Source organism: Neofelis nebulosa, chromosome 16 (assembly GCF_028018385.1).
Source record: "Neofelis nebulosa isolate mNeoNeb1 chromosome 16, mNeoNeb1.pri, whole genome shotgun sequence".
In the NCBI taxonomy this organism is placed as follows: domain Eukaryota; kingdom Metazoa; phylum Chordata; class Mammalia; order Carnivora; family Felidae; genus Neofelis; species Neofelis nebulosa.
Genome location: NC_080797.1, coordinates 61,430,829 through 61,570,727, shown reverse-complemented (window position 1 = coordinate 61,570,727; position 139,899 = coordinate 61,430,829). Strand labels below are relative to the sequence as shown.

The 139,899-nt window shown below is 52.2% G+C and overlaps 1 protein-coding gene and 4 long non-coding RNA genes across 24 annotated transcripts; 1 reads left to right on the top strand and 4 right to left on the bottom strand.

The window, feature by feature from the left end:
* The first annotated feature begins 32,170 nt into the window (after positions 1 to 32,170).
* On the top strand, positions 32,171 to 135,421 carry MYO18A (myosin XVIIIA). 18 transcript variants are annotated; one of them, XM_058704139.1, is made up of 47 exons: positions 69,232 to 69,346; positions 75,159 to 75,307; positions 77,484 to 77,542; positions 79,952 to 80,620; positions 82,739 to 82,816; positions 84,206 to 84,241; positions 85,998 to 86,085; positions 86,289 to 86,395; positions 86,505 to 86,681; positions 87,041 to 87,254; positions 87,523 to 87,665; positions 88,276 to 88,376; positions 89,235 to 89,298; positions 89,528 to 89,672; positions 89,998 to 90,018; positions 91,888 to 92,064; positions 92,289 to 92,379; positions 92,678 to 92,870; positions 93,606 to 93,692; positions 95,656 to 95,797; positions 95,953 to 96,112; positions 97,103 to 97,289; positions 97,588 to 97,831; positions 102,350 to 102,459; positions 105,551 to 105,616; positions 108,844 to 108,972; positions 109,671 to 109,814; positions 110,198 to 110,287; positions 110,435 to 110,554; positions 110,757 to 110,868; positions 111,283 to 111,410; positions 111,692 to 111,846; positions 113,619 to 113,742; positions 113,829 to 114,029; positions 114,595 to 114,705; positions 115,450 to 115,554; positions 115,877 to 116,023; positions 116,402 to 116,515; positions 117,861 to 117,977; positions 118,148 to 118,231; positions 118,649 to 118,786; positions 121,893 to 122,078; positions 122,377 to 122,516; positions 123,342 to 123,386; positions 126,652 to 126,774; positions 128,168 to 129,432; positions 133,998 to 134,120. In XM_058704139.1, exons 2-46 carry the CDS (start codon positions 75,268 to 75,270, stop codon positions 129,426 to 129,428), a joined length of 7,173 nt encoding a protein of 2,390 aa, XP_058560122.1. In that variant the 5' UTR covers positions 69,232 to 69,346; positions 75,159 to 75,267; the 3' UTR covers positions 129,429 to 129,432; positions 133,998 to 134,120. The 18 variants fall into 18 exon arrangements, with proteins under 18 accessions (XP_058560112.1, XP_058560125.1, XP_058560120.1 ...); XM_058704140.1 differs by having other exon boundaries at positions 69,329 to 69,346; positions 75,174 to 75,307; XM_058704129.1 differs by lacking the exons at positions 69,232 to 69,346; positions 75,159 to 75,307; positions 77,484 to 77,542; positions 79,952 to 80,620 and adding exons at positions 32,171 to 32,289; positions 45,384 to 46,462.
* LOC131497659 (uncharacterized) lies at positions 60,955 to 62,175 on the bottom strand. Its single transcript, XR_009255070.1, has 4 exons — positions 61,985 to 62,175; positions 61,848 to 61,904; positions 61,471 to 61,524; positions 60,955 to 61,146 (listed from the first exon to the last, which is right to left on the bottom strand). It is a non-coding gene; the product is annotated as an uncharacterized LOC131497659 (long non-coding RNA).
* On the bottom strand, positions 74,569 to 76,190 carry LOC131497660 (uncharacterized). Its single transcript, XR_009255071.1, has 2 exons — positions 75,617 to 76,190; positions 74,569 to 74,918 (listed from the first exon to the last, which is right to left on the bottom strand). It is a non-coding gene; the product is annotated as an uncharacterized LOC131497660 (long non-coding RNA).
* On the bottom strand, positions 80,696 to 90,453 carry LOC131497658 (uncharacterized). 3 transcript variants are annotated; one of them, XR_009255068.1, is made up of 4 exons: positions 89,755 to 90,453; positions 85,891 to 86,167; positions 84,684 to 84,798; positions 80,696 to 80,949 (listed from the first exon to the last, which is right to left on the bottom strand). It is a non-coding gene; the product is annotated as an uncharacterized LOC131497658 (long non-coding RNA). The 3 variants fall into 3 exon arrangements; XR_009255069.1 differs by lacking the exon at positions 80,696 to 80,949 and adding an exon at positions 82,601 to 82,926; XR_009255067.1 differs by lacking the exon at positions 80,696 to 80,949 and having other exon boundaries at positions 84,251 to 84,798.
* On the bottom strand, positions 134,894 to 138,638 carry LOC131497661 (uncharacterized). The gene is made up of 2 exons (XR_009255072.1): positions 138,513 to 138,638; positions 134,894 to 135,570 (listed from the first exon to the last, which is right to left on the bottom strand). It is a non-coding gene; the product is annotated as an uncharacterized LOC131497661 (long non-coding RNA).
* Between the last annotated feature and the right edge of the window lie 1,261 nt (positions 138,639 to 139,899).

Sequence of the window (139,899 nt, the reverse complement as noted above, 5' to 3'; positions counted from 1 at the left end):
CCACTGCCTACCACGTGGTGCCTGTGCAATAGATGTCATTTCTACTGGAGGAAGTAGAAATGCAAAGTGTGACACAGGTGTAAGCGATGAAGATCATTTCTATTCCTGGTGGGTCTTTAAGAAAATGGCTGCGGGGGGTAGAGCCGAATGGGGTCAGTGTCTAGCATAGTGATGTGCTGTCCAGGGTAGAACGTCAAATATTTCAAGTATTTAATGAAGAATCATGGCACGTGAGAGCTGGAAAGAAACAGGTCCGAGGCATTCCTTTCATCTTTACAACAAAAGCAGAAAATTACAAGCCAGAAAGGCAGAGTCTCTTGCTCAAGACAACAATCAGGTGGTGGTGGAGATGGGAATATGGTCTGCCAGCTTCCACCCCAGCGCCCCACCTTGGCCCCGCTTCTTCCAACACTTTTTTTTGTTTGTTTCTTTGTTTTGGAGGTGGGAGCATTTATGTATTTATTTTTAAAATTTTTATTTAATGTGTTTTTTAAATTTACATCCAAGTTAGTTAGCATCCAACATGTTTTTTAAGTTTATTTATTTTTGAGAGAGAGAGAGACAGACAGACAGAGCATGAGTGGGGGAGGGGCAGAGAGAGGTGGACACAGAATCGGAAGCAGGCTCCAGGCTCTGAGCTGTCAGCACAGAGCCCGACGCGGGGCTCGAACTCACAGACTATGAGCTCACAGCTACCTCCAGCTACTCCACCTGGATGTCCCCCAGGCATCTGGAATGCAGACAGCCAAAACTGAGCTCATTACCCTCGTCTGGGTTGTCGGCTTTCTTTTTCTGTTTTCTCTTGCAGCAAATGGTGCCACTATTTGCTGATTCAATCAATCAATCAATCAATCAATCAATTAATATTTTTGGTGCCACTATTTGTTATTCCATTACTCAGATTGGAAATCTGGGTGCCATTCTTGACTCCGGCCTCTCTCTCACCCATCATCACCAAAGCCTTCCAATCCCATCTCCTGCTCTCTCTCCATTCCATCCCTGTTCCCGTTACTGGCACTTCAGTCCAGGGACTCATCCTGTTCAGGTGCCTTACAGACTCCAGTCTCACTGCTCTCTGCTCAGTCTCGTCCCCAGCAGTCCTAAGCGTCACCTGCAGGCTGCAAGGTGCAAACTGGTCAAATATTCATTGAGGTCCTCAGCTCAATTGTAAGTGAATGACGATGAATGAGACAGACATGGCCAAGAGATGAGCAGAGCCAGGGTGATATGGACAGGTAAACGGGTAATTACAATAGATCATGGTAAATGTTATGACAGGGAAGAACGGAGTGAGGTAAGAACTTCAGAGAAAGACAGCCATGAACTTGGTGTGTTAAATGAGTGCCTCTGAGTGAGTACCCCTAATCCTGTGTGATCTCAATATCCACCTACCCCTGTGTCTTGTGGGCTGTACGTGAACTGCATATTGTGAGCATGTCTGTGTACATGTGTGTGTCTGTTAGGATTGGATTCAGCTGTGAGTGGCAGATAACCAAAATAGTAGTGGCTTAAATAAGACAGAAGTGTCTTTTTTCTCGGACCTCAAGTCCAGACCTAAGTGGCCCCCAAACTGGTGCTGTGTTTTTAAAACAAGGCTGCAGATTCCTCGACACTCCTTCCATCGAGAAGTTCTCCTTCAATCTGGGTAGGCTTGTGACTGGCCAACGGAGTAGGCAGAAGTGATGTCGAGTGACTTCTGAGGCTCAGTTACAAAAGGCCGTGGAGTGTCTGTCTTGATCCCTGGATCATTTGCTCTTGGAGCCCTGAGCTGTCATGTAAGAAATCCAACTCTCCTGAGGCCATCATGCTGGAGAGGCCACAAGCTTGGCATCTGGTGGGTGCTCCAGCTGACAGTCCCAGCTGAGCCTTTCAGCTGTTCCTACCAAAATGCCAGACATGTGAACAGAGCCGTGTTGGACCCTCCAAGTCAACTCGTGCACCGACTGAAAACCGCCGGGCGACCTCGGTCAATGGCACAAGGGGAAAAAAATTGCCCACCTGAGCCCGGCTTCAAAGTTGCTTCGTATACATTAATCAGAACATAGTCACCCCTCCTGAAAAGAAGGCTGGGAAAGAGGTCTTTATTCTGGGTGGAAGTTGCCCAACTATAAATAAAAACTTCTATCACTATAGGAAAGATGCAATCTCATAGTAGGAGAAGGTTAGCAGTCTCTGTCACTGAGTGTGTGTGTGTGTGCGCACACACACACCCATATCCAGGAAGCAGCTGGGCTTGGAATGTTCAGCTTTGGTCCCACCTGACCTGTTGCCTTCCAGGGCCAGGCTGCTGGCACCTGTTTCCCCTAATACCTATTTCCTGGTGCCTACCTTCAATCCTGGGTGGATGAGGGGACCTGGATAGGGTGGTGATTTCCCAGCATCCTCCAGACAAGAGGGAAGACAGGCAGGAGGTGGCTCCAGCCTGGAACACGGGGCAATGCTTCCGAGCCTGGCCTGGGGAGCCTGTGCCAGGGGGGCCAAGACCTACAGTCTGGTCTTTTGGTACTTGGGAGTAACCTCCTTCCAAGCCAACTTCCTCCTTCTGCATAATGAAACCAGTTCACACCAACGTTCCATCACATCCTCACGCAGGAGGTGCCTGTCGCACTTGTTCATGTACAGCATTTCTCAGTGCTGGTGAAGGGGCAGCCTGAGTGACACCGGTCCTCCTCCTATCGAGTCTTTAGGGTGCATCTGGACAATGTGTCTCAGTGGTTGCTGCACAGGCTTTGGAGTCAGAAAACTGGGTGAGAATCAGGCTCTCTACCTGTAAGCTGTGTGATCCTGGGGGCAAGGCTCTCTGAGGGTCAGTTTCCTTGTGTGTAAAATGGGGATAAGAAGAACTGCCTCGTAGGATTTTTGTGATAATTAAGTGAAATAAGGATAGCACTTATCACAGTGCTTGACCCATAATAACTACTCTACATATAGTAGCTATTATTATTATTATTGTTTGTTTGTTTGTTTTTGCTATTACTACAACCAAGCCTTGCAAGACTAAAACATCTCTGCCCCCAGGGAAAGAAGAATTGGGAAAAAGAATAGTAATAAGTTTGTACATGATTATTGACGTAAAAGTTTTAAGTTTTTATTTATTGATTTGAGAGAGAGAGAGAGAGAACCTGTGGAGGGGGGGCAGGGAGAATGGGACAGAGGATTCAAAGCAGGCTCTGTGCTGACAGCAGAGAGCCCGACATGGGGCTTGAACTCAAGAACCTCGAGATCATGACCTGAGTCAAAGTTGGATGCTTAACCAACTGAGCCACCCAGGTGCCCCTTGATGTAAATTTTTAGGCCCTTACCCATTTTTTTTTCTACTGGCAGTTTAACACCTCATCCCCACCACTACCTTCTTTTCAAGGAGCTGGGTGTCCTGTGCTCATTGCCTCAGGGGATGATCCCTCCGAAATAAAATTGCTTTCTGGACTAACTCTCCAGAAACCTTGGCTTCACGGGGAATAGAAAGTCTTCTGAGCAGAGACTGGCAATTCGAGGAAAATATCCTAAGTGATAGCTGGGTGGGGTAAGTTTGTTTATTTTTAAAATTTATTTATTTTGAGAGTGAGAGATAGAGCAAGCAAGTGGGGGAGGGGCAGAGAGAAGGGGGCAGAGAGAGAGAATCACAGGCAGGTTCTGCACTATCAACTCAGAGCCTGACGCCGGGCTCGAACTCACGAGCCATGAGATCATGATGTGAGCCAAAGTCAGACTCTTAACCAACTGAGTGGGTGGGGTAAATTTAGGAGGGTGGGGCTCCCCCCAGAAACTAGAGAAGCTTCCTCCAGGCTGAGAGGAAGGGATGACTGTCTAGGTGGCCCAGTCCCGGCAAAAGGGACACTGTGGTGCAGTGGGGCTAGAGCCTGGGGAAGCAGAGAGGGAATAGCAGGATGGGGAGGTGGGGCAGATGGGAATTTGGCCCCCAGGGACCCTGGGCCCACAAGCCTGGCATGGATGTAGCAAGGAAAACCACCAGACAAGAAATAAAGGACATCCCAACAGTTACCCATATGTAATCAGCCATACCAGTCAGGGGCAGATGACATAAAGGGCTGAGTGCACCCTTCCTTGCTCTGAGGCACCTTGACAAAATTCTGGTGCAGAGGAAGGGGGAACCGGAAATGGATTGGAATTGAACTGAGTTATGTAGTTTAATGCTGCTATAAAATCCACATCTATTGCCCTTACCTCGCAGAGCCGTTCCTGCTGTCCTGTGTCAAGTACTTTACAGTTTATGACGGGAAGCTGTGCAGTTGGAGTCACCAAGGCCTGGGTTCAAATTCCAGCTGACTAACCCCTGCTAAATTACCTCACCTCCCTGCTCCTCAGTACAATGGTAGGGATCCTTAATATCAACCTTGCAACGTTAGAGAGAAGTTACCATTGAGATAACGAATGGAAAATTCTTAGATGTCAAAGGGTGGAAACTGTCCAACATTTGTTGGTTCTGTTACACAAATGAGGACCAGAGAGGTAGAGTGAGTTGCCCAAAGTCACATAAGAAGTGAGAGCCTGGGGAGCACCAGACTGGAATGGCTTTCTGGAGAAGGGGGCTTTATCCTGGCAAAGCACTCCTTAAACTTCATCCCCACGCTTCCCCAGCACCCCCACCCCCCGCCAAGCTGGGGGAAAGGGGTTTCACTGGTAGGAATTTCTGCTTTGGAGATGGAATAGTCCCAGCTCCTGATTCATTCCTGCCAATGTCAGCCAAGCTGTCCCCGGGGCGGGGGGGGGGGGGGGGGGGCAGTGGTTTTCAGGCCAGGTCTCACCTCACCCCTCCGTATGAATGAGGAGGTAGGACCCTCAGGGCATCCACACCTGGGGAGGGAATTTCTCCCCAATCTAGAAGTCCAGGCCCACCGCTAGCTCCTGAATGTTGGAGGGTGAGGGGATTCTTGCTGCTTCTATTATGCTAAGCTCTGAATGAGGGATGCCCATTGTGTCCCCCAGATTATTCTGACTTCCTCCTGCAAGGCCGCCCCAAGGCTGGGGATGAACAGCACTGTTCTGTGTGTTTCCTGGGTGTGCATCCCTGAGCAGGAGGCAGATTTCTTTTTGCTTCCATATCCTGGTGACAATTATTCCTTTCCAGATTAAAGGGTGGTGGTCCTGGCTCTGGGGGGTCTCCAGAATCCAGAGCCATGATAGGAGGGATTTCAAATAGACTGAAGGAATCCCTTGTTGACGGGGAGAAGGATAAGGCTCCAAAGCAGGCCTTTTCTTTCTTTTTCTTCTTTTTTTAATTTATTTATTTAAATTCAAGTTAGTTAACATACAGTGTAGTATTGGTTTCAGGAGTAGAACACTGTGATTCATCACTTACATATAACACCCAGTGCTCATCCCAACAAGTGCCCTCCTCAAGACCCATCACCCATTTAGTCCATCCCCCACCAACCTCCCTCCATCAACCCTTAGTTTGTTCTCTGTATTTAAGAGTCTCTTACGGTTTGCCTCCCTCTCGGTTTTTATCTTATTTTTCCTTCCCTTCCCCTATGTTCATCTGTTGTGTTTCTTAAATTCCAAGTATGAGTGAAATCATATGACATTTGTCTTTCTTTGACTGACTTATTTTGCTTAGCACAATACACTCTAGTTCCATCCACTTTGTTGCAAATGGCAAGATTTCGTTCTTTTTGATCCCCAAGTAACATTTCATTGTATATATATATATATATATATACATATATATGTCATATATATGTATATATATATATACATATATACATATATACATATACATGTATATATATACATATATATGTATATATGTATATATGTATATATATATCACTTCTTCTCTATCTATTCATCCGTCAATGGACATTTGGGCTCTTTCGATAATTTGGCTGTTGTTGATAGCACTGCTATAAACATTGGGGTGCATGTGCCTCTTTGAATCAGCACTTTTGTACCCTTTAGATAAATACCTAGGAGTGCAATTGCTGGGTTGTAGGGTAGTTCTATGTTCCAACTTAAAAAAAATTTTTTTTAACATTTATTCATTTTTGAGAGACAGAGAGAGACAGAGCATGAGTGGGGAGACACAGAATCTGAAGCAGGCTCCAGGCTCTGAGGTGTCAGCACAGAGCCTGATGCGGGGCTCTAACTCATGAACTGCGAGATCATGACCTGAGTCGAAGTCGGACGCTCAACCTACTGAGCCCCCCAGGCGCCCCTATTTTCCAACTTTTTGAGGAAACTCCATACTGTTTTCCAGAGTGGCTGCCCCAGTTTGCATTCCCACCAACAGTGTAAAAGCATTCCCCTTTCTCCACATCCTTGCCAACATATATTGTTTCTGGAATTGTTAATTTTTCCTTTTTTTGTTAAATTTATTTTTGAGAGAGAGAGAGAGAGAGAGAGAGAGAGAGAAAGCACAGTGGAAAAGGGACAGAGAGGGGGGGGACAGAGGATCCAAAGCAGGCTCCGCACTGATAGCAGAGAACCTGACATGGGGCTTGAACTCTTGAACCTGGAGATCATGACCTGAGCTGAAGTCGGGTGCTCAATCAAGAGCCACCCAATCGCTTCTTAGCCTTTTGGCTAAGATCAAGTGTAGTAAGAGCCGCCCAGGCACCCCTCCTGAGTTGCTAATTTTAGCCATTCTGACAGGTGTGAGGTGGTATCTCATGGTTTTGATTTATATTTCTCTGGTGAGGAGTGATACTGAGCATCTTTTCATGTGTCTGTTAGCCGTTTGGATGTCTTCTTTGAAAAAGTGTCTCTTTATGTCTTCTGCCCACTTCACTGGATGATTTGTTTTTTGGGTGTTGAGTTTGGTAAGATTTTTATAGATTTCGGATACTAACCCTTTATCTGATATGTCATTTGCAAATATCTTCTCCCATTCTGTTGGCTGCCTTTTAGTTTTGTTCATTGTTTCCTTCACTCTGCAGAAGCTTTTTATCTTGATGAAGTCCCAATAGTTCATTTTTGCTTTTATTTCTCTTGCCTCCGAAGACATGTCTAGGAAGAAGTTGCTGTGGCCAAGGTCAAAGAGGTTGCTGCCTGTTTTCTCTTATAGGATTTTGATGGTTTCCTGTCTCACATTTAGGTCTTTCATCCATTTTGAACTTATTTTTGTGTATGGTGTAAGAAAGTGGTCCAGGTTCATTCTTCTGCATGTCGCTGTCCAGTTTTCCCAGCACCACTTGCTGAAGAGACTGTCTTTATTCCATTGGATATTCTTTCCTGCTTTGTCAAAGATTAGTTGGGCACACATTTGTGGATCCATTTGTGGGTTCTCTATACTGTTCCACTGATCTATGTCTGGTTTGTGTGTGTGTGTGTGTGTGTGTGTGTGTGTGCTGGTACCATACTGTCTTGATAACTACAGCTTTGTAATACAGCTTAAAGTCCAGAATTGTGATGCTTCCAGCTTTGTTTGGTTTTCCTTTTCAATATTACTTTGGCTATTTGGGGTCTTTTCTGGTTCCATACAAATTTTAGAATTGTTTGTTCTCTTCTGTGAAGAATGCTGGTGTTATTTTGACAGGGATTGCATTGAATGTGTAGATTGCTTTGGGTAATATAGACATTTTAACGATATTTTTTCTTCCAATCCATGAGCATGGAATGTTTTTCCATTTCTTTGTCTCTTCTTCAATTTCTTTCATAAGCTGTCTCTAGTTTTCAGTATACAGATCTTTTACCTCCTTGGTTAGTTTTATTCCTAGGTATCTTATGGTTTTTTGCAATCGTAAATGAGATCAATTCCTTGATTTCTCTTTCTGCTGCCTTATTATTGGTGTATAGATATGCAACTGATTTCTGTACATTGATTTTATATCCTGTGACTTGCTGAATTCATGGATCTGTTCTATCAGTTTTTTAGTGGAGTATTTTGGGTTTTCCATGTAAAGTATCATGTCATCTGCAAAGAGTGAAAGTTTGACTTTCTCCTTGCTGATTCGTATGCCTTTTATTTCTTTTTGTTATCTGATTGCTGAGGCTAGAACTTCCAGTACTATGTTGAACATCAGTGGTGAGAGTGGACATCCCTGTTATCTTCCTGACCTTAGGGGGAAAGCTCTCAGTTTCTCTCCATTGATCTTTCATATATGGCCTCTATGATGTTGAAGTAAGTTCCTTCTGTCCCTACTTTCTTGAGGGTTTTTATCAAGAAAGGATGCCGTATTTTGTCAAATGCTTTTTCTGCATCTATTGAGAGGATCATATGATTGTTATCCTTTCTTTTACTAATGTGGTGAATCACACTGATTGATTTGTGAATATTGAACTGGCCCTGCAGCCCAGGGATGAATCCCACTTGATCATGGTGAATAATTCTTTTAATGTACCGTTGAATTTGATTTGCTAGCATCTTGTTGAGAATTTTTGCATCCAGTTTCATCAGGGATATTGGCCTGTAATTCTCCTTTTTACTTGGGTCTCTAGTTTTGGAATCAAGGTAATGCTGGCTTCATAGAATGAGTATGGCAGCTTTCCTTCCATTTCTATTTTTTTAATATTAATTTTTTTTAATGTTTATTTAATTTGAGAGAGTATGAGTGGGGAGGGGCAGAAAGGGAAGAGGACAGAGGATCCCAAGCAGCCTCTGCACTGACAACAGTGAGCCCGATATGGAGCTTGAACTCATGAGCCATGAGATCTTGATCTAAGCTGAAATTGGATGCTCAACTGACTGAGTCACCCAGGTGCCCCTCCAATTTTATTTTTTGGAACAGTTTGGGAAGAATAGGTATTAACTCTGCTTTAAATGCCTGGTAGAACTCCCCTGGGAAGCCATCTGGCCCAGGACTCTTGTTTGTTGGGAGATTTTTGACAACTGATTCAATTTCTTTGCTGGTTATGGGACTGTTCAAATTTTCTATTTCTTCCTATTTCAATTTTGGTAGTACATGAGTTTCTAGGAATTTGTCCATTTCTTCCAGATTGCCCAGTGTGTTGGCATATAATTTTTCATAGTATTCTTTTATAATTGTTTGTGTTTCTGTAATGTTGATTGTGATCTCTCCTCTTTCATTTGTGATTTTATCTATTTGGGTCCTCTCTATTTTCTTTTTGATAAGTCTGACTAGAGGTTTATCAATTTTGTTTATTCTTTCAAAGAACCAGAATTTAATTTCATTGATCTGTTCTACTGTTCTTGTTTGTTTGTTTCTATATCATTTATTTCTGCTCTAATCTTTTAAAAAAATTTTTTTTTCAAAGTTTTTAATTTATTTTTGGGACAGAGAGAGACAGAGCATGAACGGGGGAGGGGCAGAGAGAGAGGGAGACACAGAATCGGAAACAGGCTCCAGGCTCCAAGCTGTCAGCACAGAGCCCGAAGCGAGGCTCGAACTCACGGACCGCGAGATCGTGACCTGGCTGAAGTCGGCCGCTTAACCGACTGCGCCACTCAGGTGCCCCTGTTTCTGCTCTAATCTTTATTATTTCACTTCTTCTGCTGGCTTGAGGCTTTATTTGCTGCTCCTTTTCTAGCTCCTTTAGGTATAAAGTTAGGCTATGTATTTGGGACCTTTCTTTCTTCTTGAGATAGGTCTGAATTGCAATGTGCTTTCCTCTTAGGGCTGCCTTTGCTACATCCCAAAGGGCTTGGACTGTCATGTTTTCATTTTTACTTGCTTCCATGTATTGTTTTATTTCTTCTTTAATTTCCTGGTTAATCCATTCATTCTTTAGTAGGATCTTTTAAATGTTTTTATTTTGAGAGAGAGAGAGAGAGTGTGTGTAAGCAAGGGAGGGGCAGAGAGATAGGGAGACACAGAATCTAAAGCAGGCTCCAGGCTCTGAGCAGTCAGCACAGAGCCCGACACGGGGCTCGAACTCATGAACTGTGAGATCATGACCTGAGCCAAAGCCGAAGCTTAACTGACTGAACCATCCAGGTGCCCCATAGTAGGATGTTTTTTAACCTCTATGTGCTTGAGGGCTTTCCAAATTTTTTCTTGTGGTTGATTTCAAGTTTCATAGTGTCGTGATCTGAAAATATGCATGATATGTTCTTGATCTTTTTGTACCTGTTGAGGGTTGATTTGTGACCCAGTATGTGATCTATTCTAGAGAATGTTCCATGTGTCCTCAGGAAGAATGTGTATTCTCCTGCTTTAGGATGAAATGTTCTGAATATATCTGTTAAGTCCACCTGGTCCAATGTGTCATTCAAGACCGTTGTTTCCATGTTGATTTTCAGCTTAGGTGATCTGTCCATTGTTATAAGTGGGGTATTAAAGTCTCCTACTATTATGGTATTATTATCAATGAATTTCTTTATGTTTGTGATTGATTTATATATTTGAGTGCTCTCAAGTTGAGGGCATATTTACAGTTGTTAGATCTTCTTGATGGATAGACCCTTTAATTATGATATAATGTCTTTCTTCATCTCTTATTTTGGTTTTTGTTTTAAAATTGAGTTTGTCTCAGGGCGCCTGGGTGGCTCAGTTGGTTGAGCATCCAATTTCAGCTCGGGTCATGATCTCGTGGTTTGTGGGTTCGAGCCCTGTGCCAGGCTTTGCACAGACAGTGCAGAGCCTGCTTCAGATTCTCTGTCTCCCTCTCTGCTTCTCCCCGGCTCGTGCTCTCTCAAAAATGAATAAATGTTTTTTAAAAAATTTAATTGAGTTTGTCTGATATAAGTATGTCTACCCTGACTTTCTTTTGACATCCATTAGCATGATAGAGCATTCTCCATCCCCTCACTTTCAATCAGGTGTGTTTAAGTCTAAAACAAGTCTCTTATAGACAGCATATAGACGGATCTTGTTTTTTGAATCCATTTAGATACCCTATATCTTTTGATTGAACCATTTATTCCATTTACATCCTGAGTGATTATCGAAAGATATGAATTTAATGCTATTGTGTTATCTGTAGAGTTGGTGTTTCTGGTGATATTCTCTGGTCTTTGTAGTCTTTGTTGCTTTGTTTTTTTTTTTTTTTTCTCCACTCAGACATTTCCCCTTAAAATTTCTTGCAGGCTGGTTTTGTCACAAATTCCTCTAGTTTTTGTTTGTCTGGGAAACTCTTTATCTCTCTTTCTATTCTGAATGACAGCCTTGCTGGATAAAGAATTCTTGGCAGCATATTTTTCCCATTCAGCACGTTGGATATCTCCTGCTACTCCCTTCTGGCCTGCCAAGTTTCAGTGGACAGGTCTCTGCTGCTAACCTTATGTGTCTACCCTTGTAGGTTAACCTTTTGTCCCTAGCTGCTTTCAGAATTCCCTCTTTATCTTTGTATTTTGCAAGTTTCACTATGCTATGCCATGGCGTTAACCTGTTTTTGTCAATTTCGAGGGGAGTTCTCTGTGCCTCTTGGACTTGAATGTGTTTCCTCCCCCAGATTAGGGAAGTTCTCAGCTATAATTTGTTCAAATAGATGTTATGCCCCTTTTTCCCACAGAGCAGACCTTTTCTATAGGACTGATTCAATGGTATTATCCCCCTGGAATCAGAGAGATGTACAGGCTTTTCTCCTGTGTTTTTCCACCCCTAAACCATGCTCGTGTCTCCTTTAGGGGCAGCACAGCAAAAAGGGCACAAGCTTTGAGGGCAACAGACCTAGACTGACATCCTGGCTCTGTGGTTCAGTTTTCTCATTTGCAGAATGGGGATAATCACATCTCCCTTAATGAGCTGTCGGGAAGAAGGACTCAAGTATGAATGTGTGTGAATGGCCTGACATGGGACAGGTGGTTGCTGCCCCTCCTTTCCTGGAAGGAGGGTAGATTCTGAGAGATTTTCTGTTGGTTGAGGGACTCCTGGGGGCCCATCCTGGGACTATGTGGCACAGGAATTTGGGGAGAAACAGAAGAGAAACGTGCTACCTATTTATTTATTTATTTATTTATCTTAATATTTATTTTTGAGAGAGAGAGAGAGAGACAGAGTGCAAGGGGCAGAGAGAGAGAGGGAGACACAGATTTTGAAGAAGGCTTCAGGCTCCGAGCTGTCAGCACAGAGTCCGACGTGGGGATTGAACTCAGGAACTGCGAGATCATGACCTGAGCCAAAGTCGGACGCTTAACCGACTGAACCACCCAGGCACCCCCGTTACTGTCTTTTTAGTCCAGAAACTTTAGAGTGGGAGTGCCAACATGGATGCAAACAGGCAGCAGCGTGCTGGCAAATGTTCAAAAACTGGCTCTCTGGAAAGATGTATACATGCATAGTTTATTACACTTTTTTTATTTGAATAAAGAATGTGTAGCACATAACTTACAGCTAATAATAAAAATATAATAACCTTTCATGTAAGTTCCATAGAGCCAATTAATATCTACAAAATGCTTTCATTGGTTTTTGAGGATCCCTGCATCAGAAACCAACCTTAGGGGAGCCTGGGTGGCTTAGTCGGTTAAGCATCTGACTTCGGCTCAGGTCACGATTTCACAGTTTGTGGGTTGAAACTCCTCATCAGGCTCTCTGCTGATAGATCAGAGCCTGCTTTGGATTCTGTGTCTCCCTCTCTCTCTTCTCCTCCCCTGCTCATGCTCTCTCTCTCAAAGATAAATACACATTAAAAAATTTTTTTTAAAAAAAGGAAAGAAAGAAACCAACCTTAGGCCACAGATGATAAGTATAGTTTTGACATGAAAGTTGGTTAATTTTTTTTTCAAGATTTGATTTTTAAGTAATCTCTACACCCAGTGTGGGGCTCAAACTCATGACCCCATGATCAAGAGTTGCAGGCTCCACTTACTGAGCCAGCCAGGTGCCCCTGGTTGACGTTTTTAAGTTAAGGCATAAGATGAAAGCAGAACAATGAAGGTTCTTGTCTGAACTTCAGGCATTAGTCAGTGATTTCGTCAGTTAGTCAATTTCTTTGCTGAATTGCGTTGTAATTGTCAAATACTAGAAGGCGATTTCCCCAGATTGTCGTGCTTTTCACAATGTAACTGCTATAGACATGACACACTATCGAGTTTAATCTGCATTATTAACATTTTCTCCTTCACTACCTCAGGTCTAGACCATCAACCAAACAACAGAGCAAGCCCTGTTTTGCAGCATTTGCTGACTTCTGCGGTGGGACCAGTGTGACATAACTGAACACAGAGTTGAGACAGGACATGCCGCAGCACACCAATCCGTATGCGCGTTTCCACTCTACGGTGTAATGGCTGTATATAACCTCAAGAGCACAGATGATAGTAACACGGGGTAAAATAGTTAGGAAATTGGGGGTGCAGCTGGGTGGCTCGGTTGAGCATCCAATTTCAGCTCAGGCCATGATCTCATGATTCAGGACTTTGAGCCCCAAGTTGGGCTCTGTGCTGACAGCTGGGAGCCTGGAGCCTACTTCAGATGCTGTGTGTCCCTCTCTCTCTGCCCCACCCACCCCTGCCTCCCACTCTCACTCTGTCTCTCTCTAAAAAGTAAATAAATATTAAAAGAAAATAATTAGGAAATTGGGACTTTTGTTTTGGATATAATCTATTTAATTATTTTAAAAAAAAAATTTTTAAAGGGGGGGCACCTGGGTGGCTCAGTTGGTTAAGCGTCAGACGTTGGCTCAGGTCATGATCTCGTAGTCCGTGAGTTCGAGCCCCGCGTCGTGCTCTGTGCTGACAGCTCAGAGCCTGGAGCCTGTTTCAGATTCTGTGTCTCCCTCTCTCTCTGCCCTCCCCCACTCATGCTCTGTCTCTTTAAAATGAATAAACATTTTAAAAATTTGAATATAATCTATTTAATTTTAAGCTTAGATAATTCAATTTTTTTAATAATGGCTGCGCTCAACAACTCACTCTGGAAACTTGATAGTCAGCTCTTGTGAGCTGGAACCAGCCATGCTGGCTGCACAGGACATCAGGCGGTCCTCGTAATCGGGAGAAGTGGGCTAGGTGTGGCTGAGCGACATCACCCCCTACCCTAAACGGGAAACCACTCACCAGATCCGGGCAGTTCGTGTGCGTGGTATGGAGTGTTGTCAGATCATCCGATTTTTATGTGATTCTTTTGACTTTAAAAAATTGGCAACAATCGGGGCGCCTGGGTGGCTCAGTCGGTTAAGCGTCTGACTTCAGCTCAGGTCATGATCTCACGGTCCGTGAGTTCGAGCCCCGCATCGGGCTCTGTGCTGACGGCTCAGAGCCTGGAGCCTGTTTCGGATTCTGTGTCTCCCTCTCTCTCTGACCCTCCCCCGTTCATGCTCTGTCTCTCTCGGTCTCAAAAATAAATAAATGTTAAAAAAAAAATTGGCAACAAATCAAGACACTTTAAAAAATACAGAGCTAGCCAAACAAAATACATTTAGGTGCAAATTCGGCCTATGGGCTTTCATTTGTGACCTGTACCTTCACAATGTGCCTCATGGGCTTTCCTTTTGGGAACCCCGTGAGCAGGGCCAGGAAGAGAGAGTGAGGTGAGTGAGGCACTAGCCCCAGGCACAAAATTTAAGAGATGATGAAACAGCCAGTAATCAAGCTAAAGAATATCTTAATGCAATGTTTTAAAAATTAAAACTAATGCCAAAAAAAGTCTATGTGGAACAAAATAACGTGTTCTGTAAAGGCAGGTAAGTAACAGTGTTGTGCCCGGCCACCTTGGAGCCTGAGACAAAAGGAAAAGTCCGTAATATTGATGTGGGACCAGAGGAACTTAAGGAAGCTTCTATTGGTTCCTCTCTCTGGCTCTGTGTTCTGGGGCTCTAGGGAGGGTGGGGATACTCTGAGATTTGGAGCTGAAAGTATTTCCAGGCCTTGGCTTTTCTTGCAGGTTTCTATGATCTGTGTGGCTTCAAGGAAGGCCCAGAGAAGACTCCCTAACGGTCTACCTCAACCCCAGAAGATCTGAGCTCAACGGAGGAGCAGGACCTGATTGGCATAAGGCCTGTGGCTGCTGAAAACCTGAGGATGCACTACTCCTGCCCCTGCAAGGTCTTTGCTGCGTGACCTTGGCGCCTGGCTGGAGCGCATCTCAATTTCCTATGATACAGGAGGTCCACGGTCTTCTCCCTGACTGCTAGCCAGTCACAGCACCTTGTTTATCCCTTTTGGAGTTTTTCCTTTTTGGATCCTAGAATCTCCATGTCAACTCCTTCAACCTCTGCCTCCAAGCAGGCAAATACTCTGCTTACCTTAGACCAGTGGTTCTCAACAGGGTGGGGGGGCAGTTTTGTCCTCCAGAGGACATTTGGCAATGGAGCCATTTTTTTAAATGTTTGTTTACTTACTATTTATTTATTTATTTACTTACTGGGAAGCGGGGCGGAGAGAGGGGGAAAGAACCCTAAGCAGGCTCCATTTAGGAGCTCTGTCGGTGCAGAGCCCGACGCGGGGCTCGATCCCACAACCTGTGAGATTGTGACCTGAGCCGAAATCAAGAGTCAGACACCCAATCAACTGAGCCACCAAGGCACCAACCCTCCCAAATTTTTTAAATGTTTGTTTATTTATTTTTTAGAGAGAGGGAGAGAGAGTGTGTGACAATGGAGACATTTTTGATTGTCATGACTAGGGTGGTTGGATGCCCCTGGCATCTAGTGAATAGAGGCCAGAGAGGTTGCTAAACCTCCTACAATGCACAGCACAGTCCCCGATAATGTAGAATTATCCTGTCCAAAATGTCATTGCTGAGGTTGAGAAATCCCGGCCTGCACAGAGAGATCTCTGCTCCATTTTCAAGCTCTCCCGAGAGACTACATTTTCATCCATTGCCTAAAAGCCCTGGCAACCAGAAACATCTCACTTCATTCACCCGTATTGTTATTGGGAAACTATTTCCCCCCTCTAGCTTTTAAGGGAGATAGAAAATAAGTTTCTCAGTCCCCACACTCTTCTTGGGCTGGCTGGCATTCCCCACCCCCCCTCATTATTTCTATGTCTCATTGATTTCTTTCTCTTCCACCCTTCTCCCGCCAGGGTTCAAACCAAAGGGATGGAGCTCAGTTCTCATCTCTTGGATTTGAAGATGGGAGGACAGATGGTTTCCTCTTGCTACCAAATCCTGACTATGCTGTCAACAGAAGACACTTTCCAGACACTTCTGTCTCCCAGGTGCCTCCTCCTGACTGAGGAGGCAGACATTTGCCAGTTGCATGGCAGCACCTACTTCCTGGAGGCAGTTTGAATAGCCTGACTGGGAGTTTCCAGTATCTTCTTCTATTTTTTTTTTTACATTTATTTATTTTTTAAACTTTTTTTTTTTAACGTTTATTTATTTTTGAGACAGAGAGAGACAGAGCATGAACAGGGGAGGGTCAGAGAGAGAGACACACAGAATCCGAAACAGTCTCCAGGCTCTGAGCTGTCAGCACAGAGCCCGACGCAGGGCTCGAACTCACAAACCGCGAGATCATGACCTGAGCTGAAGTCGGCCGCTTAACCGACTGAGCCACCCAGGCGCCCCTATATTTATTTATTTTTGAGACACAGAGAGAAACACAGCATGAGCAGGGGAGGGGCAGAGAGAGAGGGAGACACAGAATCCGAAGTAGGCTTCAGGCTCTGAGCTGTCAGCACAGAGCCCGACTCGGGGCTCGAACCCATGAACCGTGAGATCATGACCTGAGCCAAACTCGGTCGCTCAACTGACTGAGCCACCCAGGTGCCCTGTATCTTCTTCTATTTATACTGAGTACCTACCAGGTGACAGGTACTAAGTAAGGGTGTTTTAGCTCCCTTTGTTTATCTAATTTTTTTTAAGTTTATTTATTTATTTTGAGAGAGAGAGAGAGTGAGCATGAGCAGGGGAAGGGCAGAGAGAGAGAGAGAGAGAGAGATAGAATCCCAAGCAGGCTCTGCATTGACAGCTTGGAGCCTGATGAGGGGCTTAAACTCACCAACTACTAAATCATGACCTGAGTTAAAACCAAGAGTCAGATGCTTAACCGACTGAGTCACCCAGGCGTCCAGAGATCTAAATATTTTTGTGGTAAAATATAACATACAGTTTACCATTTTAACCATTTTGAAGTTTACACTTCAGTGGCATTAAGTATATTCACAATGTTGTGCAACCAGCACGGCTGTCCGTTTCCAGAACATTTTCTTGATCCCACACAGTAACTCTGTACCCATTAAACAATAATTCCCCATTCATCCCCCCACCTCGGCCCTGGAATCCATTCTGATTTCTGCCTCTGGGAATTTGGGGCAAGCAGCTTTTTATTTTTATTTGTTTATATTGAAAATTTTTATTTATTTTGAGAGAGAGAGAGAGAGAGCATGAGTGGAGGGGCAGAGAGATAGAGAGAGACAGAAAATCCCAAGCAGACTCTGAGCTGTCAGCACAGATTCCGCTTTGGGGCTCATATTCACAACCCATGAATTCATGACCTGAGCTGAAAGCAAGAGTCAGACGCTTAACCGACTGAGCCAGCCAGATGCCCCATGCAGCTTTTTGAATATATAATCTACCAAGCATCACTATGTCTCTGCAATTCCATAATCTGCAATCTCTACTTCACAGATGGGAGGACTGCCCCCGAAGGTAAGTAAACTGCATCACACTCGCGTAATTAGCAAACGACAGAGACAGGATTTAAACCCAGACCTTGCTCTCATTCATCCAATAAACGTATATCAAGCACCTAATTCGTGTTGAGCATAGGAGCAGTGACAAATAAGATATTGTCCCTGTCACCAAATGATTCCCATCTAGTAATTGAGGTAAGTTTTTATGTAAATAAATGTGATTTTATGTAAATAAATGGAAATGACAGACATTATGTACAGCAGTCAATGCACTGAGTATGAGACCAGAGTGTAGTCAGTCCTTCCCGGGATAAGGTCAGGTAAATTTCTTAGTGAAGGTACTGCTTGAGCTGAATGTTGAAAGATAAGAATTAGCTGGAAGGGCAGTGGGGCTGGAGAGGCAGAAGGAACACGGTGAGTAATTGCTCAGAAGCATGAAGCTGCCTGGATGTGTTAGATTTCCAGGAATTCTGAGGGCTGAAGGGTAGGAAGGGCCCAGATGGGGTTGGAGGTGTAGACAAAGGCCTTATCAGGGAGGGTCTATGCCATCCCAGGGGGGGCGGGCTTTATCCTGAGGGCAATGGGTGGCTTGGAGGGTTTTAAGCAGGGAAATGAAATGACCATTTAGAAATGCAGCCATTGAGTGGGTAGACCAGAGGGCCAAAACTGGAGGCAGAGAGGATTCCCTAGGACTATAACAATTCTGGGGAGAGAAAAAGTCCAGATAAAGTCTGGACTAAGGCTATGCCATGGACTAATGAGAAGGCAATGGATGTGGGAGATATTAAGGAGGTAGCTTTTAGGGGATTCAGTCAGCAGTTAGAAGTGGATAAGAGGGGTGCCTGGGTGGCTCAGTTGGTTGAGAATTTGACTCCTGATTTCAGCTCAGGTCATGATCCCAGACTTGTGGGATTGAGCCCACCTCAGGCTCCACGCTCAGCGCAGGGCCTGCTTGAGATTCTCTCTCCCTTTCCCTCTGCCCCTCCCTAACTCGTGTCCTCTCTCTCTCTCTCAAGTTAAAAAAAAAAGAAAAGAAAAAAAATTAAGTGGATAGGAAGCAAAAGGGAGGAATTATGGGTAACAACCAGGATTCTGACTTGGGTAATGGTGCTATTCACCAAGACAGGAAGAAGAGTAGGTTTGGGAGAAAGATAAAGATACCTAACATTCCCGGCACCTGGCCGGCTCAGTCCGTAGAGCATGAAGCTATTGATCTCAGAGTTGTGAGTTTGAGCCCCACGTTGGGTGTAGAGATTATTCAAAAATAAAATCTTAAACACACACACACACACACACACACACACACACACACACACACACAATGTAATACTCATGAAACAATATGCACCAAACACTTCTCTTAGTCCTTTGCATGTATTAACTCAGATAACCCATACAACTCCATGAGGTAAATACTGTTACTGTCTCCATTATGCAAATGAGGAAACAGAAGCAGAGAGAGATTAAGCAACTTGCCCAAGATCACACAGTTCTGGGGACATCTAAATCCAAAACAGTGCTGTGGCCACAATACCACTCCTTCCCAAGGGAACAAGTTGAATCCAGACATGCTGAGTTGGAGATGCTTGTGGCTATTCTAAGAGACCACTTCCTCCAGGATCAGCAAGAGGTTGAACTTACCTCCAGGAGAGTTGAGGAACAGGCAAGTTGACCAGCCAGGGAGATAAGAATCAAGAGGGTCTGGTTCTTTGAAAGTTAAGGGGAGGCGGGGGTGGGGGGAGGGGGTGTTCCAGTGGCAGCTCCAGGAATCTGTTTAGGAGGAGATTAGGGAAGTCAATCAAGTCAGTGGCAAAGGCTGGGGTCCTGTCTTGACCCTGGGTTTACACCATAAGCATGCCACTGCTCTATTTAGGTTGTATATGTATTTGGGAGGCTGAAAGAGGGTGCTGACGGAGGTAGTGGGTGTAAATGCCCCCCAAACTATGCCTTGGAAATATTTGCAGTAATTCCTGAGATGAGAAGCAACAGAAATATAGGGGCGCCTGGGTGGTTCAGTAGGTTAAGCGTCCAACTCTTGATTTCGGCTCAGGTCATGATCTCACAGTTCGTGGGTTTGCACCCTGCTTCGGGCTCTTCGGGGAGCCTGCTTGGGATTCTTGCTCTCTCCTCCTCTCTGTTCCTCCCCACTTGTGCTCTCTCTCTCTCAAAATAAAGAAATAAACTTTAAAAAGAAATTAAAAGAAAAAAAAGAAGTAACAGAAATGTAAACTGAGATGAGATATTTGCAACACGATGCCTTTAAGGAACATCCATTGGGCAAGGCCAGGGGCTGTAAGACCTCTCTCTTCCAAACTCTGGCATGGTGACCAAAAGTCATAGGTCACCCTGGAACCTGGAGAAAAAGCAACCTAAGCCAAGAATAGTCTGCTGTAGCACCTTGGGGGAAACATGCCTCGTGCTACGTAGGTCTGAAAAAAATGCCCTGGAAGCTTCAAAAGCCCATTTAGTTAGGAACCTTTCAGCGGAAGCCCGATTGCAGCGTAAGCGTGCAGATGGTCTTGGTTAATGTGGGGTTGCATCAGGGCTCCTTGTGAGAGTCGCTGCTTCCGTCCCTTCTTCCTCAGTGTCCTTTTCTCTGCCAGCTCGTCTTCTTGTCCTTGTCAGGCAGCGAGTGGCACGCCTGGGCGGCAGGCACAGATGGAACCGGAGCTCTCTGCTGTGATCCAGAAATAGTCATGCAAATGTCTAGCTGCTGGGGCTCTATGTCTTCACCCCTTTCCTTCCCTATTCCTAGCCCGACATCAATTAATTGTCTAAGGTGGCTCATTGGCCCCCTGGCCACAGGGACCCAGGCTGTGGCTCCTGGGGTGTTCTCACTTCCTAGAGGGACAGTTCTTGGTGGCAGAGAGGAATCTCCCCAAATGCCTTGGGGCTGCAGCCCGGACTCCAACGCTGAGGTCAGACAGGGTTATCTCCATCTCCGTTGTCACAATGTGCTGAGGACCTTTTGTGGGGCTGGCCCTCCTGGTGGGGCCATACCGTCTGTTTAGGTTTGATGTTCCTTAGTTTCACTGACATTCCTACCCCTGGCCCCCTAGCACTGACCTCGGTGTTTCCAGGGCCAGGGAGAAGATGATGTACTTGAACTTCAAGTTCAGGGTGGGGGTGGGATACTTCCTCCTGAACCCGGTGGAGCTGCACCACTTGGGCTCCTTCCCCTGTTTGTGGCCCAGCAGCTGCCACTCCTGGGGGTGGCCTGCCCGTCCTCCCCTGCTCTACTCTGATGAGGACAGGACTGGGCTCCATGTTTCCTCCAGCCGGTCGGTGCCTGGACAGTTCAGGCCCCAGCACAGACCTCTACCCAACGGTGAGTGACACCTGGCTCAAGGTAGCAGCAGAGACCTGAGATCTTACTGGGAAGGGCCACCTGGTGAAAAATCCTGCCATTGACGTCCCTCTCCTGCTTGATCCTTGAGGGTGGGGAACGTGGAGGGAAGTGGGGAACCGTGCTTCCTCCTGAAGGCATTACCTCAATAGACACAGTATGATGAAGGGATCAGGAGCAAGGTGACTGGAGGCAGGCTGCCCAAGTTCGAATCCCAGCTCTGCCATTGCCGTGTAATTTTGGATGAGTTGCTTAAACCCTCTGTGCCTCAGTTCCTTTACCTGGAAAATGGGAATAATAATAGATCCTGCCTCGTAAGAATGCTGTGAGGATGAGATGAATTTATACATGTAAAGGGCTTAGTAGTAGTAGAGAGTCATAGGGAACATCGGCTGCCATGTTAACCTTAGCTGTCTAGGGCATTGCTTGCTGCCCGGTCCACCCAGAACTGGATGAATGGGCAACTCCTCCCTCACCTGCTCCTACCGCTGTTGGTAGCTGTGTCCCCACACGAGTCTTTTCTTCTGTGTCTCTCCTATACCTGTCCCCTCCTGCTGGTCCCGACAGCATCCTTCTGGCACAGACTTGCATACTCACTGCCCTGCTACTGCTGAATGTGCCCGCGCTGCCCCCTCCCTCCATTGCAACCCGTACGTGATTACCACCTGAAGCTCCTGAGCTTGGCATCCAGCGCCTTCCATGAGCCAGCCCAGACCTCCCTTTCCAACCTTGTCATTCGCCCTTTCCCAGGCCAGCCACATCAGGACCTGTGCCCCAGACCTGCACCAGATCCCTCCCACCCTCTGCCCCTCCTGGGCAGCTCCGACCTGGTAGGCTTCAGAGCCAACTCAGCTATGTGACCTTGGGCAAGCTGCTTGGTGTTTTGAAGTTCAATTTCCTTCCATATAAAAAAAAAGGGACTAATAGGGGTGCCTGGGTGGCTCAGTCGGTTGAGCATCTGACTCTTGCTTTCGGCTCAGGTCATGATCCCAGGGCTGTGGGATGGAGCCCCGTGTTGGGCTCCTTGCTGAGCGTGGAACCTGCCTAACATTCTCTTTCTCTCTCTCTCTCAAAACAAAAGGGACTAATAATACCTATGTACTAGGTTGTTGTACTGGGCACACAATGTCCCTCAGCAAGCAGTGGATGCTGTGATTATCATAAATTCTACAATTATGGACTCAAACCCTACCTTCTTTCTATGAAGCCTTCCTCGACCCCGCCTCTGTTTTGTTTTGTTTTTTGCTCCTCTGAGCCTCCTCGAAGACTCCATCTGATACTTAGTCATGCACTGTTTTGTGACTTCCCTTTACTGCCGCCTGGAGCTGTTATTTAAATCCATCCTGCTGCAACTTTGCAAGTGTCTCCAGCTGGGCTTTGCACCTCTGTGGCAGACAGGATAGCAATGGGGTGCTTTGTATGGAATGGGGGCTCACTCATACACACCGATTTAATTTTGTTTTGATCTTTAGGACAGAATGAGGCGTGGGTCCAGACAGGGCGTGTCGGAAAACCAGGAGAGATGGGCCTTCCTCCACCTCCCTCCACAACTTGGGCCAATCTTAACAATCCTTCAATAGCTAAGTTCTTCCCAAGGTCTAATTAGAGTCCTGCTTGCTGTAGTGGAAGCTGTTTTCCTCGGGCCTCGGGCTATTGATGCCTAGGTCCTGAGAGGAGAGGTAGCCAGTAGCCTTTTGGGTGATGCAGAGAAGCCTGGGTTCTATCCTATAGGCCAGGGCTCAGCAAACTATAGCCCTCGGGCCCCAATCTGGCTCACCACCTGTTTTTATAAATAAATTTGTATTGGAACACAGTCATACCTATTTGTCTTTATATCGTCTGTGGCTGCTTTTGTGCTATAGTCGTGGAGTTGAGCAGGTGAGGGTAAAGCCTAAAATATCCGCTATCAGGCCCTTCACAGAAAAAGTTTGCTGGTCCCTGTGCTAGGCCATCATTGGGAGCCTCTGAAGAATTCCAAGCCAGGGAGGGAGTGACAGGATCGTATGTGTATTTTAGAAGGATCCTTCTGGCAGCCAGGCATATGGAAGACAGGTTGGAATGAGAAAGCTGTTGCAATTGTCCAGACGACAGCTGACGAGGCCTGAACTAAGACGAAGGCAGTGGAGGTAAACAGTGCAGATTGGAGAGCTATTTGTGGAGTAGATCTGGATGCCTGAGTGGATGGGGGCAGAGGGAGGAGGAGGCAAGGAGAACGCACTGTTGGCTCCCCTACCAAGGATTAGGGTCATCAGCTGAAGGGAGGAGTCATCGAGGAAGGTTGTACATCTGGCTCTGGACATGATTCATTTGGGATATTTGCACGAGATGGTGAAAGCTCCAGGCTAGCCTCTAGAGTGATGTCTGCCGTGGACATTTGAGACTTATCTGTTGTGTGGGAGTGTTTATTGTGGTAAAATATGAATAACATAATATTTACCATTTTAACCATTATAAAATTTTTTTTCTTTAATGTTTATTTATTTTGGAGAGAGAGAGAGAGAGAGAGTCAGAGAGAGACAGAGCATGAGTGGGAGAGGGACAGAGAGAGAGAGGGAGGCACAGAATCCGAAGCAGGTTTCAGGCTCTGAGCTGTCGGCACAGAGCCAGATGTGGGACTCGAACTCATGAGCGAGATCAAGACCTGAGCTGAAGTCGGACACTCAACCAACTGAGCTAACCAGGCACCCCCCATTTTAACCATTTTTAAGCGTACAATTCAGTGGCATTAAGTTCATTCACAATATTGTACAAATATCACCACTCTCCATTTCCAGAACTTTCTCATCATCCCCAACCAAAACACTGTACCCATTAAATAATTACTCACCATTCCTTCCCTCCATCAGCCCCTAGTAACCTCTATTCTACTCTCTGTCTCTGTGAATTTGCATATTCTATATACCTCATATAAGTGGAATCATACATTATTTGTCCCCTGTGTCTGATTTCTTTCACTTAGCATAATGTCCTCAAAGTTCAATTACATATGGCTGAATAATATCCCATTGTATGTAAATGTCACATTTTGTTTATCCGTTCATCTATGGATGGGTGGGTTCTTTTTATATTCTTACACTTTTAGTAAAGACAATCATATTTCTGATGTCTTAAAGTGTCATTTTAGAGACAACAGGACACTATGTGCCTCCTGTGAAAAGAAGATTATACCATCTATGAAGTATTCTTGCCAAAAAAATTAAATTCAAATCTGTCCAAGCCTCTAGATGTACCTACCAATTTATAGGAAATACAGAGATCAGAGCATCATAGTAAACTATCCTATGGGGATTCAATCAGCAAAGTCCAGACTGTGAAAAATTTATAGGATAAATGACCTAGTTTCTTCAACAAATAAATTGCAGGAAGAAAAAAGTTTAGATTAAAAGATACTTAAAAGTTTTCAGCTTACTGAAACATGTGGATCTTGATTCAAACAAACAAACAAGCAGTTTTTTAAAAAAGACATTAATGGAGGGGCGCCTGGGTGGCGCAGTCGGTTAAGCGTCCGACTTCAGCCAGGTCACGATCTCGCGGTCCGTGAGTTCGAGCCCCGCGTCAGGCTCTGGGCTGATGGCTCGGAGCCTGGAGCCTGTTTCCGATTCTGTGTCTCCCTCTCTCTCTGCCCCTCCCCCGTTCATGCTCTGTCTCTCTCTGTCCCAAAAATAAATAAAAAACGTTGAAAAAAAAATTAAAAAAAAAAAGACATTAATGGAGACAATTAGAAATTTGAACACTGATTATTTGACAATACTAAGCAATTATTGTTCATTTATTTTAAAAAATTTGGGGGGGGGGCACCTGGGTGGCTCAGCCGGTTGAGCGTCCAGCTTCGGCTCAGGTCATAATCTCACAGTTCCTGAGTTTGAGCCCCACATCAGGCTCTGTGCTGACAGCTCAGAGCCTGGAGCCTGATTCAGATTCTTTGTCTCCTTCTCTCTCTGCTCCTCCCCTGCTTATGCTCTGTCTCTCTCTCTCTCCTTCAAAAATAAATAAAAACATTTTAAAAAATTTAAAAAGGCGCCCCTTTTGGAGGGCATCCCTGGGTGGCTCAGTTGGTTGAGCGTCTGACGCTTGACTCTGGCTCAGGTCATGATCTCACGATTCATGGGTCTGAGCCCCATGTCAGGCTCTGTGCTGACAGCTCAGAGCCTGGAGCCTGCTTCGGATTCTGCGTCTCCCTCTCTCTCTGCCCCTTCCCTGCTCATGCTCTCTCTGTCGCTCTCTGTCTCGCTCTCTCTGTCGCTCTCTGTCTCTTTCTCTCAAAAATAAATAAACATTAAAAGATTAAAAAAATAAAAAAAATAATTTTTTTAACATTTATTTATTTCAAGAGTGTGCATGCACAAGTGGGGGAGGGGCAGAGAGAGGGAGACAGAGGTTCCTAAGTGGGCTCCACGCTGACAGGAGAAAGCCCGATGTGGGGCTCAAACTCACAAACTGCGAAATCATGACCTGAGCAGAAGTCAGTTTCGTAACCACTGAGCCACCCAGGCACCCTTTAGGTGATTATTGTTTAAAATCTTTAGGTGTGATAATGGTATTGTGGTTTTGTTTTTAAAATAATCCTTATCTTTTAGAGATTTATACTAAAATCTTTTCAGGTGAAATGATATGATATGTGGGAATTGCTTCAAAACTCTACTGGGTAGGGATGCCTGGGCTCAGGTTATGATCTCAAGGTTCCTGAGTTCACGCCCCGCATAGGGCTGTCTGCTATAAGCACAGAGTCTGCTTCAGATCTTCTGTCCCCCTCTCTGTCTGCCCCCTCCCCCTCAAAAATAAAATAAACATTAAAAAAAAATCTCTACTGGGTAGGAGGGAGCATAGTTGAAACAAATTTTCCTTGAGTTGGAAGCTATTGAAGTTGTGCAATGGATACTTGGGGCGGGGGTGGGGGGGCGGGGATGGTGTGTGTTATATTATTGTTTAGTTTCGTATGTGTTTGAACTTTCCTCAAATAAAACATTTGCATGTCATATCAGAGATGTGCTCCTTTATTTTGGACTGAACTTCTGCAAGTACCGTCTTCTAAGAATTTAGATTTAAGGGGCACCTGGGTGGCTCAGTTGTTATGCATCTGACTTTGGCTCAGGTCATGAGCTCACAGTTGGTGAGTTCAAGCCCCCTTCCGGTGAGCCCCACTTCAGGTTGAACCTGGCTTCAGGTGAGCCCCGCTTCCCTCTCTCTCCCTCTCTCTCTGTGCCCCTCTCTCAAAAAAAAAAAAAAAAAAAAAAAGGAAAAAGAATTTAGACTTAAGTTTCCTGGAGAGCATTCTCCACCCACACTCCAAGCCTCGAAGCAAAGAAATAAAGGATCTTAAGCTAATAAATGTGTCTTGAGGGAAAATATTCAAGGTGTGCCTTTGTCATCTGAATAGCACTTGTTATCAGGCAGATTTGTAATTCTGTGGGCTTTTTAAAAAAGCTGGCTTGCTTATCTGCGACCCTTTTTGGACGGCCATGGTATGGTAGTTTGCCACCATAACAGTCTCATCTCACATGTCATTTGCCATTTCTCGTAAGCTTCACAATAACTCTGTGACCTACATACTATTATTAGCCCCCATTTTACAGATGAGGAACTAAAGGTTCAGAGAGATTAATAAGGGCTAACATCTGTTAACCACTTACTATGTATCAAGTACTGGGTTAATTGCTTTAAATGAGTTTGCTTGTTTTACCCTCTCATACCCTTGTGAGGCAGGCATTGTTATTATCCCCTTTTTATAAAGGAGGAAATTGAGGCGTAAGGAGGCTAAGGAATTTGCTAGCAGCTGCTAGACCAAGTGTCCTCTCTGGCTGTGTGGCTCCAAAGCCCATGCGCTTTCCACTGCGCCCGGGACACAACCCAACAGAGTGTGATCAGAGCAAGCATTCCGGGCTCTGCTATGTATTAGTCACGTGGCCTTGGGCAGATTATTTCACCTTCCTAAGCCTGGTTTCTAATCTGTAAAATGGGGGTAATAACAGCACCGACTGCATAGTAAGGGCTCCGCTGACGTAAGCGACTGTTATCACCAGGTTTCTCTCTGAGGGGGATCCTTGATTAAAGTCAGATTGTTTAGAAGCTCAGGAATCTTCCAGGGGGAAAAAAAAACTGGCCTTTCCACGGTCATCTGGGCTATTTTATGTGGACACCCCTCTGACATTTTTCTACAAGGGGGAGAGAGGTGCTTTACTTTCACACAGAGCCCTGGCAGGGATTACTTCTTTGGGAAGTAAAAGACTAAAAACCACGAGACCATGAGCCCACCAGTCATTGTGGATGTTACCTTGGTGTTTCAAACCTACCCGGTCTCTGAAACTGCTTCCTGGGTCAGGCTAGAGGAGCTCTTAAGAATACCCAGTGCTAGGGGGTGCTTGGGTGGCTCAGTCAGTTGGGCGTCAGCCTTTGGCTCAGGTCACGATCTCACAGTTTGCGAGTTCAAGCCCTGCATCAGGCTCTGTGTTGACAGCCTGGAGCCTGCTTTGGATTCTGTGTCTCCCTCCCTCTGCCACTCCCCTGCTTGTGCTCTGTCCCTCAAAAATAAATAAACATTAAAAAAAAAGAATATACTACCCCAACAGTGCCTAGATGTGGACACACATAAACAAAACATTTTTTTTAAAGTTTGTTTATTTATGGGGTGGGAGGGGCAGAGAGGGAGAGAGAATCCCAAGCAGGCTTTGCACTGACAGTGCAGGGTTTGAACTCACGAACCTCGAGATCATGACCTGAGAAATCAGGAGTCAATTGCTCAACCAACTGAACCACCCAGGTGCCCCCAAAAGATACATGTTAATATGCCTATTCATTCACTGTCATGTTGTAGCGGGAAGAACATGGGCTTTGGAGCCTTGGGGACCTCAGCTTGAATCCTGACTCTGTCACTTGCAGGCTGTGTACAAGTCACAAATCTGCCTGTGCTTCAGTTTCCATAGCTATGAGTTAGGACAGACGTGAATAGTAAAGCTAATAGTTATAGAATGCTTACTATGTGCTGGGCACTCTTCTTTTTATATATTAGCTCATTTCATTATTTCAAACTTAAGAAATTTCATTTTTATTTTTATTTGAGAGAGAGAGAGAGAGCAGGGTGGGTAGAGGGGCAGAGAGAGAGACAGAGAGAGAGAGAGAGAGAGACAGAATTCTAAGCAGGCTCCACACCTAGCACGGAGCCCAGTGTGGGGCTCTATTCCATGATCCTGGGATTATGACCTGAGCCAAGATCAAGAGTTGGATGTTCAACTGACTGAGATACCCAGGCTCCCCCAAGAAACTTTATTTTTAAAAGTAATTTTAGGTTAATAGCAAAATGGGGCTGAAAGTGCAGAGTTCCCATATACCCTCTGCCCCAACACAGGCACAGCCCCCACCCCCCCACCCCCCCCCACCGCGTGCCATCAACATCCTGCACCACGGTGGTACATTTGTTATAGCTGATGAACTGATATTGGCACACCATCATCACCCAAAGTCTATAGCTTACATTATGGTTCACTCTTGGTGTTGTACATTCCACAGGTTTGGACAAATGCGTAATGACATGTATCCATATCATATCGTTTCACTGCCTGAAAAATCCTCTGTGCTCTGCCTATTCATCTCTCCCTTCCTCCAGCCCCTGACAACCACTGATCTTATTATTGTCTCCATAGCTTTGCCTTTTCCAGAATGTCACAGAGTTGAAATCATACAGTATGTAGCCTTTTCAGATTGGCTTCTTTCACATAGTAATAGTTATTTAAGGTTCCTCCTTGCCTTTTCATGGCTTGGTAGCTCATTTCTTGTTAGTGCTGAATGATATTCCACTGTCTGGATCTACCACAGTTTATCCATTCAGGTACTGAAGGATGTCTGGGTTGCTTATATACTGGCAATTATATGAAAGCTGTTACAAACATCTGTGTGCAGGTTTTTGTGTGGATAGAAGTTTTCAGCTCCCATGTGGGCAAATAACAAACAGTGAAATCTCTGGATCATATGGTAAGAGTATATTTAATTTTGTAGGAAACTGCGAAACTGTCTTCCACAGTGATTGTACCATTTTGCACTCCTACCAGTAATGAATGAGAGTTCCTGTTGCTCCACATGCCTGTGAGCATTTCGTGTTGTCATTGTTCTAGAGTTGGGCCATTCTAATAGGTGTGCAGTGATATCTCACTGTTGTTTTAATCTGCATTTCCCTATGACATATGACGTAGAGTATCTTTTCAAATGCTTATTTGCCATCCATATGTCTCCTTTGGTGAAGTGTCTGTTCGAGTCTTTGGACCATTTTTAAATAGGACTGTTTGCTTTCTTATTGTTGAGATTTAAAAGTTCTTCATATATTTCTGACAACCGTCCTTTATCAGATGTGTCTTTTGCAAATTTTCTCTCCCAGTCTGTGGCTTGTGATCTCTTAGTATTGTCTTTTGCAGAACAGATGTTTTTAATTTTTAAGAAGTCCAGCTTATCAATTTTTTCTTTCATGAATCATGCCTTTGATGTTGTATGTAAACAATCATCACTATGACATTGGTTGTAGCAACATCTTTTCTAGATGTGTTTCCTGAGGCGAGGGAAACAAAAGCAAAAATAAACTATTGGAACTACATCAAAATAAAAGTTTTACACAGCAAAGCAAACAATCATTGAAACTAAAAGACAACCTAGTAAATGGGAGAATATATTTGCAAATGACATATCCAATAAAGGGTTAGTATCCAAAATACATAAAGAACTTATACAATTCAACACCAAAAACCCCCAAATAATCTAATTCAAACATGAGCAGAAGACATGAACAGACATTTCTTCAAAGAAGACATCCAAATGGACAACAGACACATGAAAAGATGCTCAACATCAGTCATCATCAGGGAAACGCAAATTAAAACCACAATGAGATACCATCTCATACATGTCAGAATGGCTAAAATAGAAAACACAAGTGTTGGCAAGGATGTGGAGAAAAAGGAATCTTCATGCACTGTTGGTGGGAAAGCAGACTGGTACAGTCACTCCAGAAAAACAGTATGGTGGTTCCTCAAAAAATTAAAGATAGAACTACCATATGATCCAGTAATTCCACAATTGGGTATTTACCCAAAGAATAGGAAAACATTCATTTGAAAAGATGTATGGTCCCCTATGTTTATTGCAGCATTATTGACAATAGCCAAATTATGGAAGCAGTCCCAGTATCCATCAATAGATGAAATGGATAAAGAAGAGGTGGGTACATATGTAAAATGGAATATTACTCAGCCTTAAAAAATTAAATGTTGCCATTTGCAACAACGCGGATGGATCTAGAGGGCATAATACTAAGTGAAATAAGTCAGAGAAAGACGAATACCATATGATGTCACTGATAGGTGGAATTTAAGAAACAAAACAAACAAAGAAAAAGAAGAGACAAACAAAAAACCAGACTCTTCACTACAGAGAACAAACTGACGGTTACGAGGGGGGGGGAGGGCGGTGAGGGAAGTATGTGATGGGGATTAAAAGTACACTTCTCATGAAGAGAACTGAGTAATGTACAGAATTGTTGAATCACTGTATTATATACCCAAAAGTAATATAACAGTGTATGTTAACTATGCTGGGATTAAAATTTTTAAAAAATCATTATCATACCCAAGGTCATATAGGTTTCCATCTATGTTATCGTCTATCCGTTTTATAGTTCTGTGTTTTATATCTAGGCCTATGATCCATTTCAATTTTCGTAAAAGATGCGAAGTCTGTGTCTAGATTCGTTTTCTTGCCTATGGATATGCAGTTGTTCCAGCATCATTTGTTGAAAAGACCAAACTCATTTTTTGTTTTTTGTTTTTAAAGATTTTATTTGTAAGCCATCTCTGCATCCAACATGGGACTCGAACTCACAATCTCAAGATCAAAAGTTGCACACTCCACCAGCAGAGCCAGACAGCCACCCCAAGACTAAACTCATTTGATTTTCAGTATAAACTTTGAGGCAGGCACTGTTATTTATCCCCATTTTTCAGATAAGCAAACTGAGGCATAGAATGGTTTTGTAAATCGCCCAGGGTAACACAGCTAGGACTTGACAGGGATTTGAATTCAGGTAACCTGACTCCAGAGTCCATGCACTCAGTCGCTATCTATAATAATAGTCTCTTGTCATAGGTTTGTTGTGAGGAATGGAGAGTGTGTGTATCACATAGTAGGTGCTCAGGAAGCGGTAGTGATAGTATTGTCCAACCCAGCCTCCAAGGTTTCACTCAATGTCATGTCCTCATCCTAGGGATGTCACTGTCTCATCCTAGGGATGACAGTGTGGTGAACCCTCCTGCAGTCACAGCTCACTTCTGTGGGAGTTCCCTGGAAAGAGGTTCTATGTCTGATTTCTCAGTGTCCCCGGAGTGCCTAGGGCTGCACCTGGCGCTCAGCAGCCTCTCAATAAAAATTTGTTTAATCGAGTTTGGGTGGCACACTATTCCTCTATCCAAAATGTACATCCTGGGTGTGGTCTATTCCTCAGGATCTCCCAGCTCTTACTCACCTCTTTGCTCCTGAGCCCCCTTGCTCTAACCTTCCCTGATCTGTCAGCTTCCGCCCCCTCTGTCTGCAGAAATTCTTGGTTGGGCTAACTGTGGAGGCAGCTGCTCTTGTCTGCTACACCCTTCTTCCCGCACCATGCAGTCAGTTTCTTCCACATTCTGGGGTATCCCACTCCAGTATGCACACTGCCTGTAGAAGCATCCACCTCTCCATCTCCAAACTCAAGATATAGCACCTACCTTGGAAGACTGGTCTCTAAACACCTCTGACCTCTCCCAGGACACCTATAATCCTTTCCTGGGTAAACATCTCGCTGGATGAGGACATGACGGGACCTGTAAACCAAGAAGCTTCTGAAAGGTGTTAATCTTATTAGCATCGTTGGACTCCTTTGGGGACTGAGTGATCACCGCTGAGGGCTGCGTCTGCTGGGCCCCGGTACACCCCTCAGGCAGCTGCACTTGAGGCAGGGCTCTCTCAGACCAAGCTACCACCCTGGGGAGTACATTCTGTGAGTGCCACCCTGGACATGCGGGCAGTGTCTGCTTCGGCCTAAGCCATCTGGCACCATCGAGCAGCGCCCTATGTCTGCCCCTGCAGAGCCACCCTGGGAAGATGTGACCAGCAAGACTCGAATGCGTCCTCCGCACAGCACTGCCCTGGGCAGCACCCTCTCGGACACAGCCAGCGCGCGGAGTCCAGTGCCGGCCTTGGAAGGAACCTGTTCTATACATGCGGGCACGGTGCCTGCCCTGGGCGTGCCCAGCGGCCTCCGGCGCCCAGCGCAGACGGGAGCTCCAGGCCTCTCGGACGCGGGCAGAAGGCTCCCAGAGCAGCGCCCCGTGCCCGCATGGCCCGTCCTGGAGGCGCGCCCAGGCGCTGCCAGGAAGGCCGGGCGTTTATCCCCGGAGCCGCCAGCAGGGAGCTCCCTTTCGGCTCTGCTCGCGCGGCCGCGGGGGGCGGCGCTGCGCTGCGCCGCGCTGCGCTCCAGCCCGGACCGGGCCGGGGCCGCTGGATGCCGCGTCTCCGCTTCTGCTGCCTGCCGGGCGGGCTCCGGCGGCCGGTGAGCGCGGGGCGGCGGGGGCGGCCGCTCGGGGGCTGCCCGGGCCGGGTGGGGCGGCGGGGCGGGCTCGGGCCGGGAAGGCGGGCGGGCGGCGGGGCCCGCCGGCTCCTCCTCCCCCACTGTCCCCTGGAAGCGGCGGCCCGGACTCCCGGCTCCGGTCCCCGGCCGCGCCGCGGAGCTGGGCGCCCGGGAATGGGGGCCGACAAGGAGGGGCGGGGAGGGGAGCTCCGGCCCCTTGTGCCAGCTCGGGAGCGCGCGGAGGCAGGGCAGGGTGGCCCTCGGTTTAGGGGGATTGAGGGCTGAGGGGACCCCAGGTGCCCCCGGGCTGCGGGGTGGAGGCTGCAGCCTCCGGGATAGGGGGCTTCTCGGGGCCAGGCCCAGGGCCCCCCCCTCCCCCCCCCCCAGGCCGACCGACCGACCGACCGACCGAGCGAGGCTCCGAGGAAGGCAGCGGGGAAGGCGAGCACCTCCACCGAACCCTTTATCCCTCCCAGCGGCCTTCACCCTTTCACTGCCAGGCCGACAGCGGGCTCCTCTCAAAGGAGCAGCTGCTAGACAGCTGGCAAAACAATGGAGACCCCGCTTCCCCAGGCCCCCTCCCCTTGGGACAGAAGACGGGGGTGAGTGAATGGTAGGCTTTGGAGATTAGGGAGTGCTGCCTGTCCCCTGTGACTGGCTGCTCACCTCACCTTTCCCTGCAAAGGGGTGGGGTGTGTGTGGGAAGGTCGGACAGCCTGCCCCAGGCCTCTGGGAGAGACTGCCCTGACGCCCCGCCCTGCTAACCTGTCATGCCAGTTGTCTCGCCAATGGGGAGGCGAGGTGGTAAGGTTAGCTGCTCCACACCCCTGTGGTGGGGGTGGTGGGGGGTGGGGGTGCGGCTTGGTACCAAGCATGGTGAGGAGTGGGTCATGTTCCTGGCTGAGATAAGGCCTGCAGGGACATAGCACACATTGGGGCTTTGTTGGGGGCAGGGAGGGGGGATGGGGATGTCACCCTGTTGCAAGGCACATGTGTCCTGCTGATTAGTTGGAAAGGCTCTAGCCAGAATGAACGGGGTGGGGGGGGGGCATGGGGGGGGAGGCAGACGGTGTATTTTTTTTTTTTTTCAACGTTTTTAATTTATTTTTGGGACAGAGAGAGACAGAGCATGAACGGGGGAGGGGCAGAGAGAGAGGGAGACACAGAATCGGAAACAGGCTCCAGGCTCCGAGCCATCAGCCCAGAGCCCGACGCGGGGCTCGAACTCACGGACCGCGAGATCGTGACCTGGCTGAAGTCGGACGCTCAACCGACTGCGCCACCCAGGCGCCCCAGACGGTGTATTTTTTAAGGGTACTGCTTTTGCCTACTCAGCCAACCGGGCATGTATTTGGCAATGTCCTCTTGGTTTGTGTTTGTGCAGAGAGGTTGGGGACAATGCTTCTTGGGAGGAGCTCTCCTGCCTGGAGCCTTCCTGCCCTCTGACGGACTCCCAAAATTATGGAATTGGGTTCCCTCCCCCCCTTCACCTAGCCAGTGATTCAGGCTGGTTTGTGTGGGCTCATTTGTCTTTTGGAGTACCTGGCATGTCTGTTGCTGAGGAGGCCTTGTAATTCCCCATAAGGAGAGTGAACTGCCCGAAGTGTGTATGCACTGGGTCCATGCTGGAAGGGAGGGAAGGTCAACCAGACAGTTAAGAGCAAGATCACCTTTCCATGTTCTTACCAGTTCTGGAGCCCTTTCTTGGGCAGGTCGGTTTCCTGTTGGCATGGCAATGGGCCAGGCCTTGTCTAACTTTCTCCACCCTTTTGGTTCAGAGGCTACTTTCTATTTGGGGATATTGAAAGTTGCTCTCCTGAGGTCTCTGGCTTCCTGACAGACCTCACTGGCTCTTTGTCAATGGCCTGCCACCTCCTCAGCTTCCCCTCTGTCCTTTTGTGATGAGGGCTTTCCAGGAAACATCCTCCTGGTTGCTGGACATGACTAATTATAGATAGCCTCGGGTGGAGGTGTGCTTGTTCCTTTGGGGTTGGGGACATTGGAGTTGGGGCCTCATATTCCAGGAAGACCATGGGGGAAGCTATTGTGTTGGAGGGTTAGGGAAATGAGAAGGATCACAGGTGGGGGTGGAGGGGGGAATGTGGGAGGGATAGAATGAGTGCTGGTGGTCACTTCCTTTGGAAGCTTTGAACTTTGAACACTTGACCTGGTGCCTGGCAGCTGTGAGTATCTAGTTTGTTTACTCTCTGCGGGCCTGGCTCAGGTGCCAGGGTGTGTGCCTAAGGGCTTCCTCCGGTGCCCCTGGCTCTCCTCAGAAGCCCTCACGTGGATTGTGCCCCTCCTGCCTCCTGCCTGGTGCCTCCACCTCATTCCCTGGGAGTCTGGGTAGCCAGCCTGTTGCCTGGAGCCCCCCTCACCGGCCTAGCTTGAGGCTGCTCATTAAAGGGTGCGTGTGTCTTCAGAAATCGGGCCTGAAGTGTGCGGGGTCCCCCAGAGGCAGGTACCTGAAGCTGGACTGGGTGGGGCAGCACTGGGGCTAGTGTGAAAGGGAGAATCCACCCTACTCGGGTGGAGCAGGGAGTTAGTTGCTGGAACTCAGGAAGCCCTGATCCGGACTTGGTGTGTCACAGGTCTCCAGAGCAGCACGGCTGCTCTTGCTCCTTCTAAACCAGACGTCTGTCCCCAGCCAGACCCCCCTCACCTGAAGTGGACGCCACAGACGGGAACTAGATCATCCATGTGAGCCGGGTCCTGTTGGTGGCTCTGGGCCCCCCCCCCCCCCCCCCCCCCCCCCCCCCCCCGGCCTTGTCCCAGGCCTCTCCCGGGTGTGGTGGGTAAAGGGGAGGGGCTCTGACCTGGTGTAGTTTAAAGTTTCAAGGGTATGGGAGGGCCCAGCCCACCCTGTGCTATGATTAACAAACAGGTTCCCCCAGGACTCGGGCTGGGGGCTTGAAGTTCTACTTTGGGTCAGGCCCTGGGTGCTTTAGATCTGCTCACTGCACCCCATCCCCACCCCCCACCCCCATCAGCATTTTCTGAGGTAGCCTGAATTAGAGAGTGTTGTTGGGAGCCAGATTGGGAGGGGTGGGGAGCAGAACTGGAAAGCCTCCACTCCTCTCCCCACCTCACTGTCCTTGAGGTGGGAGTGGTGCGGCTTGTCAATTATCCATATTCCCTTGATGTTTCAAAGAGCCTATAGTCAGGCAGCAGTTTAAACTGAGGGCTGAGGGTTTTACAAGGCCCTTGGCCCTTTCTCTCTGCCAGGTACTTTACCATCGCTTACAGGGGATTATTTTTATTATCCTCTGATATTCAGAGATGTTGGATGATGGGCTCAAGGTCACACAGCAGTTCAGAGGCAGAGCAGGATTTAGAACCTGCAATTTGTAGTTGAGCAGAATACCTCTCCCGGCAAAGGCAAGGGCTCCCGGCCAAGTCTGAACTCTCAGGCCCATGGAGATTTTATAGTTGAAATAGCTGAGGCCTAGAGAGGGACGGGACTTGCTGAAGGTCACACAGAAATGGGGGTGGGGGGGTGGTTAGCGGAGTCTAGCGCCCAGCGTACTGCGGCAAACCCCTCCTGGGGCTGAGGAGGTGCACCTGGAAGAGCAGCTGGGGACCTGGCCGCGCTCCTGGCACCTCTCCCGCGTCGTTCCTCCCGGGGCCTGCGGGATCGCTGCGTTCCAGGGGAGACGGTATCTCGGCGGGAGGCGCCGCGGCGCGGGGCTGCGGCTGCACCGGCCGGCTGCCTGGAAGTGCTGAGCGCCGCGGGTTCCAAGGGAGCCGGAGCCGGCGGGCGGTTGGGCCGGCCGGCCGGCTGATGTCATGTGAGAAGCGTGCAGTCGGAGCGAGCACACCTGGAGCTAGATAAGCTCCGTGTGACCTGGTCTTGAGTCACGGGGCGCTGCGGAGCTCTAAGCAGGACCGGCTGGGAGAGAGGCTCGGGCAGTGGCGGTGGCGGCCGAAGGCGACAGGCGTCCCTCTGCGCCGCTCGGCTGGGGCCCCGGCCGGGACGGGACGGGCCAGGTGCTGCTGTTCGAGTCCTGCCTGGTCGCTTTTGCAAACCTTGGTATGGACTGGCGCCGAGAAAGGCCTCTGGGCTGTAGGAAACGGCCGCTTAGGGAGGTCAGAGGCCAAGGGAGAGAGGCCGGCTCTCTTGGGAAAGTATTTCCTTTGTATTTATTTATGAGTGTGGTCTGGGAGTGGGGTGGGGAGGACTGACCCTTTTAAGTGTCCACCCACAGCAGCCAAGTCTGGGCGCCTTGTCTTGGGATTCTAACGTTATAGTTTCCATTTCCTGGGGCTTCTATTTTGCCAGCTGCAGGGTGACCCATTTAAATATGTCCCCACTTAAAGCCACAAGACACTAGTGAGATCTATTTTAACCAAGTCCCCCAAGTCACTGAAACTTTCCTAAGGCATGAGATGGCAAGCCTTGAACTTACAGTTGCAAACTTGGTTTACAGCCTAAATGCTAAGTGGATTGTCAAACCTTCCTTTTTTTTTTCTTTCTAATCTTTTAAAATCACAAAAGTAACATATGCTGGGAAAGGCTATCAGCTAAAAAGCTAAAGTGTTACTACCCCTGTTTGCCTGTACTGCATGGAGAAAACCACAGACAAAATCTTGTAATGGATATTTTCAGGCATTTTTTTTAAAGCTTGTTATATATATCTTATATATAACATATTTATCACATATGCACATATTATTTATATTTACATGCAATATCATGTTTCATAAATATAATTTTACATAAATATTAAAAAATTTTTTCTGTAGGAAATAAAGAGCATATAGAAAAGTAGAAGAAATATTATGCATAATCCCACTATCCAAAGCCCCTAGGCCTAGGGGCGCCTGAGTGGCTCGGTTAAGCGACCGCCTTCGGCTCAGGTCATGCTTTCATGGTTCATGAGTTCAAGCCCCCCGTCAGGCTCTGTGCTGACAGCTCAGAGCCTGGAGCCTGCTTTGGACTCTGTGTCTCCCTCTCTCTCTGCCTCTGTCTCTCTCAAAAAAGAAACATTGAAAAAAAAAATAATGAAATAAAGCCCCTAGGCCTAGATACACACACACATACACCCCTACCAGCTAAATATTCTCATTGTAAAAAATTAAAACAATATAGATGAAACACAAAGACATTGACTCTTCTAAAATCTGTCTCTTTCCCAGAGCATACATTTTTCTATGCGTTTGCAAATATTGCACATACATAATCTCCATGAATATATATGCACACATATACATAGTTTTTAAAATTTTAGTAAAAATTATATGGCAACTTGAGTTTTTCGCTTAATATAGAATAGAATCTTTCTAGGTTAGTATATACAAATCTTCATTCTTTAAAAAAAATTTTTTTTAATGTTTATTTTTTATTTTTGAGAGAGAGAGAGCCCAAGTAGGGGAGAGGCCGAGAGAGAAAGGGAGACAGCATCTGAAGCAGGCTCCAGGCTGTCAGCACAGATCCCTATGCGAGGCTCGAACCCATGAACCATGAGATCATGACTTGAGCTGAAGTCGGATGTTTAACCGACTGAATTACCTAGGCGCCCCTTCATTCTTTTTAACTGTCCAGTTCTATAATCTTGCTATTTCCCTAGTGATATGATCTTTGTATTGACAGAATTTTGAATTACAAACAATGATGCAAAGATCAGCCATGTTTATTGTGTGGACATATCTGTAGATGTCCTATATGTAGAATTGCCCAGTCTAGGAATATGTACATTTAAATATTTTCATAGATACCACCAACTTGCCCTTATACCAATTTATACTCCCAACAACACATAGCGATACCCTGCTTCCTATCTTCTATTTGATTGATGTTATTAATGATGGTAGTTTTTACTAACCTGATAAGTGAACAATAGCATGTCTCTGTTTCATTTCATGTGTCTGTGATATGACTGAGGCTGAATACCTGTTTGTGTTTGTTGGCCTTTCATATTTCTGCATCTATGAATTGCTTGCGTTTTGTCTTCGGCAGTAGCTACATGGGGCCTCTGGACTCGAGCCAGTGTGATCCATCCTGGCAGTGTGCTCATTGGATTGCCTTCACTTCTTTGGGCTTTACTTTCTACATACAAAGATTCTGTCCAGGGGCGTGTGAGTGGCCCAGTTGGTCAAGCGTCAGACTTTGGCTTAGGTCATAATCTCCTGGTTTGTAAGGTCAAGTCCTACACTGGGCTCTGCACTGATAGCATGGAGCCTGCTTGGGATTCTCTCTCTCCCTCTCTCCCTGCCCTTACCCCGCTCATGCATGCATCCTTTCTCTTTCAAAATAAATAAATAAACTTTAAAAACTTTAAAAAAAAAAAAAAAAGGTTCTGTCTGGCACTAAGATTTTATGTTTAGACTTATTTTAGTCACACTTGGGCTGATAGTCATTTCTGTACTTTATTATTCTGTCTACTGTCCCATTTAGATGATAAGAATGTGCCTTGCTATGATTGGGTACCATTCTTGAGGGCTTACCCTGGGCTAGGTGTTATATGGAGGGCTTATATACCAATTTCATTTAGTCCCCAGGCCTTATGTGGTAGGTACTATTATTTAACAATTTTTTTAATGTTTATTTATTTTTGAGAGAGAGAGTGTGCGAGCGCAAGCAGGGGAGGGGGAGAGAGAGAGGGAAACACAGAATCCAAAACAGGCTCCAGGCTCTGAGCGGTCAGCACAGAGCCCAACACGGGGCTCGAGCCCACCAACCGTGAGATCATGACCTGAGCCGAAGTTGGATGCTCAACCAACTGGAGCCACCCAGGCACCCCTGTTATTGTACTCTTATTATCTCCATTTACAAATGGGAAAACAGAGGCACAGAGGCACTAAGTGACTTTCCTAGGATTGCATAGGTATTACCTCAGAATTGGTCCCACGTTTGCTGCCTGACATCTGAAGCCTAAGCTCTTTCTTAGTTTCATTTCTCTTGCATTTAGTAGGTACTTGATAGATATGGATTGTCCCCAACATTTTATCACAATTTAGAAAAGTTAAAGAATTTTACTGTGAATACCCCTCCCACTTCCTAGATTCTACAATTTACACTTTACTGTCCTCACTTTATCACATATTTATCCCTTGATCCATCCATCAAACCGTCTTAATCTTGGATACATCTCAAAGAAAATTCCAGACATCAGTATACCTTGCCCCAAATACTTTAGTGTATGTATCATTAACTAGACTTCAGTATATGTTTCCAGTTCTTTTTTTCTTTTGAGTGCCTGTTTCACATAATGAAATGCACAAACCTCGTGTGCACTGTTTGATAACTGCTGACACATGTATACATCTGTCAGCCCAAATCCCTATCAAGGTAATGTAACATGAACATCACTCCAGAAAGTTCCTTCATGCCCTTTCTCAGGCAATGGCCACCCCTACCCGCCTCCCCACCTTCCAGAGGTAATCACGGTTCTGATTTTTTTTCACCACAGGTTAGTTCTGTCTATACACATCTTCCTTGGCTTACAGTGGGTTTACCTCCTGATAAACCCATTGTAAATTGAAAATATCATAACTCAAAAATGCATTTAATACGCCTAACTTGCCAAACGTCATAGGTTAGCCTAGCCTACCTTAATTGTGCTCAGAACATTAATATTAGCCTACAGTGGGGCAAAATCATCTAGCACAAAGCCTATTTTATAATAAAGTGTTGAATATTTCATGTAAATGATTGCACACTGTAGTGAAAGTGAAAAACAGGATGGTTGGGGCGCCTGGGTGGCTCAGTTAAGTGTCCAACTCCTGATTTTGGCTCGGGTCATGATTTCACGGTTTGTGGGTTCGAGCCCCATATCCGGCTCTGTGCTGACAGTGCAGAGCCTGCTGGGGATTCTCCCGCTCTCTCTGTCCCTCCCCTGCTTGCATGCTCACTATTTCTCTCTCAAAATAAATAAACTTAAAAAAAAAACAACCCACAATGATTTCATGGGTACAGAATGGCTATAAGCACATCGGCTGTTTACCCTTGTGATTGTGTGGCCGACCAGGACCACTGCCTGGCATCACAAGAGAGCATCCTACTGCATATTGCTAGGTCAGGAGAAGACCCAAATCCAAAATTCGAAGTATAATTTTTACTGAATGCCTATCACTTTCATATGTGCATATTGTAAAGTTGAAAAATTGTAAATCGAACCATTGTGAGTCAGGGACCATCTCTATGTACTGTATGAGCCTCACCAGTATGTACTCTTATGTCAAAGCCTTCTTTTACTGTCACTTGACATAGTATTTTTGGGATTCATCCCTGTTGTATCAGTAGTTGCTTTCTCTTTTTATTGCTGAGTAGTATTCCATTGTGTGAATATGTAAACTGTTTCCCCTGTTGATGAACTGCAAGATGCATATTTGAGTTGAAGGGTCCTTGCCCTTAAAACGCTTTCTGTCTTAAAGTGATAAGGCAGCCGAGTTGAGTCAGTCGATTGTACTTTGCTTTGATCGGGTTAGTAGTAGGGTCAAGATGATATGGGCACATACCCTAATTTTTATATATACCTTTCCTCCACTTAAAATTAGGAAAGGCCTCCTGGAGTAGGATGAGGGGAGAAAGACAGAGAAGGAGGTCAGCAAACTCTAAGGTTACCTTCACTGGAGAGGGTAAGAGACCAAGGGGAGGCGGGTAGAAACTGCAGCCCAGAGTGAAAAGTGGGAAGAGCCTGATGTCATTGCTGCTGGAGACTTTGAACCTGAGGGTGGGAGATGGTGAAAAGTGCAAGGTCCACAGGAAGGTGACAGAGCCCAGGTCTCTGGAGACGTGAGCTCTGAGGAGCATAGGAGTGGCTGCACTGTAGGTTTGACGCGGACAGGGAGGTTGCAGGTAGCCCCAGACAGGCTTGGAGGGATGACAGTGGGGAAGGGGTACCTTGTGAGCTGTGTGCCTAACAGTGGCAAGACAGGGATGATGAGGGAAGGGCTGAAGTGGACTCAGTCTCCAAAGGCTCCAGGGTTGGGATGAGAGGAGTAACTTTGGCAGAAGGTTAATGAACAACCTGTGTCCACAAGAGACTTAGATATTTGGAATTTTTGAGCGACAAGAGACCAAATCATCCAGTCCAACCTTGAGCAAAGTGACAGGCTCAAGGTCCCCTAGCGATTTGTTGGCGGATCCAGGCCTAGATACCAGGTCTGCTAACGTTCCTGGCCAGCGCTCTCTCCTGTGCTACTGCTGTGACGGTGTGTGTGGTTCCTGCCTGTCACAATCGCAGCGAGGAGCAGGCTTTTGCCAAGACACGGATTTACATTAAATTACTTCTCAGGGACCTTTCCAGCCCGAAGGTTCTAGAATTCTGGGACCTGTTTTCTGTTGGTACTACACAGGTGTCTGGCTCCCAGCAAAGAGCCAGGGTTGGGGAAGGATAGCAGAGTAAGAACTGAAGACCAAAAGAAGTGTCTTGGGGGGAGAGCATTGTAGGCATTGGGTTCTGCATGGTTGGGCTGAGGCTGAGGCCAAGATATTCATTTGTGTCCTTCTAGTCCCCAGGGTGGGTTTCTTTCTTCATTTCCCACACAGGTACCCCTGGAGCCATCTTCTTCTTCTTCTTCTTTATTTTTTTTTAAGGTTTATTTTTGAGAGAGACAGAGACAGAGTGCGAGCAGGGGAGGGGCAGAGAGAGAGAGAGACGCGCACAGAATCTGAGGCAGGCTCCAGGCTCCAAGCTGTCAGCACAGAGCCAGACGTGGGGCTCGAACTCATAAACTGTGAGATCATAACCTGAGCTGAAGTCAGATGCTCAACCGACTGAGCCACCCAGGCGCTCCTGGAGCCATTTTCTAAATCATCCTTTTAAAGGGCACCTGGGTGGCTCAGTCGGTTAAGCATCCAACTTAGGTCATGATCTAAGGCTCAAGTAATGATCTCACGGTTCGTGAGTTCAAGCCCCACATCGGGCTCTGTGCTGACAGCTCAGAGCCTGAAGCCTGCTTCGGATTCTGTGTCTCCCTCTCTCTCTGTTCCTCCCCTGCTCACACTCTGCCTCTCTCCTTCTCAAAAATAAATAAACATTAAGAATTTTTTTTTATTTTTTAATTTTTATTAAAAAAATTTTTTTTAATGTTTTTATTTATTTTTGAAAGGAGAGAGAGAGGGAGACACAGAATTTGAAGCAGGCTCCAGGCTCTGAGCTGTCAGCACAGAGCCCGACGCGGGGCTCAAACTCACAAACCGTGAGACCATGACCTGAGCCGAAGTCGGATGCTTAACCGACTGAGCCACGCAGGCGCCCCCCCCCCCCATTTTTTTTTAATCAGCCTTTTAAGACAGTGCAGGAAGTGATGGGTGAAGGGTAAGGTGGGCAGTGACCAGCCGAAGATCCCACGTCTTGGTATATGGTATGTCTGTGCCACACTCCATCAGTGTTGAGGAGGAGAGAGAGAGACTCCCCGTGTCAAAATAGAGCCCATAAGAGAGGATGCCTGCTGTCAGGTACTCCCCCATCCCAGATCAGTCCAGACTCCGCAGGACAAGTTTGCCCCTGGCTTTGCACTTCTTGGGCCCTAGATTTCCTGTCTTCCTATTTCCAGGTACTGTGCATGGAGCATTTCGAACCAAAAGGTTCAGAAGGAGCTTTGTCTTACTAGGTAGAAACAGGTCAGAGGGGGAAACGGTGCCTGTTAGATCCACAGGGAGCTAGTAACTGGGCCAGATTCCCCATCACTTTGGATATGCTCTACAATTAAAGATTTCTGTAGAATTGTGCTGCCCAGTTCAATAGCCACTAGCTGTTGAATACTTGAAATGTAGTTAGTCTGAAGTGAGATGTGCTCTAAGTATGACATTCACACTGGATTTTGAAGACTTAATATGGAAAAAAGAATGTAAAATATCTCAATATTTTTCTTTTTAAATTTTTAAAAAATGTTTATTTTTTAGAGAGAGAGAGAGAGAGACAGAGCATGAACATGGGAGGGACAGAGAGAGGGAGACACAGAATCTGAAGCAGACACAGAATCTGAGCTGTCAGCACAGAGCCCGATGTAGGGCACAAGCTCACGAACCGTGAAATCATGACCTGAGCCGAAGTTGGGCACCTAACTGACTGAACCACCCAGGCGCCCCTCAATATTTTTCAGAAAGATCACATGTTGAGACGACAGTGTTTTGAATATAGCTACATTAAAGTATATCATTAAAGTTAATTTCACCTGTTTCTTTTTACCTTTTTTAATGTGGCTGCCAGACAATTTTATTTATTTATTTATTTTGAGAGAGGGAGATGGAGAGGGAGAGGGAGAGGGAGAGAGAGAGAGAGAGAGAGAGAGAGAGAGAGAGAGAGAGAATCCCAAACAGGCTCCACACTGTCAGTGCAGAGCCCAATGAGGGGCCCATGAGATCATAACCTGAACTGAAACCAAGTGTTGGACACTTCACCGACTGAGCCACCCAGGCACCCGAGACCATTTTAAATTACATATATGACTTGAATTATATTTCTGTGAAGAGTACTGCTCTAGGAAGAATACGCTGATCTCGCAGGAACCTATGGGTCAGGGTGCTGGACGTTGGAGGAAGCAATTAGCCAGTGCACCAGGACCCTTGGGAGTTCCTGGCCTGAAGTCATCCTTGGCATTGTACCTGGGCTAGGGATCCCTCACCATGGGATGGGGGAGCCTGGAGGGCCTTGCTTGATTGTGGCAGTGGGGTACACGGACAGAACGGGCCTCCCCAGGTCTTGCAGAAGGTCCTTGCTGGAAGGAGTGAGCTTGTCAGTCCTGTGTCTAGAACTCAGAGGGGGAGGCCTTCACGGAGAGAGAAAAAAATTGTATTTAATTTCTAATTAGGCGGTATGGCCTATTTCTCCTTCTTGTTCGCTGCTGGTTAGAACTTGTCCCCTGGCAGGGTGCCTGGGTGGCGCAGTCGGTTAAGCGTCCGACTTCAGCCAGGTCACGATCTCGCGGTCCATGAGTTCGAGCCCCGCATCAGGCTCTGGGCTGATGGCTCGGAGCCTGGAGCCTGTTTCCGATTCTGTGTCTCCCTCTCTCTCTCTGCCCCTCCCCCGTTCATGCTCTGTCTCTCTCTGTCCCAAAAATAAATAAAAAAACGTTGAAAAAAAAAATTAAAAAAAAAAAAAAAAAAAAAGAACTTGTCCCCTGGCTTGCAACTCCACCCCCACCAGATTTTGCTCAGTCCTGTCCCCAGTCGGGTGGGCATAGGGGCAGAAGGCTGGCATCGTAGGCACAGGTGCCCTGGAGCTGGCATTCTCTCTCAGGCTGCCACGACTTTCTTCCCCAGGCTATATTTAGTTGTTGGTCTGGGGAAAAGGATATGAGTTTTTCAGGATCCTGTTTATCCAGCAGACCCACCCCCACCTCTCAGCTGTCTGTCCTCGGCTCAGTGTGGAACTTCCCCTACCCTCCCTACTTCACTTTGGGCGCCAAGGACCTAGAGAGAAAACAATATTTGCCATGGGATCCCACCACTGCCACTCACTGGCTGTGTGACAACTAACAACATACTTAATTTTCTGAGCCCTGTTTTCTCATTTGTAAAGTAGAGATAATGATCCCTCCCGTGCAGGGATGCTGTGAGGTTCGAATGAGGTAATGCGTATAAAGTGCCCGGCAAGTGGTAGCCATCAAATCGGGGTGGGTTCTTTGAGGTCTTCTGTCAGGCGGTGGCTAAGGCTGCTTCCGTGGGGATCACAGGCTTAGGAAAGAGCCAAATAGCATGTGATGTTTGCTGCTTTACTGGCTATTGGCTCTGGGGAGGTGATGGCCTTTGTGTTTGATTCTTCAGTCGGGTACCAGGTTAGCTTGATGACGCCCTCTTGCCAGGAGGTCACATCTCCCAGATGCCACCTCTGTGCACACCTATCAGGGATTAAAGGCAATGACAGACTTTGGAGTCTGGGCTTTTACAACCCTATCTGAACCTCAAGTTTCCTTATTTGTGAAATGGGGGTAATCACAGACCTTCCTAGAGCAGTGTTATGATGACTGGCTTAACAGAGACGGTATTGTATAAAACAGAGCACCTGGCACTTGGGGAGCTAGCTCTCAGCGACCACGAGCTGTGCTCATTAGTTGGCCTGGTCTGCACTGGAGACACAGGAAGAGGCTCCTCTCGAATAACCTCTTTCTCTCTCTGTTTCTGTTTGCAGCAGCGAGGCGGGGTACCAGGGCCCTGTGCTAAGCACCCGTAATCCCCCAGGGGTGCCACCCCCAAAAGCTGTACCCCACCATGTTTAACCTAATGAAGAAAGACAAGGACAAAGATGGAGGGCGGAAGGAGAAGAAGGAGAAGAAGGAGAAGAAGGAGCGGATGTCGGCGGCAGAGCTGCGGAGCCTGGAGGAGATGAGCCTGCGTCGTGGCTTCTTCAATCTGAACCGTTCCTCCAAGCGTGAGTCCAAGACCCGCCTGGAAATCTCCAACCCCATCCCCATCAAGGTGGCCAGTGGCTCCGACCTGCACCTGACCGACATTGACTCTGACAGCAACAGGGGCAGCGTCATCCTGGACTCGGGCCACCTAAGCACCGCCAGCTCCAGCGATGACCTCAAGGGTGAGGAAGGCAGCTTCCGCGGCTCTGTGCTGCAGCGGGCCGCCAAGTTTGGCTCCCTGGCCAAGCAGAACTCACAGATGATTGTCAAACGCTTCTCCTTCTCCCAGCGGAGTCGGGATGAGAGTGCCTCAGAAACCTCCACCCCTTCCGAGCACTCTGCGGCCCCGTCCCCGCAGGTGGAGGCGAGGACTCTAGAGGGACAGCTGGTGCAGCATCCCAGCGCAGGCATCCCTCGGCCAGGGCCCCGGTCCCGAGTGCCTGAGCTGGTGACTAAAAGGTTCCCGGCTGACCTGCGCTTGCCCCCCGTGGTGCACCTGCCACCGCCTGCCCTCCGGGAGCTGGAGCTGCAGCGACGGCCCACTGGAGACTTCGGCTTCTCCCTGCGCCGCACAACCATGCTGGATCGGGGCCCCGAGGGCCAGGTCTACCGGAGGGTGGTTCACTTTGCTGAGCCCGGTGCGGGCACCAAGGACCTGGCCCTGGGGTTGGTGCCGGGTGATCGTCTGGTGGAGATTAATGGGCACAACGTGGAGAGCAAGTCCAGGGACGAGATCGTGGAGATGATCCGGCAGTCCGGGGACAGTGTGCGGCTCAAGGTGCAACCCATTCCAGAGCTCAGTGAGCTGAGCCGGAGCTGGCTGCGGAGTGGCGAGGGACCCCGCAGGGAGCCAGCCGATGTGAGTGTCCCCGTGGGCAGCTGCGGGGGAGCAGGGATTTGGAAGTGTGCTTGGGCGGATGACTGGGGTACTCGGGAGTTGAAGTCACGCCACTCCTTGGCCCGAGGGACAACTTACCTGGCCCGCAGGGAGGAGCGACCTTAGCAGGGGCTGGTGCACAGTGATACAAACTTCTTGATGCGAGGGTTCGGGGTTTGGGCACCATGTTTCCTGAGCCCTAAACTGGGGTGTGGAGGGTAACACGTGCCACTTCAGATGAGAGACAGTCCGGACTACTTGTCCAGCCCGGTATCTGGAGTAAAACGTAGGATTTCCGTGTTATTTAGATACTAGACTTGAAAGAAAAAGACGGGTTATTTCAAATCAGGGCTGTCGTGGAACTTCTGGGATGTGCAGCTGTTTTGCTAGCTCTTGGGTAAGATGATTTCAGACCTCCTCTTGCCCTTGAGTGAGGAGTTGAACAGGAGGTAATGTTGCAGCGATAAGCAGGGGCCAGATCATGGAGGACCTTGCAAGTCATGAATAGGAATTTAGATTTTATCCCAGTGAAATGGGACCACTGTAGGGTTTGAAGCGGGGTTGGGGGGAGTGACTGGACCTGGATTTATAAAGATCACCTGGGCTCCAAGAGTCTTTACTACCTCTCCTGGAGGAAGAGAACACCCTGGAGATGCAACAGGTATCAAGCCTGCAGAAATAGTATGACCTGACTATCCGTGAGACCCCACTCAAAACAGCAGTGGAAGGGGTGACATAGGAGTAGAAGAGATTTAGATTATATGTATGAACGGGTCTCCAGGGGACAGCGATCTCTAAGCCCAGGGGTCTTTTGACTCCACCTATAGCGTGGCTGCCTATCAGTTTGGAATGTTCCACTTAGAGACAGCACATGAGGACAAGCTGGCCTCTGGCCATCCCTGCCTCCCAGCTGTCAGGTTTTCGGACTGCCCAGCTCTGGCGCCTGCAGCCTGACCAGTACACAGGCTGGCCGGGACCTCTTTCGGCACTAAGTGACCAACCAGATGTGTCCAAGTCGGAAGTGGGAGGAAATGCTAAGGAAGCAGGCAGAGTCCTGGTCCTAGCTTTCTCTCAGGGAGGGGAAGTGGATGCTCAGATGGCCTGGGGGGCCTGGGAGCTGCAGGGTCAGAGTCTGGCAGGAAGCCCTGGAACTGGGTTCCGGACCTTCCTTTACTCGGGGCCTGGTGGAGGTCAGGCAGTTTTGCTAGTCAGGAAGGGGTAGTGCATGGGAGGGAGGCTGTTGTGGGATCCGCGGAAGGACCTGGCCTCATTTATTCCGGAAACTCACAGCGAGCACCTACTGTGTGTTAGCCACCAGACTAGACTGAGCTCAGGGAACCACAGTGTAAAGGGAGTGGTCTTTATCTTAGAACCAAAGCCCATACTATGTTGCCATGCCTGTCTACTTTCTCCCAGGCTAACATTGCTTTTAACAGATGGAATTTTCTTCTTAAAGAATGAGTCCCCTAGGGGACTGTTGCCAGCTCCCTGCTGAACCACAGCACAGGCCTTTGTGGGGCCCTGGGCCTGGCATCCCAGATGCTGTTTAGTCTTCTCTTTATAGCCTAGGGATCCTCTTGGCATCTCATATTTCTAGGCTACTCTCCCTTCCCAGCTAGCTGCTGCCCCCCCCCATTCCTGGGGAAGTGGACGGTTTAGCTTTGGAGACCCTGGTACATTCCACACTACAGCTGGTATCCCCGAGACCCTGGCATGTTCTGACCCCCTTGGGGCAAGGGCAGAAGTGCCCAGAGGACTTCCACAGAGCATGCTACCCTCACGAGTCTCCCAAGAGCCACCTGAGAGAACAGCGAGAAGCCTAGAGCTGAGGAAGCTCCCCCGCCCCCAGCTTCCCCTGCCTGGCAGGTGGCAGGGACTCCTGCCCCAGCAGAGAGGAGCAGAGTGAGCCCAGCATCCTGGCTTCCTGGGACAGGCCTGGAGTGGGTCTGTAGTGGCTGCAGTTATCATCCTCCATCTCCTCGTCTTCCTCCCACTCCCACTCCGGCTCCGGCTCCTTTCCTTGGCAGCAGTTCTAAGCTCACTTCCATGCCAAGAAGAGTCTTCCCATTTCCTCTGGGCTCCCAGGCGGGGCACCCTGACAACTCTGGCCCCACGAGGACACAGCTCCTGGCGGCCACCCTGCCCGTCAGGTCATCCATCAACTGTGTCCACACTGCCTGTCCCCAGGGAGCTCTGAGGGAGCTGGCCGGCCATCTGTTCTCTTTCTGCTACACAGATGGAGACCAGGCCTCATGGCTCCTCTCCGTGGCCTGTTCAGAAGGCCCCAGGGAGAGACAGCCCCTCGGGTTTCCTTCTCACATGATGTGTGTCCGGAGTGCTTGGCTCACACCTCCATGTGTCCCTGTAGCTGCTAGCAAGGTTCCACTGGGAGTAGGGGTGAGCCACTGTAGTGGGATAGACATGGGGCCTGATGGAAATCACTCAGCAGGCCTGGGAGGAGCAGTTCTTTTCCGCCCTCCATTCTTCCACTCACCTATCTATTAAATAAACATTTGTTGAGCACCAACTGTGGGCCAGATCCTGGGATCCAGTGGTGACAGCACATAGTCCCAGCCCTAAGGAACTCATAGTCTGGTGGGAGAGATGGTCAAGTAACAGATGACAATGCCATTTGAGAGGCTCCCCAACAGGGGCCAGTACGGGGCCCTAGGGAGCCCTGCACAGAAGAGGGACTTTAAGTTCAGTCTTGGGAGTGATCACCGGGAAAGCTGACATCCAGGTGGGAGATGGATGCCGGAGAGTCAGGTGGAAGTGGAAGGCCGTAAGAGACACGTGCCAAGACCTTGAGGCTGGAGAGAGAATGACGCATTTGGGGGCTAAGGCTGGGGGGACATTGCATGGGGGAATGAGTATTGAGAGAAGTGGCAGAGGAGGCAAGCAGGGGACACGTCACGAAGGCCCTTGTGAGCCAGCCTAAGGAATGTGAACTTCAACCAGAGGACAAGAAGCAGCTCACTCAGGGAGTGATAGGAACAGATCTTAGAAAATCTCTCTGGCTGCTCATGAAGAATGCTTCTGGGTGTAGCAAGGGCAGCCATGGGGAAAACAGCAAAGGCCCTGTCGTCATCTTAGTAGAATGAATGGAGGCCTGCGCTTGGGGAGAAGCAGGGGCGATGGAGAGAGAGATCAGACGTGAGCAGCTGAGGGACTGTGTAGTCTTGGTGACCGACCAGTGTGGGGGATGGAGGAGAAAAGGGGTCGAGTGGGATGCATCTTTGGAGGAAGATGCTAAATTCTTTCCTTGGCTTCTCAGGGAAAGTGTTTTGGGCCATCTGGTTTGGGATCAGTTACTCTTAAATTGTCTAAAGGCGAAGCGTTCCCTGAGTCTGGTGTTGGTACAAATGAGGATCTTAAAACCCCAGTTGGATCAACATTCCTTTCTCCTCTTCCATGAATCTGAGTGGGAAAGTCAAGGGCCCACTGAGAAGGAAGAGAGCCTGGGAGAGAGGAGAGCCAGCCCCTTCTGTTTGTATCCTTGTGGGCCCATCGCAGGGAGCAGGAGTGTAAGATGTTTCTGCCAAGCTCAGAAAAGCCCAGCTGGCTAAACCCTGGCTAATGTGGTTGCCCCCACCTCCCCCCACCACCAAGGGGCTAGCCTGCAGGGGACCCCTACCCAGAAAGCACTACTTCCCTGACCTTCGAAGATGTGGTAGGAGGGGAGAGGTGTGGATGTAAAAGAAGGCGCCCACCCCTTCCCAGTCAGGTCTACCTCCCTGGGCTCTATGTAGCTCTCAGGCATTTACTGGAGATCTGTGATTCAGTTTCTTTTCGCTTTGGACGGTGGGGTTTGTACTCAAAGACTACAGGGCTGTGAGGTTCCTTAAAAAGGTTGTCGTGTCTGTGTAAACCACCTGCTTATGTAGAGTTGTGTAAACCACATTTGTGGACTTCAGCAGATAGTGAACGCTTAGGAAGATTGGTACCTTTCCCTCTGTCCAAGCTCCAAAGCCATCCAGGGAAGGTAATTTTGCAGTTTCCTTAATTAACCCATCCTAGTGCTTTCCCATCTGTGCTCCTGGTAAGGTTTTCTTTCCAACGGGAACTCATGACGCTTTTGTCCAGACTCTGTCCCTGTGGCCCTGTCCTCAAAGACAGCCAGCTGCAGGAAGCGCTGGGATGCCGGGTGCTCAGGCCTGCAGATGGGACATCGGTGGCCTGGCAGGAGACTGGCCGGTCAGGGTTGCCCACATCTGGGAGAAGGGCAGGGGCCCCTTTGCCAGGAAGCCCTAGACCCCTGGGCAAAAGCTATATGACCCTCACCAACCTTGTCTCCAGGACCCTGGTTGGGTGGTGACGGCGGGGGTGGGGGGCGGGGGGCGGTACCCGCAGGAGTGGGGATTGCAGGATTTCAAGGAGAGACTGAAAAGTCTGCTGTTCCAGGTCTGCCAGGCCAGCTTCTGAGCAATGGGCTTTCCCAGAGGCTTCTGGTGGTGGAGGTGCTGGGTGCTGCCTGGGCTCAGTGTTCTAGAATTGCTCTCTCCCTAATGTTACTCCAAATGATCCAGAGATGTTTTTGTTTTTTGCTGGTTCGTTTTAAACAGAAAACTCTTATTTCATTTGGTGCCAAAGCTTCAGGTACTTCTGACATCGGAGTCTCACCATGTGAGAGCTCTGGCTGGAGGCCTCAGAGTAGAACTCAGACTGAGTTCTTTTGATAATGAGGCGGCCAGTGGGAAGGTGTCCAGGGCATGTGAACTCGTGAGTGAAAGGTCTTTAGGAGCATTTGGGGGGTTACCTATCCTGGATTAGTGGGGCACATGGGACCAGCAACACCGGGTGGTGGACTAGGTCATTTCCATTCCACTAGGTCTCCCTTCTCTGTCCTCAGAGGCACGTTCTGCCCTCTTCCCCGTGAGCTGCTAGACAGACTGCAGCCCCAGAGTGCCCTGGCCACCCAGCCCGTGGGTGGTGGGCACAGTGCCCAGGCCACATTGAACTGGGTGTGGGCACATGTCATGGTCATCTGTTGTTTTCGCAGGCACCGCTTGGAGCCCTGGGCGGGGGGGGGGGGGGGGGGGGGGCGGGAGGGGGCAGGGCCTTGACTTGAGGTGGTCTGCACCAGTCCCTTCTGGCCCTGGCCAGAGCCCCTGTGCCCCCCCCCCGGTACCCCTGGCCACCCTGTCCGCAGCTCCCTTCTCATCTCTTATTTACATTGAAATGGTTCTGGAAAATACCAGATACGCAAACACCCAGACTAGGGGTGGGTGAGGAGTGGGGTGAAGGGGGGTGTGTGGCGGGTGGGAACACAAGTATTTTAAAAATGCTGCAGATCTCTACAGCGTTTCCCAGAAACCACAAGCACGCGGTCCGCCTGCCAGCAGCGCTCCCGCCACCCCGCCACGCTCAGCCGCTGGGTTCTCCTCACTGTGGCCCGAGGTGGAGAGCAGCGTCGGTGGGGGTGGGGGCCGGGGACCCAGCCGGGGAGGGGGCTGCCTGGCGCCTCCATTGTCAGTCTGGGGCAGTGGGTACGCTGCGCCAGGCGGCCAGCAGCGCTGGGGGCGCCCGCCGTGCCAGGCAGGCGCTGCGAAGGCGTGGAATCTTCCTGGCTGCCCCCCTCCCACTGTGCACTTTGGGGTGGGGGGGGTCGGTGGGTAGCCAAGCCCAGAGTCCCCTCGTGGTGTTTGGCAGCAGCTTCTGTTCTGTTAAATACAGGGGACAGTGTCAGCAAAGCTTTTTTTTTTTTTTTTTTTCAGTTGTTGGCTCCCGTTTGGTTGGGAAACTGTTTCCTCAGACCTGGGTCACCACTCTGGCTGCCTTCGTCTCCCACCATCGGTTTCTCAGAATCGGGAAGTGACATGCTTCCCTGGCACTCGCAGCCCGGCCACTTTGCAGACTCTGGCGTAGGGAGGAGTGTAGGGTGTTTGTCCCGCGTCCTGGGTGGCTCCCAGGATGGCGCCCAGGGAGCGCATGCATGCTCCCTGAGTGGCATCTAGTTGATCTGGTAAAGGTTCTGCTGAGCAGAAATGCCTTGAGGGGAGAGCATGAGAGAGAATAGCCAGGATGAGGGTCGTGGCTGGCGTTAGGACTGTTCTAGCTGCTTTACATATATTAACTCATTTAACGTTCCCAACACCCCTTTGAGATAGATATTATGATAATCTTTATTTCATACATGAGGATACCCGATTACGCAGAGGTTAAGGATAAGTACATTGCCTAAGGTTCCAAGGCTGTTGACTTGTGAGGAGTTGAACTTAGGGCATCGGCTCCTTGCACCTCACTGGTGTGCTGTCCGGGGCAGAGGAACGCAGCATCTGGATATAAATCCATTGCCCGGCCCAGGCCTGCGTCCTTCTGATTCCTGCGACCCCTGTAGGCGTCTCCTCCAGAAGGGAAGGGGAAGTGAAGAGTGACTGGCCATTCTTGCTCTTGCTCGGTGGATGGTGAGCTGCAGGAAGGGGTGACTGTCCCTCTGTCTCTGCAGAGGATTAGCCAGAGGAAGAGAGCCCAAGTGGCAGCAGGTGGGATTTAATCTGGTGGGAGCTGGGAGAGGTACTAGAAAGCGCGGCTGCATCTGTCCCGGCAGTATTTGGCTGTGGTCCCTTGGAGGAGGGGCAGGGGCACCCTTTGCCCCTTACACATCTCCCCTGTTAGACCCTGGGGGGCAGGGATGGTGCCCCTCGCCTGTTTGGCCCTTACTGATGCTAGTACTGACCTCTGCGATACTCGGGGTGGCAGGGTCCCCAGAGTGTCACCTCTGACCAAGAACAGGTCCTCTTCTGTCGCATAGGGGCTGCATGCTGTTGTTTCCAGGTGTGCATTGTAGGGGGGAGGCGAGGAGCATGGCCTGGCAGAAGGCCTAGCGGGTAGTGGGTGTGCAGCTTGGCTTCTTCCATTGAGTCCCTGCTGTTCCTTATGTCGATAAGACTTTTCCTTGCCCACCCTCACGCCCTCATACACATCGGCCCCAGTTTGAATGTCACTTCCTTAGGGGAGCTTTCCTTGACCTTCTCAGATGTCACGTCCGCACCCTGGCACCACCGCATCCTTCTCCTTCATAACATTCACCAAGATTGCGATTAATGGGTTATCTTATGTCTCCAGTGCTGGAGACCTTCAGTGATATTTGTTGGATATTTGCTGAAGGAAAGAAGATGGTTGTCTGGCCAGGAAGTGGTTTCCCATTCTCTCTGCATTTACCGCAGTTTTGGTTTCTAGAACCCTTCCCCCAACTAGCGTTGGTGTTGCGTCTGCAGTACGTCACCATGTTCTACCCGCTACCTTTACTCCCGACTCAGTTTCTTGTGGGCGTCTCAGCATCTCCCGCAGGAATGGAGGAGAGATGGGCTCTGGGCGGCCAGGAGCAGGAGCCTAGGGAAGGGGCTCTGGGAGGAGGGTCACGGGACGGCCTGTCTCCTGGCCCCGCACTGGTATCTTTGGGAAGGCACCAGGCTTGGGTGAGAAGCAGATTTGGGGGCGTACGGAGTCACTCAGTGCCCAGCCCAGGGGACCTTGGAGAAATGTGCTTGTCTTACTGGCTACAGGTCTCTGAGGAGGTGGCCCAGCAGGGATCAAGGCTTCCTCTTTCCTACTGCTGCTTGCCCTGCGCTGCCTGCGTGCTGGAATGTCAGCAGGCTGGGAATTTTCACAGCAAGGATTTTTCCCAGTCAGAGCAACAGATTCCAGCTGGAGCCTGGGGACAGCTCCGCATGGGCAGGGGCTGCCACAGAGGGCCAGGGTGCGTGCTGGGGCACCCCAACGGCTCCCCTGTTGGGGCCTGGGCCTTATTCCCATCCTCCGTGGAAAATGCAAACATCTGTCTCTCCTGTGGGTCCGGCGGAACCTGGGCTTCTGGAGCTGTGGAGCTCAGGAGAAGCAGTGGGAGGCCTTGGGGACCAGAAACTCCCCCTCAGTGAGGAGAGAACGTGGCTGGCCATATCCCACAAGCCTCACTTCCTCCAGCCGGTGAGTCAGGAAGGGGAGCCGCCTCGGATTCCATCTTCAGGTGGGGCCGTGGGCTGCCAAACCCAGGTTCTCTGGCCTGTGGGGACCTACCAGCCTTGGTAGGAGGTAACACTGCTGGCTTTGTCACCCTCATCTGTCCCCCTTTCTCTGGGCCCCATAATGCCTCCAGGACCTGGTTCCCTCTCTTAGCGACCCTTCCGGCCTCTGTGCCCCTTGCCCTCTGATCTCAGTTCTACCGGCCCCTCCCTTCCACTCCCATTTCTGCAAGGAGCTGACTCACTTCCTCTCTCCCTCCCCAGCTACTCTCACCGCCAGGCCCTATGGTGCGCAGGGTACCCACAGGGAGGGGAGATTTCTCACAGGGCACCTCCGGGCTCTTTTTCCTGGCAGTAAGACTGAGGCCGCCCCTGGCTCTGGGCAGAAGAGGGCTGGGGGGGTGAGGGTACATGGCTCTGGGCTGTAGGAAGGCCAGATGCAAATGGCCTTGGAGCCTTGACACAATCACGGTGGGATGTCAGGAAGCCTTGAAGGGCACCTGCTCCGTGTCACCCTGTGGGCTTGGTTCTGTAGAAGAAAAAGCCTGAAGATGTCATCCCTGTGATCAGGAAGCCTGTGCTTTCTCTAGAACAGAAGACATCTGCAAAAAGATAGATCTCAGCCCGGGGTGGCATGGGCTAGTAGCCAAGCAGTGAGAGCACTGTCAGGCAGGATGATACAGTCATGACTCTCTGTGACACCCAGTTTCATGGCCAGCCCCATCGCATCATGGGGAAGGTATCTGGAGATTCCAGGGCCAGGGTGAGGAGAAGAATCTGATACTGTCTCCCTGCTGGTTCTCCCTGCCGGGAGCCTGCCTCCTGCCTCTCCTGGCCCCTGCCTTCTCGAAGATATGTGGACCGGCCTGGTTGTGGGATTGATTGCAGAAGCCAGCAGCAGAACAGCAGAAGGTTTCCTGCCTGAGTGGCTGGCATCTCCTAGCTTGGCCTCCTTGGAGCTATCCAGGCTGTGGAAGCCGGTGCGCCTGGCACTGCGGGCACTGGGGACGCAGCCTGTGCTGGGCCTGGCACAGCCTCGGATCCTCCCCTGCGGGTGGCCTAGATTACCTAAAGAACACAAGCACAGGGTAAGGTCGAATCCCTAATCACCTGGCCATGCATCAAGTTCAATAGAGGCCAAAGGGAAACTGGGCCTCCCTCCTGAGAAGCCTGTGGCCCTGTCATGGGCTGTCTTCCTAGAATCAAGTGACCGGCAACATTCCTGTTCCCCTTAGCACTTGGCTTTGCCTGGCAAAGAAGCCTGCAATGATCCTGATTCTGGCCTCAGGATTTCTGGACAATGACAGGTGTTTCATATTTAGATGAGGTTGAGGGTGACAGGCTGGAAGGAGGCCTAGGTGTGGCGAAGGTGAAGGGCACCAGCCTGACCACCCCACCCCAAATAGTCTCACCCTTGCTGGTGGGAGGTGAACCGCCCCACACAGGCACGCGCATGCCTGTCTGTTGCTCCTCTTCCAGCCCTTCTTTACTGTTCCTCGCCACCACCCATCGCTACTTGGCCTTGACCTGTGGAGCAGAACCAGGCTTTGTGACAGAACACCTCGTTGGGAAATGGCTTGGGATACACACGCACGCACGCACACACACTCGCTCACACACACTGTAAAGTTCAGTCCGGGTATCTTTTTCTTTCAGACTCTTCCAAAGCATTTCTACCGTCAGCCTCCAGGCTTTCTAACCTGCCTTCACCTTCTCTGTCCAGACCAGAGGACTTGGTCTCTGGGGCAGGGGAAGGCAGAGTTTTCTGGCTTCTGTCAGGGCCCTGGGTTCCCCTCCCAGCCCTTGTGTCTTCCTTAGCACGCTGGTTTTCAGGTCTCTCCTCTGTGCCTCTGAAAGAGGAACCCGTTCTATCAAGCGTCCCCTGTTCTCCCTCCCTACTCATTCTCTTCAAAATCCAAAAACTGCGTATCTTGTTGTTGCTATAGAAACAGATGCTTGGCAAATAGGAAGTTGGATTGAAGGGCTGGTTTTGGTTGCAGGGACTGTTTTCAGCAAATTTGGGGAGGGGAAAGAAGAGGTGGGAGGCATAGGCAGAAGGGCCCACAAATCGGAAGTTGCAGATGATTATGTATATATTGTTAATACGTTGGTGTATATTGGGTACAACATGGACTCTGGAGCTGGACTCCTGGGTTCGAATCCTGACTCTGCTACTTACTAGCCGTGTGATCTTCGGCAAATGATTTAATTTCTCTGTGCCTCACTTTCCTTATCTGTAAAATAAGAATGGTAATAGCACTTTCCTTGTAAGATTGCTTTGAGGAGTAAATGAATCAATACATGCAAATCACTTAGAATAGCGTTGTCATCATCATTAATCTGTCTCTAAAGTGCTGGGAGGTACTTGGTGCCTGGGAGTTTGATGGGCCATCTGCCCACAGGAATGCCACATGCCTGTTAATGACTCAGCCCTGCTGGGGAAGGGAGGGCAGGGAGCTTTACTCTTGTCCCCAGAATGGCGCTTTTACCCTCCAGGTGAAGATAGGGAAATAGGGCCCAGATTTGTCCACAGGTTTACTCAGGGCCACGAGGCAGCCACAGAGCATGTCCTGAGGCTTTCCCCTGGGCTCCCAAACTAGTCTGTAGTTTGATGCATCTTTAAAATTGTGCCACTTTCCCTTTCTCCATGACTGCCTCCAGTCAAATTCTTGGCTGACGCCAACAACTTTGGAATACCAGGCTTCTTCCTACCGATTTGTTTTCCAGTTGAACCACCAGACTCTACTTTTTTGTGGTCTCTCTACACCTTATTTTGCTTCTTCACGCCTGCCTTGCTTCTGGATCAGAGCTAAGCAAGAACTGAGGACAGAATGGAGGCACGGAAAAGAGAGGCAGTCCCAACCTACCAGTTCCTGGGTCTGTTCTCTGCTCCGTCATCACACATATGAGCCTGCCCAGACACTCGCACTTGGATTTTCTAACTACTGTAGCAAAACCTTTCATATGAAGTGCCTGTGATAGAATGTGATTGCTGTCAGATCCGTGTCCTGTTCCCTTGTTTCTGTTGGAGCCACTCTAGCCTGGCAAGCGAGCCCTGAGCTCCTTTCTCTACCATGTCCTCCTCCCCCGCTTCCTCATTTGGTTCTTTCAGTGAGTGACACAGGGAGGTGCCCGGTTATGTTCCCTGTTGCCCCATGGGCAGAACTCCCGGCATGCTGCTCAGGACAAGGTTTTATTGGCCTCATTTGCCCTTGAAAGTTCAGGGTCTTGCTGGGACATCTCTCTCTGGAGCACTAACATCAGATGAGTCCGGCAGCGGGTCGTGTGGGGAAGCCCTCAGGCCACTACATTCCAGATGTCTTACCCATGCATGGTCCAGAGACTCTGCAGAAACAAGGAACGATTGTGCGGCACTAAGGGGCTTTCTCCCAGGCCTGGGATGCCTTGGAGTGGGGGCTGGCTTCCATTCAGCTTTGCCTTTTCAGCCCCTCTGCATCTGGCTTCTGCTCCCTGGCTGGTTGTTAAGTTGTGGCTAAATTGTCTCCCCCTCCCCCATTTCTTCTGAGGCCTAGGGGTCAAGGCAAGGCACATGGGGACAAGAGTCTAAGCAGATTCTGGGGCAGGGGCGGGAGAGAACAGCAGGTGGTCGGGGGCAACACCTGAAGGAGTCTTTGGCAAGGAAGGACCAGGACATGCTGAAAGGGGATTCTCTAGATCGGACCTGTCCAATAGGACACTCTGCCAGCATGGAAATGTTCAATAGTCTGTGCTTTCCAACTTGGTAGACATTATCCATATGTGGCTCTTGAGCGCTTGAAATGTGGCTGGCATGACTGAGAAACCGAATCTTAAAAAAAAATTTTTTTTGGTTTTCATTTAATCAAAAGTATTCCCATTGTTTCTTTTTTTACTTAAAAAAAATTCTTTTTGATGTTTATTTACTTTTGAGGGAGAGACACACAGAGCATGAGCAGGGGAGGGGCAGAGAGAGAGGGAGACACAGAATTGGAAGCAGGTTCCAAGCCATCAGCACAGAGCCCGACGCGGGGCTCCAGCTCACAAGCCGCGAGATCACGACCTGAACCGAAGTCGGGTGCTTAACCGACTGAGCCACTGAGGCGTCCCTCCTGTTGTTTCGATTTAACTTAAATGTAGGTAGCCACATGTGGCTCATGCCTACCACACCGAACAGTGCAGCTCCAGATAGCTCTCAGAAAAAAATGGTGGCGTGCTCTTGAAGGCTTCTCTCGTCTCGCAGTTCCCCTGATGAGGCTGGGGGATGCTGGCCTTTTCCCTTCCTCTCACGAAGGAAGGCTTGTCCACTCTGGCAATTTCTACACTTCACCAACTCTGGAATCCTGATGCCCTGGGGCCAACAGGTCCGTGGCTGTTGCACGGGCTTCCATTGCTTTCGTGGGGAAGCAACTGGGGCAGTGCTTCCCCACCTTGCCAAGCATGTTTTCTGCCCAGCTTTGTAACACACAGGTGCTCACATGCCCCAGTGGATTTGGCCAAGGCTGTTACTGTGGAGGTGGTGGGTTGGTAGGAAAAGCAGAAGCTTTTGCTTCTTTCTTCCTACTTCTATGGAGAGTGAGTTCGAACTTTATTTCTACTTTAAAGGACTCTAGAAACAGGCCCAATTAGGGCCTCCAGAGGTGAACACACAGATCCTCAAACACGTATTGAGGGTCTAGTGTTTGGAGGAACCGGATGCTTCTTGAAAGCAGTCGCCCTGACTTTGAGAATAAGCACCATAGGTTTCCAACTCTCACACCCAGGAAGATCTTACTGATGTTTTATTTAAATCCGTGCGGCTGACCCTTAAGCTGGCTTTCCTTTTTTTCTTCTGTGGAAATAGAGAAGACTTGTCAGTTATGTGAAAAAGAGAACAATAGTTCATTATGCTTATTCTCTCATGTCTGCCAGAGGGGGTGGGGACGGGTATATTGTGTGTGTGGTACATTTGGTAGACTCAGAAGTTAACCAAGTCTGGGTGGGATTTGGGCAGGGTATGGAGGATTTCGTCAAGGGTGGCCCTTGGCCCTGTGGCCAAGCAGAGGCAGTTTGGAAATCCCCAGGGCCAAGAGGAAATCCCCCGCAGCCCAGAGTGCTCCCGGAGCAGCAGACCTACTGGAGTGGTCCCTGCAGGCAGCCAGGATCTGACTCTGAGGGGACAGACTCCTAGTCTTAGCAGAGAGGACAAGCCCAGACGTCACCACTTGGGCTCTGTGCCCTTGAGATGGTGTGGTGTCACCAGGCTCTGAGCAAACCTTTGGGTGTGCTAAGGCAGGGCCTAGGGGACTGCCAAGCCCGAAGCGCAAGTGGTAGTGAGGGTAGTGATCTGGGGCTGCCCCCACCTCCCCGGAATTTCCTAGACTGCTAGTCTCAGACCACTCCCCCGCACACATGTTTAAAGCTTCCCTGGAAGTCTTCTGTTTATTCATGTATTCATCCATTCATCCATTTTATTTCAGCAATAAGCATTTATTGAGTGCCTACTATTTGCAGGGCTGTTTTGGGTTTTGGGAATGGAGCGACGATAAAACAAAGGCGGCGCTGAGCTCATCACTGCCCCTTCTTGCCTTATCCCTCCAGGATAAAGCGAGAGGCCATCTTGCCGCGGCAGCCCCCTCTGTCTTGAGCTCCCGGGGGACGCCTCTTGGGGGCGTGGCCTGGACGCCAGCCTTGCGGCGGTGAAATCCCGCGGCTTCGGCAGCAAGGGCTGGCGAGAAGGGGGAGGCCGCCCTCTGCCGGTCTCTGGAGGCGCTGCAGGGCGGGTGCGTCCCGGGGCTCTGGATGCATGTGCGCATGTGCACTGGTATGGGGCCTGGCCCCTCCCCCGGCTCCGCCCCTGCGTCTGCCGGCGGCTGGGCTGGGCTGGGCCGGGAAGCGCGGGCCCAGTGTGGCGGGGGCCTGGGGCTCTCACCAGCCACGACCACCTGGAGGGCAGCAGTGTCTGGGCCCAGCCCTGCACCTTTCCCCACTTCAGGTTACACTTCTCAGTGCTCCTTGCCGTCCCTGTGGCCATCCCTGTTCTTAAAGGGGTTCTGTCCTCTTCCACTTTGGGATCCACTCATCATTGACGTCCAGTAAAATTTCAAAAAAAATTCGTACTTCAGAGACTACCAGGCACTGCCTACTAACACTGTTATTTCATAAAAGAGAAGCCATTTGTTACACACACACACACACATACACACACACACACACACACTTTAAAAATAAAAGATCATCCTTTCCAGGAGAGAGAAGGCACTGGTGCTGAGGAACTCTGAAACTGCTCTCTGGGGTGTCCCTGGAGTGATGGGGAGCCCTCCTCCCCCAAGAGGCTGGTCCCCTCCAGCTCTAAGGGCTGAGTGCTTGAAACGTGCATGCCCCCTAACTGAGGGGCTAAATAAGTTCTATTAATGACATTTTATACCTTGCAAATTAGTAATAATACAAGCACTACGTGATAACTATCTACTTGGAGATAGGGTTTATAGACTTTTTTTTTTAAGGAGTTTTTAAATTTATTTTCTTTAACATTTATTTATTATTGAGAGACAGAGACAGAGCATGACCATGGGAGGGGCAGAGAGAGGGGAAGACACAGAATCCGAAGCAGGCTCCAGGCTCTGAGCGGTCACCACCGAGCGCCATGCGGGGCTCAAACTCACAAACCGCAAGACCATGACCTGAGCGGAAGTCAGACGCCTTACCGACTGAGCCACCCAGGCACCCCGGGAGTTTTGGTTTAAAGAACTAGAGAGGCAAATAGGGTCAGATGAGTATTATTTTAGGGTGTTAAATAGAACCTCAGGCCCAGTGTTTTTCAAGCTATCTCCCTCTAAATCAGCCTCCATCGGACATTGCTGTTTTGGACAGTGGCTTCACGCTGTTCTTTTGAAATCTTGACAGCTTGAAACCTTGGAGGCTTTAGATCTTCTTCCCAACCCCTCCTGTCAACTTCATGCCCATTTCCCATCCTCCCCCGTAGCCACCAAGTCTCTGTCTCGAATCACCCTCTCTTCCCCATCCACTGCCAGAACAGGTCAACCCTCTGCCCATCTTTCTTCTGGCCCTCACCTTGACTTCCAATGGTCTTTCAGCTTTCAGCCTCCTTTGCTTCCCAGCATCCTCCTGTTAGATCAGCATTCATAAAACACAGTTTGATCATGCCCCTTCTCTCTGCAGAAACCTGCTGTGACTCCTACTGTTTTCCAGGCAGGAGACAGAGTGCAAGGAGCTGGCTCTGGAGTCGGAATGGCTCACCCCGGCCTTGCCAATCACTATCTGTGTGGTTTTGGGCAAGTTATTTAACCGCTGTAAGCCTTACTTTCCCAGCCTGCAGTTCCTCTTTTGCAGCCCTCACCTCCCAGAGTTTTGTGAAGAAAACGAGTAACACTGTCCCTGACTCATGGCTAGTGCTCAGTATGTGTCTGCTTTGTCCTTATGCCGCTTACCTTACTTTTTCCCTCAGGTACAGCCCTTTGAGTTGCAAGTGACAGAGCCCAGCTGACCTGGTTTAAAATGAAGAAATGCATGGGCTCAAACATCTGAAATATGCAGGGGGTAGAACTGGCTATAGGCTCAGTCTTACCTAGAGACTTAAACAGGACCCAGGCCTTTTCTGTCTCTCGGTTCATCTTCCATACTGGCTCCGTCCTCAGACAAGTGGTGACAAAATGGCACAGCACCAGGTTCAGGTATTGTGGGAAAAGAAGTATGTGACTCAATAATCCCAAACTTTCGTGATATGTCCTTGATACTGATTGGGTTCACATGCCTTCCACAAACCCATCCCTATAGTCTGGGGAGATGATACACTCATCAGCCAGACTCAAGTCATATGCTAGGGTAGGTCCCCAAGGGAAAATTAGGGTGTTGTGTTCAAAGGTTGGAGGAGTGGACAGTGGGCAGCTGAAAGAATGCCTGTCTACTGTGGCAGATGGGGCTTCTTGATCTGGCCTCACCTACCTTTCCAGCTTTGTCTCTCATCGTTTACCTATGTGTGTCCTACGCTTCATCCAAACTTACTGTCTGTTTTCCCAACTCCTTGCCTTCTCTTATTCTACTCCTTTACCATGAAATTCTCTTCCTCCCTCACCTCCACATTACAGATTTTCTTCTATCTTTCACGGCCCAGCCCCAAGCTGCCCCTAAGCTGTCTGCCTAACTCCCCAACAGGAAAAGGTCTCTGCCTCTGAATTTTCCTAGAACATTATCCACGGTCCTGTTGGAGCGTTGAGCAGATTCTAGATTGAATTATAATTGTTTGGGTACATTTGTTATCTCTTCTTCTGGTCTGTATGTTTGTTGAGGTCAGGAACTATGTCTGCTTTCTCTTGTTGCAATCACTCGCTCAGTTATGTACCAAGCACTAGGTAGGTGCAAGGGACCTAACAATGAACAACACACATATCACCTCTGCCTTAGGAAGCTCACAGTCTAGCTGTGAAGAGACAGAAAAAGAAGCAGGCATCGTGCTTCCCCACAGTGTTCACCTTGAGGTATTACAAGTAATTGCTAGTTGAAAGCCTGAATGGCTTCCTTTGCTCCTCAGAGCCTCCTGGGTAGCCTGGTCCCCCCACCCCTGCTCCCGCTGCTCTGCGTCTGGCCCAGCACCAGTAACAGAGCCAAGGACCTTTCACTCACCCCCCCACGGAGAGCAGAGTCCTTGAAGTTGTTACTCTGTCTGGATATCCCTTTTTTCCCTATTGTGTTCTACCAGGTGAATTTCACCAGCACCTTTCACGTCAGTGAGTTAAATCCAGTGGATGCTTATCGAACACCTACTGTGTGCCTAGTGCCGGCGGGAGATCTAAAAAGAAGGAGGAAATGGTCCCTGCTGTCCAGGGAGAGAAAACTGAACCATAACCACAGATAGATTACCATTCAAAATATTAGTTTACGCTGTGTAGTTGTGGCATATACACATTAAACTTTAGTACATTCCAGGGGTGCCTGGGTGGCTCAGTCGGTTAAGCATCCAACTTCAGCTCAGGTCATGATCTCACAGTCGGTGAGTTCGAGCCCTGCATCAGGCTCTGCGTTGACAGCTCAGCTCTGTGCTGACTGTAATCTAAAATGGAAACATGTATTTTGTGTATTTCTTTTTGTCATAGGCTGTGCATGTATCTGTTTTCCTGCAGATACATGGAATATACAAAACATTGTGTACTATACTTTGAGAACAATTAAAGGGATTTTCAAGATTATTTTGACTATATTCTATGTTTGCCTTACAGGCTGGCTTTAGAATCTAACCCCTGTAGTATCTATGTAGGTTCCATTGTATCTCGCAGAGCACCATATTGAGTAGATTGAAGAACCACCCTAAGTACATGGTGATATTTAGGTGTAGACAGTACTGTGGTTTTGAAAATAATTTAATCACTGCCTGCAATTTGCCAGGCACAATGCCAGGTGATTTATATGTACTTTTTTTTTTTTTTTTAACGTTTGTTTATTTTTTGAGAGACAGAGCATGAGTGGGGGAGGAGCAGACAGAGAGGGAGACACAGAATCTGAAGCAGGCTCCAGGCTCCTAGCTGTCAGCACAGAGCCCGATGCAGGGCTCGAACACATCAACCATGAGATCATGACCTGAGCTGAAGTCAGACGCTTAACTGACTGAGCCACCCAGGTGCCCTTATTTTTTTTTTTTTTTTAATTCTCAGAACAACCCCATAAGGGAGGTATACTATTCTAAGGCAAAAAAGTGGAAACTCTAAGAAGCTGAGTTTCACTTTCCCTTAGGTCAGACAGTGAGAAAGAGGCCAAGCTGGGATTCAGCACACCTAGGCGTGCCTGGCTGGAAGTGTGTGCTCTTTGCACATTGTCACCATGCAGGCCTTGGGGTCTGGGGAGGGCTTTGTGAAGGAGGTGAGACTCAAGATGGACCTTGACAGATGGGAGGGTTCGGCAAGGTAGAAAGGCATTTACAAGTAAATGCTCTGGTGGTGATGAAGGCAGGGGACCCTGGGAAGATCTGCCTAAGAGGGTGAGAGCAAGGAGTGCTGGGGAGAGGGAGAAAGGGGAAGGAGGCAGGCCAAGGGGTCTGGGGTGGGCTGGCTGGCTGTGGGAGTGACTGTGTGGCCCCCTGGAGTCATAGGGTAGGCTTATGCAGAGTGGGCCAGGCCGGGAGGCAGCACTGACCTTTGGGCATCAGAGAGACTGGTTGTGGCTGTGTGTGAAGCTGAATGGGTTGCCAGAGCCTCAGGTTTCCCTCTGAAGAGGTCTGCCCTTGTCCCTGCTCCGAGATGATCTCCATCATTAACACGAGTCAGCTCACAGACAGAACTGACAGCATCTCGTCATCCGAGCAGAAAAGAGGAGTGATCAACACGTGGTTTCTAACAATTCAGAACAAGACTCTGAGGGTAAAGTGACACCTCAGCCTCCCGGAAGTCATCTTCCAGAGTGCTGCTGAATGGAAGGTGGGCCTAGAAGACCCTCTAGAATGTGTGGGAAAACTCAGACCTTCCCTCACAGGAGAGTGGTCTCTGGTATTCCGTTTGCTCTGCTCTGGGCTCTTTCGTATCAGGCATGGTTATCTAGTTTTCTAGATTATCTAGTTTTGGTAGAAACTGCTTGTTAGAAGGAAGTGAGACTGTTGGGGACAGGCATGCTGACAGGCAGAGTGACAGCTGATGGCCTGACAGGGTAAGGGACAAAAGAACTAAAAAGCAAGTATATGGACACAAAGGGCATCTGGCCTTCCTAACATGGGTGCGGAGCGAGGCCGCAGGCTGACTGCTGTACCCAGGACAGGGTTGGTGCCCTTTGAGAGTGGCCAGGGACATTGGTAGGACAGGGGCCCAGCCGGGAAGTCAGGAGTCATCACAGTGGGGATGATGTGCCCTTCCGTACAAGATGGAAACGGATTGGATTCAAGAGAGGGAGCTCAGAGTTTGAGATGTTTGAGATGGGTTCAGAGTGTTATTCTTAAGAATCTATAAAATGTGTATTTGTATGATATTTGTATGATTACAGATAGCAGTAGAATTTAGGAAATTACTCAAAATAGAAAGCATTTTGTGCCTTAAAGGGAATAGTCATCAGTTACCTGGAAATTTTGCTTGGGATGCTTTTCTTTTCTCCCCGCTAGTGATCACAAATAGAGAACAATAGTTAAAACTATTGCAAACTTTTTTTTTTTCAATAAGTTTATTTAAAACTTATGTGTTAGGGGGCGCCTGGGTGGCTCAGTCAGTTGGGCGTCCGACTTCGGCTCAGGTCATGATCTCACGGTCCGTGAGTTCGAGCCCCGTGTCGGGCTCTGGGCTGACAGCTCGGAGCCTGGAGCCTGCTTCAGATTCTGTGTCTCCCTCTCTCTGACCCTCTCCCGTTCATGCTCTGTCTCTCTCTGTCTTTAATAAACATTAAAAAAAATTTTTTTAAACTTATGTGTTAGACACTGTTCCTAGAGCTTTGCAAGCAGTAACTCACTTAATGCCTACAATAACCCTGTGTGGTGGGTACAATTATTTTCCCTCCTTGTACAGGTGAAGAAATCAAAGCACAGGGTTAAATTGTATAGCTCACCAGATGGACAAGCCAAGATTGAACCAGGCAGGCTGGCTCTGGAAGTCTCACTATTGACCATGGTACACCATGAAGAATTCCTTCATTTTTATTATTATTATTTTATTTTATTTTTTATTTTTGAAACTTATATCCAAATTAGCATATAGTGCAACAATGATTTCAGGAGTAGATTCCTTAGTGCCCCTTCCCCATTTAGCCCATCCCCCCTCCCACAACCCCTCCCGTAACCCTCAGTTTGTTCTCCATATTTATGAGTCTCTTCTGTTTTGTCCCCCTCCCTGTTTTTATATTATTTTTGTGTCCCTTCCCTTATGTTCATCTGTTTTGTCTCTTAAAGTCCTCATATGAGTGAAGTCATGTGATTGTTGTCTTTCTCTGACTGGCTGATTTCACTGAGCATAATACCCTCCAGTTCCATCCACGTAGTTGCAAATGGCAAGATTTCATTCTTCTTGATTGCCGAGTAATACTCCATTGTGTGTGTGTATATATATATATATATACCACATCTTCTTCATCCATTCATCCATCGATGGACATTTGGGCTCTTTCCATACTTTGGCTATTGTTGATGGTGCTGCTATAAACATGGGGGTGCCTGTGTCCTTCGAAACAGCACACCTGTATCCTGTGGATAAATGCCTAGTAGTGCAATTGCTGGGTCGTAGGGTAGTTCTATTTTTAGTTTTTTGAGGCACCTCCATACTGTTTTCCAGAGTGGCTGCACCAGCTTGCATCCCCATATTATTATTTTTTTTAATGCTTATTTTTGAGAGAGACTGTGAGCAGGGGAGTGGCAGAGAAAGAGGGAGACACAGAATCCAAAGTAGGCTCCGTGCTGTCAGCATAGAGCCTGACGCAGGGCTCAAACCCATGAACCGTGAGATCATGACCTGAACTGAAGTCGGACGCTTACCTGAGTGAGCCACCCAGGCGCCCCATGAATAATTCCTTTAAAACAGTGCTTCTCAGAATCACCTGGAGGGCTGGTTAAAACACAAGTGCTGGGCCACATATCCAGAGTTTTTGGTTCAGTAGGTCTTGAGCGGGGCCCAAAAATTTACATATCTAACAAGTTCCTAGGTGATGCTGATGCCGCTGGTCTGGGGACCACACTTTGAGAAACAACCCCTTCTTTATTTTTATATTTTTATTTACTTTTGAGAGAAAGGGAGACAGAGTGTGAGCGGGGGAGGGGCAGAGAGAGAGGGAGAAACAGAATCCAGAGAAGGCTCCAGGCTCAGAGCCCGACACAGGGCTTGAACCCATGAACCATGAGATCATGACCTGAGCCAAATGAAGTCAGATGCTTAACCAACTGAGGCACCCCGAGAGACAAACCCTTTCACTTACTGAGACTTCCCCAGTCTCCAACTGACTATGTAAAAGAGTCACTGTGGGCAGAACCTTTGTTTTGCAGGTGAGGGCCTTGGAAGTCACTTGGCTGTGGTCACACAGCTAAGTTGTTCATTCATTCATCCGTTTATGCCCTTGGTGACGTTTTTACATGTTTATTTTATTTTTGAGGGCAAGCACAAGCAGGGGAGGGGTGGAGAGAGAGGGGGACCGAGGATCTGAAGCGGGTTCTGTGCTGACAGCAGCAAGCCTGACGTGGGGCTCGAACTCACAAACTGAGAGATGGCCTGAGCTGCAGTTGGATGCTCAAGCCCCCGAGCCACCCAGGCACTCCCACGCACTCAGTGATTGAACGACAGGGAACCTCTGCATCAGGCCTTATGCTGCTTTCAGATTGAGCAGTTCTCAGCCTCAGCTGCATGTAAGAATCACTTGGGGGAACTTTTAAAAATCCTAGTGTCCAGGCCTCCCTCCCGGGCCGATTAAATCAGAAACTAGGAGGAAAGGGTGGGATTCAGGCATCGATATTCTCAGAGTCCCACAGGGGATTTCAGTCTGCAGCCCCACTTGGCACCAATATGTCAAGAAAGCCTAGGGGATGTGAAGATCTCTAACACAGCACATGCCCCAATAGGGCCAGATGATCTCCCTGGGAAGACACAGCAAGCAGTCCCTAGAAAGCAGAGGCACCGGCCCCACGCCCTCATGGCCGTGGGTGACTCCGCTTGTACAGTGTGTGACAGGGAGGAGGCAGAGCAGGCTTTTGTCCTCCCGGCCGGTGCTCACCAACCTTTGCACAGAGAAAGCCATGCTGTTTACAGGATCCACTGGGCACACAAGACTGGCCGGGGTGGCAGGCCTGGGGTCTCCAGCCACTCTGGTTGGACACTGGTTAGGTGACGGCTCTGTTCCAGACCTTCCCAGCACCCCCACCCCACCCCACCCTTTTTTTTTTTTTCCTGGAGACAAGCTTCCTTTTTTCTGCAGAGCTGACAGCTTCAAAAGGCCTGTCGTTGGCTCCTTCCGAACGGCCCCCAGCTCCCATTTCAGCCTCTTGGAAGTTCCCAGCCCTGGTCTGGGCATCCTGTGGCACTAACCAAAGACCAGGGCCAGAGTCCCTCTTCATGAGGAGCCCTGGCTTTTCACCGGCAGCCCTTGCTCATTGGCCAGACACCCACGATTTCCTCTGCCTGCAGGGCTAAGGCCCACCCACCACACCCTCCTCCGTGTCTGCGCAGTCTCTGGCTGTGTGGGGTGAGGGATGTGCACACAGAGAGTACAGTTGATTCCTGCACTCAGTCCCCAGTGTATTTACAGCCAGGCAGCGACAGTGGGCCTCAGACTGATCGCGTGGGTCTCTACTCCTGTGGCTACTCCTTTACAGGATGGCTGCGTGGCTGCTGTTTGGGCACAGTGTGCAGCAGGCCCCGTGTGTTGGATTGGATATGACATTAGTGGTTTTCTTGGCCTCTGCTGCAGTAATTAGATGGCTGGGGTGAGCCTATGATTTGTGTGTTCTCAAGAACACTGTGCTGTGATTGAGTGTTCATGCATGATGGTGTGTGTGTGTGTGTGTGTGTGTGTGTGTGTGTGTGTGTGTACGCAAATGTGCTTGTCTCATTCCTGGCCTGTGGGGCCGGGGGCTGCAGGTCTCAAATTCCTCTGCTATTTTTAGGGGCCATATCAGCTCAGCTGTCCGGGAGCCCGGGTGTGTGTCAGTAGGAAAGTCCCACCCTCCCTGTCCCTTGCCCCTAACCCTCCAACGCTGCCTGCCCCCTACCTGTGCCCTCACTCTAATCGCCTCCTCTGCCCCTTCCCCACACTGTATCACCCTCTCCATCCCAGCATACCTGGTACCTGCAGTCCTGGTGGCCACTCAGTCCTTCCAACCGACGACAACCAACCGGCCAGGGTTGGGCAGCTCCGGACGGGAGGGGCCTGGAGAGAGGGAGGGGAACAGGGGCGGGGCTGCAGCCAGTGCTATTTTGAGAAGCTAACGGAGCAGCATCAGAGAGGAGACTCCTAGCTCCGGGTTGCTCCAGGCCAGGCCATGCGGGTGAGTGTCCCTCTGACCCCCCAACCCCGGAAACGTCCTAGGCTTCTCATGCTTGTTCCTCATTTATGAAAGGAGGAGCCTTTTTGTTATTTCCCCAGATGTGGCTGAAGGAGGTGGGGCGGGGGGGGGGGGGTGCTGCCTTGGGGCTCCTCTCCCAGCTTCTTGGTGGGGAGGGAATTATCCAGCCCAGGCAGCCTCACAACACCTCAGAGGCAAGGCCCTCCTGGGTCTGACTCATGACTTTGGGAGTTTTGGAGCGGGCACCATTTTCTAAACCTCAGTGTCCTGGGACTGCATCAGCTTGTCCACAGGCTGTGACACGCCTTCCCCACAAACCATTAGTGCTGGAGGCCTTCGTTCCTTGGAACGCTATTTTCTTCCGAGGTCTGGAACCCCAGTACCTTCTTAGACACTGGGAAGTCTTGTTCCCTGCTTTGTGTTGCCAGCTTAGCCTTCCACCCTTCTTCCTCCTGGTGGACAAGAGAAAGGCACTGGAGAGGGGTGGTTCTTGGAGTTGTCCGGACGGCCACCAGTGGACTCAGTGTGGCCTTCTGCATTTCTGTGGATCGGACACTTGGAAGGGGCGCAGATGGCATCTCGGGGATGCCCTGACTGTCTGTAGGTCTCTTTCAAGCAGAGATTACTCCAGAAGAGTAAGTTCCTTAAAAAAGCCAGTGAGGCAGACATAGCTGCCTCCCAGTCGTTCCGTTCCCCCAGCGCCACCCCTCCCGGCCACCAAGGGTCAGGTTTTTAGTCGTGTCAGCAGTTGGCAGTGTGTGGGCTGGCCCAGTGTGGTGGTGTGCCCAGAGCCTGAGATGTGCCCATGGGCATTCGTATCTCCCTGTGCCCAAGGACTGCCTCGCCCCAGCCACACAACTGGTACCAGGGCTGAGGTGTGTGTGGGTAGCTGGGGTGGGGCCACAGAGACTCCTCACCCTGAGAGGTGGGTGTTTCCTGCCCTAGCTTCCTCTCCACACCACCCCAGCCTGGGTCCCCAGGCCACCAGCACCATGTTGAAGATTTGGGGCCATGTGTGACGATGGTGAGACAGACGGCAAAAGGCTCCGCAGAGGGGCAGCGAGTATCCCCAGGGAAGGGAGGCCTCCAGCAGGTCCGGCCGTTGGAGGAGGAAACCCGGGCCCTTCTGCAACTGCAGTGGCAGCAGGAAGCCATTCCAGTGCACCTGCTTCCTCCGGGCTGGCCGGTAGTGACTGCAGGCGCTCGGCTGCTTTCTGTTCCGCCCTGGGGTGGGGGAGGGCTCTCACTGGAGGCTGGACCAAAGGGGCCAGGGTGTCCCTGCCAAGCTCTTCTCCCCCTCCTCCTTTGGCTGGCAGCATGGCCTTCAGGCCACTCCCCAGAGGGGCCTCGCTCCTCTCAAGCAGCTCTGTGCAAAGCTTGTTTGGGTCACAGTGGAAGGGCAGGTCATCTCTGGAAACCCCTGCTTTCTACCCCAGCTGTTATTCTGGCAGATGATGTCACGGAAGCTCAACGATGCAGGTGAATCAAGGGAGGTGGGGGCAGGGCTTACTTCCATCCCTTAAAGTGAACCTGGGAGGTTCTTGCTGGAGGACGGACCTGGGTGTGAGTTCTGATTTGCGACTCGCTGCCATGAGGCCTTGGCCGTGTCATTTCTGAGCTTCCTTTTGCTCATCTGTAAAGTAAGAATCATACTACTGTCTACTTCAGAGGAATACTATAGGGGTTAAATGAGATAGTGCACGAAAAGGATTCAGCATGGTACCTGGCACTTAGTACATGCTCAGTAAAGGTTAACTGTTATTACTCTTACTACTGTTCTTTCTTCCCCATGCCCTCATCCTCCCTCTCGTTCTTAGATAAGTAGGTGCTAGGGTGGGATTGGTAGCGAGAGGGTCTCCGGAGAGCTACTTTTTGCTCCTCAGAGTGGGAAAGGAGACAGAGGAGGATGCCATGCCTCTTTCTTCTCCAAATGTGCAAGTTCCCTGGGTCACAGACAGCAGGATCTCCTCTTTCTCTTCCCACTGCCCTTGGGGGCTCCCAGTGTGGGGATATCTGCATGGACACTTGGCCTCGATGTGTTTTCCCAGGCTGGGTATTACATGCCTGTGGGGAGCCTGGGCGGAGGTGGAAAGATTCTCCTGGGGGCATTTGTGCCCCCATTCCTCCCTGTGAGGGGCACAGAGGATGGTAAGTTAAGGGCTGATGGCCTTCGCAGGTCCATGCAGAGGGTAAAATGCAGCCTGGTCCAGCCCCCTGAGTGTTGGAAGCCTTCCCAGGCTGAGCATAGATGGGTCCCTCAGCACATCTCTTGGATTTCTCCTCTTTGACAACAAATGCTTTCAGCTATTATCTCCTCTGCTTTTTCTTTTTTATTGACTATTTAGCCATCTTTACAATAGAAATAAGCAGTAAGTAACAAATACATAACAGAATAAATACCAAATGTATCCATTGTGTCTAATTTACAAGACTGTGATGATGCCTGTTTGCATATTATTTAGGTTCTAGTTGCTTTGATTGATATTATTTTAGGTGGAGTTTTCCCTATGGTTACATTGATCATGTATTTGTTAGTTTAAGTGGCAACATAATGGCGCATTGTACCTAAGTATCGTAGTTTAGCCAACCCTTCCCTAACTCTGGGCATTTGAGTTGTTGCCAACTGGGGGCTGGTATACAGAGTGCTTCTTTAAAAGTCTCTGCATGGGTTTGTGGGTGTTTTTTCTTTCTCTTCCTTTCTTTAAATCGACTTATTGCTTATACATTCCTTAGATGGGGTGGCTAGGGCCAGAGGATGATGCATTTTATGGCTGTTGTTGCTTGCCAAAGAGCTACTAAGCAAGTTCAGAGTGCCCCTGCCCTCCCTTCCACCCCACGGCATTGAGTGTATACGATCTATTAATTGTTGCTCAGTTTAGAGATTTTGCCTCTCTTGTTTTGCCCTCGTCCCTGGGAATCAGGATTGGCAAGTGTTATTCTCCATAGTTTACAGTTGAGGGAAGAAACCAGATGGGAATAAGAAGTTGGCCAAAGATCCCCCGTTGCAGGACTGCCGTGCAGCCAACATTTATTTATTAAGCACCCACAGTATGATGGGTAGAATAGAGTTTGCGTCCGCGAAGAAACCACAGTCCAGGGAACGTTGTAGGCGCACAACCTGCTTGCGAATCCCAGGGCCGCCACTTACTGACTTTGGGGCCCTCAGCCAGGTACTTACCCTCTCCTATTTCCTTATCTAAAAAGTGGGCTGTTGAGAGGATTAAATAAGGAGACAGTATGAAGCAACTGCCACCGTGCCTGGCTCCTAGCAAGTATTCCGTGAGCATTGGTTTCTCTTCCCTTCCCTCAACGGAAGAAGCCAGAAGTGCCAGAGAGAGTAGTCGGGGAGGTGGTCAGAGCCTCAGAGGGGCAGGATCGTGGCTGGGGTCTCCCTTTGCAAGTCTAGAAACTCTGGGCACCTGGAACGCTAGTGCCCTCCCTGTCCATCCATGCTTTAGCTTGATCCAGACCTCCTGAACACTGACACCGACACAGTACATACACCAGGATGACTCAGCCCCTCGGATCCTGCCTAAGCCAGGGCCAAAGGTGGGCCTCTCAGGGAGCAGCATGGGCCTTGCACTCAGAGCACCTTGGGTTCAAATCTCAGCTCCACCACTGAATGGCTTTGTGACTTAATCTCATTCTGAGTCTTCTTCCTCATTAGTAAAATGAGACTGATGTCGTGAGGCTGTTGTAAGACTTATATTTAAAAATACATTTGGGTTCCTGGGTGCCTCAGTCGGTTAATCGTCTGACTCAGTTTCGGCTTGGGTCACGATCTCATGGTTCGCAGGTTTAAGCCTTGTATCGGGCTCTACAGTGACAGTGTGGGACCTGCTTGGTGTTCTCTCTCTTTCCCTCTTTCTCTGCTCTTCCCACGTGCTCTCTCCCTCCTTCTCTCTCTCAAAATAAAATAAACTTTAAAATAAATAAATAAGAGTAAAAATATGTGTTAAAGGGGCACCTGGGTGGCTCGGTCGGTTGAGCGTCCAACTTTTGGCTCAGGGCATGATCTCATGGTTTGTGGATTCAAGCCCAGTGTTGGCCTCTCTGCTGATAGGCAGAGCCTGCTTAGAATTCTGTGTCTTTCTTTCTTTGCCCCTCCCGCACTTGTGCTCTCTCTCAAAAATATATAAACTTTTTTTTTAAATGTGTTAAATACTTTTACAGGGCCTATCTCATTAGGGTAGGTATTCCATATTCAATAATTAATGATGTTGTCAGAAATGGCTGCAGTTTGGGGCTCCTGGGTGTCTCCGTTGATTAAGCGTCTGACTTCGGCTCGAGTCATGATCTCACGGTTTGTGAGTTCAAGCCCCGCGTCCAGCCCTGTGCTGACAGCTCAGACTCTGGAGCCTACTTTGGATTCTGTGTCTCCCTCTCTCCTGCCCCTCCCCTGCTTGCACTCTGTCTCTCTCTCAAAAGTAAACATTTAAAAAAAAATTTAAAAAACAAAACAAAAGAAATGGCTGAAGTCCCACGAGGGAGCAGGTCAGGGTTTGTTCCCAGATCTGGCAGTGACCGTCATGGAGATATTGCCTCCGTCTTTGGGGTTGAGTTCCTCATCTGTTATGTATTGGCTAAAGACAGGTTTTTTGGATTCTAAGCAAATCTTAAAATCCAGTGATAAGGAAGAAAGGAGAAATATTCAGGCAGTTCCTTACAAAAGCCACAGAGAGAATTTCCTCTGCGGAGAACCCCATCTTTGTGCCTAGAGTGATATTTCTAAGGAAGAGCTGATACAGAGGAACAGGCCTGGGCGTGAATGGACTGGTGTCCTCACAGCCTGGGATGAGTGGACTTCCCCCTGCACACATAGAAAAACTTGAGCAGGAGAGCAAAGAACAAATGAATTAAATAATTAAACTTCACATCTAGCATATGAACTGGATAGTAAAAGAGACAAGTCGACAAAGCAAGTTAAAAATAATTAATTGTGGGGCGCCTGGGTGGCTCAGTTGGCTGGGCATCCGACTCCTAATCTTGGCTCAGGTCATGATCTCACAGTTTGTGGGATCGAGCCTTGCTTCTGGCTCTGTGCTCACAGTGAGGAGCCTGCTTGGGATTCTCCCTCTCCCTCTCTCTCTGCCCCTCCCTGCTCACATTCTCCCTCTCCCTGTCTCTCTGTCTCTCTCTCGAAATAAATAAACTTAAAATAAAAATAATAAAGAAAATAAAAATAATTAACTGAAAACAAAAAATTCTCCAATTTTTCACTGTTAATTCATGATGAGCAGTAATAAGAACAAACGAGTTCTTGAACTCCACTGAACTGAACGGATTCTTTGAACGAAGCCTCTCTCTGGGCTGAGGCAGATTCTGCCTGTTAATTTTCAAGAGGACCAGTCCTAATTTCTCACCCATAGGTGAAGTGGCTTTACAATTCTCCAGGTCCCCTTCCTCCAGGCTGGTGATGGCGTGTTGCAGGTAGAAAGCCAAAGTTGCTGCAGTTCTGGGGAAGCTTTGTTAATGCCCTCACAGGCCCGTAACGTCGGTTCACTGAGTTAAGGGCTTGAGTGCCTCTCTTTACCCAGACTCCTAGGGTGCAGACCTGGAAAGGACATCAGCCATTGTCTAGACTGGTCCATACCCTAATTCTATAGAGAAGCCCAGAGAGGTGAGGTGGCTTATTCAAGGACACACAGCTCCCGAGGGCAGGAAGTTCTAAGTTCTGTACCCCACCTTGCCAGCTCTTTCCCCCAGTGCTTTATCCCTCACTCCTCCTCTGACCTTTTGAGCTCTGTAATCTTTCCCCTTTCGTTTCCTCCCCTCTGTCCCCTGTTGCCCACAGTGTTTGTCCTGGCAGGTGGTGGCCTTTAGGAAGACTCCGATTTCCTGAGACACCCTGCCCACCCTGCCTGTGTCTTCTCTGACCCAGGGGGCAGGCTACCTTCAGCACCATGGCCTTTTCATCAAGGTTCGCCTTCTGGGAGCAAAAGGAAAGTTGGGTCTCAAAATCCTTATGCTTTTCCTATGTGCTTGGCATGGTGTGTGCAGGCAGGAGTCTGGCTTGTGGGCAAGGGAGCTTGGGGAGCTAGAGACAGACTGGGGCATGAACGTGTATTTGGGGACTGGGGAGAATCGCTCTGCTCTGGATGGGCTTCTGTGCTGAGTCATGCTCCTTCTCTGAGCTCCACCTCTGGTAAGCTGAGCTGCCTTTTGTCCCACTGGTGCCCCTCCAAGTTAACCACCCCACACCCTTCCCATCTACCCCCTTCCCCCCGCCCCCCACGGGCTGCTCTGACTCACCGCTGGGAACGTGGGCCGCTGTGGGGGGCCGCGGGGGATGGCGTTGGTTCTGAGGCTTCTGGAACTGGGTCCCCCCTGGTCTGGGGACTGTGGTGGGTAGAAGGAAAGGAGCCAAGGGTTGGGAGCCAGGCCAGTTGGCTGCCTGGGTTCCAGAGGGTGATTCAGGCTGCCGACCTGGGCGTGCCTTTGTGCTGTGCACAGTCCCCAGCTGGGCAATGACCTGTAACAGACAGAGCCCTTGGTTGGGGGGGCAGTGGGGGAGGCCGTGAGTCAGCCTCAGGCTAAATCCAGAGCTGAGCTCAGAGCTGGGCCTAGTGTCCCAGACCTTTCGGGGGGCAGCCAGTGTTTCCCCCAGTGCCTCACCACTTGGGCGGGACACTTGGGGTCCTAAGCTCGCATCACTGGAGGGAGGACAGAATTGGAGCCGGTGGCGGACACGGAGTGGACTCGGAATCTGGGCCATCCCTGAGCCCAAGCTAATAGCACCGCGTGCAGTAATGAGCTTGTCTGTGTGGTTTGTGAACACTTGCTGCTCCCCTAACCTGTGTGCCCAGGAGCTAATGCATGGTGTGACCTTGGGGGTGTGGGGTGGTGTGAGGGATAGGCACCGGGGGTGGGGGCAGCAGGTGCAGACCCAGTCTCTCCCACTCCTCCTCATTCTCTCTCCACCAGCCCCTCCCTTCCCTTTATCTGCTCCAGTCCCAATTTCTAAAGTAGTAGAGCCCACTCTGATGAATAATTGCCATTTCCCCCCTGTCCGTAACAGTGTGAGCTAACTTTGAAGCTTCAGCCCATTGAAAATAGCTCGGTAGACAAGTCGCAGCTTTAAAACTTCAGCGGCCATCATGCTGGTCAGTGCCCCTAGGCACTGCTAATTAGAGCTCAAAAGTAGCCAAAGACTCCCCCTCCCCCCAGGGGGATAATTAACATGATTCTGGAAATGTTCCTAAAGATCTTTTCCATCAGGAATTGAGGACTCCTTCCAATGCTTTTACCCCACTGTGCCTGGAAGGAAAGGCATGTTGAAGACGGGTAGAGCTGCTCACAGACCTGCCTTTTTCCCATAGTCCTAAGTGACTGGGGAAAGAAGAGAAACGAAGTCCATGAGGCATTGTCTGAGCTTTTCCCAACTCTGCTCCTGCCCTCTAGCTTCTGGGCTGAGCCCAACCTCCTGGCCAGAACAGCCAGAGCTCAGGCATCTCTCCTAAATTCTGCCCCCAACCTTGGGGTTCCCTCCCTCAGCTGCACGGTTAGCAATTTTGTGGGTCTGAGGTTGGCAAAATATCTGGCCTCCCTGCCTCTGCCCCATTTCCTGTCCCCAGTCCAAGCTCAGCTGTGTGGCTGGGAAGGCATTCAGGCTCTGGGCCAGGGGCGATCACAGGGACCTAAAAGCAAGTTGGAGCCAGCCTGGTAAGGGCCGCCCATTCTACCTCCGTTGGCCCAGTAGGGCTCCCACCCTGGGGTTATTCCCTCCTTAGTCACTAGGTCAGGAGCCTCTTATTCAGACCACTTCTCGTCTGAGCCGGGAATGACTCTTGCAGTTGAGCATGGGTTGAGTTAGCTGGACCTTTCTGTCCACCCTGTAACCAAGGCCATGATGGCACTCTTCAGACCGCCCAAGTGGGCCACGTGACTGGTGGCCGACAGCAAGGGTACTTGATCCCGCTATTCATTCTTGAAGCTGTCACTGGACAGTTTTGACCGCAGCACAGGGTATCCGTTGCTCATGTCCCTCACCCCAGTACTCCCAAATGCGCAGGAACTCTGCCCGCTCGGGAGGGAGGGCCCCTCGGATGTTTTCCTCCTGTGCTTTTAATGCTCTTTCCCGCCCTGACCTGCCAGTGACTTCTTTGTCTGCTCCCTCAGGTTAAAGAGGAGGACAAAACTCTGCCGAAGCCTGGCCCCCCTGGCAAGGAGGAAGGGGCTGTAAGTGTTTCTCTGAGCCCCCGATGCGTGTGCCCGGGTGGGTGTGCCTGCCTGCCTTCGCCTAGTCCGTGAGGCGGTTCCGCGGACCAGGCAGGCATGGCAGGTGCCCCTTCGTCTCTGGGTGGCCAGAGGGAATGCCACTAAAGGGGCAGAAAGCGCAGCATGTGTGATGCCAACCTCTGGGGTGCGCGAAAGAGATGGGAACACCGAGGCGCTTTGGACACCTCCCCCGGCCCCTCTCTTGAGTTCCTACCTTTAGCTCTGGTTTTCTGGACCCTCTGGGGCTGGAGAGTCCTAGGCGGGCAAACTCTTAGGCTGGGGAGCACCAGAGGAGAGCTCAGCTGTTGGGACTCTTCGTCCTGCTCTGGTGACACAAGACCGGCACAGGGAGGGATTTCACCGCAGCTGTTTTGTCTCTTCCCAAGACCCCGTCAGCTGCTTGGTGCGGCTGACCTGGAGGCAGGCTCCGGCTGGTTGGTGCCCCCAGCTTCTCCCCCAGGTCACTCTGCCTCGAGATAGAGACCCTGAACAAAGCTGGACTCTTTTCAAGCAAGAAAAGAGAGACAGTTCCAGAATAGCCAGGTCTAGAGACGTGTAGTTAGGAGAGGACCGCTGTCGGCACAGGGGGCAGGAGTGCGGGGGGCCCTGGGGCAGAGCTGGGTCACAAAGCGGATCCGGGCTTCATTACCCCAGATGGTGCCTGTCCCAGTTCCCCCACTTCCTTGGATGGAGGTTTGATTAGCCAGACTCTGTGGCTTCCACCTGATGTGTAATTAATCCTGCCAGGTTAGCCAGTGATTTCAAAGGGGTGTGCTTGAGACATGCTGGGGAGGGGCCCGGGAGTATCCAGATACTCCAGAAAATTACACGTGAAGTGCTTAGAAGACTTCCCGGCACATAATAAACACTGTGTGTTAGCATCACCATTGTCACTATCTTCACTCGGGGGGGATGGGAGGAGAGCCAGAAGAGGGCGGAGAAGGGAGCAGGAGCCGGCAGCCGGGGCTGCTAGCCAGCTCCGCAGTGCCCTGGCATGCCATGGAGCACTCTTGGTCCAAGAGGTTGAGGGAGAGGCACCTTCAAGCCCTCCTCTCCCCACCCCGGCCTCAGGGCCTCCCTGTAGCTGAGGCCCGGACTGAGGTTGCTTGGGTCAGCCCTGTTCAGGACGTGCCAGAGGTCTGCCCACTCTGAGTATCTTCCTGCATCCAAGCAGCTATGGCAGCCAGACTTGTAGAGCCCAGGGCCCAGGTATACCCTGGAACCAAGGTCATTGTTTTGCGCAACAGGGACTCAAACATAGCCCATAGTGGCAGGGCATTGCCGGATCAGCAAGGAGCCCCCAGGTTGACCTTGCTCCCCCAGGCAACGTGGCTGGCTTTGCAGGAAACTCTGCCCTACTATTAGGCAGCCTGGCTTTCCTAGTGGCTGTCCCTCGGGACCGCAGACAGTTCCCACCAGTGTTGGGGGGAGGGTAGGCGCATTAGGCAAAGTGTGCCAACATGCTCCAGGCGGGTGCCAGAGGCTGGGAGGCTGGCTGAGCCAGGGCCCCAGCTCCAGGGCAGAGTGGATCTGTGGTCACTTGAGTGCTTTCCCCTTTGTGGGCCCCAGCTCTCTCCTCTTCATCCTATTACTCTGCGCACACACACCCTGGGAGCCAGGAGGCCTCCAGCCCTTGGGAAGGTGGCAGGAGGAAAGCTGTAGAGACTTCACAGAGCAGCCTGAGGTAGAAGCTTCCCCCCGGCCGGCACTGGGTTTCTGCAGCCCTGAGAGTGGGGTGAGGGGTAGACAATGGCCGCAAATCAGGGGAGCAGGAGGGAGGAAGCTTGGCATGTCCAGGGGCCAGGAGTTGCTCCCCAACCACTGTTTCTGCTGGGATTGGTAGGTTCTGGGTCTGACGGCCCAGAAAGCACAGTGATAGAAGGACCGGGGACCACAAAGGCAGAAGGCCCCAGAGGGAGGCCCAGGATTGATGGCAGGAATTGGTGGTTTGACCTCTCCATGCTCCATCTCTGCTGTTGTTTGGGCCGCGAGGGAGTGGGCTCACCTGGATTGGGGCTTGGTTGCTGCCCTGACATCGGCCAGTAACTCTGGGACACTTCATGGGCCTCCGGGCACTGTATGCTGGCATCTCACAGCTCTGTGCTAAGGCTACGGATAGACAGCAGGTGACTGCAGTACCTGCTTGTGCTTTGTGGGAGAGGGAAGCCAAACTTTGAGATGCAATTGTCCTATCTAGAAGATGGAATGAAGGCTTCCTGGTGTAGCCTCTTGGAGCTATGTGTTGTTTACATGGACGAATGGAAGGTCTGTTCCATCCGGGGCTAGGCGTGAGGTCTCACTTCCTCTGCATGGGGTGGGCAGGGACACAAGGGCCGATGCTAATGTCTACCTGTGTTTGTGTGACTGCAGCTAGAGGGCAGCTCAAAGGACAGCAGTGGTCCATCTAGGAGTCCTCAGCCTCCTACCAGCCCTGTACCGTCAGAGACTTCCCAGAGAGCCAAGAGCCCTGCACCCACACTCGCCATGAATGGCCTGGGGGCTGCCTCAGCAGAAGGCCCAAGTGAGGAGGCCCAGGGCCTGTCCCGGAAGAGAGTGGCAAATGCAGTTAGGAAGGTGGTGAGCAAGGTGCTGCCTGGTGAGGAGCCTGGGAGTACCAAGGAGCCTTCAAGCAGAGGGATCAGGTCCCCTGAGCACCCAGCTCGAGGCAAGAGGGGAGAAAAGGCCCCTGGTCCCAAGCCACCACCTCCTCCACCTCCCCCTCCTCCACCTAAGCCTGAAGCAAAGAAGGAGGCAGCCAAGGATGAGCTCTCTGTGGGTCTACGGAGCCTGATGTCTCGGGGCAGGGCCAAGGACCACAAGCCCCGTGGCAGGCAGTCTCCTGGGAAGGGGGAGAAGCCCTCCAGCCAGGAGCCAGGCTCCTCAGGGAAACCAGGCTCCCCGGCCAAGCCTGGAATCCCGGAGAAGCAGTGCTCCCCTGCCCCACTGGAAGAGCTGGCGGACCCGGGCTCCGCTGGCCCGAAGTCGAACCTGACTGGATTGCCGCAGTCCAAGTCACCAGCCCCTGACGTGCAGCAGGAGGTACCCGAGTGTATCACTAACCTCCCACGCCCTCACCACCCTCGTTGGAAGGCCAGGCACCCTAGCAGCCAGCTTCCCCAGGCCTCCTCAACCCGCCCGCATGACTGAGAAGCTGGGCCTGGCCTTGTGCCCGTGGTGGGGCTGCATGGCTTTTCCTTCACTGAACACCAGAGTCCGTGGCAGCCCCTGCTCTGGGATGGGCCCTGCTAACCAGCATGCTGCCGTTCCTTCACATTCCTGTGTGGGATTGGGGCCTGGTCCCAGGCTGCGTGGTGTTGGCCGAAGGCTCCAGATTCCCAAGCAAGGGTCGGAGTCTTAGCAGATCAGTGCTAGGGGAGAAGGAGACTTTCTGAAGTCAGGTGACCCGTGTTAACATCCCCGGCTACTCACCCTCTGTGGGATCTCAGCATGGTCCCATCGCTGACCCTTCCTTCATCTGCCAAGTGGGGATGGGACAGGTCTGATTCCCCCTCTGAAGCCCTTGGGGCCAGAAGTATTTTGCAAGTTCATAATTTCTGTATTTTAGAATGTCATACATAACGAGCAGTAACCTCTAACCAAAGGTAAATATTTTCATAGCAAAATCTATGTTCACACTGCAGGGGGATAGAATACAAAGAGTTTTGGTGATCAAAATAGTTAAGTAAAAAATCGTTTGGGGCAGAGGGGGTGGAGGGGGCTTTTGGATTTTGGAGTTGCAAACAAGGGATAATCCCAGCTTTGAAGGGTTCTGTGAAGATTAGGAATGGTACAGTGCTCCTCCGAGCCTAGTCCCTGGTGTGGTGGGTGCTTCATAAATGGCAGCATGGATAGCGATGCTGATAACAGGAGTTTTAATGCCATCATTGCCATCACTTCCTTCTTCAGGCCTGGCTGGCAGTCCTCTCTGACAGCAGGATTCCTGAGGGAGCCCCAGGCCTGGGTGGCAAAGGGGCACCATAGGCCCCCTTTGGATCTGCGGACCCATCTGTCCCCAGAGTACCCTCTGAGTGGGATAGGAAGCTGAGAGGCAGAGGGGAGGACCTTGGAAGGTGATGCCTACATGACTGGTCCTCTGGCCAGGGACAGTTCCCTTCAAACTTCCCCATTTTGTGGACCCTTCTGAGGCCTCATGAGGTGTAGGAGGGAGGAGTCAAGTTTCACCACTGCTTCTCCCACCTGTTGCAAGCTCTTCTGGCTAGAAAGGGGGGGGGGGGGAAATGGGAGTAGAGCAGCCTAGAGGCCCTCCCTGCCGATGACCTCCTGGGACTCCCAAGGTCCCAGAACCTGCCGGGTTCCCCGCTCCATTCCTCCTGGGCTTTGCAGAACTTCGAGAACAGGAGGCTGCAGCCGCCCCAGCCCTGCCGGCCTGCTCTGAAGCAGGGAAATCAGTCCTGGCACACGGGAGTTGGCAGGGGTGTTTGGGCCTCCCGGGAAGGCTGTGAGGTGTACTGTCAGCCCCTGAGTAGAACCTATAAGTAGCCAGAGAGAGTCATGTGCCTGTTCCCTGGCTTGGCTGCCTTCCCTCCGGCTCCCCGTCGCTCTCACTAGGGTGGAGTTGAGGGGCTGAGATGTGCCCTGAGCTGAAGTTCAGCCACCTGTCACCTGGGCCTGGGGCAGGGGCCAGAGGGTGTGTGGGAGAACAGGGTCATCCTAGTGCTGAAGTAGCTAGGATTGTGAGAAGAAATAACCCCGGAATTTCCTCCCCCCCACCCCCGCCATTGGATAATTTAAAAACTCAAGTTGGGGGCTGCCTGGGTGGCTCAATCAATTAAGCGTCCGATTCTTCATTTCAGCTCAGGTCATGATCTCCAGTTCGTGAGTGTGAGCCCCACGTTGGGCTCCAAGCTGAGAGTACTGAGCCTGCTTGGGGTCCTGTCTCCCTCTCTCTCTGCCCCTACCCCGCTTGCGTGCTTTCTCTCTCTCTCTCTCTCTCTCTCTCTCTCCTCCACCCTCCCTCTCTCTCCCTCTCTCAAAATAAATAAACTTAAAAAAGACAGCTCAAGTTGGTGCCTGGCTTGCCTCCCTGACCCTACTCCACCTCCCCACTGGGTCCCAGTGGCTTCCTAGGCTAGAAGCTTGGCATGCCATGCCCCCCACTCCTCCCCAGGCCAGGACTAACAGTGGTTTAACCTCTAGGCAGGAGCTGCCGCTGAGGTCCAGCTGACCCCCGCAGAGGAGGCCCACCAGCGCCTTGAGAGGATCTTCACAACTCCTGTAATGCCACCTCACGTGTATGGTTCCCAGGCCAGGGGGGACGGGGGGAGCACCTGAATATGGAAGGATGGCTCCATGGCAGTCTGGGGGCCCTCACGTGGGCTTCTCACCTGAAGAAATGAGAGAAGGGCTCTGCAGAGGGTCTGAGCACAGTGAGGCCTGTTCCTCTAGGGGACCCAAGGCCCTGTGCTGGTGGGAGGGGGCCCTTCGTGGCTGTGGATCCAGCCCCCATCTCTGGCCCCATTCTCTTGTCCTGGAGGACATGTCTTGGTACCAGGGCCTGGTGGACGGTGAGGCAGGGAGCTGACTCTCCCCTTTTTTGATGCATTGGCTTTTCAGATGCGGGTGGGGCCAGTTAACTCCTTGTTTATTCCTTATAGGCAAGGTCCAAGGTCTAGCTGGGTCCCCTTCCTCTTCAGAAAGGTCTTTCAGTAACTAGACAGAGGGGCACCTGGGTGGCTCAGTTGGTTAAGCATCCGACTTCAGCTCGGGTCATGATCTCACAGTTCACGAGTTCAAGCCCCATGTCGGGCTCTGGACTGACAGCTCAGAGCCTGGAGCCTGCTTCAGATTCTGTGTCTCCCTCTCTCTGCCCCTCCCCTGCTCAACTCCATCTCTCTCTCTCTCTCAAAAATAAATAAATAAAAATTTTAAAAAAAGTAATCAGACAGAAAAAGAGAGGCAAAGTCTGGCCAAAGGGTCTACCGACAGTCCCTTGGTTCTTGGGCAGGTTGCAGATGGAGTGCTGCCTCTGCTTGTGGTGTGCCCTTCTAGGAGTGGTGCAGGGGTGCAGTGGGGGGTTGAGGAAAGGGTCCCAGACTTGGGGCTGTTAGTGGTCTTGTTCCATGAGACTTGCCCTATGGTCTTGTTCTGTGCAGGAGTGACAGCTCTGATGTGTTTGGAGGCCAGATAGAGGGGAGCTAGGCTGGCCAGTGCCCTGGAGAAAAGGCCAGAGCCACCCAAGGGGCCCGGGCCCTGGGTGTGGTGAGGTGGCCTGGCAAGCACACAGAAGAGGAGCCTAATTCAGAATGCACTGGATGTCCTACCCGGGACAGACTATGGCTGGAGGCAGAGTGGCATGTTCATGCCCAGGCCACAGTGAATGACTTAACAGAGCAGCTACTCTGAGAAGTCCGTTGATAGCAAGTGTCTCTTCACCATGCTGGGCCCTGCCTTCCTGGTCTGGCTTCTCCTTGACTGGACACAGTTGACCTGCCCAGGCCAGCTTCCCATCCTGGCGCTAAGTTCCTCCAGCCTCCACCCTGCACCTTGGGCAGCTGGAAAGTGCCCGCCCACTTGGCCCAGAGTGCTTGCCGAGGGGTTCATGCCAGTGGTCTACTCATCTTCACCCCTCTTTTTCTCTCTCTCTTCTTTGCTTGCTGCTGGCAGCTGGACCCTGAGGCCGCCTCTCCTGCCCACAGCCAGGTAGGGTGCTCCTGCCCCCTTCAGGAGCCCTCCGCTTCCTCCAGTGACCGCCTTCCACCCCTGGCCTGTACCTGGGCTGGCGTCTGTGCTCGGGCCTCATGCTGGAGTGTAAGGCCTCTTTTCCCTTCCGGCTCCCACCCTGTATCTGGGGGGATCCTTGGGGGAGGTGGTGCCAGAAGTTTGAAATGGGGCTGTTCTGTGTCAGGCCCTTGGGAGGTGTCCAGTCTGAGTGCCACCACTTGAGGTTGGACCTGTGGCATCTGGATTTTAACCACTGGAACCCAAGGGCCTGGCAAGAGTTTTGGTTTCTAGGTGTTTTAATTCCTCTTACTCTGGGTAGAGAAAGCTGAAAGGCTGAGCCCCTCCCACCTCCCACCCGCCTTCCCAAGCCAGAAGATGTGGCATTCTTTGGCTCCACCTGCTGGCCAATTTGGGAACCTACCCTTGAATTAGCTCTAAAGGATTCGTTCTAGGCCAGGACCCTGTGATGTCCCCTTCTTCATCAGGTTCCAAGCATCTGACCCGTAGAATGTGTCCAGTCGAGATGAACGTTTAACCTGTATCATGTGATTTGGAAAAAAAGAAAACATTGATTTTTTTTATAAACTTACATTTCTTCAAATATAAAAAACTAGCCTTTTTTTTTTTTTCATGTCTTCATTTAACAATTTAAAATGTTGCCAGCCCCATAGTGGTTCTCCTGTTTGAAGGGTGATTTCCCTGGTCATGATTCCCAGAGCCTAGGGGCCACGCGTACCCTTCTCTCTCCAACGGGGAAGGGCAGTCAGCGAGGAAGAGGGAGTTATCTGAACCCAGAATCCAACCTGGGAGTAGAACCCAGATCTCTTTTTCGTTCAGCTCCAAGAAATGTGACAAAGAAAATATTTATTATGTTTTCTTATCCTTTCCAATCCCTCACACAGGGGGTCAGTATCACAGAGCAGCGTCTGTACCTCGGCCTCAAGTCTTGTGAGGGTGGGGGACTCTCAGAGACTGATGGTGGCTCACAGCTGTTCCAGTGCCCAGCCATGTGGCATACAAGTCTTTTCCTGTGTTTGGCAAAACACTGCTGCACTTCCGTGCCCCCCTCATATGTCTGGCCATGCTATTTTATGGCCTTGGCCTTCTGAGGAGGCATGGAGGAGGAGTGGAAAGGCTGGCGTGTACATCTGGGCACTGCTCCTTGCCCAGCAGGGCATCCTCTGGAGGGAGGACCAGGCCGAGACTAGGATTTAGGACCCATATATCACTTTGCAGTAAAAAGTCCTCAGTAGACACTTCTCGGGTCTTGAGGAAGCGCCCTTTCCCACCTCGAGACAGAGGCTGGGCATGAGAGGTCACAGTAGCAGTGGGCGTTGGCTCAGGGAGAGGGGTGTGGGCTCAGCACACCAACCCTACAGGGGAGGTGGGGAAGAGGGTGGCTGAAGGCAGAACGTGCTGGTTTGCTTTCCTATAGTCTACTCTCCTCAGGGCTCGGGTTCTGAGTGTCCCCGTCCTTCCAGACCCTCAAGGCTGGCATGGTCCCTAACTCTGTGTCCTTGTCCTCGGGGCTCCTCAGGCCCATCCCCATCCCCTGGCTTCTCCACCTTCTTCCTCTGACACTTCCAATGTCCCCTGTTCTGTGTCTGCCACCCAACTGTCCCCCTTACCAGGTGGCTCATCTGGAAGCACTTCCCCTCACGTGTCTCTTCTCTTCTGTCCCGACTGTTTTCCAGAGCAAGGTCTGACTATTTATTACCCCCCCTTCCTCTGATAGGTGAAGACAGAAGAGCAGATTGCAGCTGAGGAGTCCTGGTATGAGACAGAGAAGGTGTGGCTGGTCCATAAGGATGGCTTCTCTCTGGGTGAGTCTGGGGAGGCCCAGGGTGCAGATGCCTGGGCCTCTCAGGTTTCCAGGCTGGGTGTGCCTTCTGGGTCTGGTGAGGCCTGGGTGGTGAGTGAGGAGAGGCTAGTGATATAGTAGGGAAGAGATAGGACCACAAAGGGCCTGAAGAGGGTGGCAGAGGCTTCCGGGGCCTGTGTCTGACTGTCTGTCCCCGCTCTGTAGGCAGTCAGCTCAAATCTGAGGAGCTCAGCTTGCCAGAAGGCAAGGTGCGTGTGAAGCTAGACCATGATGGCGCCATCTTGGATGTGGACGAGGATGATGTGGAGAAGGTTTGCAGGTGGAGGGCACAGGAAGTGGGCTGGGCGGGGCAGGCCTGTCCACTGGCAGTGCCGACAGATTCTGCTTCTTCAGTGCCTGCCTGCCTGTCCTATCACACAGGCTAATGCTCCCTCCTGCGACCGTCTAGAAGATTTGGCCTCGCTGGTGTACCTCAATGAGTCCAGCGTCCTCCACACACTGCGCCAGCGCTATGGTGCTAGCCTGCTGCATACGTACGCTGGCCCCAGCCTGCTCGTCCTCAGCCCCCGTGGGGCCCCTGCCGTGTACTCTGAGAAGGTGTGGCACCCACTAGGCGACCATGCTGCCCCATGGACCCACCCACACACTACCTACCCCACCTTCCCTGGCTTTGCTCCTTCCCTTTGGCATCCCACTGGGCTCTTGTCCACTCTCACAGTTGAACTTGGAGCCGTTTCAAGGGGTGGGGACATGAAGCCCTCCCCGTAACCTCTAACAGAGGCCGGGACTGTGCTAGTATCTGCATTTCTATGCAAGACCTTAGCCTGGGAATCCCTCAACAACCGCCCCCCCCCGACAGTGAAAGGCCCAGAAAGATGTGGACCTTGGGGGTGAGGACTGTCCAAGTGTGACCAGCTAAGAGCCTGCCCCTTCCCGCCCTCCCCCTCCCACCCAAGGTGATGCACATGTTCAAGGGGTGTCGGCGGGAGGACATGGCACCCCACATCTATGCCGTGGCCCAGACCGCATACAGGGCAATGCTGATGAGCCGCCAGGACCAGTCTATCATCCTCCTGGGCAGCAGCGGCAGTGGCAAGACCACCAGCTGCCAGCATCTGGTGCAGTACCTGGCCACCATCGCAGGCACCAGTGGGAACAAGGTGTTTTCTGGTGAGACAGGCCACCTGGAAAAACCGAGAGGGGCTGGGGATGGAAGCGCCTCGTAGGTGTCAGCTTTGTTCTCCCTGGCTTCTCTGTGCCCTCAGACCCCCTCTGTCCCTGGGCAGTCTGGCCTGAGTAACTCTGAGCCTTTGTGCGCTGGGGGAATAGGCCCTGGGCAGGAGGCTTTCCTGATGGCCCCTGGGCCTCTGGAGGCTTTCCTGATGGCCCCTGGGCCTCTGGAGGCTTTCCTGATGGCTCCTGGGCCTCTGTTCTACAGCAGAGAAGTGGCAGGCTCTGTACAGCCTCTTGGAAGCCTTTGGGAACAGCCCCACCATCATGAACGGCAATGCCACTCGCTTCTCCCAGATCCTCTCCCTGGACTTTGACCAAGCTGGCCAGGTGGCCTCAGCCTCCATCCAGGTGAGAGGACACTCAGGGTAGTTAAGAGACTGGCTGCCTGGTTTCAGGCTCCCTCCTGTGCCTTATTTTCCCGGGATTCTACCCAGGATCCCCTCCAGCAGGGATGGTGTGCTCCGCCCCGAGCTGTCACCACTCTGCCCCTGCCGTGTCTTCTGCCCCCCATGCTTCTTGCCCCAGGTGGGTCCTGGCTCAGCTTCCTGCCCAACCCTGGGGTTGGCTGTACCCTACTTCTGGGGCCCTGGCCCTGTGTTCAGGGGTTTCTCTCAGGCTAATTTCACCCAAGTAAGACTTGCTTGTCAATAAAGTAAGTTCCGGCCGAAGCTGGTCCCCTTCCATGCTAAATGAAATATTTTTCCACAAAGTGCCCAGCTCCCTGAGAAGACTGTGCCTGGGGGCTGGGCAAGGCACCAAGGCCCCTCTGTGAGCTGGGCCTATCTCCTTCCCCCTGGCTTTGGTTTGTGCCCCAGGGTTGACCCTGTGGTGATCTGGCCTCTGGTTGAGAGTAAGCTGCACCTGCCTGCTCCCATGGGCCTTGTTCTTTCCGGTGTGGGGTGGAGAAGCTTGACCTGGCACCACCCTCCTTGCCCACACCCTCTATGCTGTGCCATAGACGATGCTTCTGGAGAAGCTGCGTGTGGCCCGACGCCCAGCCGGTGAGGCCACCTTCAACGTCTTCTACTACCTGCTGGCCTGTGGGGATGGCACCCTCAGGTGAGATGGGACAAAGGAAATCGGGGAGGGTGCTCTGGGTTCTAGCTCACTGATGGCTCCCGGACCTTGTCACTTGACTGCATCCCATACCGTTTGTTTATCGTACGCTTGCTACATGTTAGGCTCTGAGGTAACTGGGGGTGGTGAGATGAATGAGCCATGGGCTGTACCCCACAGGAACTCGTGGGTCCCGGGCACAGAGTCCTGGCTATGTGTGAGGGGCATAATTGATGCTCCCGTGTTCCCAGGGTCGAGCTATGACCTCTGCTACTCCAGGTCTGCAGAGGAAAGCACCTCAAGATGCAGGTGGTCAGGGACTTGCCTATAAGTCACACAGCTAACGTGGGGCTGAGCTGTTATTTGAGTTCATACTGGAGCCGAAAGCCCGGGCCTTTTTCTGTGCCCTCCAAGCTGGGCCTCCTGCCCCCCATGTTGGCTCATCTACCAGGCTTTTCCCTTTAGACCTTCAGACTTGCTGTCTTTGTTCTTTGAAAAAAAGGATTAATGATAAGGCTGAGCAAGCAACCCCAGGACATTATCCTCCTTAACTCTTCTTGTAGCTGAGAGCCTGGTCTCTGTCCTGGCTGGACTCGCGCTTTAGGCAGATTCCTGGCTCTCTTTCAGGGGTCTGTCTGGACACTCTCCCCAGAGCATCTCTGATGACCTGTCCTAGGGAGGTTGGTGCTCTGACCAGGCCTTCAGGCCAATTAGGGAAGGTGGCGGCAGCTGGCCTGACAATAGGGCACGACGGGCAGACAGGACTGAGAGTCTGGAAGCTGAATCTGTCTCCACCCTGGTAGGGAGATGGCCTTGGCATGGGGACCAAGCACTGTGCTGATGCCTCATTTGTACCCCTAGGACAGAGCTCCACTTGAACCACTTGGCAGAGAACAATGTGTTTGGGATTGTGCCACTGGCCAAGGTGAGGGGCCTGTGGGGACTAGGTTGGCAGTCCTGGGCCTTGGGAACAGGGGAGTAGGGGAAGTGGCCTGGAGAACCCCACGGGAATAGCAGGAGCCCAGCCCCAGCTGGGCAGCTCTCCCCAGCCCTTTCCTCCCCGAGGGTCCCGAAGCATGGGGGTATGCCGGGAGGGACAGCGCCCCCCCCCCCCCCCCAAGGTGCAGTGCCAGCGTCCCCTCCTGTCCCTGCAGCCTGAGGAGAAGCAGAAGGCGGCTCAGCAGTTCAGTAAGCTACAGACCGCCATGAAGGTGCTGGGCATCTCCTCAGATGAACAGAAAGCCTGCTGGCTCATCCTGGCTGCCATCTACCACCTGGGGGCTGCAGGCGCCACCAAAGGTAACCCGCAACGGGTCCCAACAGCCTGGCTTGTTGCCCGGGAGAGCTTGTGGAGGCCCTGCCACTCGCGGTTTGTCCTCACCCAGCACAGATGTGTCTGTTATCACCCTCTGTTGCATGTGCCTCTTCCCAGTCTCCCACGTCAGAACAGGAGGCTCTGATGCCCAGAGAAGGATCTCTGCCCCTGGACTTGGATGGCAGTAATGCGGAGCACTGTGAAGGGGGGGGGGGGGGGGCAGGATTCGGAGGCTGAGGGGAAAGAGAAGGGCCCTAAGTCCGAGCAGTCCCCTTGGAATAACTCTGCTTCTTGTTCCCTTCCTGACAGAGGCCCCCGAGGAGCAAGCCGGTAACTGACCTTGGCCCCTCCCTGGGGTGTAGGGGCCACCTTGTCCCATCTTGGTGCTTGCCCTGGGCTCTGTCTGGGGGCTGGGCTTGTTCTGTCACAATGGAGGGGACTGGCCTGGGAGAAGCCCCAGGTTGAGGGGGGAGAAGGTGCCTGCCGGCTGTGAGGCTTCTCGGAGTCCCAGGCATAGCTGCTTCTACTTGTGTTGCCTCAAGATCCTGGGGCCTCTCAGGATGCCCTCCTCGGGGCTTGGATGGGGTAGGGTGGGCCTGCTTCTTGGGGCTTTCCCAGGCCAGTTTTCTCTGAGTTTTCCCTTTTCTTCACTGGTTTGGTAGAAGGCATCTCTTCCTCTTGCATACCCAGGTGGGGGCCACTAGGGGGCGGCAGGCACCGTGGTAATGAATGGGCTGTTGCTTCCGCACTTGAACTTGGGGCTTGTGAATGAATGGCTAGAGCTTGGTCTGGCTTGGAAGAACTCTGCTGCCTTTTTCTGAGATTACCTTGACGGCTGGGCACTCTGAGCACCTCTTTGCCCCTTTCTCCCCTTTCTCCCCTTTCTCCCCTTTCTCCCCTTTCTCCGAGGGATGCTGCCTCTGAACAGCCTCTCAGGCTTTGGCTTTGTGTTCCTCTGGGATGTGAAGAGCCCCAGGCTGCTCAGCAGGAGCGAGAAAGCACTGGTGGGCGGGTGGGTGCATGGAGGAACAGGCGTTCAGGTGTTAGGTTCCTTATGATCCCAGCAGGTGGCAACCCTGCCAAAGAGGAAGCAGGCTCTGAGTTAAAGAAGTTGTCTCCAGACTGCGTAGGTGGGCAGGCGGGTAGGCGTGTGGCTGTGTCTTGAGGAAGTTCTTTTGCTCTGAGGCGATGACAAGCCCAGGTTTCCTATAACCCTGTACTGCACGCGGAGAGCTCCGGGTGTGTGTCAGCAGGGTCTGTTACCTCCTCAGAGCTTCCGGTATTTCCCAGAGGGTGTGTGTGTGTGTGTGTGTGTGTGTGTGGTGTCTTTGTAGGTCTCTATGTGACAGTGTGATTGCATCCATGAACACACTCCTTTGAGATGGTGTGTGTGCACATGTGTGTATTTTTGTGTCTCGGAGTCTGAATGTGGTTATGTTCTCTTGCCTGCTCATCCTCACAACCCCCCACCCCCCATGGTCCCTTCCCGTGGGCCTGGTGGGCTCAGCTGATGACTGTTTGCTAACACGCTGTTTTTCTTTGCATGCTGCATGCTGGTCCTTTGCCTTACAGAAGCTGCTGAAGGTAAAACCTTGTTTCTTGTTAGCTTTCCCTAATTGCTGTGATTAGATACATGTTGGCTGAGGCTCGACTGTCTGCGTGGGCTGTTCCCTTTCCCTGGCAGCTCTTTCCACTTCCCCACTGGTGGGCCATGGGTGGGTGTTTGTGGTCTCCCCCAGCAGACGCCTGGAAGTAAGGGAGAGGGTATTCTTGGAAGGGGGAGGCACTGGTACTCCCCCATGATGTGTCCCCCACAGGCACAGGTGGTTCTGGTGCTCATTAGAGATGGGCTGGCTCCTCCTCGGACCGCCCCACCCCAAGTTGGTACCCCTGAGGCCAAGTCCTCTAAAAGCGATGGTCAAAGCTGCCTGGGCGCCCTCTGGCGGCGGCAGCATGGAGTTACCTCCTCTTTTAGGACCTGCTCATTCTCACTAGGGCAGGGGACACAGGAAGTGCTTGCGGGCAGCTGCTGGCTGTTCCTGTTTTGCCTAAAGCCCTTCTGGTGTCATCAGGGCTGGTTTTTCCTCCAGAAGATGTTCACTCCCCAGTTGTTGGCCATGGGAGCCAAAGGGCCCAATGGTCATCAAGTGGACTAAGGAGAAAGACCCAAGATGCCAGATCCTTTTTTCCACCCCACAGCTGGACGCAAGCAGTTTGCCCGCCACGAGTGGGCCCAGAAGGCCGCATACCTGTTGGGCTGCAGCTTGGAGGAGCTCTCCTCAGCCATCTTCAAGCACCAGCACAAGGGTGGAACCCTACAACGTTCCACCTCCTTCCGCCAGGGCCCTGAGGAGAGCAGCCTGGGAGATAGCACAGGTACCATGGGACCCTTGGCTGGTAGATGTGATTGGGAGGCCTCATCCAGGGCTCATTGCAGTCTTCTCTGGCGTGGGGAGACTGCTGGGGTGAATAGGTGCTTCCATCAGAGGAAGAGGCCCAGCCCCAGGGCCCCATGCTGACTTGACCCGGGGTGGGTAGAGAGCATACCCCGTGGGGATTCCCAGGGGGCAGGAGGTAGAGATGATGCTCTTGCCCCACAGGCCCCAAACTGAGTGCACTGGAGTGCTTAGAGGGCATGGCGTCTGGCCTCTACAGTGAGCTCTTCACCCTTCTCGTCTCCCTGGTGAACAGGTGAGTGCCAGGCAGGGCCCAGGAGCTGACCAGCTTCCTGCCGTGACAAAGGCGGGAGTTGACTGATACCTCTGTGCTGGTGTGATTGCTGAGGTGGAGCCATTCTCTGCCAGCAGAGGGCTCATTGTCCTCGCGGGCGACAAAAGGCACATCCTCCCCACCAGGGTCGTGGGCACCTGGGCAGGGTGGAGATCTGGCTTGGGGCAGAACATGGCTGCCTGGGCGCCATAGGCAGACCAGTGGAGCGTGTTCAGTGGTACTGCCCTGGCCAGCTCTGACCCAGGCTCTCCCTGTGAAGGGCTCTCAAGTCCAGCCAGCACTCACTCTGCTCCATGATGATTGTGGACACTCCGGGCTTCCAGAACCCTGAGCAGGGTGGGTCGGCCCGTGGAGCCTCCTTTGAGGAGCTATGCCACAACTACGCCCAGGACCGGCTGCAGAGACTCTTCCACGAGCGCACCTTTGTGCAGGAGTTAGAAAGATACAAGGAGGTAGCACTTGACCTTGCCTCTGCCTGCCCCCGCCCCACCCCCACCCCGGCCCCCAACTTCACTTCCCTGGCGCCCGCAGGGAGGGCATCTGTGGAGAGAGAAGGCACCACCTTCCCCACTGGTGGCTCCCTTCCTCGCTTTTGCTCTGTCATTTCTGTCTCTCTGTGTTCTCTGGAGTGGTAGTCTTGTCCTGCCCCAGACTGCATTCTTACCCTGTGGAGAGTTTGCTCTCCAAGAAGCTGCACCCGCATTCGGGGTCCCTGAGAGCCCCTCTTTGCCCACCCTCAAGGCACCCACCTGGGCCCCATGAATTCCTGCCTCCACGTGTGTCAGGCCTGGCCTTCCCTGTCTGTCTCCTGACCTGTTAAGATGGTGATTAGCTAGGGCCCCTTCACGAAAGGGTGTCCCGCATGGAACAAGATCTAGAAATCCCACCTCGTGGAGGTGAGATGAATGAACTGGGGAGCATATTTATCTTGGATGAGAGAAGATATACGAGGCAAATGACAGCTGTCTTCAAGTGTTTCGAGGGTGATTGTGTGAAATCGAGAGTAGGGGTATTCTGCATAGTCTAATCAACTGGTGCAAATAACAGGAATATGCGACTTTACCTCAGTATTGAAGAAGGTTAAAAGAATTTTAGCTGTCCCAATCCCAGCGCCCCCGCCTGGCCATCACACAGGGCTGCACCCCTCAAAGGGCCTGTGCTCACGACCTCTCTCCCTTTCTTCCTAGGAAAACATTGAGCTGGCATTTGACGACTTGGAGCCAGCCACGGATGATTCTGTGGCAGCTGTGGACCAAGCCTCCCATCAGTCCCTGGTAGGAACTCCAGCAAGGGCCTGGACTGGCCTTTTCTCCCCTTGTCTGTTCCTCAACCTCAGTCAGGCCCTTGCTGTTGTAACCTGCTGCTCGGCTGGTCTGGTCAGGAAGTGGCACTGCCTTCTGCCCTTGTGCAGTGACAGCATTAGCCCCAGGTGTCTGAGCCACAAGGGAAGATGTGACCTCCTCTCTTACCACCTCGGGCTCAGGCCCTGTCCTGTGACTGGCTGAGCCAGGGACTCTGGTGTCTCCTCCTCGATGGTGAGGGTTTGACTGGACCCAGAGGACATAGTCATCCCTCCCACTGTCCCCAAGAGACTGGTGCAGCCAAGCAGAACGGGCGAGGAGTCTGTGCAAGCAAGGAATCTGTGCCTGGCTATATATGTGAGCCCTCACCCCTCAACCTTAGGGGCAGGCTTTGTCACACTTTGGACTAGTATCTTGGGTACTTTGCTGCCTGGGAGACCGGCCGGCCTGATGAACACTTGGCATTTGCTGATTATCTTCAGTTAGGGACATTTCATAGGGACTTTTCTCGAGAATTGGCATTTTTGCTAGGCTCCCCTCCTCTGCTTTGAGCCCTGCCTCCCTCTCCCTCTTCCTTGTGGGAAGGCCCTGCCATGCTACAAGGACGTGGGGCCCCAGGGAGATCGAGTGTCCCCTGGGACAAGTCCTTAAACTGCCTAAGTTCCGTGTCACCCCAGGGAAGCTGGCTTTGCTTTTCCTGGCACCTGGGTTCTTGTGCTGGCCTCCGTGAGAGCCTTTGCCATTCCCAGGAGGTGTGGGGAAGTCAGTCCGTGTGGCTTAGCAGTGGCAGTGGCTCAGACAGTGTGTTCCCTTCTTTGCTGTCCCTATCTGATGGGCCTTAGCACCTCTGGAACAGGGACCCCTCGGTGCTGAACCTGTTGAGCACTGTCCTTCATTGCCCAGTCCTGCCATGCAGCTCCAGCCAGTCTGGGACCTTAGCTGCCCTTCAGTGCTTGGCCACATTCTGCTTCCTCCTGAGAATCACACAGGCTCCCTTGGGCAGCCATGGGGTGGGGGTGGGGAGGAGATGCAGGCAGCTGGGTTCAAAGAAAGGGAAAATGGCACTTTTCTTACTTCTCTTGTCCCCCAGTCCCTAAAGGCCAGGCAAGCATGGGGTGTGGGGGCGGTTCTGTCTTCTTGCTCAAGGAAGACTTGGAAATGCTGTAGAAAAGACACCATCAGACCAGGTGTGGCCGCAGACCTGGTTTGTGTGGCCTGCGTAGGGTGTTAGAAACCAGAATTCAGTATTTCCACCTTCTCTTGAAAAGCTGGAAGGTTTATCTGCACTAGGCCAGTGTTCCTCCAGGACAGAAGTTGGCTACAGCTGATTGGGAAATAGCCATTTCCCTCAGATGGGGACACCTGCTAGGCAGTCACCCAACTCCGCCCATTTTGGCTGTTATATCTGTTAAGTCGCCTGTCTTACAATTTGGACGCTCAAGTTTATGACCCTGCAGGAATCCCCCCTGCAGTGCTCTGAGCCCTCTCCGCGTCCCCCCCCTCCCACCCCCCCACCCCCCTCCGCTGCCAGGGCGCCCAGGGTTAACCCCAGCCGTCACTGACTGACTGCTTCCTTCGGGCCATGCCCTCTGCCCAGGGACCTTCCAGACTTCATCTCGTTTAGTCTGCCTGGGAGGTGATGCCCAGGGAGTGAGGGCCACACAGCCTCACTTCCAGCAGGGTGAGGATGGTTAACAAGAAGCCTTCAGCCTTTGGTGACTTCGGACACGACTCCTAGGAACTGTGTTTTGCTGTGGGCTTCTCTCTCTAGTCTCTCTCAGGCTCCCTCTTTCTCCTTGCTGCGCAGCTGCTCCACAAGGTGTCAGCCGTGAGTGGCAGGAGCTGCAATGCATGTGCGTATGGGTGGCGTGTCGATAGTGTGTGGTCGGGCCAGGGGCTCCGTGTGACACGGGGGCATTTCTTCACTTCTCCGTAGGTCCGCTCACTGGCACGCACCGATGAGGCAAGGGGCCTGCTATGGCTATTGGAAGAGGAGGTGCTGGTGCCAGGGGCCACTGAGGATGCTCTCCTGGAGCGCCTTTTCTCCTACTATGGCCCCCAGGAGGGTGACAAGAAAGGTAGGTGGTACCCCTAGAGGGCTCTTCTGCTACCCCTCGGAAGGACCCACTATTATATGGGTCTAGATGGTACTGTCTGGAAGGGCTCACCGGGTCCCTGGGCTTTTTTGGGGCCTGTGCCCTGATGATCTGAACCTTACTTCTCCCACCCTCAGGCCAGAGCCCCCTCCTGCGCAGCAGCAAACCCCACCATTTTCTCCTGGGCCACAGTCATGGCACCAACTGGGTCGAGTATAATGTAGCTGGCTGGCTGAGCTACACGAAACAGAACCCGGCCACCCAGAACGCCCCCCGGCTCCTGCAGGACTCCCAGAAGTAAGGACACCACTCGCTCTGCCACGTCTCGTCCCCAGGGCTGGTTTTGGCCTCCCTGGTCTAAGAGGCCCCCTCACCAGCAGGGTTGATTGCCTCTACTTCCTGAGAGGTGACAGCCAAGGTCAATTGGTCTTGAGGGCCTGGGAGTGGCCTCCTGGATAGAGGTGGGATGGACATGATTGGAGGGACCTATAGTTTGAAATCTGAATAGCACCTCCATGTTCTTCATAGAAGGCAGGAGTAGTAAACACACACACACACACACACACACACACACACACACACACAAAACAAACAAACAAAAACTTTAAAATGGAGTGCCTGGCTTGGTCACAAAAGCATGTAACTCTTGATCTCAGGGTTGTGACTTCAAGCCCCACACTGGGTGTAGAGATTACTTAAAATACCATAAAAATTAAAAATTTTAAAAGGCAGAAATAGCCTTAGAAACCCCTCAGTCATACAAGGCCTGTCATTCATTTGTGTCTTTAGCAGATAACTATTGAGCACCTGCTCCTTGACTGAGACTCTTCCAGGTGCCTGGCAGATAGCAATGAATAAAACAAAACTCCCTGCCCAGTTGGGGGGTGGGGGCGGACAGGGGGGGAGAGCTCAGATAACAACCAGTAAATGTCATATGCAGATTCTATGGTATGGCAGAGGATGCTGGGCTCTAATCTCTCCTGCCACACTGGACCTCTGCCCTCCCTGGTGATGGACAAGAACAGATCACTCCGCTCTGTTCAATGACTGCCTACCCCTAGGCTTCTGTCCCCCTCCACCCAGTGGTTTTCTCTTCTTCCTGTTCGAAGATTTGTCTACAGTTTCTCTCTAGGGTGCGGGACATGCAGCCCCAGGCCAGATAACCCAGGCCACTGGCCACGATGATATGGGGCTTTTGGGGGTGTCCTAGGAACTGGGAGAAGGAACGGCCTCGACTACGCTCTCAGTGAGACTTCTTTCCCTCCTTCGCCCTTCCACCTCCGGCAGGAAAATCATCAGCAACCTGTTTCTGGGCCGGGCGGGCAGCGCCACGGTGCTGTCGGGCTCCATCGCAGGCTTAGAGGGCGGCTCGCAGCTGGCGCTGCGCCGGGCCACCAGCATGCGGAAGACCTTCACCACGGGCATGGCAGCTGTCAAGAAGAAGTCTCTGTGCATCCAGATTAAGCTGCAGGTGGTGAGTGTGCCCGCCCAGGCTCCGGGGCCCTCTCGGGGCTTCTCTGGCCATTCTAGGCACACTCAACTTACCTGGTGCCCACTCAGCGTCCCACTCTGACTTGACTGCACTCTTTTTTAGTCCTCCTTTCGGTACGGCTGCCTGAGTGGCCACGCAGGCCGAGTGAGGGCATGTCTTGGCCATTGGTGGGACACCTGCCATCCCGTGGGGAGCGGAGATGCTGATGCCAGTCCCAGCTCTCCTGACCCCCGGCCGGGCCATCAGAATCCACTGAGGCCTGCCTCTTTCCCTTTGGCAGGACGCCCTCATAGACACCATCAAGAAATCAAAGCTGCATTTCGTGCACTGCTTCCTGCCTGTAGCAGAGGGCTGGGCTGGGGAGCCCCGTTCTGCGTCTTCCCGCCGGGTCAGCAGCAGCAGCGAGCTGGACCTGCCCTCGGGAGACCACTGCGAGGCTGGGCTCCTGCAGCTGGACGTGCCCCTGCTCCGTGCCCAGCTCCGCGGCTCCCGCCTGCTTGACGCCATGCGCATGTACCGCCAAGGTGGGCCTCCCTCCCTCTCAGCTACTGCTTCTCTTTTCTAGAACTGGCTCCTGCCCCTCCCCACCTCCCAGATGGGGCCCATGGGGCTAGAGGGGTGCTGCTTCCCCGTCTGGGCCCTAGATCTCTTTCCTCCTCTGGTGCCTGCTCAGTGGGGGTCTCTCCAGCCCAGTCTGTTCCTTTCTCTTTTTCCTTCCACCTGGCTGACCCCCTTCTTCCTCCTCTCCCTTCTCTATTCCAATCCTCCTCACCGCCCCGCCCCGTTCCCCATGTGCCCTATTCACACAGCTCCTTCTTTCCCCCTTCCCTGCTCTGCCCACAGCAACAGACCCACTCAAGCTGTCTGCTCAGTGGTGCTAACTACCTCCTAGAGCAGGCCAGTGGCTGGGCTGCACCCCCGATGAGAAATGAGGTGCTAAATTTTTCTGAAGTATGTAAAATTCCCAAGAAAGGTCAGACAGACCCTTTTTATGGACCCATCTGGAGGAGGTGATGGAAAGGGTGAGAGTAATTAGCACAGTTGACCCTTGACTAACTGGTTTTGAACAGTGCAGGTCACTTATATGCGGACTTTTTGTAGTATGGTACTATGCCTGTCTTTTTGCTCCCTTGTGACTTCCTTAACGACATTTGCTCTCTTCTAGCTTTCTTTATTGTAAGAATACGGTATATACTACACATAACACACGACAATGTGTTAATCGACTGTTTCTGTTATTGGTAGGGCTTCCAGTCAACAGTAGATTATTAGTAGCTAAGTTATGGGGTGGTGTTGGGGGGGGGGGTGGAGAGTTAAAAGTCATATTTGGATTTTTGACTGCACAGGGGGTCAGCACCCTTAACTCTCATGTTGTTCGAGGATCACCTCTAGTTCACATCTTTAGAGTATTTACGGTACACCAGGCACTATTCTGAACTCGTCATAGACATTAACTCATTAATTTTCCCAACAATCTCATAAGCCATAGGTGCTATTACCATCCCCAGATGAGGAGACTGAGGCTTAGAGATGTTAAGTAGCTTGCCTGGGGTCACACAGCTCTTGAGTGGTACAGCGAGATTTGACCCAGGTGGACCAGCTTCCAAGTCCATGCCTCTTGAGTAGGGCTTCATTAGCCTGAGAAGTTAAGGGTTGCCAGATTTCTGCCCTTTTTCCTTTTGATAGAACTGGCAGGGTCCCACCACCCATAGCCAGGTCCCCTTGAAGCATCCCCATGGACTCCATCACTTTTCCTTAGCAGCCAAAGCCAAAACACGGGCTCCCTGCCCTGCTCTAAATAAATCATTGATCTGTCCCCACGTCTTGATATGGAGTTGGTGTTTATTATTTCAAAACCAGATTGTTACCGCTCTGAACCAAAATCAATGTGCTTTACTCAAACAAGCAAATCGATGAGGCCAGCAGCGGCAGGCCCCCCTCCCCTCGCCCAGTTCCCAGCCACCATCGATAGCGCTGATGATTAATTAAGATGCCAGGCGTCCGGACCTGCTATCCTGGCCCATCAATTTAATTGCAATTCAGATACAATCAATAGCTCACTTTGTCTTGGCCCCTCAGCGGCCCCCGCCTCCTGTTTCAATTATCGGGCACACGCATCAGCCTCATCTCCCAGTTGGAGGGTTTCCCAGAGCTGGCTAGGCCGGTGGAGTGGAGCGAGCCCCCGACTAGCTGTCAAGAGCCCGGCTTTGGAGTCCAGTTCTGCCTCTAGCCACAGCCTCTGTGACCTTGAGCAAGCCGTTCGGTCCACCTCCTCAGCCTCAGCTTCCATGCCTGGAAAATGAGTTGTATCTGCTCTAAGACCCCTTTTCAGTTTAAATTCTGTGAATCTCTAAGAGTGGCTCTCGTGGTCCTCTGCCATGGGCTCTGGTTCCCTCAAGTGGCTCAGGGTAACTTCCTCCTGGCCACCATCCCGACCTTGCTCCAGGCTAGAAGCCATCTGACCCTTGCCCTCACCTCAAGCCTTAGGGAGGTCTCTGCTAGAGGTAACACTCTTCAGGGAAAGAGAATCTATAAGTCTTGGTCACTCAGCCTAAGGCTCAAGGTCAGGATAGGAGCACTAAGGTGCCCTTTCTGTGTCTTGCTTCAGTGGACTGAGGAAAGGAAGGTAGCATTTTATTGAACACCCATTATGTGAGCCATACTGTGATTTCTACATATTTTGTCATTCAAGCCCCATGACTACCATGCAAGATAAGTGGTAGGTCCACCATTTAAAGATCAGGAGACTGAGAGTCAGAAATGTTGAGTTGGGAATGCAAGCTGGTGCAGCCACTCTGCAAAACAGTATGGAGGTGCCTCAAAAAACTAAAAATAATTTTACGACCCAGCAATTGCACTACTAGGCATTTATCCAAGGGATATAGGTGTGCTGTTTCGAAGGGACACATGCCCCCCCCATGTTTATAGCAGCACTATCAACAATAGCCAAAGTATGGAAAGAGCCCAAATGTCCATCAGTGGATGAATGAATAAAGATGTGGTATATATATCCAATGGAGTATTACTCAACAATCAAAAAGAATGAAATCTTGCCATTTGCAACTACGTGGATGGAACTGGAGGGCATTATGCTAAGTGAAATTAGTCAGAGAAAGACAAAAATCATATGAGGACTTTAAGAGACAAAACAGATGAACATAAGGGAAGGGAAACAAAAATAATATAAAAACAGGGAGGGGGACAAAACATAAGAGACTCATAAATATGGAGAAAAAACAGAGGGTTACTGGAGGGGTTGTGGGAGGGGGGATGGGCTAAATGGGTCAGGGGCACTAAGGAATCTACTCCTGAAATCATTGTTGCACTATATGCTAACTAATTTGGGTGTAAATTTAAAAAAATAAAATAAAATAAATGCTATTTACAAGTATCCTCTAATCAGTGAATGGATAAAGAAGATGTAGTATATATATATACAATGGAATATTATTCAGCCATAAAAAGAATGAAATCTTGCCATTTGCAATGACATGGATGTCATTAGAGAGAGTATACTAGAGTATACTAGAGTATACTAGAGTCAACTAGAGAGTATAACGCTAAGCAAAATAAGTCTGTGAGAAAAAGACAAATACCATAAGTTTTCACTCAAATGTGGAATTTAAGAAACAAAACAAACGAGCAACAGGGAAAAAGAGAAGAGAGAGAGAGAGAGAGAGAGAGAGAGAGAGAGAGAGAGAAATCAAGAAACAGACTCTTAACTAGAGAGAACAAACTGATAATTGACCAGAGGAGAGAGGGCTAGGGAGGGTGGATGAAACAGGTGATGAGCACTGGGTGATGTATGGAATTGTTGAATCACTATATTGTATACCTGAAACTAATATAATACTAGATGCTAGCTAACTGGAATTAAAATAAAAACCTAAAATGGAAAAAAGTACACCAGTCTAAAATTAAAATTTTGTTTTTCTCTCTGTTAAAAAGAAGACTTTCTTAGATTATTGATCTGCTCTTGATAAGAAACCACAACATTTTTTTTTCTTTATCTACCCAGAAAAACAAGGTTTCTATATTTGTTTTTATCAGGGCTCTAATTACCTAAGAAACCTAAAACTTGTCTATATTAAAGGAGCTGAGTTTTGCTAAAAATTATATAACCTTCTATAGAATCTCTTAGTGCCATTTTGGTTAAAACTTAAAACTTAAGTTGTATAATGATCCGTAATCCTATTTAGGCATGTGCTTTCAAACTTTTTGATATTTTAAAAAAATTTTTTTTATGTTTATTTATTTCTGAGACAGAGACAGAGCACGAGTGGGGAAGGTGCAGAGAGAGAGGGAGACACAGAATCAGAAGCAGGCTCCAGGCTCTGAACTGTTAGCACAGAGCCTAATGTGGGGCTCGAACTCACAAACTGTGAGATCATGACCTGAGCCGAAGTCGGTCACTCAACCGACTGAGCCACCCAGGCGCCCCCAAACTTTTTGATATTTTTAACAAACTTCCCAAAACTTTACATTCTAAATAAAGTTTTTTGTGACTAAAAAAAAAAGAAAGAAAGAAATGTTGAGTGGGTCACCCAAGATCACATGATGCTAAGAGCCAGGGTCAGGATTCCAACCCCAAGCCTGTGCACTTTTCCTCTCAGCTACTCTCTGTTGCCCTATTTTCTGTTTCCTTATTAAGCCCTGAAGACATTGTTCTCTCTGGGTTCGAACAGAGTCATAGACTCGGAGCCTAGAAAGCATCTTAGAGGTCATCCCGGCTTTCTTCTCCAGGTGGTCCGCCATCCTCCGTTGGCACACCTCACTGACAAGGAGCTTGCTTCCTTCTAAGGGAATCTGTTCCCTTTGTAACCTTGAAATCCCGCTGGAGGGCAGCCTCCTGTCCCTTGCACCTGCCTCTTCCCTCTCCACCCCTCTTTCCTGGGCCTGCCTCAGCCACGGCCTCTCCTCCCCCTTGAGTTTCTTCCCCTTCCAGTGACGTCCCTGCCTGCTACCTGGGTGCCAGTGGCCATCGGGCGTGCCGGGAGCAGACGGGGTGCTGAAGGACCGACTCTGGACTGCCCTCTCTTTAGGTTACCCTGACCACATGGTATTTTCCGAGTTCCGCCGCCGCTTTGACGTCCTGGCACCACACCTGACCAAGAAACATGGGCGCAACTACATCGTGGTGGATGAAAGGCGGGTAGGTCTGGACCCCAGATTCCTCTTCAGACCCCACTCCAAGCGGCTACCTTTCCTCCCCTAGAGAGAGCCAGGCTGGCCCTTGCTCAGGCTCCTGGTTTTGGCCGACCGGGGCCGGGACAGGGGCACATGGCAACCAAGCTGTGGCGGTGGGGAGAGGGCAGCCTGGGGAGTCAGAGAAGAGCACCCCCTCTGGAGGCCGGCGCTCTGGCGAGCTGGTCGTCTAAGAGCCTCCCAGGTGGCAGATTGGAACTAATGTTTTGGGTGTACCATTGGTAGCACCTGGGCCCTTCAGCCTCAACTCCCACATCACAGACTGGTTCCCACAGCAGGAAGCTGTCCAGAGGTGAGGCAAGCATCCCTCTTAGGGAGAAGATTGGTGTGGTAAGGCCTCCTGGGCCAGGGTAAGCCGGAGGCTCCTGGGCCCCTTGTCAGCACAGGGTGGTGAACTCATGGCTGCAGAAAGGGAGGCCTCCCTGCCATTCTGGGCTCTCAGGCTATCACTCCCCAGAGGAGCCCTGCAGACAGCCAGAGGGATCCTTGAGCAGAGGACCCCTCTTTCACTGTGCTCTGGCCTCAGGCTCCCAGCCTGACTCTGAAGGCATCTCAGACCTTACCTTGGCTTCCCTAAGACGGAGAATGGGGCCAAATGAGGCAGAAAGCCCCCGTCCCCTTGCCCCCTGAGTCACAGACCCATATTCACGGAGGCCTCTAAAACTTCTTTCCATCCAGGACTTGCCAGTGTCCTGGGCAAGCTTGCTGTGGATGTAGATGACCCAGCCCCCCTCTGTCTGACCCCTGACCTTTATTCCAGCTTCCCACTCCTGGCTACACCCAGCACCTTGTCATCCCTGGAAACACTTCACTTCAGAAATCTTAAATTCTAACGTGGCCTTCTCTGACCACAGCCCTCTACCTGTGCACCTCACTTCTCTCCTCCTCTCAGGACACTTGCTCTTTGACCCTGTTGAGACCTCTCGCTTCTGGACCCCACTCCATTCCCTTCTAACTTTCCTTCCTTTTCCACTCAGCCTCAATGCCGTGGTCCAGACCTCCCATCACTTGGTCTTCGTCACCCTCAGCTCTCCTGAGCCTCCCATGGCACCCGCCCCCCGCCCATGCCCCCCACACACACACACACAACACACACACACACACTAGGGCCAGCCTCCAGGCATCTGTGCTCCTCCATTTGGGACTTCCAGGAGCTGTGGGAGAAAATTATACAATTGGGTAGACTTGAAGTCCTACAGGTTCCTGGCCTCCAGCCTCAACGGGGCCCTTGACATGGCCCAGCAAGTTTTTCATATGCCCCATCCTTCCCTGGCCCCTATTCTAAGCTCCTTCCCTGCTGTTCCATTCTCCATCTTTCTCCTCAAATCTCCCCCTACCACACCTTCCCACATCATCCGCCCAGCAATTGACCTTGCCTCTAAATGCTAATAAAATTGAGGTTCCAACTTCCTCCTCTGCCTTCTGTACACTTCTCTTCAGGTGCCTCCTTCCTCAGCCCTCCTGTCCGGGTGGGAGAGGTAGCCCTCCCCTCATCCAGTCCCTTCCTTCTGTGCTTTGGAATCCATTCCTGGTGGCTCCCTGGAGGCAGTGGTAATTGTTCTCTCTCTCTCCTGTTCCTTCAGCCTCTCCTTTTTCTGTCCACAGAGAAACATGCTGCAGACACTGTGCTCAGAAAGGAGGCTCCCGTCAACCCTCTCTCACCCCAGACTATTGTCTGTCACTGACCTGCCCCCGTCCCACCGCCATCCATCCCTCCACCCTCAGCTGCCTAGATCCTGGCCCTGACACCCCGGGACTGGTCTCCTATTGCCCCGTGGCCTCCATGTTGCCAGCGCTAATGGGCACTTTTCTGTGCTTCTTGGCCCATGTGACTCTCTTGACAACTCTATTCTTTTGGAAACATTCTCTGCTCTGTTTCTTTGCTGCCACTCCTGGCTTTGCTCTGGTCTCTCTATTCTTTCTTTCTTTGTCCCTCTGAGCTTCCTTTCTTCTACCTCCCCCTTCCTTTAAGACGCTCTCCCTGGACGTCCATGTTTTCTATTCTACAGCCTCTTCCTGGGCAACCTCATTCACACCCATCACTTCAACTACTGTCTACGTATTGACGACTGTCAAATCAATACCTGTAGCCCAGGCCTCTCTCCTGAACTTCAGACATGCATTTCTATCTAGCCGTTTTCTGGACTTCTCTACCTGACCTTATAACACCTCAAACTCAGAGCGTTCAGACCAAACTGATTCGATTCCATCGCCCCCCAAACCTACTCTTGCCCTTCCGTTTCCTACCTTGGAGAATGGCACCATTAACTGTTTAGCTACAGAAGTCAGAAACCTCAGTCGTCTACCCTGCCCTCTCACATGTGGCAAGGCTCTGCCTCCTTGACATCATCTGCATTTCCGCCTCATTCTCTTCCCTGTGGGTCAGGCTCTAGCCTCCCCTCTTATGAATTACTACAGTAACTGCCTAAGGGATCTCCGTCCATTCTCCCACCGTGCGCCAGCGGGATCACTGAAAAATGCAAATCTGATCATGTCCCTCCTTGAGAGAGCCCTCCATGGGTTCTCAAAGCACACAGGCGCCTCACCCTTTGGCTACTGCCCCCCTGTCTAGTTGCACCTTAGCTGCCCTATCCCCTTCACTCCTGCTGTACTCAACTGTCTGGTTTCCTTGGTGCATTCTTGTAGTCTCCAGGCCTTTGCTCATGCCCGTCCCTCTGCCCGAAATGCCTCGACTCCTACTTTGGCTAATTCTTACTTGTAGCTAAAGACTCAACACAAGCAACACCTCCTCCAGGATGCCTTCCATGGTTCCCTTGTCTGACCTAGTGCCTCTCCTCAGCGTACTTCACTAATTCACTTGTTTCACCCCCCAGCAAGACAACTTGTTCCTCTCATAGTCATCTTTACGTCCCCAGAATCCAACACAGTGCCTGACACTGCAGATGCCCACTGAGGGTGCTTGTTGAATAAGTAACAGACTGTCTCAGTGGAGGATGGGAAAGGCTCGTGACTGGGCAGAGTCCTGCGTGGAGACGGGGGTGGTCCCTGGCCTCCCTGACAGGGGCATGTCTCTGCAGGCAGTGGAGGAGCTGCTGGAGTCCCTCGACCTGGAGAAGAGCAGCTGCTGCATGGGCCTGAGCCGGGTGAGTCGTCCCTACAAGAAGGCAGCTGGGCCGTCCCTCTCCGGTCACCCTTGTCCAGACAGCTGGCCCTTCCCGTCTGCCGCAAACTTGACTTTCCCTCCCTCTGAATAACTGGCTTGTTCAGTGCCGTGAACACCCCTGTGATGTCAGGAGGGAGTGGGTTGGAAGGTGGCCCTGAACTTGGCCTGAGTCCTGGTGTGGGGAGTGGGGGAGACAGAAGGGAGGAAAGCCGAACAAAGCGGGAGGGCAGGAGTTGTCCAGGGGACCCTTTGGTGAGTCATCCAGGGCCGCCAGGGTCCCAGAAGAGCAAGCAGGATACAGTGAGGCTGGGCCGGCACCACCTGCCCACAAGCCCGATTCCTCATCTGAATGGAACGTGGCATATAAAAGGCAGGCACGCCCGGTCTGGGTGCCGGTCTGCCGAACTGCTGTCAGGCGAGCGTCCCTCCCGCAGGCAGGAGCCCTGCGCGCCCCTCTGTCCTGAGACTTGACAGGTGGCATCCACGTATGTGCCCCGAGGGCTGTGGTGGGAGGGAGAGCATTTGGGAGCCACGAAGAGGGTTCTGAACCTGTCCACCTGTCAGCAAGGAAGGAGGGAACTCCGGGTCCCAGGGCTTCGTGGGGAGCGTGAAGTGGAAGGAGATGCTCACAGAAAAGGCTTGGTGTTGCTTGTCCGCTCTGTTGTCTCTGTTCTGTATTCTGAGTCACAGTCTCACCCTTCCCTTTCCCGTCCCCTGGCTGTATCTGTGTCTCTGCTGGTTTTCCCTTTTCCTTGGGGCCCTGGCAGTTCCTGCTGGTCTCTTCCTTGGCTTCTGGCTCATCATTTTGTTTCTTTCTTTGTTCTCTGGGTCTTCTGTGGTCCCACTCTTTCTGTGTCATTTTTCTGGTTTAGGTTTCACTGTGTTTAGGTTTCACTCGACCTCTGCCATCCCCAACCATCTGTGAGCCCAGGGGCTGCCAGCTGAGTTTCCTCCCTGGGAAGCCTGCAGTCCAAGGTTTCACTTCAGCCTCTTGGTCTCTTGGGCAGGCTCCTACCCCTCTGGCAGGCAGGACTGCTGCTGGCTGGCATTGGGGTGGCACTTCCTCCAAGGCATGTCTCGGGCAGGAGTGGGCCTGTGCAGGCTGGTCCTCTTCTCGGCTGCCATCTCAGACCCTCTGCTGCATCCCAGGTGCCTGGCCGAGACGGGCCAGCCCCAGGGCACACTCGTGCTCAGAGAGGAATTAGGGGCAAAGCTGGATGTTTGCTCACATCTGATTTGGGGGAGAAATTTCAGGGCTTCTAGGCTGTGGTTGGGCTGGCTGGTGAGCAAAGATTCCATGTGTTGGTCGCATTGCGGCTGAGGAGGCGGTCTCAGTCTGAGCCCAAAGGACCCTGAGGGTTCAGGTAGGGTGTTTGGGGATCTGAGAGTCTCTTGAAATTTGCAAAATTTGTGTGGATGGGTATGTGGGGGAGGAGAGGGCCCCGAGCTTTCACCTAATACTCAAAAGGACTCTTGGGGCGCCTGGGTGGCGCAGTCGGTTAAGTGTCCGACTTCAGCCAGGTCACGATCTCGCGGTCCGTGAGTTCGAGCCCCGCGTCAGGCTCTGGGCTGATGGCTCGGAGCCTGGAGCCTGTTTCCGATTCTGTGTCTCCCTCTCTCTCTGCCCCTGCCCCGTTCATGCTTTGTCTCTCTCTGTCCCAAAAATAAATAAAAAACGTTGAAAAAAAAAAATTTAAAAAAAAAAAAAAAAAAAAAAAGGACTCTTAACCCCACTAATGTACAGCTGCTCAGGAGAGGTCTAAGGTTCCCTGCCCCAGTGCCTAGACCACCCTTTCTCTTCTCATTGTGAGACACTGAGAATGGGGGCCGCTCTCCATCCCGTAACCCGCCACCTCCCTTCTTCGGCCCTAGTCGGACACCCACGTGCGCTGGCCACTAGCCCATGTGTCCACCTCTGGGGGGGCTTGGATATTCCCCACCCCCTGGTGGAGTCTCAGGCTCACACATTGTGGGAAATGAAGGCTCAGGTAGGGCTTGAGGCCCATAGGGATCCCAGGCACTCAGCCCCAGCATGGGATTTGGGGAAACGTTGCAGAGGACCAAGCTGGCTTTCTCCTAGGCCAGCCCCAAGGGACTAAGTTTCTGTGGAGTCGCCAGAGGCAAAGCTTTCTCAGCAGAAAGTGTAGGCCCTCTCCCCACTTCTTCACTGAAGGAGGGGTCTGGGGATATTGGTTCTGAGTGTTTCCTGTGGAGTTCACATCTTCTCTTGGCCCCCAGAAAGGGAATTTTCTGTGTTCTGGGCAAGGTGGAGGTGGGCATATTCCCGGATATCCGTTTGCCCTCTGTGAGGATCCTAGAGTCTTTTTTCACCTATATATTTCCCCCTCTTCTTCTCTTAGCAGGGGAAATTTTACCCAGCCCCAGCTCAGAGCACCAAAGAGTGAGAGGAAATGCTGGATGTAGGGGCGCCCAGCTGGTTGCTCTCACGTCTGCTCTCCAGCCCCCAAACCTGTACAACAGGTCCCTTGATGGGGCCAACCCCCGCCCACCCCACTGGCTTCTTCATGAGATGAAACCTGGGTGTGTGTGTGTGTGTGTGTGTGTGTGTGTGTGTGTGTGTGTGTGTGTGTAGGTGGGATGTTGGCACATGAAAGAGGAGACTGTCTAAAATGAAACTGAGCGGGGAGGGTGCAGGGAGGGTACCCCCTGCCCCTTGCCGCACCCTTTCTCTGCCCACGGCTACTGGACCTTTCTCTTCTCACACACATTCCCCACCATCCACTTCACCTGATCCGAGGTGGCTGGAGCCTGCGGTGGGCCCTGCGGTGGGCTGTGGGCCCAGGGGGCAAGGACAGTGTTGCTGGCAGTCCTGGGGGAAGAAGCCACCGTAGATGTTGCTGAGGGGTGTCCTGTCCCCATTTGACAGTGGCCGCTTCATTTCCTTCTTGTCCCAGATTCCTTCCCTTTGACTTCCCTCTCCTTTTATCTCTCTTTGAAGTTAGATTTCCCACCCTACTCCTCTCCTTCCAAACACCGCCCCAGCCCCCAGCCTGGGCCTCCTCCCTCAGCCATCCTGGGGCCTCTCCTTGCTCCTTCCCTCCTCTCTTGTTCCCTTGGATTTTCAGGTTCTTCCCAGGCCAAGGGCCCCCTCCCCCAGGCCTGCCTGTCTCCTGTGCCAGCTGCCTGTTCCCCTGCTGGGCTGCCCAGAGCCCATCACCCTCCTTCATCCTGCCTGCTTCTCCACAGGTGTTCTTCAGGGCTGGCACGTTGGCTCGGCTGGAGGAGCAGCGGGACGAGCAGACCAGCAGGAACCTAACCCTGTTCCAGGCGGCCTGCAGGGGCTACCTGGCCCGCCAGCACTTCAAGAAGAAAAAGGTCCCACTCCCCGGCCTAGGTGGCAGAGCTGAGTACCTGGGGTGGGGGCGGGGGTTCAAGGGGACATGCCGGCGCAGGAGGCTGGTCTTGGGGCCATGAGTTATTGTTAGCTGGGGGAGAAGAGGCACGGGCCTCCCAGGGCCAGCATGCCGTGGGCCGGGGCGGGGAATGGGCAGCTCCTGGGTCCCAGAGAGTGTGCTGGTATGCCCAGCTCTGGGACTGTGTGGCCTGGTCCTAGGGTAGGGGTGGGGGGCAGGGCTTAGGGGAAGGTGGGCTCTGGATCATAGGCTGCTCCATGAAGATTAAGGAGCTGTGTCAGCGACTCCTTTTCTTATTAGCAAGTCCATAAAACAGCCAGCACCGCCGCCTCTTGTGTTTCAGCAAGATTAGGTTTTATAGCACATCTAGGCCAGGGTGCTGGAAATAATCAGGCAGCAAATAAAGCAGATGAAATTATTCCTAATGACGGCAGAGCGGTTAGTGCCCAGTGCGGTGCTCCCAGCGCCGGGCTCTCTGCCGCCCACTCTCTGAGGGATGGGGAGAGGCTGAGAGCCAGGGGTGGTGGAGGGAGTGTTTGAACGGGGCGGGGGCGGGGGGGGGGGGGTTTCAACCTGGCGCTGTGCTGCCGGTGGTGGTGGGGATCCTGGTTGCGCTTGGGACTGAGGTCCCTGTGGTGCACCACCCCCGCCCCAACTCAGATCCAGGACCTGGCCATCCGCTGTGTGCAGAAGAACATCAAGAAGAACAAAGGGGTGAAGGACTGGCCCTGGTGGAAACTCTTTACCACCGTGCGGCCCCTCATCGAGGTGCAGCTGTCCGAGGAGCAGATCCGGAACAAAGACGTACGTAACAGCCCAGGAAGGGCCAAGCCAATGGGAGAGGACAGGTACATCCGTGTGGGCAAAAGCCTTGCCGGCTTGTCTTGGGCTCCCAAGTCCTCTTTATTTAGTCCAGAGAGCTGGTATCCTTGAACTATGCCCATCAACGGAAGGCATCCCTCTGGGGTGCTGGCTAAGCCGCTGGGTAGCCTCTCGGCATAAAATCGCAGGCATCCTTAGCATCTGGGGAAGGGTCCAGGGATAGGAGCCCCTGGGAGGCAGTGGCTTCCTATTCCCCGTGTCCTGGCCCGAGCTTCACCAGCTCCCTTCACCCCAGGGGTGCTGGTTCCAGGCCCCAGCCTCCCGCAGTGCCTCTGGCTCACTTTGCCCTCTTTACTGCACCCTAGGAGGAGATCCAGCAACTGCGGAACAAGCTTGAGAAGGTGGAGAAGGAGCGGAACGAGCTTCGGCTCAACAGTGACCGGCTGGAAACCCGGGTGAGTGACTCCCAACACCAGGCCGACTGGCCACCTGTGCAGGGTGCCAGGCCTAGGAAGCGCCCCCCCTCCCCCACCCCGCCCAGGGGTTCCAGCTGAGTGAGGCAGGCATTTCAACTGGTGGCCACTCCCTCCCCCCAACCCCAGATCTCAGAGCTGACATCGGAGCTGACTGATGAACGCAACACAGGAGAGTCCGCCTCCCAGCTGCTGGACGCAGAGGCCGCCGAGAGGCTCCGAGCCGAGAAGGAGATGAAGGAGCTACAGGTGAGGGCAGGGCCGGGGTGAAGACAGTCGTGCCAGTGACTACCACGCCCTGGTATCCATCCGCTCCCCCCACTGGGGACAGGTGGCCCGGCACCCCTGTCCACCCTGGGTGAGCACGTGACCGTGGTCTGCGTGGCTCAGGGCCCTGGCTGGTACCGAGTGAGGGAGTGGGACGGCAGCCTCATACGCCTCCCCTCTACAGACCCAGTATGATGCGCTGAAGAAGAAAATGGAAGTGATGGAAATGGAGGTGATGGAGGCCCGTCTCATCCGGGCAGCTGAGATCAACGGGGAGGTGGACGATGATGACGCAGGTGGGTGTGAGCCGAGAGGAGCTCGGCAGTGGCCTGAGTGGCAAGCTTGATACCCACCCCTGGGCAGCTGCGCCCCTGGCCTGGGCCCATCCCCCATCCGTAGAGCTGGTGCAAGGCTCCAGTGAAAGAAATAGACGAGAAGGTAGAGGTGCTGGTGAATGTAGGGGATCATCATGGAGGGTTATGCAGCCATGATCATGACAGTGTCTGAGGGCCATGGTCCGAGGGTCCCCGGGGAGAGGACAGCACACATAGCCACACACCCTCTCTAGTCTTTTCCTGGCTTGTGAGGAAGCTGTCACTCCAGAGACCTTTCTGAGTCCCTCTGGCCGATTCCACCTGCTTCGTGGCCTCTGCCCCTTCTCAGGGACTCTCAGCAGCTTGGTCCTCCCTTGTCTGCCCCCGACCCTGCAGGTGGTGAGTGGCGCCTGAAGTACGAGCGAGCCATGCGGGAGGTGGACTTCACCAAGAAGCGGCTCCAGCAGGAGTTTGAGGACAAGCTGGAGGTGGAGCAGCAGAACAAGAGACAGCTGGAGAGGCGGGTGAGGCTGGCGGAAGGAGGGCGGCCTGTGCCTGGGAGGGCCTTGGGGCCACGCGGAGCCGGCGAGCCCCCAGGGTCCACCTGTTAGCCTCTCGGTGCTGGGGACACCCAAGGGCAAACAATTGTTAGAGAGTGTCTTCGGTTCCCTGGATGTCCCAGACTTCAACCCACATCCCTGGGTCCCTCCCTCCCTCCCTCCCCCGCCTCCTCCTCCTCCCCTTCTCCGCCCATACTTCCCGGCCTCTCGCTGGCAGCTGACCCTGTGCCCCACCTTGGCCCTAGCTCGGAGACCTGCAGGCCGACAGTGACGAGAGCCAGCGGGCTCTGCAGCAGCTCAAGAAGAAGTGCCAGCGGCTAACAGCTGAGCTGCAGGACACCAAGCTGCACCTGGAGGGCCAGCAGGTCCGCAACCACGAGCTGGAGAAGAAGCAGAGGAGGTGGGTGGGTCCCCCGCCCTGGGCACAGAAGACTTCCTAGAGCAACCCCAACAGGGGTCCCTGCCTCCCCCTCCAGGAAGGAGACAAGGAACGAGGGCCTGAATTGGGTCAGGGACCATGCCTGCATGGTCCCTTGTCCTGGAATGTGTCTCACCCCTGACCTCTGAGGAGCACTCAGGCTGCATCCCCACTGGAGGCCCGCTCGGGCCTTCGCTCTTGGACGTGCTCCCCGCAGTGTGTGCCCATCACCCTGCCTGGACCCAGTAGGACGAGCTCACCCAGGACCCGCGCAGAACGCACCCGCGGCCCTGCCCCTTGCCCCCACCCCGCTCCCCATCTCCCGCTTGCCTCAGCCACACAGACACCCTCTCCTGGCTAATGTTGTTAAACCACCGTGCTACTTCCATCTCATTATGGTAATGACACAAAGGAGGGGGGCAGCCCTCACAGGATAAAATCCAATCTAAATTAATTTCCCTGGCTGGGGATGGGAATGGGACGCCTTTATTAGCAACACCGGGGAACCCACACACCCTGGGAGCAGCAGGGTGCCCCAGGGAGCAGGAACAGCGCCTAGTTCCCCTCTGCAGGGGAGGGCCTCTCAGCAGAGGCCCCGGGTGCCTTGGTGAAGGAACAGCATCACACCCATGACCCTGGGGGTGAGCAGGGCAGAGGCGAGTCCTTCCAGTGACCCCGGGGTTACCCTCGGCCTCCTGGGCGTTCTGCTGTCCTCCCAGCTGGGCGCTGCTTGCAGAGAGTGAGGAGAGACGGATCTTACTCCTCCCTCCCAGCACCGCGCCTCTCCGCTTCCCTAGTTCTCTTCTGTACCCTACCCTCCCTTTCCCGTAGAGGCGGGCGCCCTTAGAGAGATGCATCTCCTGAGCACCCCGATGGCAGTGCCAGCCCGGCCTAGTTACTGTCTCCTGCTGCACTCCCTGCTGGGCAACTTATTAGGTTTCATTTCAGCTGCCCGGAGTTTCCTTACTTTTTTTTTTTTTTTTTTTCAATGTGGGGTTGGGTTGGGGGGAGCCATTCAGTTTTCAACAGGAACCTCATTAGCTATTCAGGGAAGGTGTCAAGAGGAATTTCAGCAATTTGCTCCTTATTTAGAGTCACTGGGTGGGAAATAGGAGGCCAGGAGGTAGAGGAGCAAGGAAAGAGGCCTCGACCCTGGCCTGTGTGCCCATCGAAGTGCACTGCCAGCTGGGCACAGTGGGACTGCTGGCTTCCAGCCCGGCGTGGGCTGTCCTGGTGGTGACACGAGTTCTGCTGGGCCTGTCCAGAGGCTGGCACCCAGGGGTGGGGGCCAGAGCCAGCTGCTCATCTAGAGTGGCCAAGATGAACTGTGGAAAGTGAGTGAGATGAGGCAGGACGTCCATTTCTACCTATTTCAGTGCCCACCTGGCCCCTCGTTCTTGGATCTGTTGAAATGGAAAAGGTCAAGACAGCAACTAGGCAGAGTCTATCCACCTCTTCCCTGGAAGCAGTCTGTGGGTCCCTCCTAGGCCCCCCTGGTACAGGGGCTCCTTAGACCGGCACAGTGAAATGCCCCCATCCCAGACCAGGCTGCTCAGCAGGGCGAGGTGGCCTGACCTGTATCCTGGATGTTGCCTCACCCCTGCCCTATCCCCCTGCTTTCGGGCCGTGCAAGGCCGCCTCCGCTTGCATCCTGTCCTATGGTGGCCCTGATTCCTGGCGGCTTCTGGGTGCCGGAGATCCGGACTCTTCCCTGCGCTGGGGGAGCCACCTTGGCCATGCATGTTCCCTCACAGGTTTGACAGCGAGCTGTCGCAGGCGCACGAGGAGGCCCAGCGGGAGAAGCTGCAGCGGGAGAAGCTGCAGCGAGAGAAGGATGCGCTCCTCGCCGAAGCTTTCAGCCTGAAGCAGCAACTGGAGGTGCGTGGGCCACCCGCATCCGTGCCCCATTCCCATCACAGACGCGGGCTGGGCCCCGGCCGGCCTCATCTTCTCTTTTGCTCCAGGAAAAAGACATGGACATTGCGGGGTTCACCCAGAAGGTCGTCTCACTGGAGGCTGAGCTCCAGGACATTTCTTCCCAAGAGTCTAAGGATGAGGCCTCTCTGGCCAAGGTCAAGAAACAGCTCCGGGACCTGGAGGCCAAGGTCAAGGATCAGGAAGAGGAGCTGGATGAGCAGGCGGGGACCATCCAGATGTTGGAGCAGGTGCTACAGGGTTTGGCCGAGGGAGGCACCAGCATCCCCCCTCCCCCACCCCCACCCTCCCGCCACTAACCCAGGGAATAGCTGGAGGAGGAGAAGTTCCCACGTGCAGTCATTCATTCATTCCCTTACTCACAAAATGTGGGGTACGCACCTGATCGGTGCCAGCCACAGTGTGAAAGTAATTAAGCTTTCACGTAGCTCTCCGCAAGAACAAATCTTGATTGAGCTCTAGCGTTCAGGGGTTCAGGATGCACAGCAGCCAGGAGGCCCTGAGCCCACCCAGCCCTCTCCCCAGCCACCGTGTCAGTCCAGGGAGCTAGAGCCCGAAGGCCAAATGGAAGACCTACAGAATTGTCCCCACCTCTGGCAGCCTCCCCTGGGCCTGGGACAGACATCTAGTGAGGGAGTTCGGCTTCTGTGGAGAAGCTGGCTGCCACAGGAGCAAGGCAGGAGCACAGGGGTATTTCTGGCAGAGACCATCCCCACTCCTGAGCCCAGGGAGCACTGCCCGTCAGGGTGTAGCACTGGGGTCAGGAACCTGGTCCCTATTCCCAACCACCTCCAGGCCAAGCTACGTCTAGAGATGGAAATGGAGCGAATGAGACAGACCCATTCCAAGGAGGTGGAAAGTCGGGATGAGGAGGTGGAGGAGGCCCGGCAGTCATGTCAGAAGAAGGTAAGGTAATGGGCACCTACCCTGTCCCGTACAAACCCTGGTTCCCCCATCACTGCTTTAAAGGAAGGGGTTTAAAGTCAGTTGAGCGTACAACTCTTGATTTTGGCTCAGGTCATGATCTCACAGTTCATGGGATTGAGCCCCAAATTGGGCTTTCCACTGACAGTGCAGAGGCTGCTAGGGATTCTCTCTCTCTCTCTCTCTCTCTCTCTCTCTCTCTCTGCTCCTCCCCCACTCATTTGCGCCTGTGCGCACTCTCTCTCTCTCTCAGTAAATAAATAAACATAAAAAAAAAACAAAGTAAGGGGTTTTCTGTTTTCCTACCTTAGCCACACTGTCATCCATTGCCATTCTGGACCCGGAACCTCTGCTGGAGACCCTGGCATTGGCTGGGATGTGTGCTCTCGGGGCCGATAGAGAAGCTCAGTCCTTTGAGGCACGAATGCTCCCTGCTTTCTGTGCCAAGCGACAGCTCACTCTGTACCCCTCTGCAGTCAGCTAGCCTGACCCAGCAGGGCCTGCCCACTCCAGAACGAAGCCTCCCACTCAGAACGAAGTCCCTCCTCTCCCTCCCAGGCTGCTTTGAAACCCTAGGAACCCCAGACTTGGGGTCTGGCCCCTTGAGGTCCTCCATGCTCAGCCTGCCCCACAGTTTTCCCAGGGTAGGGGGATCCAGAAGGGAAGGGGACTGGCTGGAAGCAGACGCTGAAGGGACCGGTGGGCCTCTGTCCCCGGGCCCTGCAGTTGAAGCAAATGGAAGTGCAGCTTGAGGAGGAGTATGAGGACAAGCAGAAGGTGCTTCGAGAGAAGCGGGAACTGGAGAGCAAGCTCGCCGCGCTCAGCGACCAGGTAAGCGTGGCCTGCTGGCGGGGCCCGGCCAACAGCCTGTACCGTCCGGCCTTAGGGAGGCCATCTCAGGGATACAAAGCTGGGAATGGGGAGGGGGACTGGGCTCCGTAAAGCCCACCGTCCTCGCGTGTATAACTGGGGTCATTACCACACACAGCACCCCCAGGCTTTTCTCACTGGCCGGCACGACCCTGGCACTTCCTCTGTTGTTACTTGTTAAGGGGACTCTCAGAATGAGGGCAAGAGTGAACCAGGGGCTTAGGGAAGATAGGAGGAGGCTCTGTGGTGGAACCCAGAGCCCCAGCTTCTGGTGTCCACCCAGGTGAACCAGCGGGACCTGGAGTCAGAGAAGCGGCTCCGGAAAGACTTGAAGCGCACCAAGGCCCTGCTGGCAGATGCCCAGATCATGCTGGACCACCTGAAGAACAACGCACCCAGCAAGAGGGAGATCGCCCAGCTGAAGAACCAGGTATCTTTACAGAGAGGAAGTCGGCAGCTCCAGGGGGCTGGTTCTTTCTCCTGCTCCTGCCCCTCTCAGGGATTCTTGAGTCCTTGAGAAGGAAGGTAACAGGGAAGGGGGAGAAGCCACTTGTAGCAGCCAGACTCCTAGGATCTGTGCCTGCCATACAGCGTGACCGCCAAGCCCCAGGATGGCATGGATGGGTCCCCGTACCCACCCTCCCTGCCACAGCAGATGCCTGTGCATGCACCCCAACATGCCACAGCCCCGGGGTCAAGCGAACAGAGCGCCTGGGCTCCTTCTCCCCTGTGAGCACCCTGTACAGCCCTCCTGCTCCCAGGGAATGGCTGACGTCTCTCCCTGGGGCGGGGGTGGCTCTGTGTCCAGCTGGAGGAGTCAGAGTTCACCTGTGCAGCGGCCGTGAAAGCGCGGAAAGCAATGGAGGTGGAGATCGAAGACCTGCACCTGCAGATTGATGACATCGCCAAAGCCAAGACCGCGGTGAGGGACTGGGGTGTGCGGGCCAGGCTCGGGGGGGTGGCTGAAGCAAAATAGAGCTGTACCTGTGGCTCCGTTCCCCCCAGACGGGGGCCCTGCCCCAGCCCACTCCCTTCACTCCAGGACTTCCTGCAGGGAGAGGGGGCCTCCCCTCCTTTGCCCCTCCCCACTCAGAGCAGAGGCCGGGAGGGGGACGAGGTGGAAGAGGGAGCCAGCAAGGGCCCATCTCCCTGTTTAACCACCTGCCTGTGGGAGCTTGGCCGCAGGCCCCGACACCATAAATAAAGGCAGCTAATGTGGCTGAGGGATGTAAACAGGTGCCTAGAGATTAGCGGAAGCACCGATAAGAGGATGGGATGGCTCCGTTTCCCTCCTCTTCCCCTGGCCAGCCCACTGACAAGCCCAAGCGGCAGCTAATTAGAGCTTTTATTTAATGCTTCCCTTTTAATTCCCTACCTCTCCCATGGCCCATCCATCGGCCGGGAATTCATTACGGGGATGCGGCCACCAGTACCTCCTTGGGCAGGGAAGGGGGCAGCGGGGAGGCTAGGCTGGGCTCTGGGCTCCGCGGCCCCCCAGCTGGTCACCCATCTGCTGAGAGATGCCAATCTCCCGGGCTTGATTTATCCCCGTGACATTTGTGCTCCTCAGCAGTTTTCAGGTGAGTAATTCAAATTCTTTAATTGTGTTAAAAAAGGCTGTTATAAAATTACCATTTTATTTAAATCCGAGTTAATAAATTTCTTGGCGGAGGCTTCCCCAGCTCCCCACAGCCCGGTAACAAGACGGATGGGGCAGAGAAGGAGCCAACGCAGTCATTTTGGTTTGGAATTACAGGCTAATAGATTCATTCATTTCCTGAAGCTGCTGTTGGCAGTCTCCTCCCCTCCCCCCAGGAGTGGACCGGCTGTGGGGGCTGGATGGCCTGGGAGCAGGCCATGGGGGGCGGGGGGTGGGGGGGAGAATGAGAATCCGAGCTAGCAGAGCTTCCCAGAGTCCAGGGGTCCTTGCCTGAGGCCTGAAGGGGGCAGAGTACCTTCAGGTTAGGGCCTAGATTGCTGGTGCCAGGATGATGGGTCATTTGTTCTGGGCAGACCTTTTCTGCCTTCTCATTAGCCTTCAAAGAGCTGCTAGAAAGCAGCTGTCATTTAGCCCAGGGTCTGCCCACGCTGTGAAGACAGCCTTTGTCTCAGCTGCCCGAGCGCCACGGGTCTGGACCAGTGCGTGGACCCGGCCCTGACATCACCCCCTTCCCTTTGGAGGTGGCATGGGGAAGTTCGGATTTGCCACCTGGTGCCGTCGGGCACTCGAGGCCCCATGCCCTCTGATCGGTCTTGCCTCCGTCCAGCTGGAGGAGCAGCTGAGCCGCCTTCAGCGTGAGAAGAATGAGATCCAGAGCCGGCTGGAAGAGGACCAGGAGGACATGAATGAGCTGATGAAGAAGCACAAGGCAGCCGTGGCGCAGGTGCCCCACCACACCCCGCGCCACAGACGCTGGCCCTCTGGTCCTCTTCCTAAGCCCCCCCCCCCCATGCCACTTCTCTTGGGAGTCGCGGGCCTGCACTCTGTGTGCGGTGTGGTGGGCTGGGGTTTGTGTTCATGGGGATCCTGCTTCAGCACTCACTCCTTTCCCAGGCCTCGCGGGACTTGGCACAGATGAATGACCTCCAGGCTCAGCTAGAAGAAGCCAATAAAGAGAAGCAGGAGCTGCAGGAGAAGGTGGGGACTTTCTCCCTTGGTAGAAAGAGGGTGTGGGGTCCCTGTATGTGGGGGCGGACCCCCAAGCCCGTTGGAAAGCAAGCGCTCCTCTCAGTTATTAGTAATCCACGCCGCCGCATCAATGCACGCGAAGGGCTAGGCTTGGAGCCATATCACCACGGTAGACATTTTGGCTTCAGCTGCCTCATTTCACATTTCTATTCCCTCTCTGGTCCTCGGCTTTCTCCTTTCCCTCCAAAGGGCAAAATCTGTGCCAGCATCGGGCCAGGTGGGGAATGCCTCTGGCTCGGGGCCCTGTCCTCCCACCTCCCCAGTGCATCCCTCCCTCCCTCGGCCCTCTGGTCACCATGGTGATCTTGCCCAGGCTCTGCCCCTCCCTTCTGGGCTCAGCTCTTCTCTTCCTGCCCCCACCCCCAGCTACAAGCCCTCCAGAGCCAAGTGGAGTTCCTGGAGCAGTCCATGGTGGACAAGTCCCTGGTGAGCAGGCAGGAAGCTAAGATCCGGGAGCTGGAGACCCGCCTGGAGTTCGAAAGGACCCAAGTGAAGCGTCTGGAGGTGGGTGCACACTTGTCGTGGTCCGTAGCCAGAGCAGGGCAGAGCTGCCCCGGCAGCTGGAGCCACGCATGCTCAGCTGCGCCGGGCAGGCCACGGACGCTCCTCAGAGGCCCCTGCCAAGCTGCCAGGCCAGCTGACGGGGCGGGTGCCTTCCCCCCGCCCCCCCCCCCGCCCGCCCCTCCTGCTCTCTGGGCACCGTGGAGCCAGCCTGCTTTACATTCTGTTTCCGTGCTTGCTTTCTGCCAAGGGACCAGAGCAGCTTAGCTTTTTGTCTTCATATTTTCCTCCACCATGAGCTCCCCCCGCCGGTCCCCTCACTCGCTCTCGCTCTGCTCTCCGGCAGGGTCATAAATATGCAGCGGATGGCGCCACTTCTGTGAGGGCTGAAGTCTGTTCTCTCATCTCACCGCGCTCGCTCTCTCTCTCCCTTCCCTTTTTTATTGCCTTTTTTCCTCACTTCTTCCCACCCTTCTTGTCTCTGCTTTTTCTCCTCTCTCTTTGCTTCTCTCCACGTCTGCCCCCTTCTTTTGCGCTTCTCCTCCCCACCCTCTCCCCACTTCTTCCTCTCTGCCCATCCCATGCCTCCTCTCCCTCTGCTCTTCATCCTTTCCTTCAACCCTCCTCCTGTTCCTGTTCACCCCTCTCCTGCTCTGTCTTGTTATCCCTTCCACCCGTGGCCTCCATACTCCACATCCAGTCCTCTCTGCTCCAGGCTCCGGAAGCCGGCGCGCCCAGCCCCACCCTCCCCAGTAGAGCAGGTGGGAAGAGAGAGGCAGGCAGAATTGTCTCTGGGTGAACACTCCCCTCGCCCTATTTTTAAGTTCTCCTCCTCCCGCTTGAGCTTGTAGACTTGTAGAAGCACCTCCAGGTCTCCATGAGAACTGTGTTCATGGGCGTGCGTGCCAAGGAGCGTCCCTGCCACCTCCCTGGCAGCCCCTCAGCCCGTGAAGCAGGCACCAGGGAAGGGATGGAAACAGGTGACTCTGGAGCTGGCAGTGGGCATTGAGAGGGCATTAGTACCCTTGACCCGGGAAGGGAGTATGGCCGAAGCTCCCAAGATGAGGTCACAATCCTCAGGAGAGCTAGGGAGAGTTAGGGGAGACCCAGTGATGTTCCTCGGCTACACACCACAGCCTCAGCACAGCTGGTAATATCTTGACCCCCATCTTGCATACAGGAAGGGTTAAATAGGTTGCCTAAGGTCACAAAGCTATCAAGGGGCAGGAAAAGCCATTGATCCGGTGGCTCTGGGGCAGATCTGTATACTTGTCTCCTTTCCTTGTCGACCTCAGTCCCTTTCCTCGGCTCTGTTTCCCTTCTGCTCAGAAAAGCAGTCTTGTAGTTTAGACACACAGAATGTTAAACACAAATGGCCCTTAGAAATCATATAGTCTAGGGGCACCTGGGTGGCTCAGTCAGTTAAGCGTCCAGCTTCGGCTCAGGTCATGATCTCATAGTTCTTGGGTTCGAGCCCCGCGTCGGGCTCTGTGCTGACAGCTCAGAGCCTGGAGCCTGCTTCGGATTCTGTGTCTCCCTCTCTTCTGCCCCTCCCCCACTCATGCTTGCCCGTGCTCGCTCGCTCTCTCTCTCTCTCTCTCTCTCTCAAAAACAAATAAAAGTTAGAAATCATATGGTCTAGTGCTGTTATTTTAGAGACACAGAGGCTGGGGGGCCTGGGGTGGAGACCCCATGGCCAGTCCGCAGTAGAACCAGAAGCAGGTCCTTCCCTCATGCTCTGCCGCAACCTCCAGGTCATTTCTTGCGCAACGTCCTATGGCCCGGGAGGGAACAATGTATTCAGTTTCTGGAGGAACAGAGATTCATCAGGCTTAGAGGGATGGCTTTGTGCTTAGAATCTGATGACTGTTTAGTCTCCTAATCCAGGAACTCTCATAAACCATTCACCTCCAAGCACAGGATCTAGCTTTTGGAGCTGCTGGGTTCAGAGTCCCTGAGGGAAGTCCTGCTGACTGTGGAGGCCCCACAATGGTTATCAATGTAGACAGACCCAGGCTGTAGCCAGAGGGTTCCTCCAACCTTGGTGGTGATGATGATGATGATGATGATGATGATGATGATGATGATAGCACCTTTCATCATCCCAAGTGCCTTCACATACTTTACTTTATTTAATCTTTAAAAGACCCTGGGGGTGGGGAGGGGCATGACTTGATGGCTCAGTCAGTTAAGCATCTGACTTTGGCTCAGGTCATGATCTTGCGGTTAGTGAGTTCGAGTCCCGCATCGGGCTCTGTGCTGACAATTCAGAGCCTAGAGCTGTTTCGGATTCTGTATCTCCCTCTCTCTCTGCCCCTCCCTCGCTCACGCTCTGTCTCTCTCTGTCTCTCTCTCTCTCTCAAAAATAAACAAACATCAAAAAAAAAAATTTTTTTTAAAAAGACACCAGGGGCGCCTGGGTGGCTCAGTCAGTTAAGCGGCCGACTTCTGCTCAGGTCGTAATCTTGCAGTCTGTGAGTTCGAGCCCCACGTCAGGCTCTGTGCTGACAGCTCAGAGCCTAGAGCCTGTTTCGGATTCTGTGTGTCTCTTTCTCTGACCCTCCCCTGTTCATGTTCTGTCTCTCCCTGTCTCAAAAATAAATTAAAAAAACGTTAAAAATTAAAAAAAAAAAAAAAAAAAAGACACCAGAGGACTGCGGTAGGTGTTATTCTCCCATATTACAGAAGATAAAGGAAGGGGGCACCTGGGTGGCTCAGTCTGTTAAGCATCTGACTCTCAGCTCAGGTCATGATCTCACAATTCATGGGTTTCAGCTCCGTCTTGGGCTGAGCTGACAGTCTGGAGCCTGCTTGGGATTCTGTCTCTCCTTCTCTCTGCCCCTTTCCTGCTTACTCTGTCTCTTTCTCTCTCTCGCTCTCGTTCTCGCTCTCTCTCTCAAATCAATTAATTATTTTATTTATTCATTTATTTTAAAAAAGATAAAGGAAGGCTCTTCAGAGAGCTTTAATTCTTGCCCACCTAGCAGACCTAGCAGTGAGTGGTGGTGCCAGAGCTGGACCCCAGGCCTCCTGACTCTGGAGTCTCGTCAGAGCCACACTCTCGTCTCTGACTAGCTGGTGGGCTTCTCTTCCCTACCTCCCCCTCCAGAGCCTGGCCAGCCGGCTCAAGGAGAACATGGAGAAGCTGACTGAGGAGCGGGATCAGCGCACAGCAGCTGAGAACCGGGAGAAGGAGCAGAACAAGAGGCTACAGCGGCAGCTCCGCGACACCAAGGAGGAGATGGGCGAGCTCGCCAGGAAGGAGGCCGAGGCGAGCCGCAAGAAGCATGAACTGGTAACGTGCCAAAACCCGCAGGGCCCCGAGCAGGCAGCTGTCTGGGTGCACGCCTCCCCTGGGCTGGGGTGGGGGATGGGCCACAAAGAAACTAGAGTTTAGATCTCTGGAAGGAAGAGGAACACGTCCCGAGGCCAGGCCAGAGGGCCGGGGGCAGTGCCCGAGTCTCCATCTGGTGCTCCATGGCGCCTCCATGGCGCTCCTTCCCGGCCTGGAGAGACTTGCAGCGGGCTTTCTCTAGAGCAGCCAGATAGAGACTGGCCCTCCGGTGAACTCGACTGCCCCCTCTCCCTCCTAGGAGATGGATCTGGAGAGCCTGGAAGCCGCTAACCAGAGCCTGCAGGCCGATCTCAAGCTGGCATTCAAGCGCATTGGGGACCTGCAGGCCGCCATCGAGGACGAGATGGAGAGCGATGGGAATGAGGACCTCATCACCAGGTGAGGGGGCCTCTGGGGCAGCGGCGGCCGCACCGAGGCCCTCTGACCACCTGTGGAGCAGGCCACGAGGTAGAACAGCTGCAGTCTCTGTCTCCCTGCCACTGAGCCACCAGCCCACCTTTCCCTCATCGCCAGACCCCAGCATGGACCCTGTCCTGTAATGACCGAGGGCAGGACTGGTGCTGCCCGGGTGAGATGCCCTCCCTCCCCCTCCCTGTCCTCCCTCCTCAGGCCTCCCGGGAACCTGGCTCTCCAGCTCTGCCTGTTCACAATGAGTTATTCCCCCGTTTAGCTGCATTTCCGATGGCGCCTGCCCTACTCTGGGGAAAGCAGAGATTTAAGGCCCATGGTACCTTGTTACCATGCCAGAGATTTTCTCTCATAAAACCCACCCAGGGAATGGTTTCGGAGAGAGAGATTTATAGTCCTAGGCTCAGGAAGAAGTCACAAGGCAGGTAGACCAGCAGTTCTGGAGGGTGAGGGTCAGGCCCTGGAGAAACTCCGAAGGCTGCCTTGGGCGGACCCCCACCCCCAGACCTGCCCCCTTCCTGCTTGAGCGCTGATGCCCCATCCTGCAAGTGGGTCCTGGCCCACATAAGAAGCCTGCTCCTTGGGGGCAGAGAAAAAGTGCCCCGGGGCGGCCCAGACCTCCCTCTGAGGATACACTGTCACTCACCCCACCCCCCCCAGCTGGTCTCAGCCAGCCAGAGCCATGTCTTGCTCAGGATGTCCACCTTGGCTGAGAGGTCCACCCTTGCTTTGCCCACTGGTTTTTCAATCTTCTTCTTCTGTCCCCCTAGCCCACCATTTTCTTTCTGTTTCCAGTTTGCAGGACATGGTGACAAAGTATCAGAAAAGAAAGAATAAACCGTGAGGACTGGGGCGCAGGCGCTCTCTGCCTCTCCTTCTGTGGTGTCTAACTGCCCCTAACACTGGCTTTCACCCAGGGTCCCCACTGCATGCCGCACGTGGACACGGCCTCTTGCACACTCTCCAAGCTGGTCTCACGCTAACACCACTGACTCTGCCCTGAGGGGAGGCAAGGCCAGGGCAGTGAGGCGCTACCCCAGGAAGGTGCAGGCTGGCGCTCATGCCCTTGGTGTGCAGGACGGGGGCTCCATCAGAAAAGAGAGCTCAGCCTCATTCGGTGGTACCCACAATCTGCCTTCCTGAGCTCCAGCCCTCTCTCCTTCCTCAGAAACCAAGCCTCCCAGCCTATTTCTCTGGGGAAAAGTCTGTTCGGGCTGGATTTTTCCATATCCTGGGGCTCCTTTGGAGCCCAAGCTACCCAAAAGAAGCGGGTATGTTTCATTTTGAAAGGTCCACCACCTTCTTGTGGCAGACAAAGGTATAAGGTGAGGAGCATCCAGCAGTTACTTGTTTGGGGAAGGCATCCAGGCAGCTAATCACAGCCCGGGAGCAGTGGCAGGGGGGAGGGAACTGGCAAGAGAAGGGAACGCAGCCAGATGTGTTTACTTTACTCCCTGCGGGCGCCTTGGGCACAGGGAGGCCCCAGGCATTTGTGCTGGTGCCTGTCTGTCAGGTGGCAGGGAGCCCAGCATATCCGCCCTCTCTCGATTCTTTCTTTCTGGGTGGGAGCTGGACGGCGGGTGTGAGATGTGCAGGCCTTCAGGCGGATCGGAGTGATCCTCCGTCAAGTTCGTCAGGGCTGTTTGTTTGGAGGTTGTTTTTTTAGCGTGGCATTGGATTTCCTCCCCCTACTCCCTCTGGCTTGGCAGGCCTCCTCCCCTGGCCAGGATGGGCTGGCGGCCGCGCAAAGGACTCCGTGAGAGCTAATGATAAATGTAATAGTGTGTAACAGTGATAGAGGGCCGCTGGAGCCCGGTTGTCACACACAATTAATATCCCTCGCCATTCTGTCTCCGTTTGTTTGTTCCCCCGCGATTCGGCTCCCAGTTAACTAATAGCACATGAGCCTGGACATAAATTGTATTTGACTCAAGGTTTAATTCCGACCATTTAAAATTTCAACTGCCCCCTGAGCCTGCCTGCCCCTGGAGTTTGTTTACGGGCCTGATTATTTAAGAAAAAGAACCTAAACATCATCTATGTGCTCGAAACTAAAGGGAAGGTGAGGGCAGCCAGGCCAGCTTCTCCACCCGTTTGCTGCTCTGAATGTAAGGAGGGAAATTCGTATTCTGGGTCCACGACTATCTGTCCCCTGTGTGTTCTAGCCCTGCCATCCTTGGACTGTAGGAGCTTCGAGGGCTGATAAAATGCGCATTTAAGATCATATTCTAAACCATTTCCAGGCATGGGCACGTGCGTGCATGCATGAGTACACACACACACACACACACACACACACACACACACACACACCAGTGTGCACTCACGCAGGCGCACTGGGGTGTGCAGTCCTAGCCACAATCCTGCTGATGGCAGAGGTGGTGTGGCTCCGTCCTCAGCAGCTCTGGGCCCCAGCTCCAAGTTATCGAGCAAGCCAGTGAGTGAGTGTGCTAAGGCGGGCAGAAAAATAATGTTTCGATTTACTTAGAGATACAGTTGTTATTGCCATAACCTTAATGAAAGCAGTAAACAGTGCAGTATTAGGGGAGATTTATACAGAAACACTTTTAACATGTAGACATAGATTTTGCGATGCATACAGCACCTCCTTTCTAAAGGCAATCAATATGGTTATGAACGGTGGTGATAAATTACAGGCTCTGAAGCTAGAGAAGGAGGTTTTTTGCACGGGTGTATAAATCAGGTGGTATTGGCGTTCCATGGGGCCCATGCACCATAGTAAATCTGCCAGGCTCGGACAGGCACAGGGCTTGCATTAGTGGTTTCGGGGCTGTCTGCTAAACTCCTGTTTACCCAGGGCATCAACCAGCCTCGTCTTCGTTATAATTCTGTATTTGATGGAAGCCCATAAAATATGCCTCTTTGTTCCCCTCCCAACGGGTCATGCTCTCTCACAGTCCCCAGAACAGAGTCTGGTGGTTTCTGGTTTCTGGCGTGCGTGCGTGCGTGTGTGTGTGTGTGTGTGAGGGCGTACACACACACACACACACACACACACACACACACAGGCCTGTGTGGCTATTTATTCAAGAACATAATTCAGGAATGGGCCTGCTCCTGTTGACACAGATGAGAGGAAATTTATATCGAGGAGAAATCCCAGCATATCCATAGCAGGGGAATGTGGTGAGCAGACATTTTGCAGAATTCTAGAAGCATTCTCACTCAGAAGCTGTCTCTAAGCCCCACTGCTTTGTGAAGGAGTCACCATGACTCCAGCCTCAGACTCTGACTCCTTTGGGCTTTTCTGCAAGTAGAGAGGGCTCAGGCCAGCTTGGCCAGAAAGCAGAACTGGGGAACAAGGACTGGGGAGGAGGGGGAGAGGAGACTCAGAGAGACAGAGCCAATGTCTGGGACTCTCTGGGTTCAAGTGGATCTCCAGGGTGCAATTTGAATCCCGAAACTGTGCTAGCACCTCAGGGAATGCTGACGCCCCCTCCTCATTTTTCTTTGTTTCTTAAGGGCCAGGGAAGTCACAGGGCCGGTCTGGGATCTGGCCTGTGGTGCTCGGTTAGCTTAGCGCTGCCGTCAGCCGAGGGGCCTCCCGTTCAAGCTAACCTGAAGCCAGAAAGCTGCCCTGGTCTTTTCTGACCCATGGCCAGCGGTCAGGCTCTCACAGTCAAGGCATGGAAAATGGCAGTAGCCGCGGCCCCGTTTCTGGGAGTGTGCACACAAGAAACAGAATAGGCTTCTGGGAGTGGCCGTAGAGCCTACGAGTCCTCTCTTTTTAACCAAGAGCCATTTAGCTGTAACTGATACATGGATGGTTTCCCCGTCATCCCCGTTGGACTTATTTGGCTGAACAGCGGGCTGTCACAGAAAGTAGAATGGGAGGTGCCTCCATGCCCCTCAGGGTCTTCCTGGTGGCTGTCCTACAGTGTGGCCTGCTGAGTGGGGCCGGGTCCTTGTGAATGGTATGCCCCATCTGACCTCTCTTGTTCCCCTCCTGACTCACCCATGTGCATGTCACCCGCATCCCACCCCTGCCCGAGAAAAACCTGCCGCCCCATCAGTGCTCCCTCCTGGGCAGCGGGTGATCACTCCCTCCCCGGCCTTGCCTACCTTTCTGCTCCTCATCCCACAGCGAGGGGGACTCAGATGTGGACTCTGAGCTGGAGGACCGGGTCGACGGGGTCAAGTCATGGTTGTCGAAAAACAAGGGGCCTTCCAAGGCAGCGTCCGACGATGGCAGCTTGAAGAGTTCCAGGTGAGCGTGCGGCCTTGAGCTGGGAGGAAAAGCCACCTCATGGCCCAGGGATAGCTGAGCAGTGCCTGGATCCCAGAGAGGCTGGGTCTCATGCCACCGGCGTCTCTTGCCTGGCATGCCTCAGAGGGGCCCAGGCATGCCCCCAGCGTGTGCGATGCGCCAGGAGGCTCAGTGTCAGGTCAGGGTTGGTGGCACCCTTGTTTTTCCCAAACGATGTTTTCCTACCAGACTCGGGGCTTCGGTTTGCCATAGGTTTAACTTCATCCCCACTTACTCATTTGACAAATGTCGGTTGAACTACCCAAAAGTTTGGGCCCTGGAATCAAGACTGGAAGGTGGCATAAGGAGACTCCGGATCCCACAACCCCGGACAGGGCTGGCTGGGCCCCTGAGCTGGCAGAAAAAGACACTGGCTCCCCTGACTCCCCTGTCACAGCTCCATTTCTGTCTTTTTCTGCCCATTCTCTCCTTCTTCTGATCTTTTCACCATTTCCCCTCACCACCACCCCCATGCTTCCTGCTCACACCCAATCCACTGGGGGAACTCATTCCCTATTGTCCAGCCAAGTCACAGGCTTCTGATCACACAGACAGCTACCCCTGGAATCCGGGGCTCCACGTTCCTCGTCCCTCACTTCCCAGCCAGCATGGCAGCAGGGAGGGAGATCCTCTGTCCTCTGCTCCAACGCCTCCTCAAGCCGTTTCCCTGCTGGCTCCCCCGCCTCCCACTTTCTCCCCAACTCTGAACCATCCTGATCCCCACCAGGGCACACCCTTCTCCACCCCCTCCCAGAGTAGCGGGCAGGCTGCTTTGTAAAGTAATCCCTCGCCTTCTCCAACTCCCCTGAGGCCCCTTCCCAAGTCCAGCCCCTCACCACAAGCACCCAGCGGCCCCCTCTAATTGGTTTAATTTATTCAGCCAAACAACATTTTGTTATTGCAGATAATGCCGCCTTCCCCGCCCCACTGCCGTTCACCACGGTGTGGCACAAGGCTCCAGGTAGTTGACAATGAAATAAATTGAACTAAACGTTTTAGAGGGGGAAAAGTGATGAAATAGAACAATGGTCTAATTTACATGACATTCTCCATGAAGCTATTTTCACTGACGCAAATTATTTTGCTTCATTTCCTCCGATGCTCTCGCTGCCACTTTGCCAGGGTGCTGCCGCTCGCTCCTTTTGCCTCCTGTCTCCTCCCTCCCTCTGTATCTTTATTCTCTGGGTTTAATGCCGGCTCCTCTCTTTCTCTCTCTCTCTCTCTCTCTCTCTCTCTCTCTCTCTCTTTCCCTCCCTCCCTCCCTCTTCCCTCCCTTCCCCTCCCCCCCATTCTCTCTGGGCTGCCTCTAATCCACTACTGGTTCTCTCTTCCTGACCTCATCTCTCTCCCCTAGAACGGCCCTCAACACCTCTGGGAAGGAGGGCAAGGGGGTGGAGGAGAGGCCAGCCTCCGTGCTGAGCTCTCTGAGCTACCGGAAACGGCTCACCCTGAAGGACTCCATCGGGGGCACTGGGGACGAGGACTCGCTCTTCACCACCCTGAGCGAGCGGGCAACCTCCCCAGAGAGGCCCCCCCGGAAGACCCGCACAGGCCCCAGGGAAGAGCAAGATGAATGCGGCTCCACCTTCTCCGAGACCCGGAGTCGTGTTGGCCGGGGGCTGGAGAAGCGGTGGGGCTCAGACTTCGACCGGGCCTCGACCGTCTCTGCCCCCACCAGCCGGGCCTCCTCAGCCACACGGCGCGGCTCCGGTGAGGACGGGGCCCGCTCCTCCATGAGCTTCTCGCTCTCAGGCTCCCCCAGTTCCCGGCGCAGCACCTCCCGGCTCGATACCCTGTCCAGGACCCTCAGTCCTTCCTTGAGCCGGGCCTCGGGCCTGGGCCGGGACAGCCCTGATTCCCGCCTGTCCTTGGGCCAGAGCTGCCTGGATGCGTGGGATGATGGAGCCAGTGTGGCCTTGAGCGAGGCCCACTCCCAGTACAGCCACCCGTCGCTGGCCCGCAGCCTGTCGGTGCCACCGCGGCCACACGCCTCGCCCTCTGCCACGGATGAGCCTCTCGGCTCCAGCATCCGCCCCGTCAGCCGTCACTCCTACCTGGACCCAGACCTGGAGGCCGCCATCAACGAGGTCTTGAGCTACAAACCCGTCCCGTTCCAGAGGAGCAGCCTGGAGCCCGACTCCGAGGAGGACGACCGGAAGAGCATCCAAAGTGCCCGCAGCGCCCAACTGGACCTCCCAGTGCGGGCCACCAGCATCCGCCGCTCGGCCTCTGCCGCTGACGTCTCCCGCTCCCGCAGCGGCCGGAAGAGCCGGAGCAGGAGAAGGAGCAGCTCCAGCTCCAGCTCCAGCTCCAGCTCCAGCTCCAGCTCCGAGGATTCCTCGGAGCACAAGCGGCGGAAGAAGGGGCGCTCTCGGAAGAGCAAGAAGAAGTCCAAATCGAGAAGAAAGAGAGCGGAGACAGAGTCGGAGTCCTCATCGACATCCAGTGGCTCTACTGTGTCAGGCCACAGCCGCTCGAGCGTGAAGAAGGGCCCGGCTGCAGAAGGTGAGGAGGCCAGGCAGGCGCACCGGCCGTCTCGGAAGGAGGAGAAGAAACGCAAGAAGGAGGTGGACAGCCTGATGATGCGGTACTTGTACCGGCCCGAGAGCGACTAGTGCAGTAGGTGGCACCCGGCGTGGGGTGCAGCATGGAGTGTGCCGCTCGGTGTGAACTAACGTGCCCGACCCCATCCGCCACCACCCAGGCCTCTCCTGCGTGCCTCTGCAGCGGGCCTGGCCTCAGAGAGCTTTCTGGCTGCCTCGGAGAGTGGGGCCAGCGAGCTGGTTAGTCCTTCTCTGCCCCGAGCCCAGTCAGCTGAGCTTGCTGAGGGTGATCCGGCACAGCTCCCACTTACTAAGTCCTCACCGCGGGTGCCGGGGGACCTCCTAGACATTTGCCACATTTTGTTCACTTCATCCTCACACTAACTCCATAACAAAGGCTTGATTAGCCCCATTCTATAGAAGAGGAAGCTGAGGCTCAGGGAAGTTAAGTCACTGGCCAGGGTCACACAGTTGGGAAGTGATGTGCTGGGATCTGAATGGAGTCTATTAGGCTTGCTCTCCACCACTCCTCCTCCGTAGGGCCCAAGGCAGAGCACACAGGTGAAATGTTTCCTGTGTGTGCCTCGGGCTTTTGTCTACGCCCCCAATGGGCTGGGCTTGGGAAAGGGCTCTAGCCGACCCCTGAGGGCGAGCTGGTGTGTCAGTGGCCTCCGTCTCTTACGGGACCTTTGGCTCGGCTCTGGCTCTCGACACTGCCCTGCAAGGCCACCTTCCTCCCTGCTACGCGCCATCAGACCTCAGACAGCAAGGCTCACGGGGCTGCACCACACCCTCCCTCAAACCCCAGTTCCCTGACTCCCTCCCCAGCCCTCCCACCTGAAGCCCACACATGGGCGTCGCCTCAGCTCAGCTCATCTTAAAAAGTTATAATGAACAGAAATTAGCAGCTGCTGAGTGACAGCCCCCTCCTGGCTCTCCTGCCTCCCCCAGCCTTCTCTCTGTGGGAAGGGAGATCTAGCAGTTAGGCCCTTTATGCCCACACCCCCACCTCAGAAGAAGGCAGAAACTGACTCACTGGAATCCCATTGTTCCCGGTTTCCCTGGTGGGTGGTGACATTTGGATCACCCTGGTTATGTGAAGCTGTTTTGGGCCTGGCACCCTCCCAGGGCAAGCTTGCTGCTTCCCAGGAGGTGTGACCCCAGAGCGCAGCCCCCTGGGGCAGGGGCCTTGCTTCCCCGATGCATGAACTAACACACACCTGTCGCATGTTTGTGGGCCTCTTGTGCCGTGGGGTGGCTGAGCACGTACATTGACTTGGCCGGGTTATACCCAAAGGGACCAGTTATGTTTTAAGGAACGGAGCAAACAGAAGTGAAAGTTACCTGCAGCTATTTGGAGATGGGTGATGGGATGGAATTAGGTGGATGGTGGGGGAGGGTGGAATTTAAGCCCAGCCCAGGCTCATGGACAGACATCTTGGATTCCTCTGGCCCCAGCTGCTCTGAAACCAAGCCCTTGGGCTCAGCACTGCTCCGTCGCTTCCCCCCCTGTGGCAGTGGTTGCGGGACGCTCTGGAGGAGCAGAAAGCATCTCCGTTGCTCGAGGGAGCTGTTGTCAGCTCCACAGTGAGCAAAGGCTGGAGTCGCAATATTGTATCTACCAGCTCAGCCTTCCCCTCCGCAGCCCTGCTGAGTGCCCTGCTCCCCGAATGCAGGAAGTCAGGTGATGGGCCATGGGGTGGTTTGGAAAAGAGAGAAGGCCAGACCCTTCTGAGCACTGCACCCCTGCTTGAAGAGGGAGACATGGGCCTCACCAGGCCCCTCCACGCTGCCCGGCAACTGGTGTATTTCAGACCCGATGCCCTCAGCCCATCATCACCCTTGACCCCAGGACCAGCAAGAACAAAACCACATAAAGCCTGTTTCTTCCCCCAGCCACCAGCACAGTTCCTCTTGTCTGCCAGCAAGACAGGAGTGATCCTGAAACCCTATACAACACCACCGGGGAGGATTGGATTCACTGCGGGGAGAGTGGGCGCCGAGCCAAAAGCTTGCCAGTCAATACAGAGCTGGCAGGAGAAGGACCAGGGAAGGGAGGACCTAGTCAAACTCAGCATGAACCGACTTTGGGTAGAATGGGGGCAGGGGCAGAGTGATGGCTTAGCTTCCCATCTGGTGATGGGGACCGGTGAGAATTCAGAACACGAACGCATCCATCGCAGAGGCAAGGGGAGGGGCCTGCCACCCTGGGCTCACCCAGCAGGAATTAGTTTATACACCAAATTGTTTGTGACAGCGCTGCGCAGGAGACACTGGCTTGTGGGGAGGAAAGCTTTTGGAACAATTTGGTTAAAATGTTCAAATTGCCAGCCCGGACTCTTGCCCTGGGGAGGGGGCTAGCTGCCTGCTGTTGGCTCTACAGCTGTGGCGATAGAAGCCACAAAGGAGACTGGCTGAAGAACACCCAGCCAGGGGCAAGGGTATCTTATGGCTCCGTGGAACTGACCCCCGCTACCTGTGCCATTTACCCAGCACCTGGATGGAGCAGTGTTGGAACCTGGCGGGCACAAGGACACAGGGATGGGGGACGCGGCCCTACTCTAAGGAGAGACGTGGGGGGAATCGAAAGGAATTCGGGCCGGCCCCTACCCGACAGCGCCCCATTGGCATCTGGGTCCCAGTCCTGGCATCTGCCTTGCCCCCCAACTGCCCCCAAAATAATCACACTGCCTTTTCACAAAATCAGTCCTTCCCGTGCCCAAGAGCAGACCTTAGCACTGGGTGCCCAGAAATTCTATCTCAAACATGAAAATAAAACCAGGCTCCCACTAATTTAGAATTCAAACAACCCAAAAGCTAAAATAACCCCAATTTTTTCTATGGTGCACAGTCATCATTGAGCTTTATGATTTCGTCCCTGAGACACCCTAGAGTCCTTAAGTGCCTTTGGCCCATCAAAGTAAGACTCATTTATGTTCAGTCTAGTTTGTATTAAATGTGTTTTGTGCTATTCTGATTCCTTTAAAAATGGTAATTCATTCATGAGAAATATGATAACTATTAACCAGACTGCCCCATTCCTGAACCATTTTGCATAATTGAACACGTAGTCTATCAGGCTCTTCCTTCTCCCCAGGGAGGGGGGGCGGGGGGGGGGAGAGAGAGAGAGACAGAGAGAAAAACCTATCTTTACACACCCCCCTGGGCTTTCACCATGGGCCTGTGGGGAGCATTCAGGTTTGGTGTTGTTTCCTCTTCAGGTCACCCAATCCAGTGGCCGGGTGGAGTCAGCAAAAGCTTTGAGGTCTAAGAGTCCAAGTTCAAATGTACATAGTGGCTATATGACCTTGAGCAAGATGCTTCTTTGAACCAGCTTCCTGGTGACCTTTCATAGGGCTCTTGTGAAGAACAAGATGCATATCCAGACTGCCTAGGACGATGTCTCACATGCTGGAAGTACTCGATAGCCAAACCCTTTCTTCACAACACAGATGGAAAAGTGAAGGATTTGATTCTTTCTCTCAGAAGCCTGCTTCCTCCTCTTCGGGTTTGGGGTAGAACTTCAAAGGGGCTATAAACAAGGTTCCCTGCCTCAGATTCTTAAAGCAGAATTGTGGGCAGAGGGGTCACCGAATTCCTGTTTATGCCAGTGGAAGCTCTCTAGGATCCGGAAGCAGAGCTGTGTCCCTGGGACCACTGGACAGGGACTCTCTGAGTGCTGGACACTGGTAGGGGTGGAGCTTCTCTGTGCTGCATTTTGTTCAAGAGTGTTGAAATGATGGTGCACTTGAACCGGCAGAGGCAGCAGCAGTGGGAGGGGCAGGGGAAGGTGGCTCTCAGGCTTTGGGAAAGAAAGAAAAAAAAAGAAGGTGACTGGAGCAGAAGGTTCCATCCTTGCTGAATGCCATGAGCCTGCTCCATCCAGGGGATGATGTTTCTTCACATCCTGGTGGGAGGAAGCTGGAGGTTCCCAGTGGCCTGATGAAAACTCTAGAGGGCTGGGTTATGATACCAAGAAAGGGATAACTATGCCACCCTGAAATGGACGTCTTGCCAGTTCCTACATCCTGAGTCTCCTATCCTTGTGGTGAATAGATGATGCCACAGTCAAGGGCAGAAATTCTCACAGGCCTTAGGAAAGCCTAAGGAGAAAGTGTTAAGGTCTGGTAGTATTCCATGAGGAAGGCTCCTCCTTCTTAGATGGAATCGTGTTAGGAATGAGGTTCCCTTAGGTTGTATCCATATAATCACCAGACTGCCATTCTCCAAGTCAGCCTGGTCCATGGACCACCTCCATCAGAATCTTCTGGGGAGGAGTTGAAAATGGGGAATTCCTCAGTTCCACCCAAAAGCTAGCAAATCAAAATTTCTCCAGGGGAGGATGCAGGAGTCTTTATAACACACTCGGGTTTGAGACCCACTGCTCTACAGTGTTGCTTTCCTGGGAATTTCAAAAGGTTTCAGAATCAAAACAATGTGCTCCTTTCTCTTACTACTCTGAGTGTCTTCTGGGGAAGATGGAATTGCTTCTCAAGCAAGATAGGATTGAATTTACTTCTCAATTTGTGGCTTTTAGGGACTGCTATGACAGGGCTTTGGGAGCCTCCCCAGACCCAAAGGCTTTGGTGCCGCGAGTTAAGAGCATTGTTCGTCTGTGACCTTGTTCCTCTCTCCCTGCAGCCCCACCAGTTACTGGAAGTCCCTTGCCCCTGACCGGTCAGATGATGAACACGACCCTCTGGACAGCACCTCCAGGCCAAGATATTCCCATAACTATCTGAGTGACAGCGACACAGAGGCCAAGCCGACAGAGACCAACGCATAGCCCAGGGGAGTGGTCTGAACCTCTGGCACCCAAAGGCTACTGCCACAGCGCCTCTCCCAGGAAATGATGGGGCACAGGTCTCCCCCACCTGACTGCTGATCTGCATGGGAAACACCCGACCCAAGGGGGTTGGGGGGCTTTCCAAATTGTGGGTGTCTGACATCTCCACATGGAAGAGGTGGGGGGAAGAGGAGTTTCTGAAAAGAGAACTTAATGCTCCTTCTGCCTCCAAATGCCACACTTTTGGTTTCGACCTTGGGCCGCACTGTGGGCAGTGGCAGGTGGCTTGGCACTGCATGGAGCCAGCAAGCTGACCTCCATCTCAGCCCCCTGCTCAGGGACGGTGGACAGATTGCCTGCTGGGACACTCTAGGTTGCTGGGTCCATGGGGAGGAATTGGGGGCAGGAACAGCAATTCCTTCCCCGCCCCCAGGCTTGGGGTGAGGGCTTTCTCTTCTCAGTGCCTGCTGTCTTTTTACTTTTAATTTAAATACCCACCCTCTCCATCACAGCTGCATCCCTGAGAGTGGGAGGGGGCTGTGGTGGCAGCTGGGGTTTCCAGGAATGACTGACTAGGGGAATCTCATCTCCCGCTTCGCTCCTCAGAGAGCAGTCCTTTCTCTGTGCAGCTGGAGAGACCGGTGAGCGGAGCTGGGTCCAGATTCTTGTCAGCATGGGGAGTGGCTCTCAGGTGCTTCTGGGTTTGGGTTGAGCAAGCCTACACAGACAGGGGTGCATATGTACCATCTGGCACTTTCAGCCCCCACCCCCTTCGTCTCATCAGTGTGTTAAGTGCAATGACCTATTTAAGACTAAACCCATTCCACCTATGCCGATAAGTTCGGGGCTTATCCAAGCACTGCCTCCTTGACCCTCTGTCCAAGTTGCCTGGACTGTAGGCCCAACTTGAGAGGGAAGGCCTTGGGTTGGGAGCTTGTGATCAGAAAAACTCAAGATGGGGGTTTGGGTCAGTACTGATGTGCATTAGACACGAGTCCTCACCCTGTATCCTGAGCCTGAGTCATTTTTCTTCTTCCAGTTGCCCTGCCCCCACACACTTCCCCCGAGACAAGACAACACGTGGCCGGACAGTCCCAGCCCCACCCTAAAGGTCATCCCACCAATAATACCAGACTTGGGGACCCAAGGGCAGTGCCTGGTGCAGCTCCCATCTGCTGTCCCCCTCACCTTCTCTCCCGCAATTGGTTTGTACTCACTGGGCTGTGCTCTCTCTTCCCTGTTTACCCGATGTATGGAAATAAACGTCCTTCTCCTCCTGGCTCTGCCTGTTACTTCAGGCTCAGGTAAAGTCCGAGATGGTCACTGGGGAGCAGAGGCAGGGTTCTGGTAAGGACCTAGGGAAGCGGCCGGGTCTCTGGCCTACTCCCACGCCGGATCAGTGCCACAAAGAAAGTTCTGGCAGGTCACCTGGGGGCAGGCAAAGGTAGAATGAGAAGATTGGTCAAGGGAGACAAACCCCACCTTTTATTTTAAGAGCTTGTGGATTGCAATCAGGCAGAGCCATTCATGCCTCATCCTACACTGGCCTCCACTCAGAAATGTTGAGGTCCTCTGATTACTAAATCTCACCAATTACAGGGATCCTAGCTTCTCTCTCTCTCTCTCTTTTTTTCAAGTCCTTCTAGAAAAAAATTTTAAGTTTAATTTTAGTCATTCCAAATATGACTTTTTGATCAAAACTTGCCAGAACTCTCTCTGGCCCCCAACCCCACTGGCCACAGGCCAACTCGAGTAGGCTGGGAGTTCTGGCTTCTCTGCCCTGCCCAGTCTCTGCCTTCATGCCTCAGTCCACACTTGGTCTGCTCACTGACAGCTACGAGGCAGCTCTTACAGAAGGGTAGAAAACAAACGACGACTCCTCCTCCACCTTCTGTAATGTGACCAGTTATAATCCTGGCACACATAAAGTTTCTTTTACAGCTGGTCAGTCGGGCTCCCCTGGTTTGTACAGGTAGGCAGGAAAGGGTATCAGACAGCCCTGAAGCCAAGGCTCTGGCGATGTCAGCCTCCCAGAAAGGGTCAAGAAAGGGAAGGAGGGAGGAAAGTCCCCCAGAACGAGTGGGAGAGAAGTATAATATGGACCCATCTTGAATGAAAAAGACTACCCCTCTCCACTGCCCCTGCAAGGTCGAATAGAAAAGGTAATAAAAGTAAAGTTACTTTTTTTAGATTTTTTATTTTATTTTACATTCATTTATTCTTGATAGAGACAGAACACAAGTGGGGGAGGGGTAGAGAGAGAGGGAGACACAGAATCAGAAACAGGCTCCAGGCTCCGAGCTGTCAGCACAGAGCCCGACGTGGGGCTCGAACTCACAAACCGTGAGATCACGACCTGAGCCGAAGTCGGACGCCCAACCGACTGAGCCACCCAGGCGCCCCTACTTTTTTTTTTTTTTTTTAAACTGCTGGCTCCTCATGTTCATCTTTTACTCATGCTCTCAAATAGATGGGTGCATTTTCTATTTCTCCCAGGAACGGGTGACAGAGTCCCTCCCATCTGCAGACAAGATCCCAACTCTGTTGACCTGCGCTGACTCAGGCCTCAGGTTAACTGGAAAGTCCAACATCATTGTCGAATTGTCTGACCTGGGGCTTCAATTCAGAAAGCTTATATTATTAATTATTCATTCACTCAACATTCAGATATTTCATAACTGCCTGCCATGGCCTAGGCACTGTTCTAAGTGCTGGGGACAGATGAGTTTTCTTCCTTCATAAGGCAGATATTCTAGTGGAGGAGTTAGACATACAAAATAGGTACTGCATCTACTAATATCTGCAAGCTTTGGGTGAGGAGAGAGGAGTAAATTATAGTGTTTGTCATCTAGGGGCTCATAGATTGGGACAGACCCATGTGGAAATAACTACATGAGACATAACAGAAGGACAAATAGGTTGCTTTGGGAATATGATGGGGGAGGGGGTTGGAGAAGGATGGGAAGGCTTCTAAAAGGAGCTGGTATTTTGAGCTGAGGCTTGAAGAAAGGCTTCTACAGGTGTACCAGAAAAAAAAGAGCTTAAGCAAAGGCCCTGAGGCAGGGAAAGATAGGTGGTGGTAGGGATCTCCACAGGCTAAGGAAGCAGGAAATCGCCTCACATGACCAACACTTCAAGTTGCAGCAAAGCCCCTTGGCCAGGGTGCTGGGCTCCAAGAAGGAGAGGAGCGATTCCCTCAGCACCATCTCCCCGGGAGAGTCCAAGAGATTGTAGCCATCAAAGGCCAATCATTTTGGGTGTGCCTTCAGAGCTCCGTAAGTTCCGCCCTCACCTGTACACTCAGGGCACCTCTGGTCCCTAAGATGTAAATGATTCTAGAAAAAAAGGCAGCAAATCTGTCCCTGTGCCAGGCTCAAAGCTGCCTCCATAGAATCTCCTGTCTAATGAGAGGCATGGGTGGGACCCAAAGCCTTGTGAGGCTCCCCAAGGTCCCCAGTCAATGCCCAGAGACAACAGGGGCCCACAGTGACTCCTGAACTACTTCCTTTTGTCCTGTGTCCTCTTGGCAGATTATCCCAGTTGTCCCCCCACCATGCCCCACCCCCATGCCTAGTGGCACAGACACTTAGCGATTTGCTCCTTAATTGTCCCCCAGCTAGGCTGCGCAGATGCCGCTCTTTAATCTCTCCTGATAAATGAATCGCGCCGCTCCTTTAATCATATGTTCATATCCAAGCCAATTTGAATCAATTTGGCAGTGAGCGTGTTGCAAGAGATGCCATGACTGCTGCTTTCCCCTCAGGGCCCCCGAGCCAGCGCGTCTGCTGTCCTCATCCTCAGCAAAGAGCCCAGGGGGCCCATCCCAGGAAAGGATCTCCTACCTGAATAGTGAGGACTTTTCAAAGTCAATCATTCATTCCTGTCCTCCATGCTGGGCCCTTCGGGACTAGAGGGAGTTGGGTTCCAAAGCCCTCAGAAGCGAGGGAGGGGGGTGGGTCCATAGCCTTCCTGGGTCACTGAATAAGGGGCCCCATTATCATCCCTGGGAGGAAGCACTGCCTTAAATCTAACCATAATCCTTCTGCTCCCCTTTCATTTCCTCTGAGCTAGTTCTCAGAGAAGCTGGAACACTTCCTCACCTTTCACGCAGCAACACATTCCAGACCAGTCTATGGTAATTTGTCCTTGCCTGCTGCTGCTGCTGCTGCTGCTGCTACTGGCTGCCACCCCAATTCCTTTCATCTTTCCCCAGGAAGTATTCTATTCTAAATCCTCCAGCCTGGTGGGCAGTCCGGGACATGCTTGGTAATGCACCAAGTTCTGCTGCATTTAGGGCTGCTGCTTTTTCACCTACAGAGTGGTGTCCACGTGCCGGAGGGAAAACAAAACAAAAGGAGACAAGAACCTACTCCACGGAGAGCTTCTGCCGCTAGCGCTGAGACCCTGGAGAAGGGGCAGTAATCTCTCGGACTCAGTTTTCCCATCTGTAAAACAAGGTGGTACCGCTGACAACCTTTTGGCTTCTCAATTCGGAGGGAGCCCCTCACTGCTGCCCACAGAACCTCCCACCCCCACCCCTTCATCACCCTCGGTAAGGAGCCGGAGGGCCCGGCTGGCGGCGCGAGTCGGGCAGCGCGATGCCGGTGCCGGGGGAGGGACGTCTTCTCCCAGCGCCAGTCGGTCTGGGGCCGGTTGCGTCCAGCAGCCCGGGTGCGCCTCCGCTTCCTCTCTGCATTTCTTCTCCCGTTTCCCCGCGGGCTCTGCCGGTCCCGGCAGACGCCCTCCCAATCGTGGGGAGCCCGCCTGTATTAGCATATTCATATCTCATTTGCATGACCCGGGCCTCCCGAGCGCCTCGCCTCCGACTCCGCCCCCGCCCGAAGGGTCTTCCCGCACCTCCGGAAGCCACTACGCTCAAAAGGTTCTCAAGCAGTTGACTGGGCGGATCCCGTGGGCCTTGCCCTTCAAGGATTCCCTGGGCGCGAGCCCTGGTCTCGGAGCTCAGCAGACCGACAATACTGTTTCCCGCCTTTTCAGGGCTCTTGGAAGTCCCTGGCAGAAGCTGGGAACGAGGGTGCCCTTCCCGGCCTGTCAGGAGTGACCCGTGGGATGAGGAGGATGATAAAATTAACAATAGTTCCCATTTGCTGAGCACCTACTTACTATGTTCCCATTTGCTGAGCATTTACTACTCCTCTCACCTTCATCACAACCCGGAAGTGTCCTCTCTGTGAGGCTCAAAGAGGTGATATGTGTCCTAGCAGGGTCCTCAGCTTGGTTCCAGCAACTGCCCTGGAGCCTCCGGGCCATTCTGGCCTTGTCAGAGGGTAAAGGGACATGTGAGAGTGCCAGGAAGCATTGTCCGGAACCTCATCTCTAAATCGCTGTGTGCCTGGTATTCACCAAGGCCTGGCCTAAGTAAGGAAACACTTCTTGGCATTTGGGGGGGAAATGTCAACCTTACATTTATGTTGCTCCTTAAAATTTTCAGAGCACCCTCCATACATTACCACATTTCTGCTTCATGCATATACTGTGCCAACAATATGAGTAACAGTTCCACATGGCCCGGAATGCATATATTAAGCTATATTCACCTCAGTCTAATTTCATTACAGCACGATGGAAAAATCCAGACCATTCTCTGGGATTTGATCTGGGAGGAGTGATTTCCAGAGCAATAGCCATTTTGGAGTTAACAAGGATGCTAGATTTGTTTAGACGGAATTTCACAGAGAAACTGAGTCTTTTGTAGTGTAAACCCCAGTGATGGGTCACATACATGAGGGAGATTCC

Bases quoted from the DNA above. Each gene is read 5' to 3' on its own strand.
- MYO18A (XM_058704129.1), top strand. From the start codon at position 45,464: ATGTTTAACCTAATGAAGAAAGACAAGGACAAAGATGGAGGGCGGAAG. The intron at 87,666-88,275 runs GTGAGAGGACAC...GCTGTGCCATAG, and splicing joins TGGCCTCAGCCTCCATCCAG to ACGATGCTTCTGGAGAAGCT. The intron at 109,815-110,197 runs GTACGTAACAGC...ACTGCACCCTAG, and splicing joins AGCAGATCCGGAACAAAGAC to GAGGAGATCCAGCAACTGCG.